The 141,109-nt window shown below is 51.2% G+C and overlaps 3 protein-coding genes and 1 pseudogene across 4 annotated transcripts in view; 3 read left to right on the top strand and 1 right to left on the bottom strand.

The window, feature by feature from the left end:
• The window catches only part of DCP1A (decapping mRNA 1A), a 60,030-nt gene extending 12,742 nt beyond the window's left edge, over positions 1–47,288 (top strand). The window contains exons 4-10 of the mRNA XM_059161177.1: positions 17,878–17,944; positions 22,894–23,032; positions 27,228–27,341; positions 38,467–39,219; positions 41,229–41,294; positions 42,739–42,957; positions 43,270–47,288. Of these exons, the coding sequence (XP_059017160.1) occupies positions 17,878–17,944; positions 22,894–23,032; positions 27,228–27,341; positions 38,467–39,219; positions 41,229–41,294; positions 42,739–42,957; positions 43,270–43,350 (1,439 nt within the window). The 3' untranslated portion in view covers positions 43,351–47,288. The remainder of the gene's footprint in view (positions 1–17,877; positions 17,945–22,893; positions 23,033–27,227; positions 27,342–38,466; positions 39,220–41,228; positions 41,295–42,738; positions 42,958–43,269) is intronic.
• Positions 15,584–17,871, top strand: LOC131826019 (large ribosomal subunit protein uL16-like; annotated as a pseudogene).
• Positions 47,289–69,525: 22,237 nt separating the features above from the next.
• TKT (transketolase) lies at positions 69,526–93,950 on the top strand. Its single transcript, XM_059161176.1, has 14 exons — positions 69,526–69,757; positions 79,071–79,188; positions 80,008–80,121; positions 80,835–80,932; positions 84,019–84,210; positions 86,174–86,292; positions 87,757–87,950; positions 88,697–88,861; positions 89,974–90,130; positions 90,272–90,402; positions 91,075–91,158; positions 91,264–91,357; positions 92,877–92,999; positions 93,665–93,950. Exons 1-14 carry the CDS (start codon positions 69,651–69,653, stop codon positions 93,838–93,840), a joined length of 1,872 nt encoding a protein of 623 aa, XP_059017159.1. The 5' UTR covers positions 69,526–69,650; the 3' UTR covers positions 93,841–93,950.
• Positions 93,951–111,248: 17,298 nt separating this feature from the next.
• On the bottom strand, positions 111,249–139,811 carry PRKCD (protein kinase C delta). 2 transcript variants are annotated; one of them, XM_059161174.1, is made up of 20 exons: positions 139,573–139,811; positions 136,178–136,291; positions 131,032–131,200; positions 124,414–124,547; positions 123,104–123,303; positions 121,589–121,649; positions 121,255–121,417; positions 121,136–121,167; positions 119,826–119,911; positions 119,429–119,558; positions 118,588–118,688; positions 117,881–117,968; positions 117,563–117,660; positions 117,232–117,405; positions 116,976–117,067; positions 116,380–116,442; positions 115,231–115,369; positions 114,886–115,074; positions 114,168–114,296; positions 111,249–111,848 (listed from the first exon to the last, which is right to left on the bottom strand). In XM_059161174.1, exons 3-20 carry the CDS (start codon positions 131,172–131,174, stop codon positions 111,690–111,692), a joined length of 2,181 nt encoding a protein of 726 aa, XP_059017157.1. In that variant the 5' UTR covers positions 131,175–131,200; positions 136,178–136,291; positions 139,573–139,811; the 3' UTR covers positions 111,249–111,689. The 2 variants fall into 2 exon arrangements, with proteins under 2 accessions (XP_059017157.1, XP_059017158.1); XM_059161175.1 differs by lacking the exon at positions 131,032–131,200.
• Positions 139,812–141,109: the final 1,298 nt, after the last annotated feature.

Raw genomic sequence — 141,109 nt, 5'->3', positions numbered from 1 at the left:
CAAGCTCTGCCTTGGTCTCCATGCTGTGGAGCCCTCTTAAAAAAAAAGAAGAAAATGGAGCACAGAAGAAAGAAATAAAGTTTACAAACTAATGAGCAAATGATTTACTTTGTTTTAAATTAAAATAAGCATGGACTATATAAGACAGTGAAATGACTAGTCTGAGTAGAGGTGTTAAAAAAGGTGAAGGAAAAATACTAGATACCAACAGCATCAGGTAAAAGCTCATCAGACCTAAGGCATCCCACAACCAGGGTGAGAATAAATAAATTGATTAACCATAGATTTAAATCAAGCTGTGTGTGTTCAAATGATTCAGGGTAACCACTACAAAACATAGGAGTCTTTTAAACCAGTACAAACTGGGGGGTGGGGGGGCAGTGACTGAACACCATGGGAAATAGCCCAATATAAAATGGCAGAAATAAGTCAGTAACTAGAACAAAATGTCAAGTGAGCTAAAGTAGCCAATTAAAAGACATTCTGGGACTGGATGAAGATACAGAATTTGTGAATAATATTTTCAAAAAATGTAAAACTCAGAAACCTGGAAAAATTGAAAGTAAAGGGATATAATGCAGTATATCAAACTGTTAACCAAACAAGGCTGCTATAGCTATGTTAGTCATACATGATAAATTTTAGTTAAAAACTTCATGGTAAAAGTTGCCGCCTAATGATAAAAGGAATGAATTACCTGAAAGATAAAATGATTCCAAACTGGTACGTATGTAGTGTATGTCAGATATACATATCAAAAGTTAAAAATCCCTAATCATCATGGGAGATTTTAGCAGGCCACCTCAGTAATTGACAGATAAAGCAGTTAATTATTAGATACTTAAATAGTACAGTTAAACTTGATCTAATGAGCGTATGAAGAGCGCTGCTTCCAGCAATTCAAGAATTTGCATTTTTTTCAAATACATATTAGAATTTTATAAAAATTACCATATGTAGGCCTACCAGCCCAAGAAGTTAAGGAAAAAGAGAAATCTGGGTTAAGATGAAGGAAAATACACAGATGAGTAGCAATTAACTTCAGAACATAGAAATTGTAGGAGAACAACAGAACAAAATCAACCTGATTGATTGAACAACAATGAAAGTGGGGGAGCATAATGGGCAATATTAGGAATAATGTATATATTTTTTATGTGTTGCAACTGAATACAGGCAATACACATTTTTTAAAAACAAATCACTGTGAAGAACCTTTTCGCCTATACATTTAAAATTTAGATTATATATACTGTTTCCTAGAAGAAAACTTAGTGCAACAAAACTTATTCAGGAATAAATAGGTTTGAATACACTCACAAACAGTAAAATGTTGGGTCAGTAACTTAAAATCTTTCCCCTCACATCTAAAGAAAATTCTAAGAGCAATGTCCTATTCAGAAAATGGTATCAGGACAGTTATTCTCCATATAGACTGGCCTCTGAAAAGGCAGATACAGGATCTGTCATTTCTGATTTTATCACAGGACACGTATCTCCACCGTCCACTCTTGTGCAGTGAGGAGATCATGCTTCTCTTACCCACTGTTCGTTCTCCTAGCAAGCATTTGGCAGATATCTGCTATGAGCACCACACCTTACTAAGTATGTTTGTCCCAGAGGGTGCTTTCCCTTTGATTTCTACTTCTGTGGGCACCACTTTATGACTTAATTGTGAGATGTCCCAAGAATATTCAGTAAAGGGTTTTTCTATTTTTGTTTTAGGCTTAAAGCAAAGTTGATTGAGTGAAGAGGGAGGGGACCCGAGAGGGTTGCCTCTGTAAAGGCTTCCGAACAGGTTTTTTTTTTTTAATCCAAAATTTGGTACATGAATCAACAAAAAAGTAAAAGCAAGCAAAGCTGGTTTTTCTCTCTGTTACAGCTAGGCAGTGTACATTATAACTTGGTTAATTAAAGCTATGAAAGTAAAGGTTTGTGGTCCCATTAAGCTTTATAAAGTCAATTCTGGCATTTGATGATTTCCTTTTGCAAAAAGTATTTCAGTGTTGTCTTTTCCTTTGTTTAAAACAAGAAGGCTGATTATTTAACTCAGACATCATATTCAGTGATATTTATTGAATTTGTGATACTGAATTCAGTGGTATTTATTGAATTGATATTTATTTGTCATTTACCAAGTACTCTATCAAGCACTATACCATTTTGATAAAACTATTCTGTACTTTTAAAGAATTTTAGTTATCTTTTTAGTCCTGAGGTTCTGTTGTATTTTCTTAGAGAATTACAAGCAGAAGTCATTAAATTATGTTAGAACTTAAGGTAGGGGTGAGATTCTTAATGAAATATGTTACTGTATTCCAGTGCTATGAATATTTATTCCTAAAAGCTCTGTTAATTAATCATAAAATTAATAATTTAAAATGTATGATTAGAAAATTATCAGCTGTAAATTAGACCAGTACTGGTGAAAATCTGATCCACCAGAAGGACTGTGGGGATATTTACATGTTGGGTTTTTTGTTGTTGATGTTTGTTTGTTTGTTTGTTTATCATTTTTAGCAGCAACACTGATCCATTAATTAGAAGGAGTGTCCAGTCTAGGTTTTCTTTCCTCAAACCTACTCTCTCCTTAGACCAGTGTATGATTGTGGTTTTAGCCAAAAAAATAACAACACTATTTTACTTTATGTGCATGTTAGACTTGGCATTTTTTTTATAGAAAGAAACAAGGACAATTGTTTTGTTGCCTTAAGGCATAGATCTCCCACTGAATACCACTTGTAATATTTTCAAATGTTTTCTGTAATCCTGAAGTACTTCTGAAAAACTGAACAAAGTATATTGTCTTATAACCTGCTTATTAACAACAAATCACTGTAACAAGCAATTGAAAATAAAAATATTACTACTATTTAATATTTTTAAGAACTTACCTCCAAAAGCCTGTGAGAAGTACCCCTTTGTTTCCACTTCACTTACAACTTTTCCTTTATATCGGGCATCAGTCTCTTGATAGAGAACATTTTTAATTAAAATTAGATCACTAGAAAAGGCAGGGTGATTCATTTCCATAGTGTTGAAAATGCAGCTAGTAGATGGAAAGTTTTAGTAGAAGAAATATTGCAGTGTGTACTTTTTTTTTTTGTTTCTGCTTGCCCTTTCTCAGTTCAAGGGCAAGACTTAGAATAGTAGAGATGGCAGGTGGCTATTGGCATTTGCACACATCTTCAGACTTAGAGCACAGAGCGGGAAATGTCCTTGCAAAAGAAGTTTATAATTTGTCAAGTCAAAAAGTGTGACTTCTACCTCCAAACTAAAAGAGGAATTTATAAACAGTTTTAAAAGCACTGCAGTCCTTTTTTTTCTGTGATCTTTGAATCCAGCACAGTGCTGCTTGACCAGCCTGGAGAAAGGCAGTCTTCCACCAGCAGCAGCAGCTCTGCTGTGGTTAGTGTGACTCTGCTATCAGTGTAGGAGAAAGATCTGTGGCAACTGCATTAATCTGGCCTTCTGGACGAAGATAAGGAAGGAGCCTTGCTGTTGCCACGTTAGTAGACTGAAGAGGTAAAAACACCATGAAAACATAGAGTGACTTGGACTCCAGGGCTGACCTGTGGTGCTGTGAGGTCAGAAGTTTCAAATGTCTGTATGGCATTCTATCTATTGGAGGCCACTGTAGAGTGTTCTAGGAGAGCCTCTAATGGAACCTCTACCAGGTACCTTCTGGTTAGCTTTTTTCGGAAGTCCATGAACATTTCCAAATTTCCAAAGCAGATTCTTTTCTCTGGCCTTAACTAAGTGCTGCTTTTATTCTCCCTAAAGTAGTGTTGTCAGGTAAAAAGGAATTTTAACTTTTTGTGTATATGTGGTATTACCCTAATTACAAATGTTTTAAAAGTTAGCAATGCATGCACCATTTATCTTTTTTTTTTTTTTTTTTTTTTTTTTTTAGATTTTATTTATTTATTTTACAGACAGAGATCATAGGTAGGCAGAGAGAGAGGAAGGGAAGCAGGCTCCCCGCTGAGCAGAGAGCCCGACTCGGGGCTCGATCCCAGGACCCTGGGATCATGACCTGAGCCAAAGGCAGAGGCTTTAACACACTGAGCCATCCAGGTGCCCCCATTATCTCTTTTAAATAATGTTTCCTCTTCTGAGAACTCACAAAGGAAAGCAACAATTACATATAGCTAAGTGGCAGAAATATGTTCTTAATGTGTATAAATCTAGGTTTCATCTTGTGTTTACAAAGTGAAGTTCATTGTGGAGGTAAAAATTGAAACAGTAACCTCTAGTCCAAGAAGATTTGAAGCCCCTGTAGAGTGGGGTCCCCTGGAGGATCCAGGCAGTTCTAGCTGCTTACAGAGTCACTGCTTCAAGCTTGTGCAGTTGTTTTTTGTTTTTGATTTTGTTTTTAATTAAAAGGAAGGCATGCGATAAGCATTTGCTACCAACATTTAAAAATAAGGATATTTTGCACATACACCTGGATTTCTAGCTTTCCTTCTTGTGAAGGCCACACAGCACCTGCATCCCTGCAAGCACTGGGAGTCAGCAGGAGCTCTGGGCGGAGCATGCGCACCACAGCCTCTCTGATCCCACCACACCCTCATGATCCTCGTGGGCATTTGCCTTACCGCACAGGTTTGGATAATCTCTTAGTAAAGTGGCAGAAAAATATGTAGCAGAGAAGTTAGTTAGGGAAAGGGGAGAAAAGAATGTCCCCCTTTTCCTACACCACTATCTGATCTCTTTCCCAAAACCCTACGTGTAGATTTTGGGGAGCCCATAACACTCCATGGAGGCCAGGTGCCATGCTTCCCACCCTTTATTGTCCCTTGTGATACATAAAAATGATTATTTCTGTGTGGCACACTGGGATGAACAGACCACCAGGGGATGGACTGATCCAACATTTGGCATACCCATAATCAGTTGCAAGTACAAACACAGGAGAGGCTCTGCCTTAAGGAATGAGTATTGTGTGGCAGTCGTGGCAGTCAACCCTACAGTACACATAAAACCCTAGTGTGACTCACTTTTTATTGGGGGTTGCCCATTGTTTAAGAATAGAAAATTTTTGTAATTAAGAACGAATAGTTGTGATATTCTTGGGTTTACTTTCCTAATTTCCCTCCAAAAATTCAATGATCATTTCATGTGTCTGAATCCTGTACTAAAATCTCAGTATTAAAAGGGAGTGTGGAAGCAATATTGCCGGTAAACAGTTTCAGACTTGGCTTAATTTAGAGAGGGGCACCAAATTTTAAAATAATAAACCAGAGAACTTACAGAATAGCACTTTAGAATGTCCTGGCCTATGTCTTTTAATCAATGTTCAGTAAATAGACATTGCAGTGTAAATTTTAGAAAGTGTAGTCTTTCTCTACTATGTTAGTGTTCATTGGTGTTTTAAGATGTGTGTTTTGGCCAGAACAGGTCAGCTGCTGAGATAACTGAATCACGTTCACCAGCAATATGTACAGATTCATGGAGTTTCCTTGCATGCCTCTTTGCCTTCTACCACAGTCTCCTGTCAGAATCCTAGGTTGGGTAGTCTTTGGCTCCATACACTTTTCCTATATGCATGTGTTCTACCTTCCATCTCAGAGCCTTTCTCTTCTTTCTCTTCCGAACCTTTTAACGTTGATATAGAGCCTTCAGGCTTATTCTTGTCCTAAAGGAAGTGATCTGTCCAGGCAGGGGCATTTGCTTTTTCACTAGCCAAGAGAGGCTTATGTTTATATAATCTATTCCATTCTTTTTTTTTTTTTTAAGATATTATGTATTTATTTGACAGAGACACAGCGAGAGAGAGAGAGAGAGAGAACAAAAGCAAGGGGGAGTGAGAGAGGGAGAAGCAGGCTTCCAGCTGAGCAAGGAGCCCAATGTGGGGCTTGGTCCCAGGACTTGGGTATCATGACCAGAGCCGAAGGAAGATACTTAATGACTGAGCCACCCAGGAGCCCCATCTATTACATTCTTTTCTTTTCTTTTCTTTAATTTATTTGAGAGAGAGAGAGCATGAGAAGGGGGAGGGTCAGAGGGAAAAGCAGGCTCCCTGCCAAGCAGGGAGCCCGATACGGGACTCGATCCTGGGACTCCAGGATCATGACCTAAGCCTAAGGCAGTCACTTAACCAACTGAGCCACCCAGGCACCCAATCTATCTCATTCTTATATTTTATAATCAGAAGGATTTTCCCTATGTCTAGAATAAATGTTTTTGTCTATATTCAAAGCACATTTTCTTGTTTTTCTTTCCCGGTATAGGGTATCTTTGTCAGTATCATCTTTAGAAATTTTATAACTCTTAATACCATTGCCAAAAAGCTTTTATCAAAGCCCCTTTTCATCTTGGCACCATACTGAGAAAATCTCCAACCTCCTCAAATCCTTTTAGAAAGTAGGTCAGATCTAAATAATAAATGAATCAAAAAGACAACATGTGCATGAGAGTGATTCCCAGCTCTGTTTTTGTGACATTTTACAGCATCTCAAGAAGTCTCAAGAGATTTTTACAAAGGCTCCAAATTAATTTGGGTTTTCTTGATCTTCTGCATGCCATACACCATTCCAGATGAGAAGCAGAGTGAGATTTAACATCAGCTCATAATAGACTGCTAGATCTTCAAAGAGGGCTCTCTGGGGAAATGTAAAACTCTTGCCCTTCAGCTTTTTAAAAATGTCTCAATATTAAATGATCTAATACTTTTAATCTTTGTCAGTCTTTTCACACTTTCAAAAGATAGTACCATTTAAAACGCAAAGGAAATATTTAATTTTGGATATTATTTTCAGAATTTTTGTATTTTTAATGGAAGTACAACCTAAAGGTAATCAGTGCCCTACCACACCCCCAACCCTTCAGTGACTTGCCTATACACGACTTGCCTAAGCACGACTTACTTGGGACAGCTGTTAACAGCCACACTATATGGTGGGGGTTCAATAATTAAATAGTTTGCTTTCATCTTGAGAAAAGCCATTTATAAATCAGGCTGCCATCACTGTTTGCTAAATAATACTGTATCGTCAAATCCTTAAATCTTCTGTGCTGTAGTTAATCAAGGAAAATTATTTCAGGATGTTTCAGCAAGTGAATTGTTCCCAGAATGTGTTGGGCCGTAGAGTGCAAGTTCTCTTGAGGGAAGAATATGTGGCTTTGGCTTGAAGACAGGTCCTCCATGATCTTAGCTATCTGGGAACTTGTCTGTCTTTCCTCACCGATGACAGTGACAGGCTCAGGGGCAGCTCCCAGAGCCTCCTTGCCAGTTGCATGAACTGAGCGTTTGATATGTTGGCAGACAGAGCTGATTCTTGGATGCGTGTCTGAACCTCTACAGGTCCACTTTTGGCAGAATCGAGTGTGACTCTTATCCTTTACCCATTAAGCTATCGTTATGGCTTCCTTATCTTTATTTCTTCTGCAAACATGCCTTTCAAAGTGTTTGGCTCTTTTTGGCAGTTTATTTGATAATGTACAAGAGTAGAAGGCGGCATGTGTCTTATTTCTAAATTATAGTGCATTTCTTCAAAGGAGAAAGGGAGGATGTAAGTAAAGTATTGTCAACATAAGTTGACAGCTCTCTTGGGCTTATTTTGATTGTCAATATGAAATTCTTAAGAGCTGGGTTTGCAACCCACTATGAAAACATTACTAAGTGCCCCAGTTTAGCCCAGAAAATGTTGTGTGTTCTTCTGTGAGCCTGATGTAATGTGTATCATAAACTTTCTCATCACTGCTTAAGTTGTAGGGGTGTGTCCATTAGAGGAAAACTGGAATCTTGTATTCAGACTCTTGTGTTTTCTATGTTCTTTAGCCGGGATTGAAAGAGGCATATTTAAAGAAAGATGGTTGTGTTTAATTGCCATATATGGAGCCTTCTCAGAGCCCAATCTGATTTACTCTATGTAGGAGCAATCCTTAGCTGCAAGGATTAGGAACATAACTAAGACCCTGTAGAAGATAATGTTTAATAAATATCTCCTCTGTAACAAAGCCTCCTCTGTGTTCCTTGTCAAGGGGCTGTCAAAACTAAATTCATTCTATTTACTTACATCATGTAAAATATCCCAAAATTACTCATTATTCATTAGACATTGATTCTGTTTGAAACGGTGGTGGTGTTTCGAAGTTCTGTGACTGGAAGAGGGGCTATGAACCTGGGTCCAAACATGGAAAACTATTCACAGCAGGCCGAATGCTCAGAAAACCAAAGTCAGCCTGGGTGCCTGGTGGTACTGGGCACAGTCACCTGCAGGACCCATGGTGGAGCCCAATAGTCAAGGACGGCTTTAATGAAACCGGAGGGCTTCTCCACCAGAAAAGCTCCCTTGTGAACAGGATAGGAAAAAATTCACATTCATGATCTTCATTCATAAAATGAAGCTGTTCACTCACTCTGTATATCAGTGCTTTCATCCCTCTAGAATGACAGTTGGAAAAAATTCCAATTGAACTTTTATTTCTATCAAAAAGGGAACTTAAAGTTGTGATTTGCTGTGAAGTTTTTGGTAGAATAAAATGACCTTAATTCAGAATGAAACAAAATATGGGCTATTAAAATAGCTTTTGTTGTATACTGAAAACTTTAAGATATAATGGAAGAAATTGAAGAGAATACAGATAAATGAAAAAATATTCCATGCTCTTGGATTGGAAGAATTAAATTGTTAAAATGTCCATACTACCTAATGCAATCTACAGATTGAGTGTGATTTGTATTAAAATTGTCATGACATTTTCCACAGAAATAGAGCAAACAGTCCTAAAATTTGTCTGAAACCACAAAAGATCCCCTCAAATTCTTCTGGAGGTAGAAGAAAAAGCTAGGGCATCTGGGTGGCTCAGTCATTAAGCATCTGCCTTCGGTTCAGGTCATGATCCTAGGGTCCTGGGATTGAGCCCAGTATCAGACTCCCTGCTCTGCTAGCTTGCTTCTCCCTCTCTCTCTACCTGCTGCTCCCCCTGCTGTGGTCTCTCTGTGTCAAATAAATAAGTAAAATCTTAAAAAAAAAAAAAAAAAGAAAAAAAAATTAGAGGTATCACAACCCCAGATTTCAAGATATCCTATAGAGCTTTAGTCTCCAAAACAATATGATACTGGCACAAAATTAGATAACATAGATCAATGGAATAGAATAGAGTGCCTAGCAATAAACTCACGCCTATATGGTCAAATGAATTTATAACAAGAGAGCCAAGAATAAACCATGGGGAAGAGACAGTCTCTTCAATAAATGATGTTAGGGAAACTGGACAAGCTACATGGAAAAGAATGAAAATGGGCTACTATCTTATATCACACAGAAAAATAAATTTGAAATAGATTAAAGACCTGAATGTAAGACCTGAGACCATGAAACTCCTAGAGGAAAACGTAGGTGGTAAGCTCTTGGACATTGGTTTTGGCCATGATTTTTTGGATTTGACACCAAAAGCAAAAAGTAGCAAAAGCAAAAATAAACAAGTGAGATTGTATCAAACTAAAAAGCTTCTGCACGACAGAGAAAGCCATCAACAAAGTGAAAAGGGGACCTACCCAAGGGAAGATAATATTTGCAAGTCATATAACTAATATGGGGCTAATACCCAAATTATATAAAGAACTCATACAACTCAATAACAAAAGAATATATAATCTGATTTAAAGTCAGCAGAGGATCTCAATAGACATTTTTCCAAAGAAGACATACAGATGGCCAACAGGTACATGAAAAGATGCTTAACGTCACTAGTATCAGGGAAATACAAATTAAAACCACAATGAGATATCATCTCATATATGTTAGAATGGCTGTTATCAAAAAGACAAGAAAGAACAAGTGTTGGTGATAATGTGGGGAAATGTAAACCCTCATGCACTGTTGCTAGGACTGTAAATTGTTCATCCACCGTGGAAAACAGTATGGACATTCCTCAAAATATTAAAAGTGGAACCACCATGATCTGGCAATTCTACTTCAGAGTATATATCTGAAAAAAAGTGAAAACACTAATTTGAAAAGATATATGCACCCCCATGTTTATTATAGCATTATTTACAACAGCCAGAATATGGATACACCTGAGGGTCCATCAGTGGATGAATGGATAAAGAATATGTATATACATAGAACAGAATAATTCACAGCCATAAAAGAATGATTTCTTACCTTTGTGACAACATGGATGGACCTTGAGGCATTATGCTAAATATAAATAGAGAAAGATAAATGCTTTATGATCTCACTTATATGTGGGATCATTTTTTTTTTTTATTCACTTAATTATTTTTAGAGTGAGGGAAAAGGGGAAAGAAGCATTAGTAGACTCAGCACTGAGCATGGAGCCCACCACGGGCCTCCATCCCACAACCCTGAGATGATGACCTGAGCCGAAACAAGAGTCGGACACTTTACCAGCTGTGCCACTCAGGTGCCCCAGTATATGTGGAATCATTAAGGAAAAACAAAAACAAAAACCAAGCTCATGGATATGGGGAACAGATTTATGGTTGCCTGAGTCAGAGGGAGGGAGGAAGAATGAATGAAGGGGAGTCAAAAGGTACAAATTTCCAGTTACAGAATGAGTAAGTCATGGGGATGTGATATAAAGCGTGGTCATGAGTTAACACTGTATTGCATATTTGAAAGTAGCTAAGAGTGGATCTTGAAAGTACTCCTTACAAGAAAAAATTTTGTGACTATGTATGGTGATGGGTGTTAACTGAACTTCCTATGGTGATCATTTTACAATATATACAAATAATCATTACATTATACAATTGAAACTAATAATGTTATGTCAGTTATACCTCAATTTTTAAAAAGCTTCTAACTGGCTTTCCCAATTAACTGTATCAATACATATTAATGTATGTTAATAGAGTACAAATAATAGATATGAAAAGATCTTTAAAGTTTCTTGTCTTATTTATTTATTTAAGAGAGAGTGCATGAGCAGGGGGGAAGGGACATAGGGAGAGGGACAAGCAGGTTCCCCACCAAGCAGGGAGATACAGGGCTCGAGCCCATGACCCAAGCCAAATGCAGATGCTAAACCAACTGAGCCACACAGATGCCCCAATTTAAAGTCTCTTGTTCTAGCATTGTATTTCCTATATCCTGTCATTCTTTTACTTATAGTTTTTAACTTACTTATACTCTATTTCATGTGTTACTTTAGTCTTCAAGCATAATTAACGCTCATTAACTTTTTGTTTCTATAAAAAATTTTACATTATTTCATGTAATGAGGCAGTGGCTGTGTGATGTTAAGATTATCGGCCTAGTAATGGGAATACCTGAGTTCTAGCTACAGTTCTCAGACTTTTAATCTCCGATTTTTAATAAGCCCCTTAGTCTTTCCATGAAAATTTATAATGAGACTTCTCATCCAAGCAAGATGGCACAGACTTGTCTCTCCTTGCTTCTCCCCGTTTATAACCATAAAAACCCAGAAAAAGCACAAGAGACAATTGGGAGAACTCTGAAAGGTAGAAAAAGGAAGACCCAGGACTGGCAAAACAACCCAGCAGCAGGTCTTAAAACCCTCTCACCCAACAGAAGAAGGGCACCCACGTCTGGTATTTGTTGACTTCCAGCCTAGCAACACAAGACAGATCAGGTAGGCCCATTCCCCTCCTGGATCTAGTGGGAGTCCTGCCAACAGTATCAGGTAAGCCCAGGAAAACTGACAGGAAGGATTAGAAGCCCTGGTGGCAGTAAGTGACCACCACGGGAGTGCTTTCCTTCCCTTCCATGAAGGCGAGGTACAGGGGTAGAGGAGGAGCCACATCACCAACCTAGCCTGGGAAGCAGTCTTCATTTGTGAAGGCTGGAGGCTCCCTTCTCCAGAAAAGGTCCACCAGGTGGCCTAGCCAGGGAAATTCCTCCCACCCTTTCAAGTGACACTGGCTGAGAACCTACTAAATTCTCACTTCAGGAACTTTTAAGAACAAGAGCAAAATAAGCTCAGGGCGCCTGGGTGGCTCAGTGGGTTAAGCCGCTGTCTTCAGCTAAGGTCATGATCTCAGGGTCCTGGGATCGAGTCCCGCATCGGGCTTTCTGCTCAGCAGGGAGCCTGCTTCTCTCTCTCTCTCTCTCTGCCTGCCTCTCCATCTACTGTCAAATAAATAAATAAAATCTTTTAAAAAAAAAAAAGAGCAAAATAAGCTCGAAGCATATAGAAGTAAGGAAAGAATAAAAATGAGCACAGAAGAAATCAATGATGTTGAAAATATGGAAACAATTAATGAAGCAAAAAGCTAGGTTTTTAAAATTTTTTTAAAAAGGTCAATAAAATTGATAAACCTTTAGTAATACCAAAATAAGAAGACACAAAGTACCAGTATCAGGAATAGGATAGTGGATATCACTGTAGATTCTCCAGACATTAAAAGGGTAATAAACCAATGCTATGAATAACTTTACACTCAAACTTGATAACTTAGAAGAAATGAACCTTGAAAACCCCAACTACAAAACTCAACCAAGATAAATTAGAGGACGTGAATAATCCATTAGCCCTTGAAGAAATTGAATTAATAATTTAAAAGGAAAAGAAATATCCAGGCCCAGATGGTTTTACTGGAGAGTTCAAAGAATTAACACTAATCTTACAGTTTCTTCCAGAAAACAGACAAGGAAAGATAAATTGTCAACTGATTTTACAGAGCCAGCATTACTCTGATACCCAAACAAGGCAAAGACTATACAAACAACAACAAAACCCACAAAGCAGTATCTCTCGCGAACTAGGTAAAAAAATCCTCAACCAAATAGAAGCAAACTCAACAATATAGAGAAAAGAGATATAAGTGATGCCCAGGGGCGCCTGGGTGGCTCGGTGGGTTAAGCCGCTGCCTTCGGCTCGGGTCATGATCTCGGGGTCCTGGGATCGAGTCCCGCATCGGGCTCTCTGCTCGGCAGGGAGCCTGCTTCCTTCTCTCTCTCTCTGCCTGCCTCTCAGTGTACTTGTAATTTCTCTCTGTCAAATAAATAAATAAAATCTTAAAAAAAAAAAAAAAAAAAAAAAAATAAGTGATGCCCAAATGGGTTTTATTCCAGAGTTGCAAAGCTGGTTCTCTATTGAAAATCAGTCAATTTACTCCATCATATCAAGACTAAATATGAAATAGAAATATCATGTGATCATATTTTGTGTTTTTTGATGCAGGAAAAAAAATTATATATCCATTCATGATAAAAATTCTCTAGTTGGAATAGAAGTGAACTATGTCATCTTGATAAAGAGCATCTACAACAGACTTAGAGCCATCATTATATTTATAGTGAAAGGGTGAGTGTCTTCCCTCTAAGATTGAGAATAAGACAAGGATGTCCACAGTCAACACAGCTCTGCAACACAGCACTGAAAGTTCTAATCACTGCAGTAAGGCAAGAAGGAAAAATAGGCCTACAAATTGGAGTAGAAAGGAAAGAGAAAGAAATAATGAAAGTGTTATTCACAGATAAAAGAGGACTGCCTAGGTACAAATTTCTAGAACTAATGAGTTTGGTGTAAGGTATGAGGATACGAGATCAACACTCAAAAATCAGTCACAATTAAAAACTGCCATTTTGGGGTGCCTAGCTGGCTCAGTCGGAAGAGAATGTGACTCTTGATTTCAGGGTTGTGAGTTTGAGCCACACATTGAGTGTAGAGATCAATAAAAATAGACTTTTTTTTTAACCCTACCATTTATAATTCTTAAAAAGAAAATTAAGTACTTAGGCATAAAGTTAACAAAACATGTATAGGATCTATGTGCTGACAATTAGAAAATACTAATTAAAGAATTTTTTTAAAAAACCTGAATAAATGGATGGGACGCCTGGGTGGCTCAGTTGGTTAGACGACTGCCTTCGGCTCAGGTCATGATCCTGGAGTCCCGGGATCGAGTCCCACATCGGGCTCCCAGCTCCACCGGGAGACTGCTTCTCTCTCTGACCTTCTCCTCGCTCATGATCTCTCTCACTGTCTCTCTCTCAAATAAATAAATAAAAAATCTTAAAAAAAAAAAAAAACCTGAATAAATGGAGAAGTAGACTGTATTTATGTATTGAAGGACTCTACGTAGTACAAGTTCACTTATTTCCAAATTGGTCTATAGGTTTAAAGCACTTCCTTTCAAAATACCAGCAAAGATTTTTGTAGGCATAAACAAACTATTCTAAAATTTATATGGAAAGGCATTGCTGCTATATAGAAGCTAAAACAGTTTGGAAAAGATGCATAAAGTGGGAGGAATTATTCTACACAATATTAAAGCTTCTATATAGCAGCAATAATCAAGACAGTGTGGTATTGGTGGAGGGATACGTGCATAAATAAATGGGATGAAATACACAAAATAGGAAATAGACCCACAAAAATATGCCCAGGTGCCATTTGACGAAGGTAAAAAAGATTCCTCAATAGAGAGAGGAGAGCAGGGGCCCCTCGATGGCGCAGTCAGTTGAGCATCTGACTCCTGGTTTCAGTGCAAGTCTTGATCTCAGGGTTGTGAGATTGAGCCTCGAGTTGGGCTCCAAGCCCAGTGAGGAGTCTGCTGAAGTTTCTCTCTCTCTAAAATAAATCTTTTAGGAAAGAGAGAGGGAGGAGAGCATTTTCAACAAATGAGGCTGGAGCAATTAGGCCCAAAAAAAAAAAAAAAGGACCTTAACCTAAATATTTTTCTAGAAAAATTAACTCAAAATGGATCACTGACTGAAATGTAAAACTGTAAAACCTTTTAGGAAAAGTTTTTGGAACTAGGGATCTATCAGCAAAATATTCTTTGACTTGACACCAAAAGCATGATCCGTAAAAGGAAAAATTCATAAATTGGACCTTGTCAAAATTAAAAACTTTTGCTCTGTAAAGCCCTTATTAAGAGGATGAAAAACAAGCTACAGACAGGGAGAAAATATCTTCAAACCACATATATATCCAACAGAGGACTAGTATCTTGAATACATAAAGAACTCATAAAATTCAACAGGAAAAAAGAAAAGAAAAATCAATTAGGGGGCTCCTGGGTGCCATAGTCGGTTGGACATCAGACTCTTGGTTTAGACTCAGGGTCATGGAATTGAGCTTCACATCAGGCTCCATGCTCAGTGCAATCTGCTTCAGATTCTCTCTCCCTCTCCTGACCCTCCCACTCGTGCTCGCTCACTCACTCACTCTCAAGTAAATGAAAAAAATAAATATTTTTTTAAAAAATCAGTTAGAAGGGGCAAAAGACATGAGCAGACATTTGACTAAACAGGATATATGGATGACAAAGGAGGACCTGAAAAGATGCTTAGCATTTTTAGCTATTAGGGAGATAATAAACTAAAACCACCGTGAGATGCCACTATATACCTATCAGTGCAGAATGGGGGAAGTTAGAAATAGAAGAACAAATGCTAGCAAGGATGCAGAGAAACTGGATTGCTCATACATTGCTGGTGGGTTACTCTGGGGAACAGGTTAAGACTTTCTTATTAAACTGAACATGCCAACTGCTGTGACTCAGTAATTACTTTGGGGCATTTAGCCCAGAGAGGAAAAACTCCGTTCACAAAAAAACCTTTGCAAGAACATTTATAGCTGCTTTATTCGTAGTAGCCGAAAACTGGAAACATATCACTTATCCTCAAATGGATAAATGGTTGAACAGGTACATCCATACCATGAAATATACTGCTCAGCAAACAAAAGTAGGGGGAGGGTTTGGTGAGGGCAGGGGGATTGAACTATTTGATGCAAGCAACAACTTGGATCAACATCCAGAGAATTATGTTGAATCGGAAAAGTCAATCTCAGAAAGTCACAAACTATGTAATTCCATTTTATAACATTCTTTTTTTTTTTTAAGATTTTATTTATTTATTTGACAGAGATCACAAGTAGGCAGAGAGGCAGGCAGAGAGAGAGGAGGAAGCAGGCTCCCCACTGAGCAGAGAGTCCGATGCAGGGCTCGATCCCAGGACCTGGGACTATGACCTGAGCCAAAGGCAGAGGCTTGAACCTTCTGAGCCACCCAGGCGCCCCAACATAGAACATTCTTGAAATACAATGTTAAAGAAATGGGGAACAGATTAGTGTGTTTGCTAGGGGTCAGAGACAGGGGAGAGGGACCAAGCAGGGAGGGTGTGACTATAGAAGGACACCAGGGTTCCTTGTGACCATGCCTGGTTATATTATGTTATAACTTTACAGAATGTTATCATTGGAAGAAACAGAGGGCACACATGTTCTCCATTTGTATTTTACAATTGTGTATGAAGCTACAATTACGTCAAAATTAAAAGTTTAGCACTCTTCCTTCGGGGTGCCACCCTGCTGTCGCCATGGGCTGCCACACAACCCATGTTACTGGTATCATAAGAACAAGCCATATCCAAAGTCTTACTTATACAGAGGTGTCCCTGATGCCAAGATCTGCATCTTTGACATGAGGCGGAAGAAGGCAAAAATGGATGAGTACCTACTGTGTGGCAACATGGTCTCAGATGAATGTGAGCAGCTCTCTTTTGAAGCCCTGGAGGCTGCCCATACTTGTGCCGACAAGTACATGGTGAAAAGCTGTGGCAGTGATGGTTTCACATCTGAGTGCAGCTCTCCCCCTTCCACATCCTCTGTATCAACACAATACTGTCCTACGCTGGGGTTGAGGTGCTCCAGACAGACAGGCAGAGCACCTTTGGAAAGGCCCAGGGTACAGTGGCCAGGGTCCACAGTTGGCCAAGTCATCATGTCCATCCTTACCAAGTTGCAGAGCAAGGAGCATGTGATTAAGGCCATACAAAGGGCCAAGTTCAAGTTTCCTGGCCACAGGAAGATCCACATTTCCAAGAAGTTTAATGCAGATGAGTTGGAAGACATGCTGGTTGAAAAGCAGCTCATCCCAGATGGCTATGGGTCAGTTATATCCCTAATAATGGTCCCTTGGACAAATGACAGGCTCTGCACTCATGAGAACTGGCACTGCCCCCTCCTTATTCATGCCCACTGAAAAATCCTGCCTCCTGTGTTTTAAAAAAAAAAAAAAAAAAGTTTAATATAAAAAGAAAGGTCTATGATACCTACACTTCCTGTACCGGTCATCATAAGTATGAAGGGAGGTGCGGCCTGAGCCAGGCTGTGAGGGTTACAGTGGGTACACGTGGTAACAGTGAGTCCTAGCCATCCTTGTGTTTATTTTGACTGAAGTATTCAGTATTTCTACTCCACCTTATCAGAAAGTATTTAGTCATTTTTACGTATTGTTACCTTTAGTAATAATAAGGTTCATTTACCTACTTACCAGATACCTTCTGAGGGTTCTCTTAGTGTTGACCACACAATCCATGCTAGGAATGAAAAAGGAAAAGTAAGAAGAGTGATGGACTGAGCCCAGCCCCGGCACTTCCGGTTCCCGTGTGAACGGTGCTGGTCATGCACTGGGTCTGGAGCCGGTGTCTGTTTTGACGGGAACTACTAATTCCCTATTTCAAGCTTCAGGAGACTGGTAGAGGTCCTGGTGTTTCGATTAGCTGATGGGTGAACTGGGTTTTCAATAACTAAGACACTTTTTTTTTTCATATTTTGATATCCATTTGGAATGCATCTTACATCAATGTTAGAATTTAACTGGTGGTGTTTTTCTTACTTGATAATACATAAAATAATGGTGCTGCTTGCACTTAGTGGTTCCTTGGACTCAGTGAGATCTAGTAATTCTGCCCAAAACCAAGCTTTCAGTTTTCATCTGGATATTTTGCCTATCCTAATTTAATTAATAATTTTATTAAATAGTTTAGGGGAGAGGCTTTTTTTTTTTCTTTAGAGGAACTCCTAACAGTCTGAGGGCTTCATGGTAAATTCTGTGACATTCCATGGTGATAATGTAGTACTTACATACACCCAAATGTTGAAACCTCATTTCCCCTCATCTTTTTCTCTCCTTTGTTTTTCAAGTGTCGATATACAGCATCTGGTTTTACGACAAGAATGACTGTCACCGCATAGCCAAACTCATGGCCGAGTAAGTATTTATATCACAACATAGATTTAATTAGTGATATATGAGAGATGAAAAAATGACTTTAACCCTTCTCTTTGTTCCTGAGTCTACTAACTCATTTATTGCTTTCCTGATTTCCTGCTTATTGTCGAAGTTTGTTAGAGGCAGAAAACCTTAGAGAACTCTAGAATCATCTGTAATCCTACTACTCCATTGTCAGGGTTTTAATTCATTTCCTTCTAGTCTTTTTCTTTATTTGTACATTAGGTTGGGTGATGTGCTTAGGGCTGTCAGACTGCCTAACCCCAGAGGATACCATTGACACCCAGGGCACAGCTTTCCCATCACCTGAAGGGGCTTTACTAAAGGATTTTTACTGCAGGCTCCCTCCAGGTTTCCTCTCTGACAAGTGGTGCCACGTTCAGTAGCTGGTGGAGAACTCCTGCACATGCTTTCCTCAAGTGAACTTCATCTTCACACCAATTTTAGGTTTAGTAGTCCCTAGTTCACCACTGGGTTGTATTCCAATAAATGTTTTCTATGTCGGAATCTTGGAATTGGGAGAATAATTTCATTGAATTAATGTTCTGAAGGAGGACTCACTGTTCTTTCTCAGGCCAGCCCTTGGGAGCCGCCTGGCTTACCTGTGCTGCTGGCACTGCTGGTCTGCATTCTGGGAGCCCAAGATACTGGTGCTGAGGGTGCCCGCGGTAAAATACGGCTCTGGGCAGTGTTGCAGCGGGCAGTGTGTTCTGGCTCACCTGTGTTTCCCTCACACAGTTTTCGCCTGAATTTCCTCAGAGATGTGGAGCCCCCTCTGTCCAATCAGAATTCCCTTTGCTCTCCTCCAAGGTTCTTACCTACATCTTTGGAAGAAAACAGTCTTCGTTTTTAGCATGTTTAAACAGGCCAATTTTACACTAATTTCTGTAAATGTGTAAGTAAATAATTAGCCCCCAAACCTCAGTTCCAGGTATATTTGCATTTTACAAGAAGCACACATGGCTACGGTGACATTTTAATCCAGGACCACTCATATGTCCTGATGGGATGTTCATCAGCCTCCTGCTTTGTTTGCTTGGGCTGTGAGCTTACAGGGTGGCCATGTTTATTACTGTGGCACACACCCCTATGGACAGTGTTCCAAATGAACTTGTATCCCTCAGGCTTGAAAACGTGGACCACACTTTCTTTTTACACCACTTTTTCTCAGGAAATTAATTAATTAAAACTGTTTTTTTACAAAGCCATTTGCTTATTTGATGACTGCTTTTTTGTAGTTTTGAAAGTTACAGCAAAGGCACTCTACTTCTAATTACTTAGAAGACACAGATTTACTGAGTCTTGGTTATCCTGAAATCCAGAATATTTTCCTTAAATATCCGGACTTTGGAATATATTAATATATAGACTGTCTCCTGTGGATTGAGAGCTTTGGGGTCCCCAAGTGAGAACTGTATCTCTTTTAGCTTTAATGGCTATTTACAGGAAACCAGTTTGAGCTTTTTATAAACTATCAAGGCCAGTGATAACCCTCATATAAGATGTTAGGTAAAAAAAGACTGAAGGCCTATCTGAAAATATTGTATGGAACAAAAATAAGGAGAGAGAGTAGAAACAGAAAGCAGAAGGGAAAAGAAGAGCCTTTGGGTTCTTTCATGAGAAATGCCCAGAGACACATTTGCTTATGCTTTCGGCTGGTTTTACTACAAGCGGGGGAGGTATTAAAAGTGATTAGAGTGCCCTCATGAAACTGTTGATAAAGAGTTCTAAGTGTCTGACCTATTTATGGCCAAAGAGAATACCTTATATGTTAACATTAACTTTGTGATAAATGGTGTTCTGGTCACCAAAGATAAAAAAAGACTACTTTATCTTTCCTTGCTCTGTCTTTTGCCTGTGAACAGCCTATGTTTGCCACATATTTCAGAATATCATCTCTGCCAACCTGAAACACAGGTGACCCTGGGATGGATATATTATGTGTCAATAACTGTGCCTGTCGGTGCCCATCCTGTTCAATCACTGTTCCGCAGCCACAATATGGTAACAATTCTCCAAGTAAAGAAATTGACGTATTCCAAAAGATGTTTGTAGAAACTGAGAAGCTGTGTGGGAGAACAAGCAAACTTCTAGACCTGTACTGTATCCGAATTTGGAAATCCTCTCTAGTCAGTGGCAAAGTTGAAAATTCACTAAACTTAGGAAATGCTGACTCTTCCTAAAGAGGAAATCCACTCTGCCAGAAACTTTTCTTAACAATAAACACTTGGGACGCCTGGGTGGCTCAGTGGGTTAAAGCCTCTGCCTTCGGCTCAGGTCATGGTCCCAGGGTCCTGGGATCTAGCCCCGCATCTGGCTCTCTGTTCAGGAGGGAGCCTGCTTCCTTTCCTCTCTCTCTCTGCCTGCCTCTCTGCCTACTTGTGATCTCTGTCTGTCAAATAAAGAAAAAAATAAAATCTTTAAAAAAAACAAAACAAAACAATAAACATTTATATAGGCTATGAGATTTGGGGAACTCGTGGAAGTAAGCTTTATTCCTGATTTTACAGATAGGCTTGGAGCATATTTGAGAGAAGGGCGAGAGGCAGGGGTGTTCCTCACAGAGTTTGGATCGGAAAAGGCCTTTCAGAGTCCAGGCATCATTCCTGTCCATTCCATCATCTGGATAGCTTCTGCTTACAACGGTGGAGAGCTTTGTAAGGTGGCCTGTTCCACCGGTGAGCAGTGGTGATTGCTAGAAGTGTTCTTCCCTTTGGGGGTGCCTGGCTGGCTCAGTCAGTAGAGTACGCTACTCTTGATCTCGGGGTCAGGAGTTCAGGCTCTATTTGGGCATAAAGTTTCTTTAGAAAGAGCGAGAGAGAAGAAGGAAGGAAGGGAGGGAGGGAGGGAAAGGAGAAAGGAAAAAAAGGGAAAGAAAAGAAAAAAAAATGTTCTTCTTTCGAATCAAAATTACAGATCCCTTCTAGGTCAGAGGGGAGAGGAGTGCCAGCCTGGGCAAGCCAGGCAGCATGGCAGGAGGTAGGAGAAATAGGCTGCGTGACCTGAGTCTTGAGAAAAGGTGGATTCAGATCTGTGCAGCCTGTAACTGAGTGTAAATACAAGTCACTTGAAATAGCAATCTTTTTTTCTCCTGATTATTAAAGGAGCACCTGTTAATTATGGCAAATGAAGAAAAGTGCAAAAAAGGAAAGTGAAATTGCTTGTGACCCACCATCAAGAAATAACCAATATGTCTCTCCAGTCTTCTTTTCCTTTGCAGCAGACCCCACAGCTGTGACAATACAATCTTCCTTTCCCAGTATGAATATAAAAGAAACAGTATTGATTCTAATTGGTCAGATCCTCATATCACATGCAGGTCTTCTTTCACTCTACTGTGAAAGTCTATGATTGTACATTCATTTTAAAAATAATCATCCCAGGGTCGCCTGGGTGGCTAAGTCAGTTAAGCGTCTGCCTTCAGCTCAGGTCATGATCCCAGGTCCTGGGATTGAACCCCAAATAAGCCTCCTTCTCAGTGGGGACCCTGCTTCTCCCTCTCCCTGCCTGTGCTCTCTTGCTCTCTCTGTCAAATAAATAAAATCTTTTTTTTTTTTTTTTTTAAAGATTTTATTTATTCATTTGACAGACAGAGATCACAAGTAGGCAGAGAGGCAGGCAGAGAGAGGAGGAAGCAGGCTCCCCGCTGCGCAGAGAGCCCGATGCGGGGCTCGATCCCAAGACCCTGAGACCATGACCTGAGCCGAGGGCAGAGGCTTTAACCCACTGAGCCACCCAGGCGCCCCAAATAAATAAAATCTTAAAAAAAAAAAAAATTGACCTGTCATCCTATTCAGAGCTATTAGACTCTAGATAGAGAAATGACATTATCTTAAAGTAGCATTTTCCAAACAAATCCCGCCTCAGGAGAAGATTCTATGGTCAAATAAACTTTGGAAAATTTATAAGCCCACCCTTCTTGGAGAATCATAATACATGTTAGAATGTTAAAAACTCAGAATGATTCTGCTGTTTAAAAAATAAAGGCTCTGTTTAGTATTGTTTAATGTTTTCAAATACAAGAACCATCCCACACACATTAATGGGAGCTCCTAAGCAGGCTGTCTTAAAGCAGTGAACATACACTGAGCAGCCTGTTCTTTTCCTGCTCCTGTTATTCAAAAACAAACAAACAAAAACTCAAAACTTTTGCTCCTGAATTATTTTATTGCCTATCTTTATCACTATCCAGAAGGTTCTCAGTTCATACAGTTATCAAGCTGGGTCTGTGCCCATAATAATCTTTGGCTGATAAGCCTGTTCATTAAAGCTGGGATTAAAACCTAAATGAACTTTAAAAAGAACCTATCAGTGGCATTCTTAACTTTCAACTTTTCTTGCTTTATGCATTTTCAAGTGCAGAATTAGCGTAAGCACCAATCAAAATAAAGAGCATTGCCACAATCACCCTGACCTCAACCACCCATTCAGTGATTTCTAAGCAGAGAATAAGGGAAACCTTTGAAGATTCCCTGAGACCTCTCTTCTCAAGAAGGTCCTCTCCCTCTTCGGTAGGCCGGTGTCGGTACAAAATTTGCACAGTGGGCTCCTCAGCTCTGCAGCCTGTCTTTGTCTCGCTGGCATGTCCATTTGAAAATGTACTCTACCTGGTACTTGACTGAGTCTTCAAAAAAGAGAAAGAAATAATTTCGTCTTTTTTAACTTACTGCTCCCACCAATGCTAGAAGAGATTCCATACTTCTTTCCTAACAGTGAGACACCATCAGTCGGCATCACTGTGCATGAGCTGGTGAAGCAGTCAGTCACGTAGTCCCAGGATGAGCTAACCGAGGCCCTGCATTTGTATTGTATTTGTATTTGTATCCTACGACGTTCTTTCCATTTCCTGAGAAGACGAGCACCAGGAGAGTTCATGGATCAGGTTGTGTCTAAAGAAGTCTTTCTGAAACCTGTTTCTCTTCCACTAGTGTTGTAGAAGAGGAGACACGGCGGTCCCAGCAAGCTGCTCGGGACAAGCAGAGTCCCAGCCAGGCCAACGGCTGCAGTGACCACAGGCCCATCGACATCCTGGAGATGCTAAGCAGAGCCAAGGATGAATATGAGAGGGTGAGATGCTGACTGGGAGGACCAAGACGGGAGGAGCCTGCCAGGGTCTCATGTGCTGCAGAAGTTACCTCAAGGCCAGGAGAGATCATTAGTCCAAAAAGAAAGTGCATCTTACTGTTTCTAGTCCAAAAGACAGGGAAAGAAATTGGCTTATCTCAGAGTCCTTGAGTTGGCATGAAAGTGTAGAATGTTCTTTTTCTGTCATTACTATGGGAGAAAATGGTTTCAGGGCGCAGAAGTTAGCCTGCAACAGGTAGTTCTGAAAAAGCTTCTTGCCTGTTGTTCACCCCCGCAGTCTTTGCTAGGGCTTAGGAATTTATGTAGTTTGATCATTTGCACCCGCTAATACTAAAGGGTGTATTTATGGTCTGTAATTAGTGGTGGATTCACGGCCTTTAATAAGCAACATTTGGATTTTACCCACATGTGAAGCTTTTCTAGAATTCTTTTTTTTTTTTTTTTTTTTTTTTGTCTTTTGTGTGTTAGTTTAAAAGTTAAATGATAACATTTCCTCCCCAGGTTGAATAAAATGGAAGTTGCAGTACATTTGTTAATTTATTTAATACACACTTACGAACTGTCTGCTGTGTGTCAAGCAGTGCCTATTTCCTTAGTTGTCTTCAAACTGCACATGTGGCTTTGGAACTGTCCTGGCTTTTTGCTTGAGGTGGGCACTTCAGAGCCCCACGCTTCCTAGGAGCAGGACTGAAGGCTCCCACTGCGGCACTTTGTAGCTGTGGAATTGTAATTGTCACCTTACTCTTTACTTGTATTTTGTTAAGTATTTTCTTTCATTTTTTGTGTAATCCTCACCTCACCCAAAGTTTAAGGAATAAGGTATGAAAACCACTCTCTGGTGTGTTTCCCAAACGGTTCTGCTCTAACACTAGCCTCTACATGGTTAGCAAGTGATCTTTACGGAAAGGTTCCAGTTGGTCAAGTGAGTTAAGGAAACATTGTTTACGTGGCTCCTCCTCCCCCATCTTCATGGGGCTTTGCAATGCTCAAGACTCTGAGAGTCCTATAATAAATTCCCAAGTTAATTTAACCACAGGACCATTTTTCACATAACTCCCCTTTAGCATCTCAAGAATCTAGTTTAGGAAGCAAACTTTGGAAGTAGTGCTCTGGAAGGGAGTTTCCTCTAACAAAGGAAGTTCTATTTAGACACCAAAGGAAGGCCCATTTCCGGTGTAGAGAAGTATACAGTGGAGTCCATGAGAAGTTTCAAGTTATACCAAATGCCTCAGTGTCTCAGAGAATTAGGAGGAATTTCTGGATCTGTGAAAATTAATATTAGGAAAAGCAATCATCTCTGTAGTAGATTCATTGATGTCTAGGGAACTGGATGAGAATAAATTTTAAGAATCACTTTTTGTACTTGCAAGGCACCTTATATTCCCCCCAGATCCCCTCATGTCCTTAATAAGATCTGGATTATCTACACAGATGCCTCTTTCAGTTTTTGTAGAGGCTTTTCTGTGTTCTGATAACAGGTAACTAATAAACCCAGGGCTCTGTGACACATACGTAGTGATGACTAGGTCACAGTGCTGCCACACAGGACAGAAAGTGTCGGGCCTGTACACCAGAGCTGGCATTCTAGAAGGTGCCCCAGCCTACCCCTCAGACTAAGGAGAGAGTGGCCACAAAATGAAAGAGGAACGGAAGCTTAGTTTTTGTACACAGAGCTATCAAGGTTCTTGAGGTCAAGCAGGCAGTCTGAAAATCTGACCTGATTTCTGGCTAATACACATTGTGAAAGTAAGAATATGGGGAGTACCGTAGTGAATAACTGTTGTAAAGAAAATGTTCCCATGGTGTGGGATAAATAAAATGATGTCTAAAACTAAAACCTTTGGGAACTTAGTCAAATCTTTAGTAATTACTTTATGACGCATTATTTCTGTTTTTGAAAACTATCTGTACATAGACAGAGCTTCCTGAAAGAACAGTTTTGTTTCTTATCTGCACTTGCCTGTCATCTCACCAAATGGGCTTGGTATTAGCAGTGACCCATGAATTCATATCTCAGTGTTTGCGTGCACGCTCTCAGCTGCGGCACGGTTCCAGATGGCTCCTTCGTTTATCTTTAGGTAGAGACTTAGATTGACAGAGTCAAGGGCAGGGTACAAACCACACCTCAGCAGTGGGATGTGCTTCCAACCCTAAAACCCCCATCCACTGTGTGTCATGCAGTGAATGAAATTCCAGATTTTGGGGTGAAGGATTTATAATAGAAACTGCTTGGAGATAAGAACAGTCTATAGTAAACACCTCCCTGGCAGTCCCATAGTTTGTTTCGACCAACTTACCTTTTTTAACCTAAAGAAAGATAGCTAAGCCCATAGTCCTTTACAGTTGCTCCTTGTTGCGTTGCTTCTAACCACAGAAATTATCCTAGATTTTTGTGGGGTTGTTTGTATTTTATATTTAAAGATTAGAGAAGAAAAAGACACAGTCCCACCACCTAGAAATAATTACTGATAATATTTGATTATGTATCCTTCCAAAAGTATGTCCCAGTGTGTGTGGTACATTTCTCTACACTACTTGTATTAACTAGTTTTAAAAGTCTATTTTATTAATTCTGTCATAACTAGTTTTTTTCCCAAAGAGCAATGTCTTTGTGACAGTAGCTGTTCATCTCACAGGGAGTCCCTGTGAGATTTCTTTTGGTAGAATGAAAAGTCTTTGAAAAAGAGAACAGTGATATTAATAGCTGCATATTTTTCCTTCCATGCCTTACATAAATAATACGCTGGGGGGGTTTGTGAGTCTCTTAAGAACTCAGAAATATATCCTGTAGCTAAGTCTTCATGTTGGACATTTTCTCTTAAGGTAAATTACTTGAAATGGAATTGATAGATCAAAGGATTTTGACTTTTTTTTTTTTTTTTAACATATAATGAGTTATTCGTTTCAGGGGTACAGGTCTGTGATTCATCAGTCTTTGGGGAGGGTATGTACTGTGGATTTTGACATTTTTAAGGTTTTTACCAAATACTGTAAAATTAACCTCAAGAAAGTTTTTGATTGTCCACTTCCCCCAATCCATACAAATACTAGAGTGTCATCAACATACTCAGGAAACTTTCCAAGAACAGTCCTGCACATGTATGAAAAAATATCTGAAGTTCCAGAGACCTTTTAAAGCATAACCCATTTTGTAGCTCATGTTGAGTTAATATAGGAGACTCAGCTGTCCCACAAACCACATGGGCTACGGGAGCACGTGCAGCGGGTCAGGGCGGACCCGATGCAGACAGAGCCTGGCCTGGCATCAGAGGGTCACCTGCAGCTCAGCTCTGGCTGGTTGTTGCCAAGGTATCCGGCCTCTCCTGAAAATAACAAGGGGGGATTTTTAGGTGCAAACTCAATTTTAAAAATGCTTGTGAACATTTTATATCTTCTGTTCTGGGAACTTGCTGTGAGCAGTGTTTTGAGCTTTTCTCTGATACAGTTTAATTCCAGGCATTCTCCATAATGTGTTGATACAGGATGATGGTGGTGTTGCATAAAGAGGTGGTGGGAGATGAAGCTGTTTCATAAGCAGGTGAAATAGTTGAAGGGGTTAAGAAGTATAGGCTGCCAGGTAGAAAACGAGTGAGTCCCGGGGATGAACAGTACTGCACAGGGAATGTAGTCAGCAATGCTGTGGGACTGTCTGGTGGCCACACTTACCTCATGGGCACTATGTGACCTGGAGAATTGTCCGCTACTTCAGTACTAGATGTTTCCAAAAGGTACTTCATAGGCTTTCCCACACTCTTTCACCTCTAGATAACTGGGAAACACTGAGTAAAAGAAGTAAGGATTAAGTCATTTGATTAGAAAAAAAATGCCTCTGAGCCATTCTTTTAACATTGGAGTGCCTAACACTGTGCTAAAAAAAGAAAAGGAAAAGAGAAAGAGAAAAAATCTAAAAAAATCACTAGATGGATGTGGAATTACACACTCTAGAAACTAAAGTTACATTTGAGCTCTCTGATCCAGCATCTGCTGACTATTACCCATGTCAAAACAGACACTATAAACAGTTTAGAGCACTCTCAAGAGACTAGATTAAAAAAAAAAAAAAGCCCCAAACCTCAGCCCGGGGACATGTTAATTTTGATAGCTTAGTATATATGATGTTTTGCTACCCAAATAATAGCAAAGTTTTCACATGATATACTTTTCCTTTTAATTGCAGAATCAGATGGGTGACTCCAATATCTCCAGCCCCGGGTTACAGCCAAGTAGTCAGCTCTCCAATCTGGGAAGCACCGAGACTCTAGAAGAGACGCCATCGGGGTCACAAGACAAGGTCCGTACAACTAAAGCCTTAGCTTTGTCCACGGTAACAAAACACAGAGTAGTATTTTGTAAGGATGTTAACACGGTGTTATATGATTTGTCATTTATCTGTCAAGGTGCATACCAGCAGCATGCTAATGTCTACTTTTGCCATTTGTCCGTTTTTCCATCTGGATTTTGCAGGAGCCCCCACTCTGGTTGTAGAACTTTTGCCCTTACCACCCTCTTACCTCTTCTTCACCGAGCCACCAGAGTAACCCTGATCTGACCTAAGTGAGATTATGGTGTTCCTCTGCTTAAAACATTCCAGTGGTGCCCCCTCTCACTGAATCAGCCATGCCAGTGGTCCCCCAGGCCCAACCTGCTCTGGCCCCCAACCCCTGCCTCATCTTCTCTCTCTGCCTTGCTCACTTAGCCCCAGCCTCGTTGGCTCTTCTGCCTTTCCATGCATGTGCCAGACTCACCCCTGCGTCAGGACAGGCCTTTGCACTTGCTGTTCCCGTTGTGTGGAATACTTTCCTCCCAGACTGGGTTTGTTCCTTACTTCTTTCAAGTCTCAAGTGTCCACCATAAGGGTGAAGCCTTGTCTGGTCACCCTGTTTTAAGGAACAATCCTGCCGTACTGCTGTCCTCTATCTTACTTTCTCCCTATGGCTTCACCAGCTATCAAGGTTTGTGATACTCTTTACTGGGCATACTGTGTCTCCGCCCCATCTAAGTGTAAGCTCCATAGGGACAGACGGTTTTGCCTGCCTTGTTCATTGCCGTATTTTCAGCACCTAGCATCTATCATGTTTGTTGACTGAATTAGTTTTCTTTATAGCCAATGACTTGATAAATGAACAGATACCAAGTATAAAACCCACGGGGTGTTGTTTTTTGTTTTTTGGGTTTTTTTTAAGATTTTATTTATTTATTTGACACAGAGAGAGCACAAGTAAGCAGAGCCACAGGCACAGAGAGAGGGAGAAGCAGGCTCTCTGCTGAGCAGGGAGCCTGATGTGGGACTCAATCCTAGGACCCTGGGATCATGACCTGAACTGAAGGCAGCCACTTAACTGACTGAGCCACCCAGGCACCCCAAAACCCATAGTTTTTTGCTTTTTGTTTTTGTTTTTAAGTTATTTATTTATTTATTTACTGGACGGAGGGAGAGACCACAAGTAGGCAGAGAGGCAGGAAGAGAGAGAGGGGGAAGCAGGCTCCCCGCTGAGCAGAGAGCCCATTGCAGGGCTCGAGCCCAGGACCCCAAAACCCATAGTTTTTTAACTAATCTTTTTACTTTGAGATAATTACAGATAAACATGCAATTACAAAAAATAATACAGACAGATCCCACATACCCTTTACCCATTCCACACTGGCGACAGCTTGCAGAGTAAAGTACAGCATCACAACCAGGATATTGACAAAGTCTGCCCATGTGGTTCACATGTGCTCAGTTGTCTTCACATTCATTTCTGTGTGTTTGTGCATATATGTATCTCTGTGTGATTTAATGTCCTGCATAGCTCTGTGTATCCACTCCCATGATCAAGATCCCGAAGACTTACATCAACACAAGGGTCTTTCGTGTTGCCCTTACATTGTCACACTGACTCCCTGTTACACCTTCCTGCCTTTCCCTCCTCCCATCCCTAGCCCTGGCAGCCACTAGTCTGTCCCCATTCTATAATGTCATTTCAAGAAAGTTACATAAATGGAATTATATAATATATAACCTTTTGGGAGTGTCTTTCTTCACTTAGCATGATTCCTGGAGAGGTCATTGAAATTATTGGGTTTATTCTCTTTTATTCTGCCGCCCAGTCAAGTGGGAGTACCAAGATTTGTTTAACCATTTCTAATCATTTGCCTGTTGAAGGAACATCTGGGTTGTTTTCAGTTTTTAACTATTGCGAGTAAAGCTTCTGTGAACATTTGCACACAGGTTTTTGAACACTTGTGCACAGGTATTTGTACACAGATTTCCATTCCTCTGGGGAAAATGGTAGGCATGCAAATGTGGGTCACTTGGTAATACCGTGTGTTAGTTTATTAAGAAACTGCCATAGGTGGGGTGCCTGGGTGGCTCAGTGAGTTAAGCCTCTACCTTCGGCTCAGGTCATGATCCCAGAGTCCTGGGATCGAGCCCCGCATCAGGCTCTCTGCTCTGCAGGGAGCCTGCTTCCTCCCCTTTCTCTCTGCCTGCCTCTCTGCCTACTTGTGATCTCTGACTGTCAAATACATAAGTAAAATCTTAAAAAAAAAAAAAGAAAAGAAAAGAAAAAGAAACTGCCATAGAGTTTTCCAGAGATGCTGTACCATTAACATTCCCATCAGCAATATATCCATAATGTTTTTAAGTGTTTAGGTGATAACTTAAGCCAGATTTTTTATACTGCATTCCCATGCTCCATTTTTTACTGTATTTGCATTTAGAGTTCTGAAGGTCAAACGTTTGTTAAAAGTTGTGCTATATAACATCTAATTTTTACAAAATAAATGTTGAAGGAGAGAAGGAACAGCATCCCTGTGTTCCTTCTTGCCTGGTGCATCAGCCCGAGTGTTCACTGGGCCAGTCACATCCCCTCTTTGACTCATGAGTCACTTCCCCTTTCCTTTCTGAGTCCTGGGATTAAGGATTCTTGTGCTGCCTAACTCGCAGAGCAACTGTGAGAACCAAATGAAGGAACAGATCCAAGACCCAGAGAACCATTTAGAACACAGACCTTGGGATAGAAGAGGTTTCCTATTACAAATCCATATTATAGTTAAAATTAGGCTGGGGAATCAGTGCCTGCTTTCTGAAAAGACCGACAAAAAAGTTGCCAGTGCCAAGCCCAGTATCTGGAGTCTGGCCTCAGCACTGCAGCAAACCAGCCTTGTCTCTCAAGAGTCTGGCAGGTGCCAGGCCACGCTCTTCTCGACTAAATGGGCACGGAAGCAGGTTGGAGCAATACCTGTGGCCACGGCCAGGGAAAGAAAGGCAGAGAGGAAACAGTAACTGTGCAGAAATTTCCAGGCAAATGAAAACAGACAATACCCTTGGCTTTGTTTCTTAAGTCCCATGGCACCTAGTGTTAGCATCATTTTTATTGTACAGAAAATAGCTCTTCACACAGAAATTATAAAACCGTGAGATGAAGCTAGCATTAATATTATTGTGTGTGTGTGAAAAGTGAGACCCAGGGTAATTTTGTAAAAATCTGGTTGCTTTAGGAGATGAGTATTTTCTTACTGGTATATAATTAACAAATAGTAAACAAATTTCAAATCTCAAGTGTAAACCTTATAACTTTCTAAAGATGTAACTTTTAAACATTGTAACTACCACCCAGATAAAGAGATACAAAATTTCCACTGTCTTAAAAGCAGTAACAACTGAGTTCATTTGTCACAAATAGGGTAACTGCACGGAAAAGGAATCGTAGTCATTAAGTTTAAGGACAATTATTTTCATGCACAGATTCTGTTGTATTATACATTAAAGACTTTGTGTAATAAGCTTTCAAGCCAAGTTAATAACACATGGGGGGGTGAAGAAGTGGACCCGGAAGAATGCCTTAAGAGCCATAAAACACTGTCCATTGAAAGATGAAGGGAGTGATGAGCTGTTGTATGCTCGGCCTTCCATCAAAAGCACCAGTGACGGATCTGTGGAGACACAGGATTGAAGTGGATACACAGAGAATTAGACCCTCTGAGGAGCACTTTCATTCACACATCCCTCTGAAAGTCCATTTTCTAGGCCACAGTGACAGAACTTTGTAGAATATTGGGATCTGGATAATGTCAGAAGCCATGTGTTTGTCTAAAATTATCTTAAAGCCATCAGCAGCCCTGCACACAGATAGTACACTTGTTGGGCAACACTGCCATCTGGTGCCGCGGAGGGAGTAATGCCGTCAACTCTTCACGGATTAAATTCCATTTCAGTTTAATAATTCACTTGCTAAAATTCCCTTGGGACTATTTATCTAGTACATTATATATAAATATATATAAATTGGCGGGGGGGGGTCCTGGGGTTAAGAATAATGCATAGGGATATAGGGGCACCTGGGTGACTCAGTCAGTTAAGCATCTAACTTCAACGCAGGTCATGATCTTGGAGTCCTGGGATCGAGCCCCATGTTGGGCTCCCTGCTCAGCAGGGAGTCTGCTTCTCCTTCTCCCTCTGCCCTTCCCCTGCTCATGCTATCTCTCTCAAATAAATAAGTAAATTCTTTAAAAAAAAAAAAAAAAACGTAGCTTCTGGTGTGCCCAGTACACTGACCAGGTAGGAAATCCGATATGGACACCATAGATCCAGACAGAAATAGGAAATTCCCTAACTGGTGAGAGCTGTGGGGTGAAGGAGCAGTGTGAAGCCTAGAATTTTGTTGTGCACCATACATTGTTGCTCCCTGAATTCCATTTCGCAAGGGGAATGGTCAGACTAACACTTGATAGAAGTGAAGCATTGCAAAACATAGAATTCAGACGAAGGAAGAATAAAATTCACCTTTTCTGTGGATGAGGGAAGATGAATTCATGAATAAGTAAGGCCAACTACTCGAGCAGCCTGGCAGTTTTTCTGGTCGTGGGCAACGAAGGGAGAGAGGGGTCCTCTCAAATGCAGAGACTATAAAGCTTTTGTGTGGAGAAGCATGCTTTGTTCACTTCCCTCTCATGACTGATTCAGCCAGTGATATGTATTTCTAAAAGTGAGTACATTCTGACCTGTTGCTGCCCCTCAGTTATTCAAGCTGTCGATACACCTCTGTTTTCTAGAAGTCATTTTCACCATCCAGTTGATTAATTCACCTGGAATATGTTGGTATATCAGTCAGTACGGGGCATAATGATTAAGAACATGGACTTACCAGGGGTGCCTGGGTGGCTCAGTGGGTTAAGGCTCTGCCTTCAGCTCAGATCGTGATCTCGGAGTCCTGGGATCAAGCCCTGCATCAAGCTCTCTGCTCAGCAGGGAGGTCACAAGCAGGCTCAGCGGGGAGGCCTGCTTGTGACCTCTCTTTCTCTGTCAAATAAATAAATTAAAAAAAAAAAAAGAATGTGGACTTACCATGAGGACTAGGTTGACTTTGGTTCTGTTGTACTTGAGTGTCACCTGCAAGATGGTAGTGATAATAGGGTGGCCCTCACTGATCAGAAGAGTAATGCAGGTGAAGTGCTTAGCGCAGGGCCTCCCACTCGATGAGTGTTCTGTCTGTGGCTTCTTCTTCATTTGTCCCTTCTTAGGTGAGATTCCCCTGAAACCCTAATGCCCTACTATGCATCCTATTCCAGAAAAAGTCTGAGAATGTTTCTGGCCGGGCAAAAGTTAGAGGGAGGCCCCAGTGGAGAAATCTGGAAACTTTCTGCTGCTTTTGCGGTCAGGGTTCAGGGCTTTCCCATATGGATTCATTTTTTAATGTGAAGTCAATTTTAAACCATTAGAAATACCTTTCTTTTTTTTTTTTTTTTTTTTTTTTAAAGATTTATTTATTTATTTATTTGACAGACAGAGATCACCAGTAGGCAGAGAGAGAGAGGAGGAAGCAGGCTCCCCGCTGAGCAGAGAGCCCGATGCGGGACTCGATCCCAGGACCCCGAGATCATGACCTGAGCCAAAGGCAGCGGCTTAACCCACTGAGCCACCCAGGCGCCCCAGAAATACCTTTCTTTAAAGTGTAAAAACATTCCAAGTTTACATGCAGGTAATTTTAATTTTTCAAAAGTTGAGTTATGTTCCATTGAACAGGTGAAAATTGCTACCTGAATAATTGCCATGTTTTGAAGGCTAAGGTATATTTCATGTTGAATTTTTCCCAGGTCCTGTTGTTTACTCATTCTTTCTTTTCTTTTCTTTTTTTTTTTTTTTTTTTTTGAGGGAGAGAGAGAGCACGCACGTATGAGCAGGGAGTTGGGGGAATGCGGGGCAGAGGGAGAGAGAGAATCCCAAGCAGGCTCCAAGCTCAATATAGAGCCTGATTCAGGGCTCTGAATCCTACTACCCCGAGTTCACAACCTGAGCCAAAATCCGAAGTTGGACAGTTAACTGACTGAGCCACTCAGGTGCCCGAATCCTTTTCTTGTAGCATAAAAATATTTGTATTCTTACCTGGGAAAGACTCGAGTTTCCACAAAATAGCCCCAATATGGTCTGTATTTTTCAAAGTATGTTTACCTAAATACTTTTGCTGTATATATACATCTGTATGAAATAGAATGTAGTGGTAAAGATCTACATAATTTGTGCTCATGAATAATAGTTGGTGTGGTTTTCAAGTACTTTTTTTGCTAAGCAGTTTTGACCATTTTGTTCTAAACATAATGTGTATGAAAAAGAATTAACCAGGGGTGCCTGGGTGGCTCAGTGGGTTAAGCCTCTGCCTTCGGCTCAGGTCATGATCTCAGGGTCCTGGGATCGAGCCCAGCATTGGGCTCTCTGCTTAACAGGGAGCCTGCTTCCTCCTCTCTCTCTGCCTGCCTCTCTGCCTACTTGTGATCTCTGTCAAATAAATAAATAAAATCTTTTTTTAAAAAAAGGGAATTAACCCAATTCAAAAATGGGCAAAGGATTTGAATAGTCATCTTTTCAAATAAGATCTAGAAATGGTCAGCATGCTGGCAAGAGTGTTGAGCACCCAGAACCCTCTTGCAGCACTGGTGGGGAAGTAAAATGGTGCGGCAGCTTTGGAAAACAGTATGACAGTTCCTCAAAAAGTCAAATATGGGATTACCATATGAACCAGCAATTCTATTCCTGGGTATATACCCAAAAGAATTGAAAACAAGGATGAAGACAAGTACTTTTGCACTAATGTTCACAGCAGCATTATTCACAGTAGCAAAAAGGTGGGAACAACTCATGTCAGTCCTCAGATGAATGAATAAATGAGAGGTAGGATGTGCACATGGTGGAGTACTAGTCAGCGTTTGTAGAAGGAAGGAGACTCTGACACCTGCTACAGCATCGATGAATCTCAAGGACATGATGCTGGGCAAAGGAAGCTGGTCACAAAAGGACAAATATGATGTGACTGCACTTGAACGAGGTGCCCAGAGCAGGAAGATTGATAGGAACAGAAAGTCGAATGGAGATTATCGGGGCTGTGGATGAGAGAAGGAAATCTTGGTTAGTTACACAGCATTGTGAGTGTCCTGAGTGCCGCGGAGTTCTACACTCCCATGTGGTTATACTGCTAAATTTGGGTACATATATTTACCATAACTTTTTTTTAAGATTTACGTATTTGAGGGACGCCTGGGTGGCTCAGTTGGTTAAGCAGCTGCCTTCGGCTCAGGTCATGATCCCAACGTCCTGGGATTGAGTCCCACATCCGGCTCCTTGCTCCGCAAGGAGCCTGCTTCTCCCTCTGACTCTGCCTTCCACTCTGTCTGCCTGTGCTCGCTCTTGCTCGCTCTGACAAATAAATAAATAAAATCTTTAAAAAAAAAAAAAAGATTTACGTATTTGAGAGAGAGAGCGTGAACTCAAGTGGGGGGATGGGCAGAGGGAGAGAATCTTAAGCAGACTCTGCTGAGTGCAAAGCCTGGTGGAGAGCTCTGTCTCACTACTCTGACATCATGACCCACGCTGAAATCAAGAGTTGGACTCTTAACTGGCTGAGCCACCAAGGCACCCCTACCGTAACCTTTAGAAATCGGGGAAAAGGAATTACATTTGTGCTCCTCGGTAGGCCTTCATAATGCCAGAGATCCAGAAGTAAGTCAGTATTCGCCTGGGGGAGATGGAACCTGTGCATCCTGCTCCAGTTATGTGCCCTGGACAGAGAAGTGTGTCCCAAGTGAGAATTCACTGTCTGTTTTGAGTTACACTGAATGGATTTGAAATGTTAAACAACTGTCTTTAATGACTCCTTGCATCAGGGAACGACAGGGTGATATTATAATAACTCAACCTTGATAGCCCATCAGGTGCTGTGTTGTTATTTTACATTTTGCGGGTATGATATTCCGGAAGGATTTGATGAACTTTTAATATCCCAATGTATTATGTGATGTTCCCTAAAACATGGAAACAACTTTATCTTGATTGCTGTTAAGACTGTATGGTGTTCATATAATGAGAACCGCCAACATCCACTTACTGAATGCTTGTTGGGCACCAGGGGCATCACGTTGAGAATTTCATTTTCACAGCAGCTCTGGGAAGTAATTGCCACAGTTGTCCCCATTTTTCAGATGGGGGAACTCAATAGAGAGACTGTCATTTCCTCAATTAACAGCTGGGAATCGAACCTCGGTATCTTTGATTTCAGATCCGAAGCTATACAATTTTTTCAGAAGTAGAAAAATAAATAAATGAAAGCATACACATCTTTTGCACTTTTTCACCTCCACAGTGTATAATAGATGTCAGTGCTGCCTTGTATTTGAACCAAGATCCTGAATCTAGAAAATCCCCTTCAGGTGTTAGGAAGTGTTGTGACAAGGTAGTCTTACTAGTCTAGCATTGTTAATGGGGGGTCTGAATCTGCCATTTGAGAATTCCTTCAGTTAAAAAAGCCTCTTGTCATGTTAACTTGCCAAGATATATTACATTAATTCTGTTTGTTAAGTCTTTTCTTTTTCTTTTTCTTTTTTTTTTTTTTTGAAGATTTTTATTTATTTATTTGACAGAGATCACAAGTAGGCAGAGAGGCAGGCAGAGAGACAGCAAGGGAAGCAGGCTCTCTGCTCTGCAGGGCGGGGCTCGATCCAAGGACCCTAAGATCATGACCTGAGCCAAAGGCAGAGGCTTTAACCCACTGAGCCACCCAGGCGCCCCTGTTGAGTATTTTCTAACGAGGCATCTGGGTGGCTCAGTTGGTTAACCATCTGCCTTTGGCTCAGGTCATGATCCCAGAGACCCAGGATCGAGCCCCGCATCAGGCTCCCTGCTCGGCAGGAGTCTGCTTCTCTCTCTGTCCTTACCCTGCTTGTTTTCTCTCTCTCAAATAAATAAGTAGAATCTTCTTTAAAAAATGTTTTCTAAGAAGTGGTTTGGTATGAAATTAGTTTTTTACAACCGGGGGAGGCCTCCGCGTCTTCACCACTGTTATCGCGCCCCACCTACATTCTCCTCAGCCCCAGCAGCCGCACTGGCGCCACTCCCCCAGCAGGTGATGCGAGAGACTGTACAGTGGCACTCCCTTAGCTTTCTGACCCTCAGAAGTGCGCTCCCCGGCAGCCTCAGTCCTGGGTGCTGGCCGCCTTTCCCACCCCGCCCATCCCAGCGCGGTGTCCACAGCCCCCGCTAAACCCCATTGGGGTGTCCTACCCACCCCGCCCTTTTCAGAAGTTCGCATGAAGCTGCTTCTGCTTTTAGGGAAGACCTGTATCAGTACCTGTCTTGCTGACTGAAAGAAATCCAAAGAGGATTTTTGCTTTTATGAGAAAAGGTAAAAAAGCAAAAATAACATTTGGCGTTTGTGTGGCAGCAGGTCACCACAGAGGCAGTGACACCGTGCGCGGAGCCAGTGGCCTACCAAGCCCCTGCCCTGGGAACCGCACTCAGCATCCCTGGGTCTTAAGCACCTGCACTTTGTCTCCAAGTATTCTGTGCGTCTATTAGCAGGATCTGTGCTGAGGTATCTGAAAAGCCGAAGAGAGGGGCAGCGGGGGGCTCAATCAGTTGAGTGTCCAGCTTTTGGTTTCAGCTCAAGTCATGATCTCTGGGTCATGGGATCCATCATGGGCTCCACGCTCAATGAGCAGTTTGAGATTCTTTTCCTCGCCTCTGCCTCTCCCCCCTGCTAGCTCTCACACACAAATAAATAAAATCTCAAAAAAAAAAAAAAAGCAAAAGATATTATTCTGGGGTCTAGAAATGGTCAAAATTTTTCCATATGAATTAATAATAATCGCTGCTTTACTTTATGCCATTTTGGCTTAATGAACATTTCCTAGGCACCCGCCATGTGCAGATAGCCGGGGAAACCTGTAATTGTTGATCACATGGATGAAACAGACATTTGCCTGAGGAAAAACTGCGTTTTTTTCCTGTAGAAATGTTGTACCCTCCTGCTCTCGTGCTTGTGCTTCAGGTGCAGTGTAGTTCCGGGCCTTTCTAGGCCTTCTCGGGTGCCGAAAGCCATGTGTTTCAGTGAATTGTCTTTTCCTACATAAATGTTTATCTGAGTAACTAGTCCACATGCTTTAGAAATAAAACCGTATATCAAGGGTGCCTGGATGGTTCAGTTGTTTGAACATCTGACTCTTGATCTCAGCACAGGTCTTAACTCTCAGGGTTGTGAGTTCAAGCCCCGCGTTGGGCTCCACACTGGACATGGAGCTTACTGGGGGAAAAAAAAAAGAAAAGAAAAAACATATGTTGAGGTTGCTTAGTGTTTTCAAAGTACTTAGGTTAGTCTCCCACTAGAAACATAAGTCCTGCTGAGGGTCAGACTTTTTTTTGTTACTCCTACTGTATCCTCTGGGCCCAGGTCAGAACAGGCCCTGGCACCTTGGAGATAAAGAGAAAAAAAAAAGAGACGGTAAGTGAATATGGCCATCCTGCTTAAAGTAAAGGTACGGATAGCTCAGAAGTAAAAAGCATAAATATTTCTCCTTCAGATCATTGCAGTGGTATCAGCAAGCCAGATCACTCTAATAGATGGAACTTTTAACATTTTCAGACATAAGTGCTTTGCTTTTTCTTAAGGATTCTGTGATTTGGTGGTAGGAAGGAATGGCCTGCTATTTACAGAATGGTTAAATTTGTCTTTTGGAACTTAGTCCCTAAGGTGCAATGGCTAGCTTTTTATCAAGAGCTATGAAATATAAAAACAAAGGGAGGATTGCTTACTCGACATTTGATCCCTATGTCCTTATATGCATTGCTGACATAGGGCAATTAATCACTATTAACTTTGTGATAAGATAATTGCCTTATAGCCATTTGCCAAGGAAAAAAGGTAAATTCTAACATTATACCAGGAGCCCCTAAAACTTGGGTTTTTATTATAAATACAGATTTCTGCCCACCAGCGTAGGGAGATGATTTGGCCTTAATCCCTAGCACATCTTCAGTTTGTTGGTTCCTTAGTTCCAGACTCCATCCATTCTTGCTTCTACAAACCATCCTTGGTTGATGGGAAAGAAGTTTGGTTACACTGGTTTGCAAGAGATTTCTTTCATTGGGTGCTTCGATTTGTTTTTTGTAGTCTGCTCCATCTGGACACAAACATCTGACAGTGGAAGAATTGTTTGGAACCTCTTTGCCAAAGGAACAGCCAGTTGTTGTGGGTCTGGATTCGGAAGAAGTGGAGAGGCTGCCAGGAGATGCCTCCCAGAAAGAGACCAGCTCATTCCTACCATTTTCCTTCGAGCAGTCAGGAGGAGCCCCTCAGTCGGAAAATCTGGGTGTCCATCCTGCTGCCCACCACTCAGTCCCACCTGAAGTCCCTACCCCGGTGCTGATCACTCCTGCCTCCATCACACAGTCTGGTGACAAGCAGACCCCAGGCTATGCCATCCCACTGCGCCCTGTGCTCAGTCCCACTTTACCAGCAGAAGCTCCTACAGCACAGGTTCCGCCCAGCTTACCCCGAAACACCACCATGATACAGGCGGTGAAGACCACGCCGAGACAGAGGTCTCCACTCCTGAGCCAGCCAGTCCCTGAGCTGAGCCATGCCAATCTGACTGCCACCCAGAGCCCCTTCAGGGCCCCCCTGAGCGTGACAAACACAGCTGGTACATCCCTCCCAAGCGTGGATCTTCTCCAGAAACTCAGGTTGACCCTACAGCATGACCAAATACAGACGCAGTCTCTTGGGAAAGGAGCCGTGGCACCCAGCTTTTCCCCAGCAGCCGGCCAGCTAGCCACACCCGAGAGCTTCATAGAGCCTCCCTCCAAGACCGCAGCAGCTCGAGCCTCAGCATCCCTGAGCAACATGGTGCTTGCTCCCCTTCAGGTACTGGCGGGAGGCTGGGTGGCTCTGACTGGTGGGGGAAGCTTCAGAGGCCTTGACAGTGACCGCTAGGACGCAGTCCCTTCAAAGAGATGGCTGTTAGGTACATCCAGGGCCGGAAGACGGGAGGTAAGAAGCCCTGTAGTGAACAGCCAGATCACTGGTACGTGGTGGTGTGACTCAGTTCCACTGCCCCAGAGATAGCAGCTGGTGGAGCCAAGAAGCCACACCAATGTTTTCCTATCAGGGCATGCGTTGTAGAGGGTTGGTTTGTTTCTGCCTCACAAGTCCAGAAGTCCACATTTGACTCAGGACCGAGGATGCAGATTATCCCCAGCTTTGGCCCATCCCCAGTTCCCTCGGTATTCACTGAGTGCCCACTTTGGGCCAGGTGCACTTGGGGTGCCGTAACAGTATCCCAGATTTGGAGATACAGGATCAAGTAAAGCTTCCTAGTGAAGCTCATGTTCAGCTGAGATCTGAAGACTCAGCAGAAGTTAATCAGACCTTCCCTAGAGGTAGAGAAGAGTGTTTGAGACAAGGAAAGGAAAGTAGCATGTGCAGAGGCCTGGAGATGAGCAGCATTTACTAAACATGAAGACCTGTAGTGTGGTCGGATCTCCTGCAGAAGGAGCTTGGAGGTGAAGTTACTGGCCAGTCAGCAGGGTTTTGGAAACTATGTGAAGCAGTCTGACTTGTTCTCAGAGCCCAGGGAGGGCAGGTGGCCTCCTAAGGGCTTTGAGCAGAGGTGGTGAATAGGGCAAGGAGAAGACAGAAGCAGGACCACTGTCAGGAAGGAGGCCAGGCGGTTACCCAGTCTTGAGCTGGTGGGGGCCTGACTTTGGGAGTATGGACCAGTGGGTTCGTTAACAAGTGCGAGCAGTGGGACCTGTTAGTCGATTGCTGGTGAGATGTGAAGACGCTTGTCCCTCAGTGATGGATGAGGCTGGCAAGTTTACAGGTGAGAGTCACCAGGATTTCAGCCCTGTGCCCTTTAATAATAACCCGCAATCTTAATATTTCACCAAATAATAGTGTACAGAGAGTCCATCATAGTAATTATATGTGATTTCGTAGTTGATGGACAGTTTTGTTCCATTCCTTCAAAGTCCTGTACAGAAAGACAGAAAACAGTGTTTTGGTTTTATCTTGAAACTGTGCTTTTGGGCCATTTCTGTTGAGGTTTTGTGACGTCTACAGAGAGAGAATGTTCTGACAGATGAGTACCACACCCCTGCGGTGGGCCTGCTGCTCTGGAAGCCTGGCCAGCGGCCTGAACTGCCGCAGCACCGCCCTGCTCTCCACTGTGCCTCCTTGCAGGGGCCCCGACGCATGTGTGCATTTGCATTTACCTCTCATTTCCTTCAGGGTCTGGGGCTCCACTGAATTTTTTTTTTTTTTTCCAAGATTTTATTTATTTGACAGAGAGATCACAAGTAGGCAGAGAGGCAGGCGGAAGGGGGGGGAGCAGGCTCCCCGCTGAGCAGAGAGCCCAATGCGGGACTTGATCCCAAGACCCTGAGATCATGACCTGAGCCAAAGGCAGAGGCTTAACCCACTGAGCCACCCAGGCACCCCGGCTTTACTGAATTTTAAATGTATTTGCTCTACAACAAGAAGTTCTTTGTCTCCCAGTGAATAAGGACAAAACGTTGCATGTGGAGGTGTGACTCTAGATGAAGGCTGTCTAGCGCCCCCTATCCAGAGTCCACGCCACCTTATCAAGGTTTCAGGCCACCAGGATGTGGCATCTCTACAGATTCAACAGCGAAACCGTGCGTGGGATGTCCCCACTCTTTTCCTTAGAGATGCCTTGAAGGTTCTGCACATAGTCCTGTTCTTGGGGAGACTGAGGGGGTGGGAGGGCGTCCCAGGGCCCTTGCCCTGCAGTTGAGGCAGAACTAGTAGTATCTGCACTGTTCTTAACTGCTGAAGTGAATTTATCCCCGGTAGTTAGGAAGTCTTGATTGAAGCTTGCTAAGTCTGTTCATCTTTTCTTTTTAACGTTGCAGTCTATGCAGCAAAACCAGGATCCTGAAGTCTTTGCCCAGCCTAAGGTGTTACCCAGCGCCATCCCGGTAAGTTCTCCCTTTCTTTGAAGAGCACTTTATCTTCAGGTTTTTCCTCTGGGCATGAAGTAAAATATTGTCGCTTGAGTGGCAAGTTGTAGCTTTCGGGCCTGGAGCCCTCTCAGGTGCCCTTCTGGGCCAGGCTGCCCTGCTCCCCCAGCAGAGTTGGTTGCTGTGGGGCCCCAATGGGCTTCCGGTCATGGTCTCTGGTGCCTTCCCTGACCGTACGGAGAGGGGCAGGCTCGGTGTTTGTCGGCTGAGAGCATGTCAGCCTGGTTTCCATGAGGAGGAAATACTCTTTGTCCTGCAAGGGCCCTGATGCCTGGTTGAATCACCACCCTGCTCAGGCTCCGGGCCTGTGTGCTCTGCTCGCTGGCCTCACTTTTTAAAAGTTGTCTCTACCCTCCATTACCTGCCAGCCCTGAAGTGCACGCTGATTGTTTTCAGTTCCTGAACTTTTACCTTCCCATTTACCTTTGAGCCTTTATGCCTGGCCTCAAGTCTCAGAACTGAAACTGCAGCCCGCTCCTGCCTGGTGGTGGTAACTCCTCTTCCCTGTAGCCTGTCCTGCCGCCTGGGAATCAGTGGGGGCGATGCCGGCATCAAAAACAGACTGGATGACTCGGGCCCCAGAAGCCACACCCTTAACACTGTGGCTATTTGTAAATGAAGAGGGTGACAGGAGAAGGAGAAATTGAGATGTTTGTTGATTCTGTCAGATGCAGAAATTATTAAAAATGCTGATTATTTCTGATTTAGTGTGTTCTGTTGGTTAGCTGTTGTTAGCGTACAAGTACATCTAATTGGGGAAAGGAGGTAGGTGTTCGTTTTATGTGTAAGTTTTATTTGTGTCTTTGATACCTGTGGTGGTATAATAAATACCTTGAACACTACAAAAGAAACTAATGTTTCATGTAACTGGGTTTTTTTTACTCCTTTTTAAGATTTTATTTATTTATCAGGGGGTGGGGGTGAGGGCAGAGGGAGAAGAAGAGAGAATCTGTCCCGAGCATGGAGGCTGAGGGAGGGTTCAATCTCATGACCCTGAGCCAAAACCAAGAGTTAAACGCTCAAATAACTGAGCTACTCAGATAACCCTTCGCTTCTTCTTCTTCTTCTTTTTTTTTTTTTTTTAGCAAAACTTTATTGATGTGTAGTACCCATAATAAAATGTAGGTGTTTTGCGAGTTTTAACATACATAACATCCCTTGGGTACCAGTCAAGATATGTAACATTTCCATCACTCCAGAAGGTTCCCTCATGCCCTCCTCCAGTCATTTCCCTGCTCCTCATATAAAACTTTACATTCTTAATTTATCATAGGTTTGTTATTATTTTGCATCCCCACTGGGATCATACTTCCTTTCTGTGGTATCAGACTTGGCTTCCCAATAAATGGACTCTTCATCCTTCAGCTAACAAGCCTCATTCATGACCATTGTTCCCCTGCAGGTCACAGGCCCCACACTGGTTACTGCAACAACCATGGCAGTGTCTTCGGTCCTGTTGTCCCCAAGTGTTTTCCAGCAGACGGTTACAAGGTCTGCAGACCTCGAGAGAAAAGCAAATGCCCCTTCTCCGCTGACTGTTGGAACATCAGAAAATCAGAGAAAGCCTTCCATTATTCTCAGCAAGTCTCAGCTCCAGGATACATTAATACATCTAATAAAGGTATGTAGGCCATCCCAGCAGTTGAGTCTATAAACTTTTGTCTTCAATATTAAAGAACGTATGAGTTCTTTTTAGAAAATCAGTTCATAACGTAAATTCGAGACTAGCCGGAACTAATGTTTCTCTCTTTCTGAGCATACACTCCCAATGGAAAAGTGTCTGAGTGAATTCCAAAATATTGATTACAGTTGCCTCTGGGTTGTGGGATTCTTTGGGTAATTAGTTATACATCATTTATACAGCTTTTTTCGTAAGCTTTTATCAAGGAAGTAAGTTCTGCTGAGGTAAATGAGTCATTACCATCTCTTCCAGAATGATTCCAGCTTCCTCAGTACACTTCACGAAGTCTACTTGCAGGTTCTGACCAAGAACAAAGACAACCACAACTTATGACTGGAGCAGAATAAACCAGAAAAGGCAGAATGTCGACCTCAAACAAATAGGCCTCATCATGGAAACTTCTAAACAGAACATTGAGTTTTGAGAATCCTGAAATTGAGCCTATGAGAAAGAGACTCATTCCTTAAGAATGTTTTCCAAGTGACGTTCTCAGTGATAATGGAGGTTTCACTGTGAAGCATCACCAGCAGACCTTTGTTTTGACAAAAAAAAAAAAAAAAAGAAAAGAAAAGAAAAAAAACCATTGTGTTAAGTTGTGTGGGTGTTTTCATCAGCTCTAAGAAAGGATGTGAAATGAGGAGTCTGGTTTTCAGATTGCTTTCACGCTCAAGGTCTTAGGGAGGAGGGGTCACCAGCCTCTCAAGGTCTTAGGGAGGAGGGGTCACCAGCCTCGCAGCAGAGTTCAGCCCAGCCAGTGCCCCTTCCCCTGCTCCTCCCTCCCAGAAGTTTGAGTTTGAGCCTTAGGCTGATGTCAAGTTCTGATCAGAGCAGAAGTCAGCTCTGTGCAAAGTAGCTTTGAGTTTTAAGGATCAGAGTTTAAGTTGGCAAATTAGGACTGATTTGTTCAAATGAAGTATATTTTTATGAATGCCCCATTTGGGCCTTAAAAGTTCTGAAACTTCTCAATTGTGTTTTGTTCTTAAGTGTCCCTGGTGCTGCCATGCAGCAGGCTCCCTGGGCAGCGATACCATGTGACTGGGGCCCCGCCAGGCTCTGTGATGGTATGGGAGTAGCATGTCACACCTTTGAAGCAAAGGCTGCGGCTGGTAAAGACTGAATTCGATCAGAAACCTTCACTTTAAGTTAACCTCTTGAGTGGTTTTGAAAACGTTAAGTTTTGTGTGAAGTGTAGCCTTATTTTCCTTTCTGTCTAAACACAGAAGTCCTTGTTGATTGTTTTCCTTAACACTTTGACAAAAGGACCAGTGGACCAATCTAACAAAGCCATTCTGGTTCCATTCCTCGAGTCTACTGAGAGTAGTTTTAAAGCTATGCAGAAAAGGGAGCTGTTATTCACACTGCCCTTACTTTATTATAGAAAATGGAGTTAAAAACAAAGTGTGAAATTCAGAACTTTACCAATGTATTCCTAGGCTGTGAGTACTTTTGCAGCCCAAAGTGTGAAAATATGTAAAGATGCTTTGTTATGCTGCTATTGACCTGCCATGATTTATATTTATTCTTTTATGGCATGTAATGGTGATGAGTAATATTTTAATGTAGAATTTGATTTATTTCAGCAATAGTAATTTTAAGATACTCTTTGAATGAAAGTGTCTTTGTTTCTATGATACAGATCATTTTGTAGTATTTAACCAATTAAGATGCACTGCTTACTTTTCTGAGCACTATTTAATGATGGGGTCAAAACCCAGTTGGCTCAACCAGGTAGCATAAGGATTAGCTGTGAATAATGCTGGTGGATGTGGCGGTTCCTCGGAACAATCATTCTAAGCTTTAATGGTGACTCAATCATAAATCCATAGATTTTCTTTCTTTTTTTTTTTTCCTAGCTGAGATTTTAGAAAACTACTTGTGAATTACATGCTTGTTTTAGTTGGGTCTTAGGTTTTTTTTTTTAGCTTAAAGAATACTTCAATTGGCTTTTGTTAATCTAAATGCTTCCTGGGCAGTCTTCTGCTTGTCAATTTAGTGTCTTTTCTTGCTGTCTACATAGTTACTTGTGAATTGTGCAGAAGTCAGGGAAGCTTGGAAGTTCTCATACTCAAGGGGGGAAGAGCTTGTTTTCAAAGGTAGTGTGTAAACCCAGCAACCAAAAATGAATTGATCGTACATCACCCAGGAAGGACAATGTCGGAGCAAGATCCAGAGTGTTGCTTATACCAGGAGAGGGTGTCGGGGGAGCCACGTGACTGTGACTGTTCTCAGGAAACAGGTTTGATCGCACCCCCAGCGTGGTTTCGGTAAGCTTCAGTACATGGAAGAATCAAGGGATTCTTGTTGTAATAGACATTTGAGTTGAAATGATTTGAGTATGTGTAATATTATGAGAGAGTTAAAAGAGAGGATGTCCTAAGGATGGTCGGTAATCAGATCTGTTAGTTTTCACCCTATTCATCCAAGGAATGAATATGACAGACAGGAAAAGAGAATCTATGATAAGTTTTCCGTAGTGGGAAAATAAACTTTGAAGTGCCCAAGTCATGGAGACTTGAAAAGGGTCAACCTGTTTCAACTCTCAAATTTATGTATTCAAATGATTTACTTAAATTTCAGAAGCCAGAAGTTCACCATCATGATTACCAGGAGGTTCGGGCCAGAATGAGTCCTTGAAAGGTCAGGCCAAGCCTGACTTGTTGCAGTTGGATGACCCTGGCCCAAAAGTCACAGATCAGTTGCCTTATTTCTCAGTCAGATTTCCTATCCAGAACCTCACGCTAGCTTAGGTTGCATGTGTCCATAGCTGCCGTGACTTGACTGGAACCTTTGTTTCAAACCTCAGTTGAATCAAAGTGGACACCAAAACACAGATGCTTCTGGCTAGATTTTACAGTTAGGCCACTGCATCTGTCCGTGCACCCACCCCAACCCCAGTGGGTGGCACTGCTCTTTTGCTCTAGTTAACATCGCCTTTGGATAGACCCCTGCCCCTCCCATACAGCCACATTCCTGCGCCACGGCAGCTCCTCTGCAGCGGGTGTCCTTCCAGGGATTTGTAAGGTGGGACTTGGAATCCTTGAGTGTTCAAGCGAGCCTGTCGGTGTTAGAAGATGCATTTCATACTGTGTGCATGGAGTGTCCTCATCTCACCTTGCAGACCTTTGGTGCGGTGGGGTGGGTGGCCATCACAGAGCAGGGTTTTGTGAAGAGTCTGAATTGACGGATCCTTCTCTGCTGAAGGCCACACAGGCCTCGTCTAGAATGTGTCTGGCCCAATTTTGCATGTCAAGCATCTGTCCTTTTTCTGCCTAGGTTTCCTTATAAAAATTAAAAACCCTATCGAATCTTGTACTAGGTAATATGTTGAAACCATGCAGCTTTATTATTATCCCTACTCCCCCCAAGAATGTAGTTCGAAGTTTTCTCATTTGGGTAGTAGAGGCCATAACTGCCATCGTATTACTGATAATGCAACATGAAATTGAAGGTGCCTAACCGCTTAAAAAAACAAAATCAGCCATCACACGGTAACTGGGCAAAACAGAAACAGGAGCGAGAGGGAGCACAGGCACAAGTGGGCCCAGTCCACAGGAGTGAAGACAAGGAACCACAGGGATGTGGGTCCTGCCTTTTGCTGCATATTTGCTGCTAAGCATGAGTTTCGTTCTTACCTATCTTTGGTTTTCTTCGGTTGTATTCAGAGTACCTTCTGGAACCAGTAGTGCCCTCCATTTACAGGTGTATAAAATGTTAAGATCTAAGTCAAGTAAAGCAACTTACACTAGGCTTTTTCAAAGCTATGTTTAAGAACATTTCCCTGAGGGCCGGGGCCTCAAGGAGCCTGTTTTCCAGCAAAATCAGCAGGAGAGGTGTGCAATGTTTCACTCGGTTTTCTATTCAACATCTTCATTTGAAATGCTAGGATGCAATATCGTTCACTTTGAATGGGGAAGATGCAAAGTTGTGTTTCCCTTTTATCTGTGTGATTCCTTAAGAAACGTGTTTTTAAAATCTGTGTTCTCAATGGTTTTTTTAATTCTGTATTACTGCTTTGGCCATGCAGCTCTCATGACTTTCAGTGTACGGGATTCTCAGCTCCCTGAAGTGTGGGGCTGAGAAGCTCTGGAATTACAGCAAGGTTTTGTTCCATGAGCGCAATACTGCATCATTAACATTTTTAATGGTATGGATTTTATACCATCTGTGTATGTTTGCAAATATTAAGTTATTACATGTTTTCAGATGAGCATTTTTCATCCTAAATTTTATATGTTTGCAAATATATTTTTTTAATAAAAGTTCAAAACCAAGTTTTAGCACCTACTAAATTTTAATTGTGTTTTTATTTAATTTAGAGAAATGGAACTTCTAAATGTGTTGCTACCCTTTGCCAGAACCGCACGCTGGTGAGATGGGGAGAGGTGAGAGAAAAGAGCCGCCAGAGAAGGCCCTTGTCTGCCCGTCTCCAGTCTGGGCCTGGCCAGCTACGCCGCAGGCCAGGTGGATTCCCAGGTCCGAAGCCCCCGAGGCCTGGCGTCCGTGAATGAGCACTTCCTTCCCCGGTAGCTGAACAGCAAGTGTGTAACAGCTGCGAGCGGACACCTCAAGAGCTTCACTGAGTCTTCGATGACTACCCCAGCCAGAGGGTGCACTCCTAGTCACAGCCAAAAACACTGTTCTGTAGGAGACGACAGTCAGGGCCAGTTCCCACAGTCTCTCAGTTTGTGCGTATCGGGCTGTCACATGACAGGCATCTAGGATGACAAGGAAAGAAAGAGGGTGGGAACTAAAATCTGATCATTGTGGGAAATAGAGAAAAGTTTCAAGGGAAAAAAAAATGGTTAATCTTCTCTCTCCCTAATAACTGTTGACATGTTAGCGATCGGAACAAAATTCTGCGTAAGATGTCTGTTAGACCTGCCTGCCTTCTCAGGGCAGAGGCGAAGCCAACCCATGCCTTAGGACAGTCACCATGACAGCTGCGCGCCCGTTCGGTCCTTCCAGGGTTGCCGTCCCATTTGCTTGATCTTCAGAGCTAGCCATTCTAATGAGAAGGAAGTTGAAGCAGGCAGTGACAGGTATGGGCCAAAGGTTGCTTCTTAAGCCAGCACAGGGTCTTGAAGCCAAGCAGGACAGAGAGCTGGTCTAGAACCACTTTCTTCACTCCTCTGTCTCCATGATGGATGGTCCTGGATTGCTTTTTTATAGTTTCTTAGGTTATCACTGTTTATTAAAGGCTAATGAGGTCTGCTTATCTCGCTGGTTTGCTTGTGTCGGCACCTAGGAAACCAGACAACTGGGTTCATCGAAATTTCATGGAAAGGGAACATCAGCAGGCCCTGCTGTAGCAGATGGGTGTTTTGGGATTTTTTTTAAAGATTTTATTTATTTATTTGACAGATCACAAGTAGGCAGAGAGGCAGGAAGAGAGAGAGGGGGAAGCAGGCTCCCCATGGAACAGAGCACAATGTGGGGCTCGATCCCAGGACCCCGGGATCATGACCCGAGCAGAAGGCAGAGGCTTAACCCACTGAGCCATCCAGGCGCCCCGGCAGATGGGTTTTAGTTTTCTCGGTTGTCTTGAACAACGATTTCACTCACTGTTTATGGATCCTGGTTCCATCTCAAAGATCCGGCGCTAAGAACCCAATCTTTGAGAAAGGGTTGTGTGAATAAGCCTCCTGAGGCTTCCAGGAAGCCGTGTTTGTCTCAGAGAGCTCTCTGGAACCAGCCCGTGGAGAAGCTTGAACTCCAGCAGCCGTGCCGTCCCCGCAAGGGAGGCCCACCTTTCCGTGAAGCCACGTCCTCTGAAGGCAGAAGGGAAGAGCCGCGAGAGGGGGGCTTAAGCCCCGACAGTCCCCCTACGTGTCCCCCTTTCAGATGGTCCCTCCCGGGCTCTCCTAATCACAGGCCACGCAACAAGGCCTGGCAGGCTCGCCAGGATCCTCCGCCTCCTCGAGCTTGTGAGACGGAGTTGGGCAAGAGGACAGCGGCCAGGCTCCGGCAGCCCACCCTGCTGTGGAGCTGTGTTGGCCACACACCGGCCCTGGCCAGCCCTCCGCGTCCCATCTGGGTGCATGCATCAGGCGCCAACAGCTTACAGCTCCAAGCAAGAGTGCTCTTGTAACCAGCAGAGGCTCAACAGCCTCCAAGGAGCCTGGAGTCCGCGTGACAGGTGTCGCCTGGGGTCTCTTTCGGTCTCCACAGGTGTGTGTATCTGCCGTGTGTCCCCAGCCCACTCATGTGGACCTCTCCACAGCCCCCAGTGCTGCCCCCCCAGTGCTGCCCCGGGAACCGGCCCCATGGGGACCCTGGAGACTCCCTGTCCCCCCGGGCAGGGGCTGTGGTGACACAGACGTCAGTCCATCGCTCTGAAACAGGACCCGGAAGGCAGCACAGTCCCCATGAACTGTTTTCCTACCCCGTCTCTGCCCTTCCAGAAAAGTGAGTCTGACGCTGCCTGAGCTCTGGCACAGCCCGGGAAGGCGCCCTCAGCAGACAGCCTCCCTGTGCTGTGACCTCTCGGAGGGGCAGCAGCGGCACCCTGGCTTCCGAAGCAGGCAGCGAAACACATCTTGCTCCCCAAGTCCCACTTCATTGTGGTGTCCCTGCCCCTGGAGACTGTCCCCGCCCCAGACCGATCACCACCTGCGCAGAGCCACCTGCACCGATGCAACTGAGGGACTTCCAGGAGGTCAGACCCCCAACCTGCTGCGGGCCCTGTGGACAGGGAAGGGGTGTCCCCGCTTTAGCATGTGTCCATTCCAGGGCCACGACGCCGGCAGGCATCTCAACCCCCTTTCCCAACAAACACTTCGGAGCTCCTCCTTGAGTCTCCTGACCCAAAATTCACAGAAAATGTGACCCCTGCCCACACATACCATCTTTAAAAATATACTAATTGTGATATAAAGGAGAAATCTTAATTTGCAATGAAATGCTCCCTATTAAATATGGAAATGTTTGGGCATGACACACATTCTCAAAATTCATAGGAAGCCCTGGCTTCACTCTGACACGTCTCCCCACCCCACTCTGAAAGGTGGCCGCTCTCTCCCTCCAGGGGCCTGTCCAGGGCCCAGTGCACCCGGGAGCCCATGGCCGCCTCCACCCCTCCATCACCCGCAGTGCCCTGACTCACCGTGCTTCTGCCCAATAGGAAACCAGAGAGCTGTCTCTGTTCCAGCCAGAGAGTGCGAGGTCATTAATTAGCAACCCCCTCTACCCTGCCCCACAGAGGACTCCAGGGTCCTTAAGTGATGGGCCGGCACTGTGGCTGGTGCCCTCTTGCTTAGGCAGCATCTCCCCAGGCTGTGTCTCTGATGGGGCAGGGGAAGGTAGTCAGAAAGGTGGGAAGAGAGACACAGACACCCCTCATTAGTCCTCATCCAACCCTGGGGGGCAGTGGCATTGCCTGTATAGCTGCAGATGCCATAAGCACACATACACACACACACATACACACACACACACACACACACACATACACACACATACACACAGGCATGCATGTGCCCTTACACTGAGCTTCCTGGGCGCTGGGATTGCTTGAGCCGCTCTGTGCCCACGGCACAGCACATGGTACAGGTGCATGTCCCTCTTTGTGGGATAACCCTCAGGACCACCTGGGAGATACAGGTTGTTACCTCACTTGTCAGATGAGGGTACTGCGGATGGAGAAAGTGCCTCGGAGCATCTGCCCAAGTTCACTCAGAGAGAGAGCAGCCGAAGCAAGAGTTGAACTGGGCTTGTTCATGCCACCTCCCTCTGGGTTTGAGGTTTGCGGAGAGAGCCTGTAGGTTCCTGGTGCATTCTGAAGAGCGTTGAAATGACAGTAGCATTGCTCCCGCTGACGGGGCCATTAATTGGTTAAAGGACTGCTTCACCTGTGGTGATTGTTGCCAATGACCCTCACAGATGTGGCTCTCAGAGGGCTTTCTCAGCCCTAGGCCAGAAGGGGACAGGGGAGGCTCAGAGGCGTCTTGTGGGGACACTGCCCGAGTCAAGTGGGGAAACTGGGGCCCCGGGCAGGAGGGGGGTGTAGACGCAGCCTGCTTTTCCCCTTCATAGCTACTGCTGCTTTCCAGTTCAGTGTTTTAGAATTTGAAATGGGTTTATTGTAGAAAGAAAGAAAGAAAGAAAGAAAGAAAGAAAGAAAGAAAGAAAGAAAGAAAGAAAGGAAGGAAGGAAGAGAGGGAGGGAAGAAGCAAGGGAGGAAGGAAGGAAAGAAGGAGGAAGAGAAGAGAAAAAAAGAAAATAGGCCCAAAATGGAGTTAGTTGTTCTAAGCCCCAAGCCAGCAAACCAGGGTTTAGTACCTAAACTTCAGATTCAGCCTCTCCCAGGAGTGGAATTGTAAGCCAATCAGTCTGAAATTTCCTGATCAACACTAGTAATCATGAGAGACCCTTGCCCTTCCTACAAAGGAAGGTGACCTTGCCTAAAATAATACTTTGTTTCGTTAGTGACCTTTTTGTCCCTGTTCACTTCTGCCTATAAAAGCCTTCCACTTTGACCAGCTCCTCGGAACGTCTTCCACTTGCTGGAGAGGATGCTGCCCCATTCATAACTCACTGAATAAAGCCAATTAGGTCTTCAAATGTACTCCACTGAATTCTGGTTTGGTTTTTTCTTTTCTTTTCTTTTTTTTTAAGATTTTATTCATTTATTTGACAGACAGAGATCACAAGTAGGCAGAGAGGCAGGCAGAGAGAGAGAGAGAAGCAGGCTCCCCGCTGAGCAGAGAGCCCGATGCGGGACTCAATCCCAGGACCCTGAGATCATGACCCGAGCCGAAGGCAGTGGCTTAACCCACTGAGCCACCCAGGCGCCCCTGGTTTGGTTTTTTCAACAGACTTGGTGGCAAGAATGGGATCTGGAGTGTACTTAACCAGCACTTGGGGATGAGAAATACAAACCCATTTGCATTCATTTCCAAGGGTAAATTCCTCTGGGTCCTGAACTCTGCTCTCTTTGCACTGAGTACTTGATCTAAGCGGCTTTCCAAAACAGGGCAGTCCAGCTGGAACTGCAGACAGCTCTGCCTGGAGCCAAAACCTTAGCCTTTCAGACCCCTACTCCCAGGTTTCGGAGTCAAAGACCCCCCAGCCCATCATTCTGTCTGAAGACACACACGGGAACTGTTAGTGTCACGCACGGTTCCCCATTCAGGCGCAGTTCCCAGTCTGTCATCCCGGTTGTTGGGGTCTGTTGGTTCAACGTAACATATCTCCTGCTGTTCCCCTCTGCCCTCTGAGTGCTCTGTCTAGTCGTCCTCTGTCCAAAGGGACTTCTGACTCCATAGAGCCTATTTATTCAACAGCTACTTTCTGAAGTTAGACCACCGGACGCTATGGGTGATGCCCTCAGGCATCTTCCACTCAGTCAGAGGCCAACCTAAGGGCCATAGTCACACTGTCCCTTCCTTTCCTGATCCAGGTCACTGGTTATTTTTTTTTTAAAGATTTTATTTATTAATTTGACAGAGAGAAATCACAAGTAGACGGAGAGGCAGCCAGAGAGAGAGAGAGAGAGGGAAGCAGGCTCCCTGCTGAGCAGAGAGCCCAATGCGGGACTCGATCCCAGGACCCTGAGATCATGACCTGAGCCGAAGGCAGAGGCTTTAACCCACTGAGCCACCCAGGTGCCCCAGGTCACTGGTTATTAATCTATGGGAGCAACTCTAGATCTCATGAAGATGGTATCTCCTGTACCCTCTCTGAGGCTGCCTCTTGGGCCCATGGGCTTGTTTAATACGGCCAGAAATACTTGACATTTTCTAACTGAATCCAACCTCATTAGGACAGGAAGTCGAGAGGAGAGATACCAGGGTAGGGAAAGCCACTCTGTTCCGAAAGCCCCCCAAACAAGGAGATGGCAGACTATTGTCCCAAAGACCATCTTCCCCCGGGCGTGAACTCTGAGCTTCTTTTATGTTCAGGAAAGGAGGCAGCAGAACGGTGCTGCAGTCAAAAGATAAATGATGTCTGTAGACATCCAGGGAAGACATCCAACTTCTCCATGCCTGTTCACTGGATCTTTGTGTCCAGGAATCTGGTCATGGCACTCCTGTAAATATTAAACATAGCATAATCATTTCTGTACTTACTTCCTTATTTCCTGGAATGAGGCTGATTTCTGGTAAAAAGCACTTTTTGTAAATCTCAGCTGTAAGCAAAATTCCTTTGATGATTAATATGTGTGCATGCGGGACTAACCAGAGGTTTCTAAACTATAGATCGCAGCAGCAAGGGAACTCCAAGCAACACGGGTCAGACATGCTAAGTTTCTCCCTGTCACTGTTTGTCCCAGCTAAACACTGACAAGGTATTTAAAAGAATTTTTAAGGAGCTCTGTGGCCAGAAGTTAGCTGTGTGTGAGGGCTAATATTTAGAGTCTGAAATAAGAATTAAGTAGGCCTTCTCCCCTAAGCTAAATCTATCAGAGGGGGAATAAAAATATCCCAAAGTAGATGGGTAGCTGTATCAGTCCTGTGATACCAAGAAGATAGTAACACAATGTTTTGAGGAAGTAAAAGCGATTATACTTTATTTATTCATCTAGTATTTGTAGGACCAGAGGTGTGGCTCTAGGAACAATTCAGAGTCCACCAATCATTTTGAGAAATCCCAAAAACCTCACTTATTTATCTCAAAAGGCTTATCCCTTTGCCTTTGAGACGCAAATGTCCTACTTGGTCTTCTTCACCTATGTTCATGTGTGTGCAACACAAGTGTGTTGGAGATGTGTGGAATTTTATTTCTCCAGATAGTGTTGCCAAAATTAATTCATACAGAGCTCTATTTAATTGGCTCAAAGAAAATGAGGGTTTATATAAATTAAACTCTCAGAAACATAAGAGAGGGGAGCCTGGGTGGCTTAGCTGGTTAAGCATCTGACTCTTGATTTCAGCTCAGGTCATGACCTCAGCGGCATGAGATTGAGCCCGCTCTGCGCTGGGTATGGAGCCTGCTTAAGTTTCTCTCTCTCTCCCTCTCCCCCAGCCCTGCATGTGCTGTCTCTCTTTCTCTCTCTAAAAATTTTTTTTAAAAATTTAGTTAAATCTTAAATATAAGAGAAAAGTAAACCAAGTGATTATCTGGTTCACGTGATCTGGGAAAATATTTGGTATTAAGTTTTGGTTTAAGTTCATTAGTTTAATTAAAACAGGCATATCTGGGGCGCCTGGGTGGCTCGGTGGGTTAAAGCCTCTGCCTTCAGCTTGGGTGGTGATCCTAGGGTCCTGGGATCGAGCCCCACATCAGGCTCTCTGCTCCGTGGGGAGCCTGCTTCCTCCTCTCTCTCTGCCTACCTCTCTGCCTACTTGTGATCTCTGTCCGTCAAATAAATAAATTAAATAATTTTAAAAAAACAAACAGGCATGTCTTTAGCGTTGTCAGCATTAAATATAATACTTTTTCTCTACCTAAGTTTACTAAAGGTCAGATATTATATTTGTATCAGTATATGTTGCAAGTGTTCCCAAAAGTGTTGCATGAAATTCCTCAAGTCTGATATATCCTGGCATGTTATTATCATAATTTTAAAAATTTGTATGTCACAGACGTTTCTTTTTCAACTCTGATAATGAATTCTCATCAGCTCTTTAACAACGGACACTTTGAAGTCTTTGTCATTTACTCCAGTGCTTTTACTAAAGGGTGCCTGCAGAAGTGCTCCATCTGTGGGGACACCCATGGAACATGCTCTAGAATACAGATTTCTGGGAACCTGAAGATCATAAAACTGAACTGGTAAGACTTTCCAGAAGGGAAGGAAGCTCTGGATCAGAACAGGACAAGAGTCAATAACATGAGACCGATTGAACTGGTGGGCATGGTTACAGTTCTAGTGACATGCCTGTAATTGGACTAAGTCCTGAATGCTTCTAGTTTCTTCTATCTGGTTCCAACTCACTAAACTAAATGTTTCCATTTTTCTCCCATCCTTTGAATTTGGAATCCCTAAAAACAAAGACGGCCCTTGGAGCTGCTTAGAAGGGACTCCATCAGGTCCTTCTTACCACCGAGCTGGTACCCAAACTTACTTTTTTTCTAAGATTAAAAAAAAAAAAAGGAGGGTGTCTGGGTGGCTCAGTGGGTTAAAGCCTCTGCCTTTGGCTCAGGTCATGATCTCAGGGTCCTGGGATCAAGTCCGACATCCGCCTTTCTGCTCAGCAGGGAGCCTGCTTCCTCCTCTTTCTATGCCTGCTTCTCTGCCTACTTGTGATCTCTGTCTGTCAAATAAATAAATAAAATCTTTTTTAAAAAAAAAGATAAAAAAAAAAATTTAAGTACTCTCTACACCCAACATGGGGCTCGAACTCACAACCCCGAGATCAAGAGTTACACCCTCCACCGACTAAGCCAGCCAGGTTCTCCCCTCCAGCACACTTCTCACAGCTGAAGGTACTCTACCTGATCCTGGTCCTGTAGGAACCCTGTGTCTTCCAGGTTGTGGCTAAGTATGGGGAGGGGGTCACCTTTCAGACTGCTGGATTTGTCATCAGAAATTCTGATCTGTCCATGATGTTAGAGACCCTCTGGTCTGTTTCCCTATTTCTGGTTAACCAGCCCCAAACTTGGGGAACACTGTGTCCAGGCTTTATGCAAAAAAAAGACACAAGGCAAGGTCAAAATAAAACAGTCTGTGTAAGCTACGGACCCTTAAAATCGTACAGGGCTCCATGACCATTATCTTTCCAGTCCTGACCCACAGAGTCCAGTGGGAATTGCCAGAAAGCATTCATGAGTCAGCTTTTACCCGCCTCGGCAGGGCCCTGCTTCCCTCCTTCGGAGTCAGGGTGAATGGGTCCATCATCAGCAAGCTCCACTTCATTCTTGAAAATATCACAGAATCCGCTGCTAAAGCAACAGCTGATCAACAGAAGTCCTTAGGCGCTCCGGCCAAGTTGCTCTTGATTACAGGAGAGCCCTCGGTTATCTTTCAGCTGAGCAAGGCGGTGTCTACACCTGCTGCACGTGGATTCACACTTCTGGGGAAGTTGAAACTCAGTTACATAAGATCACTTAGCAACCCACTCAGTTTAAAAAAGCTAACTTACGGGACACCTGGGCGGCTCTTTCAGTTAGGCAACTACTTTTGGCACAGGTCGTGATCCCGGATCCTGGGATTGAGTCCGGTGTTGGGCTCCCTGCTCCGCGGGGAGGGAGCCTGCTTCTCCTCTCCCTCTGCTTGCTCTGCCTGCCGCTCCCCCTGCTTGGGCTCTCTCTCTCTCTCTCTCTGTCTGTCTCTGACAAATAAATAAGTAAAATCTTTTTAAAAATAATTTTTAAAAAAGGTAACTCCTTCAAGGGAGCTGACTTATCTTATTTTGGTTGGTTTTGGTCTTGGCTTCTTAGTCCACTCCAGACATTGGGAATTACCTGTTTAGAACAGTCCTAGTTATCTCCCTGGCATATTGTATTCTCTGCCCCTCCTAACCACCAAGCCAATTGTCCTCCCCCAAAACTGGAATGTCAAAAAAGGAATAAAGAGAATAATGGACTAACAAATTGTGAGCCTGGCGTTGTAACCTGTGAATACCACAAAAATCTAGCAAGCAAACACATCGTGACCTCGGAAGGTCGCCCAGAGTAAACAACAGAATTGCAGAGCAGGAGCTGAGAGCATCCCTAATGCCATAAGTTTGGACCACATCTCCCTGGGGCAGAGATTGGGCTCGAAAGGAGGAATGGTTAAAGAAAACAAGGGACAGGCCCCAGATGGAGTCATTTGTATGAATCTTCTCATGAGCAAACCAAAACCAGGTCCCTAACGTCACTGCAGACCCAGCCTCTCCCACGAGTGGCATTTTAAAGCAGCCTGGAATTTCCTGACCAGCATTTAGTGAGGTCACCCTAATGACAGACCCCTCGCCCTCCCCTTCCTGCAAAGGAAAGTACCTTTCCTGAAATAATCTTCGCTTTTGTTTGTGACTTCCTTGTCCCTGCCCCCTTCTGCCTACCAAAGCCTTCCCCTTTGCACCGCTCTCCAGAGCAACTCTCGACTCGCTAGATGGGAAGCTGCCTGATTCCTGACTCACTGAATAAATCCAATTAGATCTCCAAATTTACTCAGCTGAATTGCGTTTTTTTTTTTAACAAAATTGTCTCAGTCCCCCTCACCCAACACCAGCTTGACACCGGTTCCGTTTTGTTGCAGGGAATGCCGCTGTCTCAAAACTTGTCTCCATGGTCACCTCTTCCTGGGAGCCTTCCTTGATCTGCAGCCTCAGCAGGCAACTCCTGTCCAGATCACAAGACAGCGCAAGATGCACCCATGGCCCCTGCTGACTTGTGACATCGTCAGAGGCAAGAACAGAGACAGGATCACCTTCCTTCTCCGAGCAACCTGCACAGCACCTGTACACAGGCCTGGGTAAATCAAATGAAGGGCTGAACTGGTGAGGGAATCGAGGGCCAGGGATGGCAGCAACACTTCCCTGTCCTGACTCGGGGGTCCGCTGTGGCTGCACTCGTGTTTTGCACAGAGCACATGTCTTCCCGAGGCCTCACCTAAGCCACCAGAACAGGGCAGCCAACTGGGAGCCATTGCTGGTTGTGGAGGTGGGTGAGGAGAGAGATGGTAAAAGCTTCTGTGCCTGGGGGGCTTGGGATCTCCTCGCAAATCCTCCCACCCCAGTCTCCAGGGGAGGCACTGCTGTGGCTCAGAGTGGAAGGCAGTAGGAGTCCTTGCCTTTCTCCCAAGAACTTTGGTCCTGCCCTAAGTAAACATTCACAGCAGCGATCCCTCAACCGCCCAGGAGAAAATCTACTTCATCTCTCCACAGTTCAACAAAAGCATTCATCTTGAATATCCACGGGAACAATACAGCCTGGTTTGCTCAGGGAAACCAGGAGCTGGCAGAGAGAAGGACAAGGTTCTCCCCCACTCCATCCTGCAGTCCCTGCAGGGCGGGGCCCAAGTGCCCTGAATGTGCCCTGAGCGCCAACCGCACTGCCCAAGCCCTGCCTGGCACGGCGCCCCTGGGAAGGAGCTGACGGTGCTGTTGAGGCAGCTCCCTGCTCCCTGCTCCCCGCCCAGGGAGGCACCCAGGCCCTGCTGCTCAGACCGCAAGCGGCAATGACTAGGCACCTTTCTTTTGTGCGCAAGGAAAGCAGGCCTGGCGGCACTTGGCCGGGCTCCACACCGGTGCTCACCTTTCACTGGTGCCAGGTCTCTCCAGCCCCAGGCCTTCTGGGGTGACGCCGAGGGTCAACCCTCCCAGTTTGGTCCTGGGATTGGCCAAGGAGACCCAGGATCCCGTCTGCAGTGGCAGCCCGAACAGAGGTCTCTCTCTGACGCACAGTGCGGGCTGAGGCAAAGCGTCGGTATCGCCTGCTCCAGAGTGAGCCCAGGAGCAACGCCGGTGTCCACCCAAAGGGGACAGCCGCTGACCTTCCTCTGCACCAGCGACCATCCTGGGGGAGAAGAGCACACAGACCCTGTGCGGAGAGATTTAAGATGCACAGTGCTGAAAACGAAAGCTAGAAGTATAAAGGGTTTGAGGACTTATTTAATTAAAAAAAAAATTTTTTTTTTCTTGTTAAATAATCTCTATGCCCAATGTGGGGCTCGAACTCATGACCCCAAGATCAAGAGTTTCATGCTCTACTAATTGAGCCAATTAGACACCCAGAGACCCTATTTTATTTTATTTTTAAATTTTATTTATTTTTTTTAAATTAACATATAATGTATTATCTGCCCCAGGGGTACAGCTCTGTGAATCATCAGTCTTACATACTTCACAGCACTCACCATAGCACATACCCTCCCTAATGTCCATCACCCAGCCACCCTCTCCCTTCCCTGCTACCCCCCAGCAACCCTCAGTTTGTTTCGTGAGATTAAGAGTCTCTTATGCTTTGTCTCCCTCCTGATCCCGTCTTGTTTCATTTTTCGCTCCCCTACCCCCATGACCCTCCTCCCTGCCTCTGAAATTCCTCATATGAGAGATCTCTCATATGAGAGATACATGATCCTTGCAGAGACCTTATTTGAAATATTTATGTTCATGAGGAGAAAAGAGGTAAGTGGAGGAAGACTGGAAGGAAATGCACAGAAAATGTTGACTGTGGTGATCTCTGGATGGTGGGCTTATGGAGGATCGAGGTTTCCCTCTGTGTGTGTGTGTGCATCAGGGTCCAGGGAAGCAGGGCTTTGTTTATTAAGGGCTTTGCTGCAAGGGACTGGCTCATCCACTGTGGGTGCTGGCTAGGCAGGCAGGAAACACGGAGGGCAGGCATCAGGAAGGACAGTTGGGCTCTCAGGCACAGGAGACATTCCTGCTACAGGTACAACTATTTTTTTTTTAAGATTTTATTTTAGGGGCGCCTGGGTGGCTCAGTGGGTTAAGCCTCTGCCTTTGGCTCAGGTCATGATCTCAAGGTCCTGGGATTGAGCCCCACATCGGGCTCTCTGCTCATTAAAGAGCCTGCTTCCCCCTCTCTCTCTGCTTGCCTCTCTGCCTACTTGTGATCTCTGACTGTCAAATAAATAAATAAAATCTTTGGGGCACCTGGGTGGCTCAGTGGATTAAAGCCTTTGCCTTTGGCTCAGGTCATGATCCCAGGGTCCTGGGATCAAGCCCCGTGTTGGGCTCTCTGCTCAGCAGGAAGACTGCTTCCCTTCCTCTCTCTCTGCCTGCCTCTCTGCCTACTTGTGATCTCTATCAAATAAATAAATAAATAAATATCTTTTTTTAAAAAAAGATTTTATTTTATTATATTTTATTATTTTTTTAGAGAGAGAGTATGCCCATGCATGGGAGTGGGGTGGGGGAAGGGCAGAGGGAGAGAGAATCTTAAGCAGGCTCCATGCTCAGCATGGAGCCCAATGTGGGGCTTAATCTCACAACCCTGAGATCATGACCTGAAATGGAGAGTTGGACATTTAACCAACTGAGTCACACAGGTGCTCCTCAAGATTTTATTTTGAAATAATCTCTATTCCCATTGTGGGGCTCCAACTCAACCATGAGATCAAGAGTCTTTTTTTTTTTTTTTTTTTAAGATTTTATTCATCCATTTGATGGACAGAGATCACAAGCAGGCAAAGAGGCACACAGAGAGAGAGAGGAAGGGAAGCAGGCTCCCCGTCGAGCAGAGAGCCCGAAGCAGGGCTCGATCCCAGAACCCTGGGATCATGACCTGAGCCAAAGGCAGAGGCTTTAACCCACTGAGCCACCCAGGTGCCCTGAGACCAAGAGTCTTATGCTCTACCAACTGACTGCATCAGATCCATCCCAGGTTATAGCTCAATTAATCTCCTTTCCTTTTTTTTTTTTTTTTTTAAGATTTTGTTTATTTATTTGACAGACAGAGATCACAAGCAGGCAGACAGGCAGGCAGAGAGAGAGGGGGAAGCAGGCTCCCTGCTGAGCAGAGAGTCCAATGTGGGGCTTGATTCCAGGACCCTGAGATCATGACCGGAGCTGAAGGCAGAGGCTTTAACCCACTGAGCCACCAAGGCGCCCCAATAATCTCCTTTTCTGAGAGTCAGCTGATCACAGACTTCCATCATACCTACGAAACACCTTCACAGCCATACCTAGGTTACTTGAATAACTGGGGGACTACAGCCTAGTCAAACTGACATAAAACAGACCATCATCATACTTTTGTTAAATTTCCCAATTTTCTATACAGAATATGTGGCTACTTACATAATTTTTTTAAAGCAATAAACAACTCAACTACCACAAGATACCACTTGGCATCCACCAGATGGGGTGATCCCTAAAAAAGATAGGGGCACCTGCGTGGCTCAGTCAGTTAAGCGTCTGCTTTGGCTCAGGTCATGATCCCAGGTTCCTGGGATCGAATCCCGCCTTGGTCTCCTTGCTCAGCGGGGAGCCTCCTTCTCCCTCTGCCTGCCGCTCCCCCTGCTTGTGCTCATGCTCTTTCTCTCTCTCTCTCTCTCTCTCTGACAAATAAATAAATAAAATAAAATTAAAAAAAAAAGATGATAACCGTTGTACAGGGAAATTGGAACCGGCATCCACCACCAAATGGTGTAACCACTTTGGAAAATAGTTTGGTGGTTCCTCAGGGAGTTGTTTAAAAAAACACACAATGGACTCAAAAAGGAGTCATCTGTGCTAAACCATCTGTAAGCAAACCGAGACTTAACACCTAACTTAATTGCAGAGCCAGCCTCTCTCAGGAGTGGAATTTTAAACTGATCAGGCTGGATTTTCCTGAGCAGCACTAGTGAGGTCGTCTGTGTACTAAACCCCTTTACCCCTTCCACCAATAAGGGTGACCTTGCCGGAAATAATCCTTTGTTTTGTTTTTGACTTCCTTGTCTCTGTCCCCATCAGTCTGCAAAAGCCGTCTGCTCTTTTCTACCTGCCAGGCGGGATGCTGCCCAACTCATAACTCCTTGAATAACACCAGCTGGATCTTCAAATTTACGCAGGCGGATTTCATTTTTTAACACAGGTAAGCACGGAACTGCTATATAACCCACTCTGGGGTGTAAACCCAAGAGAACTGAAAACCCATACTCACAGACGTTTTTACGTCCCCATTCAAAATCGCGTTATTCATAACAGCAAAGAAGCAGAAGCCAGCCAAATGTCCAGCAACGCCCCAAAAATGGATAAACCAAACGTGGTGGATCCATGTAATGGGAACAGAGATAGGAGAGCCTGGCTGGCTCAGTCGCTAGGCTTCTGCCTTCGGCTCTGGTTACGATCCCAGGGTCCTGGGATCGAGTCCCGCATCGGGCTCTCTGCTCTGCGGGAAGCCTGCTTCTCCCTCTCCCACTCCCCCTGCTTGTGTTCCCTCTCTCGCTGTCTCTCTCTGTCAAATAAATAAATAAAATCTTGAAAGAAAGAAAGAAAGAAAACAGAGATAAAGAGATAAAACACTGCTAGGACTATTAATACAGATGAGCCTTGATTGCATGAAGCAGAAGGGCTCATTCCCCGCCCCCCACCACCACACATCATAGGATTCCGTCTATCTGAAATGTCTAGAATAGGCTGGTTCATGGGTATACAGAGTAGCTCAGAGGTGGCTGTGGCCTGGCCAGGAGGGGAGCATAGGGAGAAACCACTAAGAGGTATGGGTTTCTATTTGTGGTGATAAAAATGTCCTAAAACTAGGGGTGCCTGGGTGGCTCAGTGGGTTAGAGCCTCTTCCTTTGGCTCAGGTCCTAGTCCCAGGATCCTGGGATCGAGCCCCGCATCGGGCTCTCTGCTCAGCGGGGAGCCTGCTTCTCTTCCTCTCTCTCTCTCTCTCTGCCTGCCTCTCTGCCTATTTGTGATCTCTGTCAAATAAATAAATTAGAAAAAAAAAAAAGTTAAAAAAAAATGTCCTAAAACTAGATGGTGGTAATGATTGCAAAATTCTAGAATTCTGCAATTGCACAATTCCGAAAATCACAAAATGGGACTTTAAAAGAGCAAGTTTTGTGATGTGTGAATGATATCTCAGGGAAGTTATGATTTTTTTAAAAGAAGCATTACGTACAGGAGAAAGGAAGTAGCCACGTGTGCCTGGGTGAGCTGCTTCCCAGAAAAGCCAAAGAGCTGGTGCGTTACCTCCTGTCTCCAGGTTCCCTTCCTCACAGGTGCCTCCCTTCTATGGTGCTCTTGCCCGGTGCCCGGGACCCCAGGGTCTGCAGATGTCTTGGAGAAAGCCAACAGCAAAACTCAATTCAGAATCCTCCCCTTTTATCAGTCTTCCCTTGGCATCCAGGTCACCAGGGTCCAACCCGTCTTACTGACAGCCCAACCCTGCCAGGAGGAGCTCACAAGCCTGTGACAATGACAAGCAGGCACCCAGGACGGCTGAACTCGAACTGGCCTCCTCCAGGCAGAAAGGAGCCCCACAGGGCTCTGACCCAGCTCTCGGAGTCTGGCACAGGGGGAGAACTCAACCTCTGTGTTGCAAGAATGAGCCCATTTTGTAGATATTTGGAAACCGAGGCCCGGAGAAGGGCAGGGATCCTCCCAAGACCGTGCAGGTCTCTGATTCCCTCCTCCGCTTTCTCCCCTGAGCACACCCTGGGACCTCTCCAGTGAGAGACAAGGGTGACTGAGTCACAGAACCACTTCCTAAAGAGCTCTTTGCCAAGTACGTATCAAGGGTTTTAGAAGGGTTGCCACCCTCTGACCTAGTACTTTCCCATTTAGAGCTCTGCTTCTGGAGACAACCTGCCAGGAGGGCAAAGGTTAGGTACCAAAATGTTCCGTGCAAGGTAATATATAATGGTGAGCAATGGAGACACTGCAAACACCCATGGCTAGAGGATGGCTAGTAAATGAGGACATAGCTCTATGATAGGACCATGCGCAGCTGGCGCAAAAATGATGTCTTGGAAGAATTTCTGAATGCTAGTGGGAAAATGGAGGAGAGAAATGGCAAATTGTATGTGATCCTGAAAATGTGTTAAAAATAATAATTAAGGGGCGCCTGGGTGGCTCAGTGGGTTAAGCCGCTGCCTTCGGTTCAGGTCATGATCGGGGTCCTGGGATCGAGCCCCGCATCAGGCTCCTTGCTCATCGGGGAGCCTGCTTCTCTCTCTGCCTCTGCCTGCCTCTCTGCCTGCTTGTGATCTCTGTCTCTCTCTCTCTGTCTGTCAAATAAATAAATAAAACCTTTAAAAAATAATAATAATAATTTTAAAAAAAAAGAACCCACAAGAGCAAACACCTGTTGAGCCATGACTCTATTTTCAGCCTCGTCTGATATGTGCGGTCCAGATGTGCCCTGCTCCCTTTCTCCAGCCCCACTCCAGACCTTGACCCTGTTCTATTTTCTTCATAACAATCCTAATAAATCAGTATTTGTCAAATGAACAAACCATTCGAACAGTGGTCCTCTTCGGGTGGGGTTATGCATGACTTTCATTTACTTTTAAATTTTCTATACCTTCTAGGTTTTTACCAAAAGCTTGTTTTACTTTCACATTTAGGAAGGGGGGGGGAATGTTTTTCAAAGCAAAAGCAAAGACAAAAGTCAACTGAAAAAACCTCAGAGTTCTTGTGAGTGAGTTGAACCTTCCTGGGGGCAACATTATTGAAAGAAGCATGTTCCCAAAAATGCTTCCAGAAGGTAATTTTGGGCATTGAGAGAAGAGATGGATTTATTAAAACTTAATCAATTTACAAGCCCGTAGGGAACCTGGATGGCTCAGTCGGCTGAGCATCTGCCTTCAACTCAGGTCAAGATCTAAGCTCCCAGGGTACCTGGGTGGCTCAGTGGGTTAAAGGCTCTGCCTTTGGCTCAGGTCATGGTCCCAGAGTGCTGGGATCGAGCCCCACATCGGACTCTCTGCTCAGTAGGGAGCCTGCTTCCCTTCCTCTCTCTCTACCTGCCTCTCTGCCTACTTGTGATCTCTGTCTGTCAAATAAAATAAATAAAATCTTTTAGAAAAAGAAAAAAACTGCTCTCAGACTTTTGGTGGGAACAGAAATAGGACCCTCTTTTGAGAAAATAATCTAAAAATAGGAAACAAGATTCTTTAAATATGCATAAGCTTTAGCCCAGGAATTTCACCTGGAGGAATCTGTCCTAATTAAGAGTACAAACAAGGGGCACCTGGGTGGCTCAGTGGGTTAAGCCTCTGCCTTCAGCTCAGGTCATGATGTCATGATGTCATGATGTCAGGGTCCTGAGATCGAGCCCTTTTGTCAGGCTCTCTGCTCAGCAGGGAGCCTGCTTTCCTTCCTCTCTCTCTGCCTGCCTCTCTGCCTACTTGTGATCTCTCTCACTCTCTGTCAAATAAATAAATAAAATCTTAAAAAAAAAAAAAAAGATCTAAGCTCCCTGCTCAGTGGGGAGTCTGCTTCTCCCCTCCCTCTCCCTACTGCTCATGCTCATTCTTTCTTTCTCTCTCTCTCATTCTCTATCTCAAATGAATAGATAAAATCTTTTTTTAAAAAATGTACAAGCCTGTAGAGAGTGCACTTGACATTGGCGGGGCGTAAGGCTGGACACCCCCTCAGACGGGAATGATCCCAGGCCCCTGCAGGCCACAGCCCTGGGTAGTAGTCAAGGAAAGAATCATGAGGACCCAGACTGGGATGCCGACTCCCCTGCAAACCCAGTGCTGGCCCGTGGCCCTCCACGGCCAGCCCAGGCGTGCCCCAGGAGCACGCATGCATGCCTAGCCCTGCCAAAGCGATGCCCAGCGCTGTCACTCAGGAACGCAAGTGCTCGCGGCCATTCACGCCTCATCAGTGCCCGCTCGGCGGATGTGCAGGAGCACCTCTGGGTAACTCTGCCCTCCGTGTCATGCGGAGAGCGAGGCAGGGGCAGGAGGGGGAGCACCCACTGCCTGGGGGGAGTGCTCCCAACCCAGAAACATCCCAGCGGCAGCCTGACTTATGAAACACAGAGACAGCTTTACATAATCATGGGAAATCATGAGAAAGAGCGCCTTCCTAAAAATGTATCCCCCTACCTCGACGGTATTTTTTTCAAGATGGAATTTTGTTTTGCCTTTTTTTGGTTTCTAAAAGTCGACCATGTTCACCGGCCTTGAATTTCAACAGAAGAGAAAGCTGTAAAGTAGAAATGAAGAGCCCTCCCCTGTCCTATGCTCCAAAATCCCGAGGGCTCTGTCCTTACAGGCTCTTGGCTTCACCCACACAAACTTACAGCACACACGTACGGCGGCATGCATGGACCCACACACGCGAGCACACACATGCTTTTTATTGATCTTTGACACAAACAGGATCATGCTGTGCCTGCTGGTCTCTACCTCCGAATCACAGCATCTTCCCACCCTGTGCTGAACTTTTGATGTTTTGCCAGGTGTAGCACACTCGGCACGGGGGTCACCCAGCAAGGCACGGACCCCAGGTCTGTCCAGCTCCCAATGGTCTTTCCTGTGTTTGCCTCGGAGAGTTCTCAGAGCCCCCAAACAGCACTGCCTGAGAGTCTTAGAATGGGCGGCCGCACCCCAGAGCCTGGTTCAGAAGGTGAGATGTGGTCCCAGGGGGTCTGTCTGTGCGCAGGATATCTGCTCCGGGTGATTCTTATGGCCTCACTAGCTAGGGGACTGTCCTGTCCAGTTGTTGCAGCCACTAAGAAGCTATATTTCCTCACCAGCGCTGCCAATTTCGGTTCCCACGTCCATATACTTTGAGTAAATGAGTGAGCCCATGCCTCAGGAGGGTCAGTCTTCACCGACCTGGTAAAATGACCACTTGGGCCCCTGCCATCCCTGGTCTCTACCACGAGACCTGTTTGCAGCTGGTTTTCCCTCAGGATCAACTCCCAGGCATGGCGTTCAAAGTCTAAGGGCATGAGCCTTGTGGGGGCCTTTGGGCTAGAAAGTTCTGCTGAGTGCCGTGGGCTGAGCAGCAGGAGGGGCTGGACCTTGGCTCTACCTTGTGCCTGAGCCAAGCAAGGCACACAGGCTTTACAGGGGTCCACGAAGGTGCAGCGTGATGCTGCCTGCTTGCCCCAGGGCAGGCAAGATAGGAGAGAGAGAGTAAGGGAGCTCAGTGTGTGTGTGTGTGTGTGTGTGTGTGTGAGAGAGAGAGAGAGAGAGAGAGAGACAGACATGGTCCTGGCAGCTTCAGCTCCCTCATGCCTGGCTAGCTCCCACAGTACCCAGCAGAGCTGGGAAATGTGTGGCCCCACACGGCCAGGCCACCATACCAAGCGCCTCTGCCCAACATTGCTGATGGGTCCTGGCATTTCGTTCTGCAGTGCAGCTCAGGATTCTGTGGTCAGCATTCAGCCCCAGGCAGTCATCACAATCCACCAGAACTGTCACAGTGACCAAAAGCTACTACCTTCAATAATAGTGCTAGGCTGTACGTTACCCCTCAGCACCCCCAATTTCCCTCTCAAGCCCCTTTTGGTGATCCTGGAGGTCTCTGGGGAGCCAGCTGTGGGGAATCCTATGGGGACTTGCACTGCCTTGGCTGCCCTAAGAGTGTCCTTCTGCCCAGGCACTGTGTGGGTCCTGAGGATGGCTCAGCCTCCCCTATAGGGCTCTGCTTTCAGGTGGCTATGGGCTTTTGGTAACACCTGATGCTGGCAGCAGGATGTTTGTGCCACCTTCTGTCCCCCGACAGAGCCCCTTTGTGTCTCAACTCCTGGAAAGGCTGAATAGAGGGTGAGGGCTTGAGCAGACAGATTCCTTCCCCTGCTGTCTCCCTGATGCTCTCTCCCCGGGTGTAGCTTTGGCAGTTGCTGGCTGCATGACCTTCGGCAAATCATGCAACATTGTATTTCCACCCCACAGGCATTTACGGAGTGCCTTACTGGAGGACATACAGACATAGTCTCTGGGATAGAGATTTCCTGGAGGTGGCAAAGAACAAGGCAGATGGGAAGGAAGGCTGCTCTGCATCCAGGCCTTGTGAAAGGTTCGGGAATGGCATCACCGGCTCAGGAAATAACACAAGCAAAAGCCTCTCGGTGGAGTGAGCTTACTGTCTTTAAGGAAAGCAAGAAGGCTAGTGTGGCTGGAATGGAGTGGGGGTGGGGGGCGTGGCTGGGAGGAAATGCAAGAGAGGTGGGGGCAGCAGAGCATGCATGCCACAGGGACCCGAAATTAATTCTAAGGATAGAGAGAGAGCAATGGGCCTTTAGCTGGGAAGTGAGTTATCTCCAGCAGCCATGGGGAGCACAAAATGGGGAGCACAAAATGGGGATTAAAGGAGGAGGAGCCATGTGGGAAAAGAGTAAGAGGAGCAAAATGGCAACTTGAAGCCAGGCAGAAAGCTATGACCTGCAGGACCCCAGTTCTTCCTCCCAAGTGCCCTGGGATATATGAGGTACTTGTGGTGGAATAAGGGCCCTGACTTAGGACCTGGGGACAAGAGTACCACCTTGGACAAGCAGCGTGTTGGAAACACCTCCAATCAGCCCAGGATTCTGGCTCTGAAGCGGACCCTGGGGAAGGTCAAGAGGCCTTAAAATATGGTTGAAACCAGGATGACCAAGTCTCATTCACCTGGACTCGGGAGGAAAAGCTGCGGGGCGGGGGGAGGGGGGGGAGTCCATCACTCCTGGGTCTCCAGAGACGCTTTGAGTCTCCTGCCACTATCAGAGACCAGGGTGGATGTAGACTGGCAAAGGTTTGTCCCCTTGGGACGGGTGGGGAAAGTGATGTCTGGGATTGGAAACCACTGCTCTAAGGAAAATAGAATTGGAAGACACAGAGCTCTCATATGGTTTCAAAATCACATCTTCTTTTAACAAACTGGGAGCAGACTGAGGACAAAGGTATCCCCTGCCTGGTCTCTGACCATGGTACACCCTGGGGTCACCTCACCCCGATTCTGCGGCCCTCTCCACCTCTGGGGCCAGCCTTGGGTGCATGGAGCTCTGCAGGCTGAGCTAGCGGGAGCTAAGGGCTGTGAGATGCTCTTGGGGCCTGACCGGGCATCTGGGAACCAGACCAGTCAAGGAGCAGCCAAGGAGCATCTGGGGGTGAGGTGGAAGACTCACTCACATTCGGACCATTGTCCCACATGACCCAGGGCTCTGAGTGTGGACTGTGCAAAGGCCACAGAGGGGGGCAGAGGCAGGGCGTGTCCACTGGTACTCCCCTTGGGTCTCTCAGGGGTTTGGCATCAGGCAGTTCTGGTGTAGGCCCCCAGCCAGCCACCAATTTGAGGGGCCTGTCTTTATCTCCCTGTACAATCTCCTCCTGTGTAAGACATCCATCCCAAAAGGTATCGACTGCATGGGCGTGGTGTATGGCATAAACAGTGTCAGTGATGAGAGTCCCCTCTCTACCTGCCACTACAGGGAGCCCCATTGCTCTGGGGGTCCGAGGGTCTGGTAACAGCAGAGGTGGGTGCACCTGTCCCTACAGATCTGGATCTAAACCCAGTCATCTCCGAAAAATTCAACAGTGTTATTAGGCCCTAATAATTTGGGAAAGGCCTACTACTTGTAACTTCTCAGTTAAAGACAGCTCGTAGTACCATTACTACTACTGTGATTCTCATTTTTATAATCCCCATCCCTCTTAGAGGCCCCTAAAGCCCTAGCTTGCTCCCTCCTGGCTGGGACTTGCAGACGGAGCCATTTGGCGAGGGCAGAGTCCTGAATCCCCCAACTCTGTGACCTTGATGGACCCTGCAGTTCTCAGTTGGCTCATTTGTAAAATGTGTTACCAACGAGGCTTCCCCTCTCAGTTCCGCACGGGGCTGCGCGGAGGAGAAGGAGACAGAACGTTCCCCCGTGAAGATGCGAGTCAGGCAAACTCTGAGCCCAACCTAGAACCTGGAGTGACTATTACTATTACTTGTGTGTAGTTAATTCCAGCAGGGCAGTTCGGCTTCAGGAGCCTGGCAGCACCCCCAGGTGCCCAGCAAATGCCGGGGGACGGGCAGGGCCAAGGGGAAGTCAGGCAGGTGGACAGTCTCGGGCTGGGTCCCTGGGCGCCCAGGCGGCCGCCTGGGTTTCCCGGAATGCCGCTGGAAGGTTCTGGTCTGGGCCGCTCGGGCAGCCGGGGGGCGGGGCGGGGGCGGGGCAGGGCGGGACGCGGCAAGCCCGCTGCAGCACGGAGACCTGGGGTGATGCCCTCGCCCCGCCCCCATGGGCGGGTCCGGGCAGTCTTAACGCGCCCCCGCGCGGTGCTCGGCCTCGGCCGCCGTCAGTCGCCACCGGAGACCTTGCGCCGCTTGTGCGTCTCCACGTCCTCACCCTCGTCCACCCCATCCTCCTGCCAGCCCGGCCGCGCCATGGAGGGCTACCACAAGCCTGACCAGCAGAAGCTGCAGGCCCTGAAGGACACGGCCAACCGCCTGCGCATCAGCTCCATCCAGGCCACCACGGCGGCCGGCTCAGGGTGAGTGCCGGGCACGGGGACCGGGAGGGCGCCGTTCCGGAGGCCGCGGTCACCGCGGGTGCGCCGGCTCCGTGTCGCGCTGCACGGAGCCTCCTGGAGGGAGGCGGCCGGGGCGCGGTCAGGTGGCGGGGACGCGCGCCTCGCAGGGCCCGGGCCGGAGACGCCTTCAGCTGCAGCGCGCGCGCTCTCGGCCGGGCTTCCGTCCTGTGGGCCGGGCCTGCGGCTCCCCGGGCGCCGGCTCCCCTGAGAGTCCGGGGCGCGGGGACCGGACTGGGGAGTCCGGTGCCGGGAGGCCCACTGTGACCGCGCTGTCGCCCAGAGCCCGGCCCTGCGCTCCACGCGCGCGGCCCTCTGTGGGCGCCGCTACCAACGTTCAGCCTTGCGGGTGGGGAAACCGAGGCTGGGGGAACAGGTGCCCAGTGCGGCACACGGCGAGAGCTGCTGTTGAAATGCCGGCGGCCTGACACGAGGGCGCCTGTTTTAATACCTCATTTTGCTGGGAGCCTGGGGCCCGGCCCTCTCCCCACCTCACACGACCACTCCCCTTCGCCGCTCACGTTCCTGCCACCCGTGCTTTGGGGTCCGAGTCTGGAGCAGGGGTCTGTTGAGATGCTAGGCTTGGAGAGTGGGGAAGAAGGCGGCCATGTGGGTGCGGAACCCGGCACGCGGCCTGCAGGGGAGGTCGGAGATGGGACCTGGGGCTGGAGGCGGGAGGAGTGGGAGGGGAGACTTGCAAGGCTAAGAGAACCGAGGACCGAGTCCCCGGACCGAGTCCCAGGGCCCGGCCAGCTGCCAGACTCACTTTCCCCGTGGCCGGGGCCAGAGGCCCATCCCCCAATAGCCTTTCCCGCCGGTCTTTCTGGCTCAGAAGCTTTAGAAAGGCTGCTGCTGATTCCAGGGAGCCTCCTCCGAAGGTAGCAGGGACCATGATAATAACAGGCCAGCGTGCAGCTGGAGGCGTTGGGGACAGTTGGGAGGGTCAGCCTGTGAGTTACTTCAGAGGCTGCTTCCCACTCTATAAAATGGGAACAGTAGTAGCTCCCTTGCCCTGGAGGGTTTCAAGGATTCCGGTGTCCCCTTTGGGCCCTGGCATGACGACTGGGAGACTGCACTGTGCCAGGCTGATGAAGTGATTTTGAGGGTTTGCTAGGGGGTGATTTCCAGGAATCTTTCCAGCCCCTCTGTGTGCTGAAAGCAATGACAGAATTCTAGCTTCTGGCCAGTGTCTTACAGGGTATGTTTGTTATTAATGAATAAATCTGTTTGACTTTCAGGATGGGGACTCACTCACCTTTAAGACCTCCAGTTCTCAGAAGGAATTAGACCTCTCCTGGCAGGTCTTTCTCAGCCCACCCCCAATGCGGGCCTTGAATCCATTTTCTCCACTGGGTTTGTGTCGGACTTACCCGTTCTGTGTGGTGTTCCTTGCCGAGGCAGGGATTGGGCTTCCTTGCAGTGCCCCCTCCCCAGCCTGGCACACAGGAGGTCGACACAGCTGGTATTGTTTGCTGGGTACTACTAGGTCCCCTTCCCTTGACCGTTTCAGGGGGTCACTCACCCTGAAGGGTTTTATTGAGCCCTACTCTGTGCTGGGAGCTTGTCTAGCCAGGTTCTTGGGGATCCCTCTGGAGAGATGGCAATTACCCAGTTAAGTCTGTTACATGTCTGAGCATCCTGCAGGCCCACACAGGACCTGCAGACAATTCAGGGTCACTGAGCACCCAAACAGGCATCCCTGGCGTGACACAGAGCATCCTTTATGGCTAGTACTATTTTGTGCATTTTGAGAATAACTGTTGGAAGGAGATGCTTTTACGTTTCCTGACACTGGGGTGTTAGGCAAGTCGCTCAGGCTGGTCATTGGTGGCTGGCTGTTCCGTGTTGCCCAGCGAAGGGCTGGTCTGACTAGAAGACTTCTGAGCCTGGCCAGTCAGTGCCACGCTGGACAATGGAAGTTGGAAAGGGCAAGACAAGTGCAGTGATGGAGGGTATCAGTTGGGTCAGCTTGAAAGCACTGGGAGAAATGAGATAACATTACAAGCATCAGGAACTCCCAAGGGGAAGTTCTAAAGGGGACAGCCCAGTGCAGAAATGGCAGATGGCAGTCAGTCTGGGGACACTGGGAGAGTCCCCATCACATAGAGGCTCCCAAAGAAAGGGGTGTCAGGTAGGTCTCCTGGGACTTTGTTAGGTAGTTAAAAACCTACAGGCAAAAGATAACAGTTTGGGGTGGCTGAGAGTTACATCCAGGTTTACATTGTAATAATGCCTTTTGGAGGAACTTCTGAGCTCAGAAAGTGTCCACTTGCCAAAAGAACGAGTGTGTCTAAGACTGATTCCTGTGTGTTTATCAGTGTGTAAAGATGCAGGAGAGACTTAGAGAAAACTTCTTTTACAATAGGAAGTAGTGGTGCTACGCAACCGCTGTCACAAGAGTGGGGTTCAGGGGTGTATGCTGAGCTGTGTGTGTGCAGAGATGGCTAGGGAGGACTGGGGGGCAGGGCAGCATTCCGGTCCCTGGATGTTCACCTTGAGGCCCTAGCCCCTCCCCACAGGGAGTGAGGCCCAGTCCTGAGGCTCAGGCCCAGTCTGGGCAGTAGACCCAGCCAAAGTGATCCTCTCGTCAGGACGCCTCTTTTCTGGGGAGCTGACGCTCTGGGGTCTTTCCATGGTCCCCCACAGGGGCTGTGGTTACACATTTGGGGTTCAGGATCGGGGAGGTCCTGATTTCTTGGTAGCTTTCCCATTCCCGTGCCATCGCTGAACCCGTCTGTGGAGCTCCAAGGCCCTGGGCAGCGAGGACACTGGCCTCTGTGTCGGAGGAGCAGAGGGACAAAGCCCTCACAGAGAGCCCTTTGTGGAGGCAGCACTGACAATGGCAGGACTGGCTCCAGGGTCCTGTCCTTCCACGTGCTGAAGGAACCGTGGCAGGGCCCAGCTCATCCAGGTTTTACAAAAGTGAAATCTGGTGGCCTCCCCTGAAGGGGCCTGGCTGCTGAGGCTGGGGATGAAGATTTTGTAGTTCTCATCGATCAGGGCTCGGCTGTGGCATTATCCAAACAGCGCTGAGTATTGTCTGTGGACCCCTTCAGAGTTAGGCCTGAACAGGGGTGGCGGCCATGCCTTTAAGGAGTCCCTAGGGCTCTGACCCACCGTGTTGCGAGGGCTGCCTGGGGGTGTTGTGTCTGGCCAGACCTGGCTGGTGGGCACGGGGAGACAGGAGCCTAACCCCAGCTTTGTTCTGAGCGGCTGTACCCTTGTCTCGAAGGCCCTTCCCGTCTCAGGGAAGGTTCCCCATCTTTAAAGGAGAAGTTCATGGATAGGTGATTTCCCAAGTGGATCCCTCAGGAGTGGGACTAGGGGAATGGAATGAGCAAGCCCTGGGGCCCTGCCACCTGCCGTTGTGGGCTTCACATCTTGGAGGGCCATGTGACTTTGAGGTGGCTGGAAGTCCATTCCTGCTCCCCAGCTCTGGCTTTCCAGGGATGCTTCGGCTGAGGGCTCAGAAGGGCTCCTTTGAGTCTCTGGCCCCATGAAGCCCTGTCAGGGCCTCCTCCTCCTTTGGGGCTGCTTTCCACCCCAGCCTGGTGCTGACTGAGGCAAGAGGACAGCCCACTGAGATTGCCCCAGCAGCATTTCCCAACTCGGTGTGAAAACACGAGGCTGTCCTAGAGTGACTCAGTTCTTTGCCTAAGAGACCTCTGAACTCAGCAGGGTGGGTGCTGGACCGTGTTTCCTGAAACCCAGAACCGGGAACCTGCCTAGGGTCTGCCTGAGATGTTTTCAGGGTTTTGCATCAGCTCTGACAGCATCATGGTCCCTGTCATTGCACTGGTCCTTGGACTTTGCTTCTTTAGGCAGGCCTGTGGTCACTAGAGCCTGGTCCCACCAAATCTAGAACTTTTTTGTTGCCATAGACCACCACTGACGGCCCTGGATGCTAAGGGCTGGGACCTGCCCAGAGGTGGGTCCTTAGGCAGTCCCTGTGCTCTTGTCCTAAACACAGAGGCAGAGTCTGCCCAGAGTTGGTGGGGGGAGAGGGCTGTGGGGCCAAGATGTTGGACTCCAGCAGCAGGTGGGTCTGGCTGACTAGGGCGTGCGCTGTTCGGGCTTCGTGCTCAGAAGTTGCACTTGGAGACTTAGTGAATCTCTGCGGGCTGCACAACAGGACCAGGGACTATGGACATTTGAGAACTTCCTCCTCTGGGCTCCCCATCTTTTATCCTCCTTTGAAAAACAAATCTGCAACAGCTCCATTGAAGTATAATATGCAAATCGTAACATTTACGTGTACAGTTTAGTGGCTTTTAGTAAGCTCAGTACATTTTTAAGTAGATTTTATTTATTTATTTGAGAAAGAGCGCGTGAGAGAGCATGAGTGGTGGGAGGGGCAGAGGGAGTGGGAGAAGCAGGCTCCCTGCTCAGGAGGGAACCCGACTCCATCCCAGGACCTTGGGATCATGACCTGAGCTGAAGGCAGATGCTTAACTGACTCAGCTGACGGACTGTCCCGTAAATTTAGTAAAATAACAGTGATTTACAATAACTTTTAGTGAATTTGCCACATCCAGTTTTTTAGGACTCTTCATCACTCCTGAAAGGTCCCTCATGCTCATTTGCACTCATCCCCAGCTCCCAGGCAACCGCTAATCTACTTTCTGCACATCTAATTCTTCCAGACATTTCACTTCGTCCTCATACAGAATGGGATTTTTGGGGTCTGACTTTTTTTTTTTTTTTTTTCCACTTCGCACATTTGGAAGGTCCTGCATATGGTAACATGTGGCGGTACTTAATTATTTTTGTTCTGGAATATTCCATCGTGGGGATGTACCTCATTTTGTGTGCTCATCAGCTTCTCTTAGCATTTTGCTCATGTCCTTGCTCTTCTGATGGTAGAATTTGTGACCTTGGGCAAGTCACTTCCCTTCTGTGGTTCTTAGTGGTTCCATCTTCAAAATGAGGAAGAGGTTAGACTTCATCTATGATACGTTAGACACAAATACTGAACCACTGCCATTTTTTCTGTGTACTGTGCCAAGCTCTTTACACACACACCACCTCATTCGGCGAGATTCTGTTACTATCTCCAAGTTCACTGAGGTTCAGAGAGTTTACACCCCTAGGATCTCAGAGCCAAGGTACATCATTTATGCATTTGTGCACTTGGTGCCAGGTGCTGTGTTCAGGCCCGAGAGTACAACAGTGAAAAGGCTCAAAGTCCCTCCCTTTGTGGAGCTTGTGTTGCAGTAGGATAAGTAGGCAGTAAATAGGCATGTCACGTCAGGTGGTGGCAAGTGTAAGTGAGGGGAAGAAGAGGTATTTGTAGATAGTGTGGTCAGGGAGGGCTTCTCAGAGGAGGTGGCATAGGGGTAAACCCCAGAAGAAACACTGTGAAGGTCTGGAAGAAAGTCTTTCCAGGCAGGAGCCAGCAAGGGCAGTTCCGGGAGCAGGAAGAACAAGGACTGCTTCCAAGAGTCACTTCCATCCTGCATCCTGGGATTCCCTTCTGAGTAGTTTTGTTTATATACAGCTAGAAAAGAGTACAAATAATGCACATATGTTATAAATAATACACCTGGATGTGCCTACCACCCAGCTTGAGAACCAGGACATTGCAGTGCTTTAAAACTCCTGGGTGTCCCTCCTCCTCCCCCAGAAGGAGAGAAGAAATGCACCCCGAATTGTGCATTTTCATTCCGTTGTTTTTCCTTATCATTTTATAACATTTGTAAATCTCCATTAATCGGATGGTCTTCTCTGGTCTGCAGATCCTTCTGCAGTATGCTTTGCTCACGTGGTAGATTTGTGAGAGTAGGTCGGCGCTGTATCTGTGTGGTTCACTCATTGTCACTGTCCTGCCGAGCTTTCTGTTATCCGAGTGTGGTGTGAGTAGCCTATTGTGCCAACACATACGTGGGTGCCTCCAGGTGTGGCCGCTGCAGGCAATGCAAGGACAGCCCCTGTCCTTCCTGGAGTACACCTACCATGTGGTGTGGCTGGGCCGTGGGGAATGTGCACCTGCCGTGGCTGATTGGTTTCTTTGTAACTGTTGAAAGATGACTCGGGTTTTCTATTTCTTCTTGAGTCAGTTTTGGGGAGTTATTTTTTTTTCCTAGACTGTTTGCTGTTTCGAAATTTCTTTGCATCTCGTTGTTAGGGGTATCATTATCTATTAGGTCTCTCCTTCCTTTTCTAGTAACTGCCCTTCTTTTTCTGGATCCTGCCTTATCAGACCTTGACTAAATTTGTATTCTTTTTTTAAGAGCTAACTTTTGGCTTTTATATATATATATATATATATATATATATATATATATATATATAATATTTGTTTCCTATTCCATGAGTTTATTATTTTAATTAACATATAATGTATTATTTGTTCTATTTATTATCTTTCTACTGCCTGAGCTCACAGCATTTTTATAAACTCTTAGTTTCTCAGGTATAGGTTTTCAGCTCTTGTGGTTTTACTTTCTTCATTGGGTACTAGGTATTCCTTCTTCACAATAGATTATTTCTCTTCGTACTTCTATACGCTGAGGTGCTTGGCCTCCCGGGTTTTTTCATTTGTCAGGAAGCCTTGTGACTCCTTGCGATGTGGGCCCAGCTGGAGTATGGCGGGAGAGGGGTCACTTTATGGAGGCCAGCAGCCATATGGCTTGGTAATGGAGACCAGCCCTGCCAGAGTGGTGAGGGACCTTCCCTCTGCTTCTCCTGCAGGGAAGCTGGCAAACATGTGGGGTGTGGGCTAAAGGGAAGAGGGGGGAACGCCTGGAAGAATAGGTAGGACCTTTGAGACACTTAGGCCTTGCTTGAAGCAATCAGTGCCCTCTTCGTAGACTGAACGAATTGGGATTGGAGGTGCATTGTTCAGGCCAGTGCAGGTCTTGTACAAACTTGTAGCCCCTCTCCCCACATGCATCACAAAGAGTAGGATGCAAACCTTCCCCCCAAGCCCTCCCCTCTCACCTGTCTAGCTAGTTTACCTCCACAGGTGTGTCACAACCCCACACATCCCCGGCAGGATGGAGTTGGGGGGAGCCTCTACCCACAGAGGTCCCCTCCCCACCCCAGACATGCTGGGGTTGCAGGGGAAGCTCAAGCCCTGAAGCCACAGGCTCCAGACACTCTCAGCCCTGAAGTCCCTCTAGCAGGTTGAGCTTACAGGTAACCATCTCAGTCGTAGGCTCATTCCTTTCCCTCCCGCCCGCCCCGTGGTCCGCAGGGCATCTCAGTCCCGGCCAGCAAAGGAGGAGTTGGAAGCACCAGGCAGTTTGGCATCTGGCCTTCCAGTGGATGGATGGTGGCGGCCCGTAGTGACCAGGCTTCAAACGCATTACCTTACTGGGCCGCCCTGCATCCTGCCCATGCCTACCTAGCATCCCTGTTTACAAATGAAAGAGCTGAGCCTCAGGGAGATGAAGCCCTTGCCCTGTGCGTCTGCGCTCTGTGGGTGCTCAGACAGGCCAGCAGGGAGGCCAGGATGCAGACTTTGGAGGGGATGACCTTGTCGGCTTGCTGCTCACGGACCTGGCAGGGAAGTGTTACTCTTCAACTTCTGGTGTCTCTTCCTGACTGAGCTTCTCCCTCCCAGCCCATCTCTGCCCCAGCCTGGGCATGCTTCCACCACGTGCAGAAAGGGCTTGTGCCACACAATGGATCCCTGACGCCCCCAGGGGGGTGGGGGAATGTCGCTCTGGGCTCACCGGGTGGGCGGGTCAGGGGTAGCTCCTGCACCTGCCCTGCCTGCCTTCTCCCCTGAGCGAGTTGACCCGCCATCCTCCTGTGCCCTTCCCCACCCAGCGTCTCCTCTTGGGGTCTTCACTTCTGAAACAGGATCCTCGGAGACCAGGCTGCCCCGGGAGGCTGGGGAGGCAGGAGGTCAGCCTGGCTGGTGTTGACTAGGCTGTCCTCCAGCTAAGTTCAGCACGGGGGATGAGGGGGAGAGGTCCCTGCCCTGTGGAGCAAGTTTTCCTATTTATGTCTCCTCACCTCCCTCTTTCAGGCCTAGTGTCTTTCCCCCATGACCCGGAGCTCATAAAGACGGCTAAGTATAAGCTGATGGTGTGCCAGGACCCCTGTACTAAACCAGCATGGACAGTTCTGGGTTTCTCTACTAATGTGTCTGCGCTGGGAGTGACTCACCCCCTAACCCAGTATGGGGAGCTGACCAGCAGGGGAGGAGGGAGGCGCGCGTGAACCCCAGGTGCTGCATGTGCCCTTGGGTTTGGCATTAGGCATGTTTCTGTGTCGGACCTCCGAGCAGCTCCGAGGACTGCACTGAGCTGCATGGAGCAGGCGGCTGGGAGGCCCGTGCCCTGCAGCTGATGTGTTCACAGAACTGTGGACCTGGGGGCCGTCAGGGCCAGCCGAGAATTCCAGCGTGGCCTGGCCCCTGAACTGGCGGACTTAGGAGGGTCCTGAGAGACCTCCACAAGCCTCTGCTAAGTCTGACCCTTGCACGTTCTGTTGTTCATGCAAATTGGTATTTGCAAGGAACTGCATTTAGAACAAAAGGCTAAAAAAAGGGGGTCGTCCCCTGACCCCACTACTCCAGGGCTAGAAGGGCAGCTTCTTGCTTTTGTGAGAACTCCCTCCACCCTGGTCATGGGCAGAAAGGGTTATAATTTTTTCATGATCAGAGCCTTTGTGGAAGACAAGATAATATGTGTTGCATTTTAAATTCTGCACAAAAGCTTGGCTACTAATGGCGATGCCAGCCTTTCCGATGCCAGCTGAAAAAGGGCCAAGTAGTCCAGTGATGCCTAGGAGAGTCCGAGGCCCCAGTTTCCCGGCTGCCAGCCCTCTGTGCTGAGGCTGCTGGGAGCTTTGTGGTTCTTCCGTGAGTCTCCCTCCCCTACCCCCTGCCCATGGCCTAAGACAACCAGCACCTCTTGGGGCTTGGGAAAGCAGGGTACTCCTCATGAGTGGGAAGTATCCTGACAGGACCCCTGGCATGTAGCTCGCTGTCAGACAGAGTGGCAGTACTCCTCGGCTGCTGTGTCCTGACAGCTGCCACTAGAAGCAGTGAGGTAAGATCCGGGCTCTACTCTCTAGCCTCAGCACTGCCTTGCACTGGGTCCGTTCCGGGCCCCAGGAGGGTGTGACCCCCTACCACCCATAGTGGCATCTTTAGGACCGCTTGCAGCCCTTCCAGGAACAGGAGCATGTGGTGTTCTGATTAGCCAGGCCTGTGGCTCCTTGGCATATGCACCCCCAGGTCCCCATACCTGGGCCTGGGGAGAGCCCTGTCGCTCCGAGGCTTGGGGCCATGATGCATGCGTCTTGTCTCTCCCCCGGCCCACAGCCACCCAACGTCATGCTGCAGTGCCGCGGAGATCATGGCCGTCCTCTTTTTCCACACCATGCGCTATAAGCCCCAGGACCCCCGGAACCCTCACAACGACCGCTTTGTGCTCTCCAAGGTAGGAGCCCAGCCCACCACCCTTCCCCTGGGCCAGGTGGCACACGGGCCCTCTGCTGGCAGTGAGGGGTCTCTGAGAGGAGGACCCATCCCCTGGTGTCCGCCGGCCCGGCCCGGCCCACCCCTTGGTGCCTCACCCCGTGCCGACCCACAGCAACACTGAGGCCAAGTTAAGAAACAAACAGCTGAATTCATGGGGGACTGTGAAAATGATCTGCCGGCTGTTCTGCCCCTGTTTTATGTGAACAGGAGGAACTCCAGTCCAGGCCTGGGGTACAGCGTCGAAGCTGGGCACTGCACGGCTCTCTGTGCAGGGCTGGTGCCCCCAGGCCCATGCCTGCTGGCTTGGGAGTGGCAGGGCCCCATGGCAGGCTCTGGGCTGAGGCGTCCGAGCCCACCACTCATGCATGACTATCACAGCCGCAGACCGTGCCACGGAGCCCTGAAATCCGCCTGTACCCAGACCTGGCTCTGTGGCCTCTGGGCTCCCAGGGCAGGCATGAGAGCTTAGAAGTCTGTCCAGGTCGGCTCCCATGCCAGAAAGCAGGGATTAGGGCGGCCGGCAGCCTGCTGGGGTTTTTGGCACGGGCAGGCGGCACAGCTGTGCTCCCCCTGCACTTGTCCCGGGGCCCATTCGGCCTTGGCTGGGGGAGCCTCGGGCTGTGGAGGCGCCGAAGGCCTTCACTTGCCACCTCCCTGAAAGGGCCGACAGGCTCGGCCAGGCTCTGCTCGCTCGCGGTGTGCGGGGTGGAGCAGCCCCCAAGTACTGGTGACCTGGCCGATGCCCCCTGGGCCGCTCATCTCCCCCAACCCCTGACAGGGCCATGCGGCTCCCATCCTGTATGCCGTCTGGGCGGAGGCCGGCTTCCTGCCCGAGGAGGAGCTGCTGAACCTGAGGAAGATCACCTCTGACTTGGATGGGCACCCTGTCCCGGTGAGGACCCCCCACCACAGCAGCCGGCCTCGGCGAGCACTTCCTGTTTCTCAAGGCGTGTGGGGAGGGGAGCGGGTGCCACTGAGAAATGGAGGGTGTTGAAAGTCGGGGAAGAGGGCGTTGAGGTGAAGAAGGAAGGAAGTGGGTGTCTCCAGGGCACATTCTTCACCCCAGGCTTCAGGGCAAGGCCTTTTGCGGGCCCAACCTCCCTGCGCCCCCAGGGCCACACCGGCCTCGTCAACACAGCTTGGGAGAAGAGAAAAGAGGGTCATGGCGCGGTCCATGAGGGGGTCACAGTGGGGTGCTGGGGACACCCCAGGGAAGGGCCCCAGCTTTACTCCCCCAGGTGCTGGCCCCTGTAAGTGTTTGGAGTTTATAGGCTACCGTGAAAACTCACCTCCCGTCTGGGCACCCACAAGGGCTAGGTGTTTCCTGAGTCTTGTCATGAATGGGTGTGAGGTGGGTGATGGGGGAGGCTGAGGTCGCCCAGCTGCCTGGTGGGCACAGCTGGTATGTGAACCGCACCCCCCATCGCCGTTGCTGGAGAGTGAGAGCTCACGCTCGGGTGCAGGCTGCCCGGGGCTGGGCCTTTCTGCACACCCAGCCTGTACCTGCCTCAGTGGGGCCCTGAGGCCAGGGACCTGAGAGGCTGGTTGCGGGGGGAAGGCAGTGTCTACTCTCTGCTGTAACTGTGGCCCTCTCTCCTCCAACAGAAACAAGCTTTCACCGACGTGGCCACTGGCTCCCTGGGCCAGGGCCTTGGGGCCGCTTGTGGGATGGCCTACACGGGCAAATACTTCGATAAAGCCAGGTAAGACTTTCACTCCCCGACCCTCCCTTCAGTAGTTTTGGGAGGGGTCCTCGGCGGCCGGGCCTTAACTGTTGCCCCCGGTACCTCCTCTCGGGCCCCACGGCCCCATGGTCTGACAAAAGCGCCATAGGCCCAGGTTCGAGCCACTCCCCTTTATCTTGGGGAAGGAGGTTATGTGTTCTGCAGGGTCCTGGCATCCCTGAGCCCCACCTGCCAGCCAGAGACGAGGCAGACGTTGGGGAGAAGGGCCTGCAGAGGGTAGGCAAGAAGCCTGCTTGGGGAGATTTGCCATTCCAGCTCGGGGCGGTTTGGAGGAGAACCCCCTCGCGGCAGGTCTCAGTCTCAGGGCTTTGTGGTGAGGCTGGGTTTGGCCGGCAGACAGGTGTCTGTAGGGGTAAGTGGGGAGGAGAGTTGGCTACGGATTCAAGGAAAGCACGCGTCAGATTTGAACCCGGGTGTGTATCTGCAGTGTAGTAAAGGTCCCCGGGCTGCTCCGAGGGGCCTGAGTAGGAGGGGCTTCCCCAGTGCCCTACAGTCCACCCACTGGCAAGAGAAGGGCCATAGCCAGGGTGGTCATGAGGGTGTGGTGGTGAGCATGGGCCCCTAGAAGAGAGGGACCGCAGTGAGCACCTGCGGTGTGCAGGGGAGGGAGATCCCGAGACCACTCTCCAGGAGTGGAGCTGAGGCTGTGAAGCCTCCCAGACCCTTTTGGGGACAGACTCCGCTCCACCAGGAGTGATTCACCGTGAAGTGAAGAAAGACGCACAGAATGAGATGTGTGTTTAAGAGTATTTTATTTGGCACAGAACCAGAGATGTGAGTTAATTATTCCCTACAGATGCTTGAAGTAATTCCCTGTGAAGGGGTCATTTCCTGACCCTGACATCATGGAGCAAAAGCCAGTGGAGGGAGAAGTTGAGCTGCGTTCCCAGCAGCCAGGGTTGGCGAAGGCTCAGGCTCTTGGACCGTACCTGGCAGGGAGGGGACACAGACAGGCTGTCGGGGGAATTCGCCTGCTCCCGGAGCGGGGAAGCCTGCTCGACTCGATCTGGCCTCCTGTCACGTCGCTCCCATCTGCCCACCAGCGAGCGTGGGTCAAGTTGGCGTTCTTGACTTTGCCTCTGAAATAATTTTGTTTGAATTCTCGAGTGCCAACTCATGGGAAAAATATAGAAACGCATTATGAGATAGTGAACATTTTCCTATGCTCAGCTACCTCCCGCGTGAATCTCACTGAACGGATCCTGTTTCCTCCGTGTTCTTGTGAGAGGAAACGTACGGATCGGTAACCTTCGCACGTGCACAGTTGTACATTCTGCTTTTCAGAAAAATAGAAAGATCTATTTTTTCTATAGAACTATAGAACATTAATCTATAGAACATGGTGCACATTTTCTGCCTTAACTGTCGAGAGCTGGTTTTAAGGATTGCATAAGGTTCTTTCTGTTTTATGGCTGTGCGGTAACCCTTTGGGCAGTCCTGATGGGGTGGGATATTCGAGGTGCTTTTCAAACACGTCTGGGACACGTGTTAGGGTCCCTTATCTTCAGGGCAGTTTGTGACCGTGGGCCTTTGGGGCCCCCCGTTCCAAATCCAGCAGGCCTCCGTGGGTCTCCTCGGGACCCTAGCATACCCTCCTGACCAGAGCTTGTGGCAGTGCTCCGCCCTTGGCCCCCACGGGCCTTCCACAGCAGCAGGTGCAGGGCAGGGAAGGCAGCCAGCGTGCTTCCCTGGAATCTCTTCCCAGGTCAATCAGATTCCCTAGTCTCTCTGGCCTGGGCACCGTTGGGCTGCTCACTTTGGGAGCTGCTGTGGCAGGAGCACCACCTGCAGCATCTCCGGGCCCCCAGTGCAGCCTGCAGAGGGGAGGGGAGAACAGCTGGGGGACAGGACACCGCTTCAGCAAGGAACGGAGAGGGCAGGGTAGGGGGAGGCTGGCCTGCTGGAGACCACAGAAGGGAAAGCAGGAGGCACCAGAGGGAGGATGCAGGAGTCCTCCCTGACCTCGGGCCCACACAAGTGCTGAGTCATGCTGACAGTGTGGCCCTGCCCTCCCGCCTCTTCCCCAGCTCCCCCTGCCGTGGGCCTGGAAGCCCAGAGGCCCTGAAGCTGAGCTCATTCAGCTCCAGCCAGCTCCAAGCCCAGCGCTGCTCCAGCTGTGTGCCTTCCTGGATGGCCCAGAGTGGACCTCGAGGGCTGGGCGCTCAGACCGGTGTTTGAATCCCCGCTGGCCTCCTCCCCAGCTGTGTGACCCTTAGACAAGCCCCTTGACCTTTGAGCCTGTTGTCTTATCTGTGTGGTTTGAGAGTGACAACTGTCCTTCACCTCAAGGACAGGGCTGCTCAACATGGAGAGCCCCTTGGGTGCCATACGCTGGCCTGGAGGTGATGGGGTTCAGAGCTGGCTCTGTTCACTGGGTAACGTGCCCCAAGTTTAGTGCTTTTTTACCAGGTCACACTGCCTTTGAAGCCATTGGGGTTGCCTTGTTGACCCAGGACAAGGCCCCCGGGATGGAGACAGGGCTGGGCATGAATCTTAGGGTGAGAACCGGCCTTGGAATCTTGGGGAGGGCCCGTCCTATGAGGCACCGTCCCCATCCTGATCGTGGTCCTCGGGGAGGACCCTTCTCCCCTGCTCGTGTTCGTGACCCTTCTGCCTGACAGCTTACCCTGGGATGCTCCTGGTGATGCGTCTTGGCCTCCCCAGCCCTCTCCTGAGATCGAGTCCCCAGGGCTCCCCAATACTTCTAGTTCCTGTACAGGTGGAGAGAAGCAGACCCACCCCACGCAGGTGCTTCAAGCCCTGTCCCCCCAGTGAGAATAGTAACACTGGTCCCCCACCCTGCTGCCAAGTCTTATTCATTCTACTCGTGCCCTAATCACCCCTGTTCTCTGGATCTTAGTTAGCAGAGCCCTGCCTGTGGACGCAGGGTGGGCAGCTGGGATGTGACTGACCGCACTGTTACATGTCCCACGCGGCTGTTGCTCCCTTCCCCAGGGGACAGGCTCTCCAGGAGGGACGGGCTGGGAGCACGGTGCCTGCCCCAGATGAGAGGGGCTAACCTCTGACCCACCACCTTTGCACAGCTACCGCGTCTACTGCATGCTGGGCGATGGGGAGCTGTCCGAGGGCTCTGTGTGGGAGGCCATGGCCTTCGCCAGCATCTACAAGCTGGACAACCTGATTGCCATTCTTGACATCAACCGCCTGGGCCAGAGCGACCCCACCCCCCTGCAGCACCAGGTGGACGTCTACCAGAAGCGTTGCGAGGCCTTCGGGTGAGTACGGGGCTGTGGCCTGCGTGGCCTCACCACCCCGGAGCCGTCCGAGCTGGGAGCTTTTCAGGTCCAAGGGCTGAGTCAGCCAGAGGCCAGGCCCCCTTGAAAGGAGGTGTCTGTTCTTCAACGTCTGGCTCACGATTTCAGACTTAAGAGTGGCAACCCAGGCCACCGGCCTGGAGCTGTGGCCTGAGGCCCAGTGTGAGGAAGTTCCTTTACTGATGATGCTGGGAGGTGGGGATAGTGCTCAGAGCACTCACGTCTCACGACTGCACACATCCTCGCTCAGTCCTTGGCTGGAGTGGGATGAGGGGCCCAGCATGGAACTGAGGGATGTGGCTCTTGAGGGCTTGGAGCATCCGTCCGGGGGCCGCGTCCTAAGCCAGCCCAAGGGGTAGAACAGGGTCCGTCTCTGAGTAAAGCGGGCCGAGGGGTGTGCGTGGTTGAGAATTGGGAGTCCGGTGTTGCAGAGCAGGTCGTCAGGGTGGGTGTTAGCTGGAGCAGCCCTCCCCTCAGTGACCCTCTCCTGCTCCGAGTAAAAGCCGAGCTGCAGTCGGGGCTCCAGGGGACCCGTGCCCCTATGCTTAGCCTCCGCAGAGGCGTCTGGAAGACCCTGGGCCCAGGCCTCCAGGGCTGCCCTTTGTAGAGGAGTCTGCACAGAGAAGGTCAAGGCTGGGCTGCTGTCCCTGGTTAAGCAATACCCAGGGTTTATTATCTCTGATGACTGACCTGATAAAGTGAGGAGAGGAAATACTCTCTCCGACTGAGGAGGAAACGGGCCACCAGGTGTCACAAGAGCCTCCTCAGGCCACACAGGCTGGGGACTTGGAGCATAACCCTGGGTCTGGAACCCATGTCCTGAAGTCCTGGCTGTATCACCAACTTGCCTTGTGACCTGGGGCAGGTTATTGTGTCCTCAGTGTCCATGTCCATTTACATGTCTGTGAAATGGGGGCAACCACAGCGCCCAGCCCCAGAGCTGCGGCTTCATGGGGGTCATGTGCATGGTGCCCACCTGGGGCCTGCACAGAGCCGGCACTCAGGACACGCCAGCTGCTGCCTTATTACTCTTAACGTGACCGAGTCCCAGAAGGGACAGCGGTAAAGGGAAAGTTTGCCCAGCCCCGGCTCCTTCCCTCACATGTTTGGCAGCCTGGCTGGTTTTTCTTTTTGAAGATTTTATTTATTTGTTTGAGAGAGAGAACATGAGCAGGGGGAGGGGCAGAGGGGGAAGTAGGCTCCCCACTGAGCAGGGAGCCTGATGCGGGGCTCGATCCCGGGACCCGGATCATAACCTGAGCTGAAGGCAGAGGCTTCACAAACTGAGCCACCCAGGTGCCCCTGGTCCATTTGATAAATGTTTCCAGCACTTCACATCCAGCATCTGTGGAATAACCAACTGTGTTCCCTAAAGAAAAGTTGAGCCAAAATGTTGTTGTGAAGAATCTAACAGCAGACAGATTCCAGAGCCAGGGCGGTGTCCCCAACGCAGCTTTCAGGAAACTAGTAGATTTCAGGAAACAGGTCAGGAGTGAAAGAGAAAATAAATGAACCAAGCTTTGAATTACTTAGGAAAGAGAAAGAATATCTGTTCCAGGCAAACAGGATGTAAAATAATTTGAAAAGGGTAAAGAAAAGAGAAAATAAAATCAAAAGTGGAAAAGTCTTTTTAGGGTTTTTTGGGTGTTTTTTTTTTTTTTTTTTTTTAATCATTTACTCAAGAGAGAGAACATGGTGGGGAGGGGCTGAGGGAGAAGCAGACTCCCTGCTGAGCAGAGAGCCCGATGTGGGGCTCCATCCCAGGACTCCAGGATCACGACTTGAGCTAAAGGCAGACACTTAACCGACTGAGCCACCCAGGCGCCCCTTTAGTGTTTCTCAGACCGCAGCCACGTGGCAGAGCGAGGACTGCCCTTCCCAGGGTCCCAGCACCCGCCGCTCACTCTTGGCTGTCTGTCCGCAGCTGGCACACCGTCATCGTGGATGGACACAGCGTGGAGGAGCTGTGCAAGGCCTTTGGCCAGGCCAAGCACCAGCCCACGGCCATCATTGCCAAGACCTTCAAAGGCCGGGGGATCCCAGGTACGTCCACACACTCTTCTGCCCCACCCCTACCACTGTACCCTGTGGCCAACCGAGGTGGTGGGGTTTCCACCAGTGTGGGGCACATCTCTGAAATCCCGTGTCTGGGGAAGTGCTAGTCCTTTGATGCCTTACACCAGGTGCACGGGGCTGGGTAGGGGCGGGTAGGGGCAGGTAGGGGACGCAGTGCTCCATGAGGTAAGTCAGCCATCCACGTGGTTGAGCCTGAATTGGAGCCCGGGTTGTGCGGGAGGAGAGGAGGGCCTTTGGGAGGTCCTGCTGGTAAGGAGAAGGGACAGTGGTGTGACACAGCCCCCCACACCCTCCCTGGGTGTCATCTTCACCACCTCCTTGGCCGCTCTAACTATCTGCCCTGAGCAGAAGGGCTGACGCCAAGTTGGGAGAACCCAGGAAATCTGGGTCCTCCCCCAGGAGGTAAGCGGGGTCTCCTGCGTATAGGGGTGAAGTGCTTCCAGGGTCCTGTATGGGCAGAGCCTAGAAGGGTCTAGAAGGTGGCTCCTGGCTGGCCCGGAGAGCAGTGCAAGTGTAAGCAGCTCCCCAGCACGCAGGCCCCTTGGATTCCGAACCCCTCGGGCTGAGGCAGCCCTTGCCCCTGTTAGACATGGGAAAGCGGGACTGAAGGGGTCGGGCACTTGCCCAGGTCCATGGGGCCTAACTGCAGACCCCGGGCCAGCTTCTGCACCACATGCTCCTCACCATATGCCCCACTGGCCCATGCGGCAAATGAGGACAAGCACTGTCCTGTAGAGAAGGGACATGGCTCTGGGGCCTTCGGGGAGGGGGTGGACCTCGAGGAGAGGACTCGGGGGTATCCTCGTACCCTGGCGCTGCCGCCTGGCACGGATGCCTTGGTGTTAGCGCCAGGTGGGATCTGGAAATCTCAAAGCTTTTGGGGGCTCTTGGGGGCCTATCAGGGGGGCTGGGTGCTGAGTGGGAGAGCCCAGAGAGCGTGGGCTGAGGTGACCTCAGAGGAGCAGGCTCTTCAGCCTCACTGGTCCCCAAACAGCAAGGCAGCATGGTGCGGGACGCTCCTGGGTGCCCTTCTGCTGCAAGCCCCGTGCGCTGGGGGACACCCGGCTAGAGCTCACCCTGCTCTGGGTCTCGGCTTCCATTCTCCTGGCCAGGCTCACTCCTGACCGCCCTGTTCAACAGACTGAACAGTATTTCTGCAGCGGGGGCCTCCCTGCAGTGAGGGAGGTGGTGTGGAGACCCCCGCACTTGGCTGTGAGCCAGCTCCAGGAGACCTGGCCGCTGGTCCATGGGGGCTGGGCATGCGGACTCCTGTTCACCCAACCCCAGTCCCCCAACACGGGGCTGTGCTTCACAGCGTTGCGGTCCTGTCTGCGGCCCCTGGCCTGCCCTCTGCTGTTGGAGGATCAGCTTCCTGGTCCTCGGGAGCTCTGGTCTTACTGGGCCCGCCGCCCTGCTGTGTCGTACCCACAGGGATAGAGGACAAGGACGCTTGGCATGGGAAGCCCCTCCCCAAAAACATGGCCGATCAGGTTGTCCAGGAAATTTACAACCAGATCCAGAGCAAAAAGAAGATCCTCGTGACCCCCCCTCAAGAGGACGCCCCGTCAGTGAGCATCACCAACATCCGCATGCCCAGCCCACCCAACTATAAAGTTGGGGACAAGGTACGGAGTTGGGCCCTGCTTTTCTGGTCTAGCTGGAGTGGCCGTGATTCTCGGATTCCCTGAGGCTGGGACCAAGATGTGTCTTCCCTGGGGCCTGGGGGGCTGGGAAAGGGAGAGAGGGCGAGGAGGAATCCTAAGTGTTGATCTTGCCATCTCCTCCGTGAGAACAGCCAACTGTGTGACTGTTTTCCTACAGAGGCTCAGAGAGGGCAAGAGGGTGGCCCACAGTCACACAGCAAGCTCCCAGTGGCACTGAGATCAAAGCCCCTGGCACCTGAGTCCCCTTATCTCTGGGTCTTCAGCCTGAGTCCCTAGGTCCAAGCTCAGGACACCACTGTGTCCAGCCTAGCAGAGCCAAGGCAGGCCTGTCCTGCTCCAGGGCGCTCCCCGATGTGATCCCACAGCAGGCTTGCCCTGGTCCTCTGTCTGTTCCTGTGCAGGGCGGGGTCCATTCACAGTCCTCCCTATCACAGGGGTGGTAGAACATCCCCAGCTCTCATGCCTCACAGTTGGGCTGGGAATAAGGGCCTGTAGGGGCTTTGGAGACAGTCAGTGTACGAGTTCCCACTGGCAGCTTTGCGGAAGATAGATTTCCACCAGACTGTGTGGTGTTAGACTTCCCTTTTCTACCCTCATTTTTATCTTCTTCCTCCCCAAATGCTGTGACCTCCGGAGGCTGAACCAGGCTTCCAGCCACATGCCTACCCCAGTGCTCAGGGCCCCCCCACACGCTCTTCTCCCCACAGATAGCCACCCGCAAGGCCTATGGACAGGCCCTGGCCAAGCTGGGCCGCGCCCACGACCGCATCATTGCCCTGGATGGGGACACCAAAAATTCCACCTTCTCGGATCTCTTCAGAAAGGAGCACCCGGACCGCTTCATTGAGTGCTACATTGCGGAGCAGAACATGGTGGGTGCCTGCCGGGGGTGGGCAGGTGGGCCCCAGGCCAGCGACAGCCTGGGGCTGAGGTCTGCTGGGTGTGGAGCAAGGCTGAAGTCCTCCTGCTCCCCTGGGCAGCTATGTTGGCCATGCCAGGCACTGGCTGGAGGCCAGCCCAGGGACACCCCAGGAACAGCGGGGACCCGGCCCTGACCTCAAGCAACTGCAGCGGCGAGGGAGAGGAATGTGCGTGTGTTGCTCGGGTACACACGTACCGGCTGAGTGGACGGACAGCAGAGCTAGGTGGGCTGCAGGTGCACACCGGAAATGCTGTCTGTAGGCCACGTGTGGCGCTCGCTGGGCTGTCTCGGGGTAGAGGGTCTTCCAGGTGGTAGGGTAGCCATAGTCACAAGGCTGGAATGTGCTGGGTCCAGCAGCCATGGTCCTTTTCCCCAAGGACACCAGCCTGGCCTGCAGGCCTGTAGCACCTAGAGCTTCCTTGCTCAGAAGGCCACCAGGCTCTACCATATGCAGAGTTCTTTCTCCACTTGAACTTGTCTCTCTGAGGCTTCTAGTCTTGGCAGCTGGAGGGTCTGGACTAAACTGGCACAGTGTGTGGGCTGGGGAGGTCACGTCCGTGGCAGGTTCCAGAGCTGTGGAGGTGGCAGCCGACTTGGAGCCACTGCCTGCCCTCCATGCTTCCACGCCAGGATTTGGGTCTGGAGCTTCCTCGGGCCTAGAAGTGTGTAGGGAGGACTGGTCTCCGCAGAGGGCCGGGGGATGGCGAGGATGCTGGGGACTGGGTTCGCAGAAGCCTGGGAAGGAGGGAACATCCATGTCCAAGCTTCCTAGCCTACTCTGTGGAAAGGTCTTCCTCGTTTGCTAGGGGAAAAAAAAAAAACAGTCCCCAGGAACAGCACTTTAAAGAGAATTTCTGAAGTGGTCATTTCAAGTCCGAGGAGTTTGCGGACAGACAGACCGAGGAAGCCCTGGGTCCCCTGGAATCTCCTGCCTGGGAAGAGGAGAATTCGGTCACAAGGGTGACCGATGCCTCCAGCCCCGAAGAGGGGCGTGAGACTCTGGGCTCCTCGACCACCCTCTCCCTTCTCGTCGGGGCTGACGCCGCCACCGTTGCCCCGCAGGTCAGCGTCGCCGTGGGCTGTGCCACCCGCAACAGGACGGTGCCCTTCTGCAGCGCCTTTGGGGCCTTCTTCACGCGGGCCTTTGATCAGATCCGCATGGCGGCCATCTCGGAGAGCAACATCAACTTCTGCGGCTCCCACTGCGGCGTGTCCATCGGTAAGTCGTGCGGGGCCAGGAGGCTTGCCGCTGCCACTTGCCTGGACGTCGGGACCAAGAGGTGTGGCGGCGGCGGGGGGTGGGGGGTAGGATTCCATTCCGTGGCTGGGGGATTCATCCGTGTCCTCCCCCACACCCCAGGGGAAGACGGACCCTCTCAGATGGCTCTGGAAGATCTGGCCATGTTTCGGTCCATCCCCACCGCAACTGTCTTCTACCCCAGTGATGCGGTGTCTACAGAGAAGGCGGTGGAACTAGCAGCCAACACCAAGGTGGGGCACGTGGCCGTTTGTGGCGTGGGGGCGGGGGTCAGCAGGCCGGCACAGCGCTGGCTGTTCAGGCCCCCCAGCCCCCGGGGGGACTGTCTCCTGATCTTGCCGCTGCCTCCTGGGGCTTGTAGAGGTTAGACCAGGAAACACAGGATACACACCACCCTTTCTGCCCCGTGGCCGACAGTGCTGATCAATCACTGTGCTCTGTGTCCATGAGAATCCCAGCATCCCAGGTCTCTCTGGCTGTTGATACCTGTCTCCGCCCCGAGTCGGGCTTTCCAGGACGGAAAGAGTGAGCTGAGTGACAGGGTCCTGACCGAGGGCCACAGAGCCGTGGACCAGAGTCCCCTGTGGGTCCCCTTGCTCTGCCAGACACACCTGCAGGGAACAGCCCCACTTAGAGACTAGCCGACTGGAAAGGGAAGCCACTTTCTCTGTGGGGCTTGGGGCTGCATAGCCACGGGGCTGCTCTACTCGGGGAGTGTCTGGAGAGGTGCATGTTCCAGAGGACAAGACTCTCCCTTTCCCTGCTGGAGGGGGGTGGGAGCCAGCATGGGGACAGCGGGGTGGAAGTGGGCAGGTGAGAAGCGGTGGCTTTTCTAGAAATCTTCCCTCCAAGGCTGCCCGAGCATACCACGTTTCATCATTCTTTGTCATTGTGTTTTGTTCTAGGGCATCTGCTTCATCCGGACCAGCCGCCCCGAAAACACCATTATCTATAACAACAACGAGGACTTCCAAATCCAACAAGCCAAGGTCAGTGCCACTCACGGCCCGGTGAGAACCCAAAGCAAGCCCAGAGCCAGGGTCCGCCCCCGGCCACTGGTCCCTGAGCCTCACTGGCCCTGGTGTCCTCCCTAGGTGGTCCTGAAGAGCAAGGACGACCAGGTGACTGTGATTGGGGCTGGAGTGACCCTGCACGAGGCCTTGGCTGCTGCTGACCTGCTGAAGAAAGGTGAGGAGGGCCCCCTCCGGTCTTAGATCAGGCACCAGTGGCGTCCACAGTCTTGGGGGAGAGAAGGGATTTCATCTGATTAAATGGTGGTAGTGACAAAAGCCACCATTTATTAACACAGGGCTTGAACTCACGACTCTGTGATCAAGAGTTGGACACTTAACCGACTGAGCCCCTCAGGCACCCCATAGAAGCCCCACTTTGAGCACTTAGGACTGTGTGGCCAGCAGGATGCTGAGTTCCGGGACCACAGTGTCTGGAGGCCCTGCCCCTACCCCGTGGCCCTGGAGCTGAGGTTCCCCAGCTCAGTGGTCCAATAACTAGGCCCGAATCGCCACTTAGTGGGGTACTACCTGAGTTACTCCACATCTCCATGCCTTAGTATCCCCATCTGTAAAGTGGAGAGACCATCACCTTTCCGGTGGGGCTGTCCTGAGGATTTAATCCGTGTGACCTAGAGTTATCATCACTATTATTATCACCAGGGCAGGCTCGCAGATGTTAGCTTCTGACACAGTAGGAAAGGTAGGAGCCCCAGGGAATCATAGCAGAGGCCGTGGTGTGGCCGTGTGGAGCAGGATGGAGAAGACAGAAGGGGTGTCCTCAGGAAAATGACCTCAGATATGAGAAGGAAGTGATAAGCAGAGGCCCGGGCAGAGGGAATAGCGTGTCCAGAGCTCCAGTGAGCTGGAGGGAAGCCAGGGAGGCCCAGCCCTGTCAGAGATGGCGATCCCGGGGGAGGGCTTCAAGAGGCATGGCAGAATTTGGCTCATCCTACTGAGGCCGTTCTGTGGGGTCCTCGTCTGGCCTGGCCCCTGTGCCTGCAGGTCCCCCTCCCCTCCCCCGGTGAGCCCTGGCCCTGTCTCACAGCAGACGCTGAGAACTGTCCTCCCGCTTCCCCTGTATCTTCAAAGGTGTCTGGGAAGATGAGGCAAAGCTGTGTGGGCCCCTGCCGGCCACACAGTGTTCTTTTTTTTTTTTTTAAGAATTTTTATTTATGTATTTGACATACATCACAAGTAGGCAGAAAGGTAGGCAGAGAGAGGAAGGGAAGCAGGCTCCCTGCTGAGGAGAGAGCCCGATGTGGGGCTTGATCCCAGGACCCCGAGATCATGACCTGAGCCGAAGGCAGCGGCCCAACCCACTGAGCCACCCAGGCGCCCCCACACAGTGTTCTTTGATGGTCCAAAGGCTTACATTCTCTGGCTCAGGATTTGAGAGGAGACAGACGGGTGTTTCTCTTCCCTGAGACCAGATGCTCTGAATTCAGGGTCCAGGATGCCAGAGGACGTGGGCATCATAGATAAGCAGAGGGAGGGAGCAAGCCACTGGGTGTTGACAGGCACTACCCAGATGATGGGAGCAGAGGGACAGCCAGTCTCCCAATGATAGGGATAGGCCCAGGCTTTTAACTGGGACAACTCTTAGGACAACCCCCCGACCTCACCCATGCAAGGACACACCCACAGCACCCAGCGCCTTGCCCTCAGCCTTGCCCCTGTGTTCTCTCCCTTCACAGAGAAGATCAATATTCGCGTCTTAGACCCCTTCACCATCAAGCCTCTGGACAGGAATCTCATTCTCGAAAGCGCACGTGCTACCAAGGGCAGGATCCTCACTGTGGAGGACCATTACTACGAAGGTAACAGCCCTGGGCCGGAGAGCCGGGGGCACGCGGATCAGGGAAGGGCTAGACACCTCTCCTTCATCCTGGGCCAGGATGGCAGCCTGGGACCAGGAAGCCCAGAGCCATCCCTTGGAGCAGCTGGGACTTGGCCTCCTGTTGGCCCCAGGCTTGGCCAGGGACCCAGCAAACTTGGCTGCTGATGTGGCTTCTTTGAGCTGCTACTGCTCAGGGAGCCCAGGAGGATCTTGACCTTGAGGCTAAGAGGAGAAAAGGTGGCTTGTGTCCCTGACCCAGTTGTGCAGAATTTCTGTCTTTAATGGGTCTTTTGCAAAGCAGCCCCCCACAAGCACACACCAGCCCTCCTCCAGGGCAGGCTCCAGGGCAGGAGAGGTGGGCTTAGCCTCTGAGGTCAGGTACAGATGCTCACTCAGCTAGGACAGCTGCCCAGGGCATGGTGTTAAAAATGACTCAGAGGCCACCTTGGGCTTAGGAAAACACAGAAGGATCATGATTGATTGATGATGTCTGGTCTGGCTCCAGGCATGGGGGAGGGCGGTGTCTGTGCTATCTTGTCATCCCTGGGGCAAGGGAAGAAACTAGGGTTGGCCGGCCCAGGAGGACGCGCACGCGCTGCTCAGCCTGAGGCCGCATCCCCTGACTGCTCTCCTTTCCTCTGGTAGGCGGCCTAGGTGAGGCCGTGTGCTCTGCCTTGGTGGGCGAGCCTGGCATCACCGTCACCCGCCTGGCCGTGGGCGAGGTGCCAAGAAGCGGGAAGCCGGCGGAGCTGCTGAAGATGTTTGGCATCGACAGGGACGCCATCACACAGGCTGTGAGGGACCTTGTCGCCAGGGCCTAGGGAGAGGAGGGGGGTCGCGATTAGAGGCTCTACACATTCCTGAAATTGTGGCAAAGGTGCTCAGAGATATATGGAGAGGAGTGATAAAATATATGTTTTGAGACAAATGACCTGGCCTGGTCATGTTTATTTGACGAGAACCGAGCTGCTGCTGGTAGGGGCAGTGGTGAGATGCCAGAGTTTCATGCGGTCCCCTCCCCCGGGCCCCCCGTTGGCCCACAGCCACCAGAGAAGTGCTGCCACGTGACCGCAGCCTGCCTCCCGGTGCAGAGGCTGAAGCCCGCTCTGGCCTCCTGCCCCTCAAGGCCGCACAGCCCAGTGAGCAGAGGTTCCCCCCCACCACCCCCGCCACCCTGGGCAGGGAAGGGCATTAGCATACAGGCCCAGCTCCTCCCCACATGGCCGCCACACCAGTAACCTCAGAGAAGCAGAGAGAAACAGCAGTGCCCATCCTGGGGAAGGGGGCCCTCAGGTTGGCGTCAGAGCCGCTCAGGGCGAGGGAAAGCGGGAAGCCTGCCTCCCACCTGGCCCCACAAATCAGAAGTCTCAATCCCTCGACCCCTGCAGAACTCCCTCCCCCCGATTCGTTAAAATGCGGGTTCCCAGGCCTTGCCTCTGGTGCCTGGGATTCCCTCTGACGGCTGGCCCAGGAGCACATCAGCACACCTGGAGCTTCACAGATGGCCCTGACCCCACTGCTGAGTCTCTGCCTTCAGTGACCACAGGATGATAGCTCCCTCTGCTGGCCGCTCTCCACTGCTGCAGGCCATGCTGGCAGCCAGATGCCTAGAACCCAGCTGGAACGCACTCATGCTGGGGAAAGCAACTGGATGCTCCCAGCCACTGGTAGGGGCCCCAGGATAATCCTCTGAGCCCTTGGGGAGGAGGGGACCCACTTGTAGACCTGTCTGCTTGCCCACCCAGCAGTCTGGTCCAACAGTATGAACCAGTTAAACCCACAGGGGCAAACAGCCGCTCCCACCGCCCCTTGACCTGGTGTGGCTGTCCTGGGGGCCATGTGCCTACCTTTACCACTGCCAGTTCCAGAAGAAGCCAAGAGCAGCAATGGCGAGGAGGCCTGGGCTGGCCTGCTATCCACCTCGGGGCCAGGGCTTCCCAGCCTGCTAGCACTAGCTGGAGGGGACCGACACGAGGCAGGGAGGTCGAGGCAAGCACCGGGCGGACTGTGGGTGCCAGGCGCTGCAGAAGGGGGTGGGGGGAGCTGTCCTGACAGCTCTCTTCTTGCATGAGAAAGGAGGCGGGGGGGCAGTTCTCAGCCAGAGCTCTGGGCCCTGGCACAATTCTAATAGCCCTTCTCCTATACTCCAAGAACGAAACACTGAAACCACAGAACAAGGAAAAATGCACAAAGGTCTGCAGGCGGCGGCGCTGCAAGGGAGAGCTGGGGTGGGTCTGCCGCCTGGTGGCAATGACCAGTACTGCAAGGTCTGGTACCAGCTGAGACACCTGCCACAGGAAGGCGGGGGACCCCATGTCCTCACACCACACCGTCACACACCTGATACAGCTAGAGAGAGCGTGGGAGGTCCTTTTCACACTCCCCAAGCCACTGGTAGGAGCCTGCAACCCGCTGAGCCTGACCAAGGGTCACAAAGCCTACCCAAAGGGGCGCCTGGGTGGCTCAGTGGGTTAAAGCCTCTGCCTTCCACTCAGGTCATGATCCCAAGGATCTGGGCTTAAGCCCCGCATCCGGCTTTCTGCTCAGCGGGGAGCCTGCTTCCTCCCCTCTCTCTGCCTGTCTCTCTGCCTACTTGTGATCTCTGTCTGTCAAATAAATAAAATCTTTAGGAAAAAAAAAAAAAAAAAGCCTGCCCAAAGCCCTGTGGAGTAAGAGACTGACTAGTATTCTGCACCCTCCGGGGGTCATCTCCCCAAACCTCAGTTTTCTCATCTGTGAAATGGGAACGATAACTGCACCTCATAAGGCTGCCTCGAGGATGCAGGAAGGACAGCAGGACTAATCCCATCCGCACCGTGCCAGGGCGCTGGACTCGGGGGCCATGGACACGCACGTGGGAAGCACAGGCTCTACCTGCGGCGGCCCAGGCACGGGACGGAATTTGCCCAGCTCTGTGCACCCTCCAGTGGCTCTTAGTACCTGGACAGAGTGGTGTGACCATCACCATGATGACCTGGCCGCTGCCGTCCGCTCTCTGCGGCTATCCGTCCACCTGTGCTGGACGCTTCACGTAGGCACCAGCAAACACCACGTGGCCTTCTGCTCGGTCTTCTTTCATTCCGCAGGGTGTGCGGGGTCCCCCATGTGTCCGTACTCCGCTTGTTTTTACTGCCAAATACTATCCTATTGTCTGGCTAGAGCAGATTTTATTCATCCATTCACCGGTGAGCGGACACCTGAGTTGCTTCCTACTCTCAGCTATTATAAATTATGCCGCTATAAATATTTGTGGCGGGGGGCGTAGGGTTGCATTTCTCTAACTCTACAGCAATAGATGTATACGTAAACTATATTCTATATACTTCGGCGTGGAATTGCCGGTGACCCTCCGTTTAACTTTCCGAGGACCGGTCGGGCGGCTGCACTGGTTTACGTTCCCGCCAGCGACGCGAGGAACCCCCTCCTGTCTCCCATCTTCACTGTCACTCTTGGGGGTCATCGTACTTTTTATCACTCAGTTGTTTGTGTCTGCTCAAAATCTGTAAGCTGGAACTCTAGTAATGCCCAGTGTGACAGCATCTGGTGGTGGGGAGTTTTGGAGGTAATTATAACTCTGTAAGGTCATGGGGGTGGGGCTCTCGGCACAGGATTAATACCCTTTTAAAAGAGGAAGAGCAGACGTCCCCCGCCGGCTGCGTCAGGAGAAAGCAACGGGAAGGCGGAACTAGAGACCCACATGCGACACGGAGGGCACCCACCAGATACCAAATCTGCCAGCACCTCGATCTTGGACTTTGCAGCACCGGGAGAAAGAAACGTTTACTCAGAACCAGCAAGAGTCTATGCTCATTGGTTACAGTAGCCCCAGCTGGCCGATTGTGGGAGCTCTCTATTCAAGTTCCTTAGGAGACTCTGGTCTGCAAATATTTTGTCTTAGTTTCTAGGTCTGTCGTTTTAAAAAATCTTTATTTCTTTGGATTACAGACTTTCAAGAAGTTACAAGAAAAGTATAGCGGTCTCTTGCCCCGTCACCCAGATTTCCCCATTGGTGGCATCTTAGAGAACAGGCACGTTTCTGAACTGGGAAACAGACATTTCCACAGTGTGTCCAGGGACTCTAGACTTAACTCTGCTTTCAACAGGGTTCGTGTCTTTCTCATTTGTGGGACCTGAAGATCCTCCCTTCTCTCTGCTGGGTGGAAGAGGGGGAAACAGAGATGTGAGGTACATCACAGCAACTGGGGGGCCACATGCTCCTTCCCCCCCCCCCCATGAGGACCTTGTGCTTCCTGGGGGCCAGGATCCACACAAGCATCTCTAGCTGCAGAGATGGGGTCACAGCTGTACCCCCTGCTCCCACCAAAGGTTCCCTCCCAGATGGCATGTTGTGGGTAGGGACCCAGGTCCCGTTATAAGGAAAGCCACCACCTCAAACAGCCTCTCCTGCTTCCCAGGCTCTAACCTCCAGGGGTTCGGAGGATCAGACTTTAATAACTGAAGCATTTCAGAGGCAGTTTCCAGCCACACACACACACACACCCATCAGAAGATGCTCCCTTGTGGCCTGTCTCCCTCTGGGAAGGGAGAGAGGTAATAGGAGATTATGGGGACACTGGGGAGATGCCTGTGTAGGATTCCAGAAATCACTGACCCTCGGGAATCTGGGGGCTCTGGATCTGTGGATTGGAAGTATAGATCACAGAAAATAATGAAGCACAGAAAATGGGAAGAGGAAGGTACAATCCTAGGGCTCATTCCCCGGCCCCAAGTGGCAGCTCAGTGGGGCCCCCCAGACCAGGTCTCCTGCTCCCAGGGTCCACTCCAGAGAAAGGGGATCACCCAATGATCACCCTCCTAGGGCAAGAGGAAGAAAGTTTCCCCCGAGTCGAGTCCTGCAAAGAGGCCAATCTAGCAGCTGCCTGTGGCCTAGGTCGGACTCACAGGGCGTGCTACTGTGTTGGTCCCATGCTGACATGCTCTAGGCACAGTTGTGGGAAGGATGAACCTTGGGTCCAGCAGGGCGGGCTGGGGGAACTTTCCAGGGTTCCATGGGACCTCAGGGTTGAGGGTCCTATGGCCTGGGCCTGACCCAGGAGTTATCCTGCTCCCAGCCCCTCTGGGACTTGAGAGGAACAACAACATCAGCAGCAAAGAGGGGCCCAGAAGCTACGGCAGCCTCTGCGTCGGTCGGCTCAGGCCACCCTAACCAGAGACCACAGGCTGGGCGGCTCAAAACAGAAACTAAGTTCTCACAGTTCTGGAGGCTGGGAGGTCCAAGACAAAAATGCCAGCCAGTTTCTGGTGAGGAGCTGCCTCCTGGCTGGGAGATGTGGACTTCCTCCCTCCATGAGTGTGCAGAGAGAACGTGCGGTCTGCGGTCTCTTCTCTAAGGGCGCTAATCCTATGGGGTCAGGGTCCCACGCTTCTAGCCTCACTTAAGCTCAATCACCTTCTTGGAGCCTCTATCCCCAAATCCAGTCACACTAGGGTTTAGGGCTTCAACCTAGGAGTGTGAGCAGGACGTGGTTCAGGGCATTAACAGCCTCCGCACAGGCCAAGTTCACGGCGACCCACCTGGGTCGGCCTGAGTCTCCATCCCTGCAGGGCGGTAGGGAGTTTATGGGTACAGAGTCATACATGGCCCGTCTTTATGCTGCCATCTGTGACTCCAGATCTGAGCATTCAATCAATATGCTTGTCACATTTTCATGATGGGGGGGGGGGGGGCGGGAGGGGGACAGCTGATCAGTTTTAACAGAAACTCCCAGTCCCTATGCTGTGCCTTAAGCTCAGGAGGCTTCTACCTCTACTGCTCCACGTTCAAAAGACTGAAGAAGCCACCACCCAGCTCAGAAATGGATGAGGAGCTTTATCCCCACGAGAAAGTGTTTGGAGACAAGCCAGGGTCCTTGAGGGCAGGAGTTGGGGGGGGAGAGGGGAGGTCTAAAGTTTGGAGCCCACCTGGAATTTCCCGTTTGCAGGTCTCAGGGACACGGGCTCAGCAGCTAACCAGTTGCGTCACCCGCAGAGGCCTGGGTTGTGTCCTGCAGGAGGAGGAACCCACACCCCCACCTGCAGGGCCAGGGAGGGATGGACTCATGGACCAGAGACCCCAGCGGCAGCGATGCCTCCGGGCAGTCACACAGCACCGAAACTGCGAGAGGCACGCTGGAACAAAGAAGCAGCTTTCAGGCAGCTGCCTGCCCCCACACCGTGGGACTGCTGAGGGCTCTCCCCCACGAACTCCAGGTCCTGTTGATTTTACTTCCTGAATGATCCCAACACGTCACCTCCTGCCTCATCCTGGTCCAGACCTCCACTACCTCTCCCTACACAGATGACGGCTGCTGCCAGCTGCCTCTTGACCTCCTTTCATCCCCCCAGCTCATTCTCTGCGTGGCAGCCCAAGGAACCTTCTAGAACCTGGCACAAGCACTCTCTTGTTCAAAGGCCCCCTTCCCACAACTCCTACTGGATGAACCCCACATACTGGCTGAGGCCCTCAGTGGCCTCCTCCTGCACCCCCACCCCCATCCAGCCTCGTCTGAAACCGTCTCGCCTGTACCGTCTAAGCCCCAGCTCCAGCCCAGCTTCTCTTGGTTCTCTCCCACTTCCTCCTCTGCCTCCTACCCCCTCCCCAGTCTGGGCAGTGCCTCCGCGTTTAGGGCTGAGGAAAACACAAGTCAATCTGGCCCAGGAACAGGGAACCAAAAAGAAAGAAGCCAGAGCTTGGCGGGGGTGGAGGGTACAATCAGAAGAGACTTCTGAGAGGAGGCGGCATCTCGGAGACCGGATTCTGACTGAGCCAGCCGTGTATAACCCAGGGGTGGGCGAGGGCCTTCCGAGAAGAGGGCACGGCCTGTCTGGGCAACAGTAAAGGTTTATATCTTGACAACAGGCCTCACAGAGAGGGTCCAGTGATACGGCCTTGAATGCTCACTTCATGATGCTTGAAAAGATTGCCAGTGTTTCTTCCCTTCTTTCTCCAGCATTTCACTGAATGCTTTCCAGGGCCCAGGTTCTGTGTGAAGAGGAAGCCAAAGGGGAGGCAGCCCCAGCCCACAGCTTCCAGGCCCCCCCGGCTTCTGGAAGCTGGGAGATCTCTACAGACACCAAGTCCTAAGCCCCAAGCCATTCCCGTGTGGCCTTCCTTTGCCAAGACGGCGCCGGCTAAATGTCTCCAAAAGGGTTTAGCTAGACCAAGACAAAGTAAACACGGAGAGCGCTGGAAGTCTGAGATTTAATCCAATCTAGATTCATCAGACTTTCCAGAGGGGCCTGACCCTCCCCCACCAGAGTCCCCCACCTTTCTGCTTGTACCCCCCCCCCCCCACACACACACCCAAGAAGTCTGTGCAGAAGCCCCAAGCACCGTCAGCATCTCCAGGGCCGCTCACCCCCTCCGCAGCCACCTCTGGAGATTGTGGACAGATCTCCGTATCCCGTATTCCTCCACTCTGCTGCTTTCCCCTCCCTCAGGGGTCCTCCCTTCTGTCTCAAACAGAGCAACGGAAGGGGGAGGGGGATGAAGCAGAAAGAGAAATTTTAATCTTCTCATCAGAAGTTGTCAACAAATGACAAATCAGACGCAGCCTTTCTTAGCGAGAGAGTTCTGAATGCTCATGTTTCCAAGGGTTACCTAGAAAATGGCCTAGGAGAACTCCCACCCCTCCCCGCCCACACCCCGCCACACCTCTATATTTCTTCCTTTCATAAGGGGAGTATATTTGTTACTTTCTATCGTGGTGATGCGTTCTAGATTGTGAAATCCTTAAAGCCTGTGTAGTCTGCTGGTTCATCTTTAGTTATTTATTGATTTTTAGAGAGTGGGAGGGAGAGGCTCTTCAGCAGGCTCCATGCCCAGTGAAAACCCGGACACGGGGCTCAATCTCATGACTCTGAGATCATGACCTGAGCTGAAATCAAGAGCGAGACGCTTAACTGTCGGAGCCACCCAGGGGCCCCTGAATTTTACCTTATTGAGAGCATTGGCTATTTTTTGAATTCCCATAAAAATTACCAGGCTCTGTTCTAGGATGTACTTTCTGGGTACTTTCTATAGTAACCCCTAAATCGTGAAGTTCCCCATTCTGCTTCTGGGAACAGGCCCTTATTCCTAACCTGTGTGAGTTCTGAGGATGATTACCTCTCATGAACGGAAAGCGTTCTTTCTCCCAGCCTTGGGTCTGTTCCCTACATGCCTATAGGGATGGACACTCAGCTGAGTCCCAGGAGAAGGTCCTTGGCAGCTCTCCAGGTTTCTCACACTCTCTCATCTTCCGTGCGTTGTAAACTCTAGCCACCTTGTTTCCCTGAACTTCCAGCTTCTTCTTCTCAACTTGAGGAGCCCCCCCCTGGGCCCCACCTGTGTTGCCCTTCCCTGTCCTCAGCCCGGAGACTGTCTCCCAGCAATAAAGTCAGGGCAATCACAGGGTTCACCTCCTGGGAGATGGGGATCTCCCAGGGAGTCCTAACCTTCATTGCTTGACATCCAGCGTCTTGAGAACTGTTGCTTCATTGATTTTATCTTGTTGTTTAGAGTTTTTTGTTTGTTTGTTTTTGTTTTTTCAGGCAGGAAGGTAAATCCAGTCCCTTCACTCCATCTCGGCTGAAAGCGAGATTCCACATCATTTATCTGGATAAATGAATGGTGGTAATTTTGTACGATGGACTACACAACCACAGAAAGGAATGCTTCAGCCAGTCCCAGAAGATTATATATTGCCTGATTCTATTTATACGACATGTCCTGAATAGGCCAATCTATAAGCAGAAAGTCTAGAGTTGGGGGTGGTGCTTAAAGGGTCTGGGGTTTCTTTTTGGGTGATGACACTGTTCTAACACAGATTGTGATGATGGTCACACAACTCCATGAACACACTGAAAACCAGCAAACTGTACACCGGAAGTGGGTAGACTATATCCTGTGTGAATTTCAAGGCACTCACAGAAAGGAAAAACATGCACTTGAGCTATAGGCTTTGGCAAAAAAAAAAAAAAAAAATCAATTTTGAAAGCATGCCACGGGCATATGCAGGGGCAGAAGGATCCTTAGGACAGAAACTGTTTATATGAAGCTTAAAAACATGCAAAACCACTCCTTAGCCTATGCTCAGGGACGCAGAGAAATGCTCCTCACTCTGGAAACAGATTCTGGTCCCTTCGGAAGAACACAGACAAAAGGAGGAGGCTGCACGCTAGGGAGGGAGGTCGGCAGGGGGCAGTTTTCTCTCTCATGTTTTATTTCTCAGTCCGGGGCAGAATCCTTCTCTATACCTTCCTTTATGTCTGAGATTTTCTTAACAGGATGACTTGCCAGATCAGTCACTGCTGACGTCCGTCAGGTGTACCTGCTCCCCGTGTACTCCCGCACTGCGCCCAGGCTCCGACTCGCCGCTGCAGATGCAGAAGAAATACCAAAAGCTTAAGAACCCAACTTTTGCCTCCTGGAGCTTGTTTTTCGCTTCCTCCAGAGTAATGCAGTTTTGCTAACACCCTTGCACCTGCTGGGTCTCCCCCAACCTTCCAAAACTCCAAGAAAAGCCTACCCGAGCTCCTAAAGACAGCCACCCATGGAACCGTGTGGGGTGCTTCTCGCTGCCTCCACCGAGGGCCGCTCTGCCCTCTCCTGCTTGCCCTTCCCCATCAGCACAGCCACACCCCACCCCCCACGCCAAGAAATGCCAGTCTCCTAGTCTCCCCGCCCTGCAGGCCACACACCCAGCAGGTGCTGGTTGATCCACTTCTCGAAGCCAACCTCCTTACCTCCAGCTGGTGTCCCTCTTGGAGAGCTCGCTTTGTAGCCAGCCCCATGCAGGCTTGGGCCTGGATCAGGCCCCGCCTCATGGCCAGGTGGGGAGCATAGGGCCCAACCACAGGTAGGCGGGGGCTGGGAGCAGGGCTGCCACTCAGGGCACCAGAGATCCCTGGGCCCTGCATACACAGGGCTCTGCCCAGCTCCCAGCCCTCTGCTCTCTTCTGTCCCTCTGTCTGAACTGCTGCTCCCACCCAAGCCTCTTATCCATTCATTCTTTTTAATTTTCAAAAACTGAAATGTCACCTCCGTCATGAAAAGCACAGAGAAACGATACACAGTGTGTCATTATAAAGAGATACCTGGTCACCGGCAGTCAGGTCAAGAGACAGAACACTTAGCTGTTCTTTAAAAAAACAAAACAAAAACAAAAACAAAAAACCCCACACCTTTTAGGAGGGCGCCTGGTTGGCTGAGTGGGTTAAAGCCTCTGCCTTCAGCTCAGGTCATGATCTCAGGGTCCTGGGATTGAGCCCTGCATCGGGCTCTATGCTCAGTAGGGAACCTACTCCCGCCTCCCCGCCTGCCTGCCTACTTGTGATCTCTAGCAAATAAATAAAATATTTTAAAATAAATAAATAAATAAATAATGGGGCACCTGGGTGGCTCAGTCGTGGGGTATCTGCCTTCGGCTCTGGTCATGATCCCAAGGTCCTGGGATCGAGCCCTGAATCGGGCTCCCTGCTCAGCAAGAGGCCTCTTCTTCCTCTCCCTCTCCCCCTGTTTGTGTTCCCTCTCTCTCTGTGTCTTGCTCTATCAAATAAATATATAAAATCTTTAAAAAATAAATAAATAAATACATAAATAAATAAACAAACACCATTAGGAGGGCGCCTGGGTGACTCAGTGGGTTGAGCCTCTGCCTCAGGTCACGATCTCAGGGTCCTGGGATCAAGCCCTGCATTGGGCTGTCTGCTCAGTAGGGAGCCTGCTTCCCTCCCCACCCCCTGCCTGCCTGCCTGCCTACTTGTGTTCTCTATCTCTATATCAAATAAATAAATAAAATATTTTTTAAAAAATAAAATAAAAATAAATAAATAAATAAACACTTTTAGGGGTGCCTGGGTGGCTCTCAGTGTGTTGAGAGTCTGACTCTTGATTTCTGCTCAGGTCAGGATCTCAGGGTCTTGAGATCAGCCCGGGGCAGGCCCCTCACTCACTCAGTAGGAATCTGCTTCTCTCCCTCTGACCCTCCTCCCTGGCACACTGCCTCTCCCTCTCTCTCAAATAATCTTTAGAAAATGCCTTTAAACATTATGAAATGTTTTGAATGTCAAGATAGGCACAGAAATTAAAATAGCATCCAGAGACCCTCCACTGAGTTTTATAAACCTATAAAGATCTTCCTTACGTGCATAAAACATTTGTTTTAGGAGGCGAAACATTACAGCCCGTCAGGTACCCTAAAGCCCTTCCTCACCCCCAGCAGTGGCCAGGGTCCCAGCCCAGCGTTCCCACTGCTGCTCCGTGAACGGGCACATCACATGCAACTTCAGCCTGAGCTCGGGCTGCCGATTTCATCACCCCGCACTCATCCTTCCCCATTGTGCTTTTCCCTCAACGTGGCTTTGAGATTTTTATCACCGTGGACGCAGGTGGCTTTCTTCCATGGAGAAAGCAGATAAGCCAGGCTTCTGCTGCTCGAATTCACCTGCAGCTCCTGATCTCCTATCCTGCCGAGGACATTGGGGTTGTACCCACCTCGGGAATCTCACAAACTACGAGCCAACGAACCTTCTTGCCCCTGCGACTTTCAATGTCACCACCATGACTTTCGCCAGCAGAGAAAACTCTGGGTCTTCAGTATCCCCAGAGAGTGTCAAATTGCCTTCCAGGGGGAGGGGGCCGATGTACCTTCCCCAGCCTTGCTAAGAGGGACCCACTGCTGCTTTGCATTTCAGCAGTTAGCAGACTGCAGGTATGACAGGGATTTACTTGTTCTATAGCTCTCCAGATTAGAGGTCTCGCTCTTCCTCCCGAAGGCCTCTCCCTGTCCTTGCTATTCTCCCAGGAAGAGCCAGCAAGTCCTCTGTGTACCCACAGCCCAGGGGGTGCGCCACCCCAAGTCCCTGTCATTGCCTCCTTAACCTGCCTCCCCCTAGAGACCCTGAGGCCTCCTCCTCGCTCCCAGCGTCCTGACCTGCAGTCAGTGCTTACTGAATGCTCACAGAATGAATCAAGTCCGGCCTTCATCTCAGAGTCAGGACCTCAGATGTGCTAGAAAAGCCCCCAGCACAGGACCTAGAAACATCAGTGCAGCTTGCCTGGCCGCGGTTCGGATCCCACCAGCAGGAGAGGCATCTGGGGGCCTCCGGAAGGTTCCCCAGCCCTGCCTCTGGAACACGTGGGGGAGGGGCATGAGGGCTGAGGAGAGAGACCAGTGTGGGCTGTAAGACCCAGCAAGAGGGGGCCTCGAAGTCTCTAGACGCCGGCTGTCCTTTTTGTGGCAGCCGGTAACTTCCAACAGAATTTCCTGACAGGGGTAATTACTGCCTTTCGTATCATTTGGCTCTCACTGGTGCCAAGAATAGCGGCATTTGACATTCAAATTTTGTTTTTCGTAATTTAAATCCACACGAGACCCACTCGCCATTCATACCAGTCTTAGACAGTCACTTTCCTGCTGTCGAGCTGGCTCTCGGCCCAGAGCCCACAGCGAGGGCAGGAGTGGAGTGAGGACCCTGCTGCCGGGTCCGGAGCCGGCTCCCGACTCGCCGTCTGCAGCTCTTCGTTCCCAGCCCAGGGAAACCCCGTCCCCTCCCTTTCTACACAATTCCTGGACACCAGTAGCTGGGGCCAGCCATGCCTTGTCAGGAGACAAACACATACAAATAAAGGGTTCACGAGCTCAGAATAAGAACAATGGGCTTAGGTTTCCTGCGTACTCACTGTGTGCCGAGACACACGGAGAACTTTCCACGCAGCGGCTTCCCGACTGCCTGGAGCAGGTTATATACAAGCTACAGGTGAAACACCAAGCCACAGCTGGGGCCAGGCAGGTAGAGACCCCACCCGGGCTCTGCACCTGTGTCTCACAGGTTGGTCATCAGCACTGCCCCCTGCTGGCCCAATCAAAACAAAGGCATTGGATATCCCGCTATTGTCAAACCTAAAAACCAGGGTGTAAAGACAATCTTTTTTTTTTTTTTTTTTTTTTTTTTTTTAACATACATTGTTTCCAAACGGAGAATTCAGGAACATTTAAGCTTAACGAGATCCATTTCCAATTCAAAGCAAGGCTTTTGTGAAGTGTGGTATTTTTAACTTGTTATTGATGCAAAGTATGCAGAATTCACTTAATTGTTTCTGAATTCATTATTTAAAACCCAGGAAGTTGCTTGGAGAAGCCTTGCCAATATTATTGATGGCAGGTTCGTGCTGGACTCTGGCCAGCCGCTGCTGCCTTGCTCTTGAACGGGGTCCCAACCCTCAGCTGAGGCTTTGGGCCTCTGCCATTCACCAGCTGGTAGACACTGTCTTCTGAGGTCCGTGGACTCTGGTCCCCTGCCATTGCTAAGGCCATAAGGCAAGACTGGCAGTCTTCCTTGCTTGTGTCTATTAGTCACCCTTGGCCCCTCCCCATGCCAGAGCAGGGGCAGGGCAGCAGAGAGGGAGGCACAGGATGGTGCTGGGGGCTAGCAAGTGCTCAGTGGACTCGTAGTGCTCACTCATGTTCATTCATCAGCATTTACTGACCACCCACTGTATGCCAGGGTCAGGGTGAGTCTGAAGTAGGCAGAAAGGAGGAGCCACACTGGTGTCCTACAGGAGGGGGAGGTTTGGGGACACACCTGGCTGCTCCGAGGGTCTACCTTTGTCCCAGCCTCTGCCTCCCCGTGTGACCTGGCCCAGCCCCCTTTCTTCTCCAACCCAAGTGCTCCGTTGTGAATCCAGGGAGAGCCCCACTGAAGACCCACAGACTCCAAGTGTCCTTCCAGCTCCCAGGCAGCCTGCCTGTGTCCCCTCCTAGCTGCCTCCACTGGCTCTGCCTGTCACCAGGCCCACCTCCCCTCTTCCTGGAGCTGCTGAGGATCCCTCACAGCTCCTAAGCTTGTTTCTGTGGAAAACATCACAGCTGAGCCTCCGGCCCAGAGCCCCTGGACAGATTGTCTTTAACCTCCCAGAGCCTCGGTTTACAGATGTGTAAAATGGGGACACTGGGGCTTATTACCTCATGGGGCTGTTTTGGGATTCTCAGCCTTCGATGGTGGAGGGAAAGTGTCAAGCGCGGTGCTGGACCCAGAATGTCCCCTTCACGGGCTCTTGAGACTGCTAGATCAGCGCCGTGGAGAGACGGCTCCAAGTGATGCCTGTTGAGCTCCTGGCACAGAGCAGGAACCTGTTCTATGAGGCAACGCCTGAATTTGGGAACAGAGCCCAGACTGCCACGCCACCCACAGCGCGCCTGTCTACCGTCACAGGTGCAATCAATAGAAAGCCAAGCTCCCCTCTCAGAAGGTGGGGAAGAAAAATGCCTTCCCAAGAAGGCTTTGAGATTTGCATGCTGCTTAATGTGGGCTGAGCAGCAAAGGGCTGGGCTTTCAGAGTATGGGTTTCTCGGCAGGGAAAGAGAAGAAACCGGGGGTCTTCTAAGGCCACTGAAAAAGCCTGATTTGGGGACTGGTATTAAAGTTCCAAAGGTTGAAATCACTGAGGCTACAGCCGCCCAAGGTTGGATTCGATCATAGGAGAGACCCAGGGAGTACCCCAGTGCCCCAAACCGCACAGGCCTGGCATCACCTGGTCCGTACTGACTCAGGCCTGGCTCACACCTTTGGGGGTCTTCCTTTGCCCCTTCTTTGCTTCCAGGTTCCTTTTTTCGGTTGCGTGCATCTTCCCTTCGCCGGCACCAAGGAGATAAGAAGGTGCCTGGGAGGGTAGTCAGGACTCAGAGGAACCAAAACAGGGTTTCCAGCCTCCAGTCCCACACAGGGCAGCCTAAGGTCACCCAGTGGGCACAGTTATGGCGCAGGAGGGAGCCAGGTCCTATCCAGCTTAGAGGGGTCAAGGGGAAGGCAGGTGCATGGTGGGCTGCAGTGGGGACGTCTTGGAGCCCACGAGCCCCTCCCATCTTGGCAAATGCAATACACCTCCTTATTTCCTGCTATTAAAATCTGCGATAAACCTCCCAGCTCGTATCGGCTGTGCACACCTTAATAAGGAATAAATTGAGGAAATGTGACCATAATGTTGGGGTGGATGCCAGAGACTAGATTGGAGATAGGGACTAGCCCTAGGACCCTGTTAAAGGTCAGGATAGATACCCAGATGTATAACCTCCGCATCCCTGAGCCTCTGCAAAATGATCCTTCAGCACAGCACCTCCTTGCTGGAACAAGGTGGGTTAAGAACTCAACACAGTATCTGGTGCAAAGCGGGTCCTGCCTGGTCTGAGCCGGCAGCTGCACCTGCCAGCCAGATGACCACCAGAGGGCGCTATAGCCCAGCCAGCTCTGAGCCTTCAGCTCAGAGGGGACCTCTGGGACCACAGGCGAGGCGGGCGCGGGGACTGTGATTTGGGAGGTACAGGACTTCGCCTTCCAGAGTGTAGCCTGTTGAGAGCAGCGTTTCCTGATTTCACTTGGATGACTGGGCAAAATGCAGATTCCTGGCTCCCACCCAACTGGCTCCTGATCCCCGTGCAGCTCGGACCCTCTGGGGAGCTTTGAAAATACTGAAGGCCGGTCCCCCTCCAGAGGTGATCATTCGACCAGAGGCAGCCCTGGCATGGGGCTCCAGCGCGCTGCCAGCCCTGAGACCCACCGCTTGGAACTTGCCACGGTGGCCATATCTCCTCGGTATGCACAGTATACCGAATCTGACAGCCCCTGCCTTAAAGGGACTTGTGTGGTCATTCATTCACCCCTCTCTGTAGCCTTGCCCTGTGCTCCCAGATCTCTGGGTGCCTTCCTAAGCTGGCACATTCTAACCTGCTCGTTTGGGTCCCTTGGCCTTGCTGGTACTCAACCAGCTCCCCGACTGCTGGGCCTTCTGCTCCCTTCCCCAGTAATCCATGCAAGGGCCGGCCAGCCTCCTGGGGCCTGTGGGCGAGGCTCCCCCGTAGCTCTGCCTGAGAAGGGGGATGGCTGGGACATGGGGCAGGTGCCTCAGAGGTTTTCATCCAAGCTGCTAAATGGGCCCCCCACCCCCTCCAGTCCGGTGAGAGGCCCGGTTGGCAGGCCCTCTGTGCTGACCACCTTTCGTCCCGTTGAGGGGACGGAGTCACGGTGGCTGCTGATTACGGAGCATATTTGCAGTGTCCTGAGTCCATGGGGTACACGTAGAGACCTCAACCTCCCCCACACGTAGCAGCACGGTTATCCCCATTTGACAGAAAAGCTGAAGCTCTGGGAGGTTGTCACTCATGGAAGTCACCGACTAGGGACATGAAGGATTTGAACCCAGAGCCATCTCACAGCAGAGTCCATGCTCCTGCCCCCCACCCCGGCCTCCTGCCTCCGCACCACCCTGCCCAGTACTGAGCGAGGGGCCCCGTGTGCAGCCGGCGCAGCGCTCCCTCTGGCCCTTGCCGTGGGGGCCGACAGCCCTGCTGTTTGCACACCTGCCTGCTTCTAGTAGACCTCCGAATCCAGCGAAAATGTGGCTCTGGGCCCAGCCATGAGAGGCATTTCCTGAGGCCACCAGGTCAGGCCTGGCCCCTCGCAGCTCTGAGAACAGGCCTGGAGGCAAAAAGCCTCCAGCCTCCCAGGCAGTGGGGCAGGATCCAGGTGGCTGCTTCCCCATCCCCATTCTCTGGCTCCTTAAGGTGGGCCCCACAGGCCCAGCCCCTGCCATTTCTTAGGCCCACACTGTGGGCTACCAGCATCAGTCCTGAAGGGGCTCCCCAGAACCAGGAGCCCCTCAAAGCAGCAGGATTGTCCCATTTTATAGATGACGGGAACGGAGTCCCAGTGGAAAAACTTGTGGATGGCAGAGTGGGACTTGAACTCCAGGCTCCTGGCTCTCAGCACCATGTTCTCCCCACCACCCTCCACTGCCTCTGGCTAACAAACCACTTGCCCCATCTCCACACAGGAGGAAGTAGGGTCCTCAGTGCAAGGGTCTGCCTTGGAGCTGAGAGAAAATGGAAGGAGCCTTGGAATTCAACCACCAACCATATTTTTGTTCTAAACCCACTCTACACAGCCCCAGGGGAGCTTTTGGGGCCTGTGTGTGATCGCAGCAGAGCTCGGGGACAGGCGTGCCCCAGTAGAGCCTTGTGCCATCCTGGATCCCCCAACCTGACTGTGAGCCCAAGGGACCAAACCTCACTTCCAGGCTTTTCCCTGCCCTACAGCAGAGCAGGGATTCCACGAAAGCATTTCCTGGAGAGGAGCTGGTGGATGGAGAGGGGAGGGGGACTTTATTCTCTTGAGGGAGTGGGCCCCACCCGTCCCCACGGCCCCCTCCCCCCGCCGGCACCAGCCCCACCTCTCTCCAGCCTTGGAAACTTGTACCTCGGCCCAGCAAAAATGAACTTGCTGGAAGTCAGCTGCCTGGCTGTGGGGGCCAGCCAATCAAGGGCTGGGGCACTCTGCCTACCTCTAGGGCTGCAGGGCCAGGGGCTGGACCAGAGGGGCTGGAGGGTAGGCAGGGGAAAAGAGGGAGGGAGGAGTGGGGAGAACTGCCCAGGCTCAGGGGTCACTGGTCGCCACCTCTGTCCCTTGGAGCCACTGTCCTCACTGACCACAGGCATACTGGAGCAGGGCCCTCAACCTCGACACAGCCACTCAGCATTTTCTCATCCCCTTCCCCCACCCTGCTCTCCTCCCCTTCCCCAGGTAGGCCAGGACTCTTGAGAAATAGATTCTAGAATCCTAACACAGACTCTTCTGTGGCAGGGTCGGGGATACATAGCAACGAGGTGTGGAGTTCCATCTAGCATCACCTTGCCTTGCCCCCATTTTACAGATGAGGAAGCTGAGGCTTAACATGATTGACACACCACGTCTTTCCGCTACTCTGGGATTTGAATCCAGATGGGCCTGAGGCCCGAGCTCTATGTCCTTCCTCTTCCCTGTCCTGCTCCCGGCCTCTGCTCATGCCTCTGCCCTTCCACACTGGCCCTCTCTCTCCTGACACCCTGTCGGCAGCTGCTCCCACTTCCTCCCATCCACCGTCCCACAGGCACGTTCAGGGATCCCTTCTGCCACGCAGAGAAGCCTTCTGCTCTAGGCCCAGGGCCTCGGAGCCACAGGAGACCCATAAATACAAACACATTTGCATGAAAACCCAGGGGTCTGTGTCTGTAGCTCTCAGCTCCAGGACAGCCGCCGAGGTGGGAGCAGCGGCCACCAGCTTCCTGGGACAAACACGTCCCGACAGCCAGCTCAGTACCACTCGGTGTTTATTTAGACACACAGATATAAGAACCTGGAGGTTCAAACAGTTTCTGCTCCTTTTTTGTTCCTGTGTGTGTGTGTGTGTGTGTACATATATATATATATATATATATTTTAAAAAATCAACACATCACTAGATCCCCCGTACGTTTCTCCTCTACTGAGCATTATATACAGCCTATTACATATGTGTGTGTGTGTGTATGTATATATATATATAATATATTTTTTTGATAGATAACTACATTCAAGTAATGAAACACAGGATTTACAATTTCCCTCTGACGGCAGAGGAAAAGCAAATTTTACACAGGGTTCACAGAAGTACCATAAGAGCCCAGCCAGACAGGAGCCAAGGCCCCTCTTGGGGGCCAAGGGGCGGCAGCAGCACAAACCAGGCAATCACACTCTTGCTAATTGTGGGTGGGCAGGGGGCTGCCGATGAAGGGGTGGCGCTGCCCAGCCTGCCGTGCCCAGGCCGTGTGGGCAGGCCATGCTGCCTGACCCAGGCTCCCCGGCTGGGGTGCTTTGTGGGGAGGCATGTCTGGAAACCTCACTTTTCCAGGAATCTCTCAAATTTGGGGTTCACGAAGGAGAAGCCAGCGAATGCTGTTTGGTCCATGGAGTCGATGAGGTTCTTGTCGGTGTAGGAGAGGCGTGCCTTCTCGTTCAGGAACTCCTGGTCAAAGTTGCTGAAGTCTCCAGGGGACTTCTGCGGGTAGAGGGCAGCGGCACGTGAGCGGGACCCAAGGAGGGGGGGCCCTCCTGAAGGTCCCCAAGTTCCCGAGACTGCCTCCCACACATCTCAGAAGCCCTACGGTGCTGGGCCAGGCCAGAGCTGGCCTTATTAAGAACAGAAAGAGAGGCAGACCCTAAGAGACTCTCAGGTCCAGGGAACAAAGTGAGGGCTGCTGGAGGGCAGGTGGGTGGGAAGATGGAGTAACTGGGTGATGGGTATTATGAGGGCACATGATGTAATGACCGCTGGGTGTCATATGCAACTGATGAGTCACTGATCTCTCCCCTGAAACTAATAATACACTAGATGTTAACTAACTTGAATTTTAAAAAGAGAGACAGACAGAGAAAGAACAGAATAGGAAGTCTCTCCCAATAGCCTGAGAGGAGCCCGGCTGGACAGTAGATGCCGTCTCCCCAAGGGGAAAAAGGAAGCCAGCAAAGAGCCCTGGGCCTGGGTAAGGAGATGTGGGCATTGTCCTGAACGAGGCTTTAGGAAATGACCACCCATGAGCAAACCCCGCCCCTGAGCAAACCCCGCCCTCCATCTGTTTTTATGGGTCCCGAGAGCTATAAGGACAGCTTTCACATTTTTTAATGCTTAGGGGAAAAAAAATCAAGAAGGTGATTAACATTTCATGACATGTAAACATGAAATGAAATCCAAATTCCAGTGTCCGCAAATGAAGTTTTATTCATACAAAACTATACCCATTCGGGGGCGCCTGGGTGGCTCAGTGGGTTAAAGCCTCTGCCTTCTGCTCAGGTCATGATCCCAGGGTCCTGGGATGGAGCCCCACATTGGGCTCTCTGCTCGGCAGGGAGCCTGCTTCCTCCTCTCTCTCTGCCTGCCTCTCTGCCTACTTGTGATCTCTGTCTGTCAAATAAATAAATAAAATCTTTAAAAAAAAAAAAAACTATACCCATTCGTTGACAAATTTTCTGTGGCTGCTTTGTTGAGACCGTCTGGCCTGCAAAGCCTAAAATATGTACCATCAGACTGTTCCAGGAGAAGTGTGCCAACTCTCTGCTCCTGAGGATATAATGAAATGGGAACAGAAGAGATCTCAGGCCAGTGGCCTTCAGGCCAAACTAAGCAGGCAGGTACAGTCGTTCTGACTGGCACTGGGTTTTAATGGATTTGAGCCAGTTGTTTTACAATTGGGCAATTTTTGACATAAAAGTCCAGATTTCTGGCTGCTTTTGAAAACTGGCAGCCCTGGACCCATTTCCCAGAGTGTGCGCTCCTGGCGTGGAGGTACCCTCAGACAGCTTGCCCTAGGTCCCTAACCATTTCCCACAGACCCACACACCTGCCCCTGCCCCGTGCTTTTTGCTGCAGAGAAAGGAATCTACCCATCTATCAAAAGCAAGAGACTGAGAACAGGCTGTGTGATTTTCCCCCAGCAGGTGCCCAGACCAGGAGGCCCCTGGTTCAGGGGAAGCACTCTCTAGCCTCGAGGAACATCGCGGGGCACATTGCGCAAGCTGCCAGAGTGTCCTGACAGAAGGCCAGAGGGAAGAGCCGAGGTCACAGAAGGGCCATGGAGTCCAACTCCTTATCTGAGAATTCGGGCACCAACCTGCCTCTGCTCTCCTGCCAGCTCCTAGGAGGCCTCTGCAGATTCCGGACCTCTGTGGAAAGACCCCTCCTCTGTCTGGAAGGCCTCCTAGCCGCCCTCCCTGCCCTGCTCACATCCTGCTTCTCCTCAGCCCTGCTCTGTTCTTTGTATCTGAGCTCCTGCTCAGTTGTCCCAGTGACAACTGATCATGTATGGTCTTGTGACAGCCCCTGCATGGTCATCTCATATCATAAACGATCATCAGTGTGCAAGCTTCTTATCTCTCCCAAGAGCCAGCACTCTTTTGGCTCTGGGCTTCCTGCTCTGCTGGGGAGCTAGCATGGCACCCCGCACCCTGCACTCGGGCCCTTGGCATTTCTAAGACTTACTGGAAGATGGACTGGGTGGATGGAGGCAGGGAGAGAGGACTTAACTAATTGCCAAGGCACAGTGCCTGGCATACAGGGGCGTTAAAGGTCCACTGAAGGGTGGCTGGATCCACAGTCCCCCCCCGTTTGTTGACTGACTGACTGACTGACTGAGAGGCGGTGTGTGGTGAGAACACAAAGGTAGAGGCAGAGACAGAAGGTGCCGGGGCGGCCAGGGAAGCAGGCTTGCTAGAAGGATGGAGAGGAGGAAAGCGTGCCGACGAAGCGAGAGGGAGGCAGGGCCCAGAAGGCAGTGGAGGGCAGGAGCAAGTGGGTGGCCCCCACGGGAGTGAGATCACGTACCACTTTGGGCTTGAAGGGCGGCTCCACAGCCCGTTTCTCCAACAGAGTCCAGTTGATGGTCTTGAAGAAGGGGTGGATTTTGATGTTCCCGCTCACTCCCAGCCTCTTGCTTGTATCCCTTTCAAGCAGCTGTAACCCAGCAGGGGCCCTGGTTAGCATCCGATGACTTTGGGGAACCCAGGGCCTCAGCGAATCCCAAGCGGGCCCAGAAGGGCCCAGGAGGGTCTAGCCCGGCCCCGTGGCCCAGCCCAGGGCTTCTGGAGCTGAGAGGGTCCCCCCAGACACAACAGGCCACGCAGGAGGGTTGTGGGGACTTCCTGCCGGGGGTCTGTGAGTCAAAGCAGTGGTGTTTACCGGGTGTCCACGACGTGCCGGGCACAGAGCCGAGCACCATGCATTCATGGGGTGTCTCCCCAAAACCCCGTGAGGAAGCTTCTCCTACGGCCTCCATTCAGCAGATCGGGAGACAGACTCCGAGTTTAGCTTCAGGTCTGTCTGCCTCCTGCCCTAAGCTCATAATCACTGTGCAGGGCTGATTCAGCGCGGCTGGACTCAGGAGCTCCCGGGAACGCGGAGAGCCAACAATGCCCTCACCACGTGAGGACCAGAGCACCGGCGGCGAGGCTGCCATTCCGGAGACGAGGGGCCCCTGGCCTTCCCAGGACCCGTGTGTCTGCTGGTCCCCCCGCCCCAGCCAGCCTGGCCCGGACCCTCCCACCTTCTCCAGGATGTCCTTGGACTCCTTGGTGATCCAGCGGGGATAGTGCGGGGTGTCCACGCGGATGGACTCAAAGAGCTCGTCCTCATCGTCCCCATGGAAGGGGGACTGACCGATGAGCATCTCGTACAGAAGGACTCCGAAGGACCACCAGTCCACGGAGAACGAGTACTTGAGGCCCTGCAAGATCTGGGGCAGGAGAAGCGGGGCCGGAGCTGAGAGGAGCCCCCGAGCCGGAGGCCTGGCCAGGCTCCCTCGTGTTCCTGGCCACAGCTCGGGGCATCACCGTCTCCCCACCCTGCGGAGACATTTCCTGGGCTGGCGGCCGGCAGGCGGCCCGCTCACCTCAGGGGCGATGTAGTCAGGAGTGCCGCAGAATGTGCTAGCCTGTTTGTCCCCGACGATGTTCTCCTTGCACATCCCGAAGTCGGCGATCTTGATGTGGCCGTCCTGGTCCAGCATCACATTGTCCAGCTTGAGGTCCCTGCGAGCGGGGAGGAAAGGGAGTCACCGGGGGCCAGTGCCCCATTTCCCTCAGCCCCCGTGTCTCCATTTCCAGTCCTGTAAGCCTAGGACCTCCCCCCAGGGGACAAGGGAACGAGGGAGAGAAAAGGAAACCGAAGAAGAGGTGCTAAAAACACGGGTTTCCTGAAAAACCCCTACTGGTGTGCCACGTGCTGGATACACGCCACCTGACTTCCTAAAACCCACACTGAGGCTCAGGGAGGTGACGTCACTTGCCCAGGGTCACCTAACCAGTCAGCAGCGGACGTGGCCCTGAGATCAGGTTTGACCCCACAAAGGCAGGCACCATGTCTGTTTTACACAGTTTGTGGTTTCGTGGATAACTGATACACCTGGGGTACTAGAAAAGGGCAAACAGCAGAAGTCTGTCTTCACTAACCTCAGGAACCACGCCCACCCCAGGGCGATGGCACGCACGGACGAGCACGCTACAGTTCATGGCTCCCCCATCCACCACCTTCTAGAACCCAAGTCCTATTTGATCCACACTGTCCCATGGATTCAATTTCCATCTGACCATGCATCTTGACCTTGTCCCACATCAAAGCCCAGCGCTCAGGATCAGCCTTATTGATGGGCCCCTCCCCACATCCAGGATGGGGCTGTTTTTTACTGGGTGAAAACTGATGGAAGCCGGCCCTCCCTCCCGACAGCTCAGACGGGGCTTGGGAGCAAGACCGATCGCTTCCAGGAAGGGAGACAGCATCCCAGGCAGTTCCGTGCTCCCGCCAATGGCGCCAAGTATGGGCAACGTGTTCCCAGGCCCTGGAGCTGGGCCAGCCTCAGCAGAGGGGCCACAGGAATCCAAGCAATGGAGTAGGAGGCTCAGGCAAATACCCAACTAAAGCCGGACTCCGAGCGGAGATGAGGCCATGGCTGGGCCAGGCTTCATGCAGAGCCTTCTGGGGTCTATGATGGGGTTGGAGCTTTCCCTTCTAAAACCACCCCCAACACACCGTCGCCTTGTACCTGTAAATGATTCCCTTGCTGTGCAGAAACTGCAGTCCACAGACGATCTCGGCTGCATAAAACCTGCATGATGGAGACCAAGTGTTCCCGTATTTCTGCGACCAACTCCTGCTTCTCCCTGGGCCCCCATCCCCGCCCCCAGGGGCAGGAAATGCTGCAAATAACTCCGGGCCACCTGGGCCTCATTAAGCACATCTTGTATCAGGGAAGAAGGGGCTGGCAAACAAGGCCAAAAAGGAAATTATGAAGGTAGAGCTTCAAAGGAGTTAATTCTCCATCATAAGAGTGTATGCACTTAAATAGATAAACACATGTGCCAGAGTTGGGGGCGTGCATGCCAGTCTGGGGGCCCATAGCAGGGTCCTGTGTTGTGCAGCATCACCATCCACAAGGCTGCCCGAGGCTCAGGGAGGGGACAGGATGCTGGCACTCACCCACCATCCACAACTTCCCATATGCTGGGGAGACCCCCAGCTCCGGTCTCCCCACCCCCAGCTCTAGCCCTGGCTGGCTGTTCCAGGGAGAAGGAAGCAGGAACGGAGGGGAGACCAGCAGTGGACTCCCCCCAATACACACTCATCAGGGCCCTCACGTACGTGGCGCGGTAGAGCTCGAAGCGGCCTTTGTCCTGGATGTGGTACATCAGGTCTCCCCCGTTGAGGAACTCCATCACGAAGAACAGGTGGTCCTGGGATGGGGAGAGGGGTGAGCAGGGGCACAGTATAGGGCAGAAGGCTGCTGAGGACCACCGGGGGCAAGCTGGGAAGTAGGGGACACCTCTGTCCTGAGGACATGGGGGGGCAGGGGGCAGGCCACGGCTACTGGGGCAGTAACCATGAGTGAGCTGGACACCTTGGTTTGGAACGTGCAGAAGAGGTGGGTGAGAAAGGGATTCTCCCAGGCAAGTGCCAGGACCCGCTTCTCCACCATGGTGCACTCCACATCGTCGTCGATCAGAACCACGTCCTTCTTGAGGGCCTTGATAGCGAAGAACTCCTTTTTGCCCTTCAGCTCTGCCAGCAGCACCTGATGGGTGGGCAGGATGCTGAGCAGGGGAAGGCCAGGCCAAAGGGCCAGGACACCCCAGCCCTGCCCCATCGGGAAGAAGCCAGGTAGGGTGGGATGCAGGGGCCCTTGCTGGGCCCAGGCCCCTTGAGCTGCCCCAGGCCCAAAGGCCCCTTACCTTCCCAAAGCTGCCTTTGCCCAGGACCTTGTGGAAGGTGAAGTTCTCAATGTTGCACCTGCTGCTGCCCTCCCAGATCTTGCCGTAGGTCCCACTGTCTGCCCAAGAGATGGCACTTTAGACTCAGGTCTCTGTCCGCTGAGGCCCCCCGCCTTGGGGCCAAGGGGTCGGGTGGGGTGAGGGGCCTCAGAGAGGAAAGGGCTCCCTCTCCAGGGGTGGTGCCTCCGCTCAGGTCTTGGCAACTGGGGGAGGTCGGGCTCCCATCTCGAGTCCAGTGGGGAGTGGGGGCTTTCCTGGAGAAAATGGGCCCAGCTTTACCTGGGACAATGTCTCCAGGGACTCCTGACTTCCTCTCAAAATTCTGGTAGATTCCAACAGTCTCTGTTTCTGACTTCCGGGAGGGTCTCTGGAGGAGGGGATAGAGGTTGGCGGCCAGACAGGCATACCGTGATCAGAACTCCCAGCCCAGAGGGAGGACCCCCACCATCCGTAACTCTGTTCTCAAAACCAACCACTGGGGGCCAGCAGGGGCAGAGCCCAGGACCTCCAGGTAGTGCACACGTGAGTATACACACACACACACACACACACACACAACTTCCCATGGCACAGGGACATCTTGATGGTCTGGAAGGCAGCGATTACAAACAAAAGTTTGGCACACTGAGTCCCGCCTCCCAACCACTTACCCAATAGATTGGTATTTGTGCTGCCTTCAACTCTAACTGATTCTAGAATTTTACCTGAGGTTTTATAGCATTCCTCAAGCCCTTCCCACATCTAAACACCCAAACACACACACACACACACACACACACACGCACACACACACTTTTAGTTCCAAGCATTCCAACCTTGTGTTCTTCCAGGCTCACCAAGTAAAGAACTGCTCAAATAATTTGTTATGAGAACAAGCTCACCACCTTCTGCTGCCTAAATCTTGGGACTGGATCTTCCAAAAGTGGGGTTTTTCAAGTTATAAACACCCCTTGCCCCCCGCCAGGGTTCCCACAGCACCTGCCCACCTGGGTCACTTGGTTCAGCGCCTCCGCCAAGAGCTTCTGATTAATGCCGCAGAGGTTGGCCACTTTCTTCTGGCACTTATGGTGGACATTCATGCCGCAGTCTGGGGTGAAGGAGACAGGGCCATCAGAGCCCCTGCCCGGGGCGGGACCAAATAGGCCACCAGCAAGCTCTGGAAGAACGGTCTCCCTTCCCAGGCTCGGCCAAGGGCAGGGAGGAGGGAAGAGGGTAGGAAGAACCAGAGCTTTGGTGCGGTCCGCTGGGTTTCCTGTTCTGATTTCTAATTTCTAAATATTTCTATTATTTAGAAATAAATGCATCTGGAGCATCCCGAGCACTTCAAATTTTTCATTATTTAAAGAAGAAAAAGAAAAAGCCATAGCTATGAGACCTAATTCTAAACCCTTTAAGGAATGTCTAGGACAACTGAGACAAGTCACTTTCCCTCTGCGCAGGTGGGGGGGAGGGGGCGTTTCTCCTGTTTCTGCCTCGCTAAAGCCTGGAGAGGGGGCAGGGGTCTATGAGGCTTATTTGCTGAACACCTGCTAGTGTGCGTCGGGCCTTGCGCCCCCCTCCCCCATGACTCTTTGGGCCGTACTCTACTCTAACTCTACCTTACCCTTGAGGACACTGAGCTTAGAGAGGTGGGCCCTCCTGGTCACACAGCAGGTAAACAGGAGAGGCAGTCAGGCCAGCAGGGGGTGGGGGCAGCATCGAGGCCTTCCCCCAGGAACAGGGCAAAAGCAGTCGGAGTTGTTTGGAGTTTAAGAAACCCCGATAGGCAGGCGCCAGCGGGGAGTGCCCTTCTGTCCTGCCCTAGCCCCCAAGCTGGGGGACACGCACCTTCACATTTTAATCCCTGCTTCACCAGCCCCCAGAGCAGGCTGCCACAGTGGTCACAGAAGGTGGGGCTCATGTAGTTGTAAACCTTGAATCGGTGCGGCATGTCGATGTTGAAACGTTCTTTCTGGAACTGGGGAGGAGACAGGGGTGGTCACAGGCTGAGGGTCCCAGACCAGTGCCAGCTCCTTCCTCAACCCCTAGCTCTCCCCAACCCCATGCAGGGCAAGATGCCCGACAGGGCTCCCCCCCCCCCCGGGGACTGGGCAACCCAGGAGTCCCAGGACGGACCAGGAAAAATGGGGAGAAGGGTGGGCTCTACGGGGAAAGGCTGGGGAGAGCCTGGATCCCTCCCTGCTGGCTGAGCCCCCCCAGGTCCCCGCCCCGGGCCCAGCCTCACTATGGTGTCCCGGCTGTTGGCTGCGGTGCCCGTGCACCGGCCGATGATCTTGTCGATGCATTTCTTGTGGATGGCAGCGTTGCATTCTTGAGGGGGCACAGGCCGAGGGTGGGGGGAGGCAGCGGGAGGAGCAGAGCTGTGAGCTGGCGCCGCTGGGCCGGTCAGGCCCTCTATACAAAGCCGCTGTTCTCCCCGACCGCCCACACCCTCACCCCACACGGGCCTGGGGCCCACAGCTGGCTTCTTCTCTCCTCCTGCCTGCCCTGGCAGGAGGGGCCTGGGAAGAGGAGGGGCAGGGAGGGACAGGCCAATCGGGAGGGTCTCCGAGATGAGGGGTGGCTCAAGGGGGCCTAGTGGGCAGTGGGGGGCGGCTGCGAGGGGCATGGAGTGTTGCAGCAAGAGGACCGCAGGCAGGCAGGAACCAGGACAGCAAACCGGTCCTAAGCGCTCTCTCACGCTCATGTGCACACACACAAACACACACACACCCAACACAAAGAGCCTGCGACACACATACTGATGCGTAAGAACAGGGAACTCCCGGTACAGAATCATTATTGTGTCTATCGCCTAAAAGGCAGCTTTATATATTTTACCCCATTTGATCTTTATAATGGTTCCTGGCCCTATTTTACTGAGGCACAGAGAGGTTAAGTCTTTCTGCCTAAGGCCCTCCGGGTAGGAAGTGGCAGAGCCGGGACTCGAACCCGGGCCATCTGGCTCCAGAGCCTGTGTCCGGAACCAAAGCCATGTGTGTACGTGTGTACCTAGGCAAACACGCGTCCCCACAGAAGCACATGCGCAGCCAGGGGTGGACTGGAAAAGTTTGCCTCAGCTGTCTGGGGGAACAGAGCCGTGATGGGTGGCTCTGACTGATTCTGTGTAAATCCTGTACTGAGGCCTATTTGGGCTGCGATGCTCCCAAGCGTGAGTGGGCTGGGAAGAGACACAGGGAACTGGCTTCTGTGAGCCACAGCAACAACCCCCCCTACCCCTGGCCCCGCTGGGTGTGGCTCTCCTACCTACATTCTGAAGGGGAAACCTCAAGCACACACACGGGCACATGGGGACCCCATCCAGGCACACAGTCCTCACACGGGGACACGGGCTCCCCTAAGCACACACACAGGCACACGGGGATCCTGTCTGGGCACATCGTCCTCACAACGGGGACATGGGCTCCCCTGAGCACACACACGGGCACACAGGGATCCTGTCCACGCACACAGTCCTCACATGGGGACACAGGCTCCCCCGAGTATATACATAGGCGCCGGTGGGCACGCAAGCTGGGCCGAGAAGACACTTACGTCTGCATTTGTAGCCTTGCTTGTTGAGACCCCTGAAAGACAAAGCCCCCAGCAGGGTCAGGGCTGGCTCTGGGCCCTCCCTGCCTCACCCCACCCCGGCAGACACAGCCATCCCTCACCAGACGAAGTCTTTGCACACAGAACAGAAAGTGGGCTGCCCGAAGAACGTGGCAATGAACTCGTGGTTCTTGATGTAGTGGATTTTGGCCTGTTTGATGGCTCCACGGCGGTTCATAGTTGGGAACTTGGCCTCGTCTTCACCACGCATGGACTGTTTGCAATCTGGGGCCCGTGGGGTCGTGAAGTCAGTCCCAGCCCCGGGAAGGACAACATTCCTGGAGTCCCTCCCAGGGTGGCTCTGGGGAGACCGTTGATAGGGACCGCTTCCCTGAGCTTCAATCCTAGCTCCAGCCTCTCAACCTACGTCCCCAGCCCAGGGCAGGAGGGTCTTACCTACATCTTCCAGGAAATACTGCACAGACATCAACACCTTGGCCTGGGGTTGTAAGTCCAGCTGCAGAAGTGAGGGTTGGCGGAGGGTCAGTGAGGGCGGGCTCCAGCCAAGCTGGACTCAGAACCCGCCCCCATGGTTGGTCCCCCAAGGCCAAGGGAGTCCTGGCAGCCTGGGCCGGACACCTGTCTGCCCAGTGTGGGCATGGCCCCGCCCTTGAGCCCCGCCCCCACACCCCAACCCAGGGGTATTATTACATTTGGGGAAGTGAAAGGATCCAGCTCACACCCAGGCCGGCCACACGGCCCAGGAACAGAGTGGGAAGGGAAACTCCCCAGCCCCACCCTTGCTGCCCCCTTGACAAGGATCTTAGAATAGAGCCCCCCTCCCCCAGTCCCTGCACATGCAGACAGACAGACAGATGTGTGCTGACACCCCCACACTGGTGCTCTCCATGGAGGGGGCTCTGCACGCCCAGTCCCCCCACACAGTTCCGAAGGCAGGACCTTCACCTCTCCCAGGACCCATGCCTGCTCCCTGATACTGTCCCTCGGCAGAGTAGACAGAGAGCACAGCAAGGATCTCTGCCTGGCCGGCCAAGGGCTGGTACAGCTCTGCATCAACTCCTCTCCTAGCCTGGTCCCTTCATGCCTCACGGGAGGCTGACCAGAGTCCCCAACGGTCTGGGGTTTTTTCCCATGGGGACATCTTAGCTGCAGGAGCCCAAAGGTGACCCCAGGGGGCAAGAGACACCCGGGCAGCACAGATATCCTGTGGCCACGAGGGATATGTGGCCAGGTGCACGTGTGGAGGCCGGGTTCCAGCGGGTGAGTGGTGGTCCTCGGCTTTCCCTTTCTCCCATGCCCTCACTGTTGAAGCCACATAACTGTGCTCCCTCAGGCCCGCCTGCACCCCAAACACCTGTGAAGGTTCCAACAGAACTTGGGATGACGGATGTTTCTGAGAGGGGGTCTGGACCTGGTGGTGGGGCTGGGACATCCCCGCACACACATTTTGAGATGTTTTACCATGTGCGTATCCTGCTTCTGTGAAACTAAAAGGGAAGAAGGAAGGTGTAGGGGTGGGGGTGACTCTCTTGAGCACCTACTATGTGCCCAGCACTACAGGAAGCCTTTGGCATCCAGTGGCTCATTTCCCCTGAACAACCGACCCCGAGGTAGGGTCCTTAATGGATTTGGACACAGACTCAGAGGAGCTGGGACCCGGTGGATCGCAGAGCTGGAGCAGCTACAGAGCTGCTCAGGAGGCCAGACGGGGCCCGTGCACACACGTGTGCACCACCACAGCCCACGTGCCCTCACCTACCCCATACACGCGCGTGCACTCCTACAGCCGTGTTCCTTCACCCACACCCCACGCACACATGGAGGCACCACTGTGCAGCTGCACGCCCCACCCCCACGCTGTGCACACACGCGTGCACCCCCACAGCCCACGCGCCCTCACCCACGCTGCCTGCACCCGTGTGTTCGCGGCTGCCGCCCCCACGCCCTCACCCAGAACTCGGCCTTGCCGTTGTTCTTCTTGCAGCGCTCAGCCAGCACCGACACGCCCACCGTCACCTCGGACATGGGCTCTTCGGCTGCCCGCATCAGCACGATCTGGATGACTCGGCCCTCGTAGATGTGGGCATCAAATGTGGACTTCCACTCGGGGTACATGGTGGGCTTCTTCTGCACCAGCGTCTTCCCGCGCTCTGCAACACGGCCAGGCAAAGGTCTGGCTGGAGCCCCTCTCTCCTGCCCTCCCCAGGTCCCCACAGCCTTCAGCCCCCGAGGCTGCCTAGCTTCCCCCTACCCCCGCCCCGAGAGCCCTCCTAAGGCTCTTCTCAGTCCTCAGCCTTCACTACCGTGCTATGTGCACCACCTCTCCAGCTTGTCATTCCTAACACTCCAAACACCAAACTGCCAGCAGCTCCTCTAGGCTGCCCAGCTAGGTGCCCCCTCCAGGCTTCTGCTCCTGCTGCTCCCTCATCCTGTGACCCTCTTCCTTCAGCCCCGCTTAGCTGTCACCTCCCCTCATGGCACTCTCTCAGTGAACACACTGCGGGCCCTCATGCTAGCCACAACACTGGAGGTGAGGAACATGGTGAAAGAGAAGACAAACCAGTGCCTGTCCCCCTAGAGCCCAGTCCAGGATAGAGACATGACGAGCCCACAAATCCCTCAAGTAAACATTAAATCACAGCTGGGATGAGACCGAAGGAGGCAGGGCCAGGGTCTAGACCTGGTCTGGGTCATGGTCAGGTATGTGGACCAGCCTAAGATCAGGGAATGCTTCCTGGAGGAAGGGACAGCTCAGCTGAGACCTAAGGGGTAAGTCAGGGGTTTAGCAGGTGAGGACCAAAGCCAAAAGGAATGGTGTGAGATATCTGCTTCTTCCAGGAAGACCTCCCTGACCCCAGCCTGGGACAGGGCCTCTTCTGGGCTTCCCTATCACAGGACTCAGTGTCTCTTATACTTGACCACCCGACCGTAAGCCCCACAAGGGCAGGGTCAAGTCAGCCCCGGAGCACAGCAGTATCCTCAGGGCCCAGCATAGAGTCTGACACAGATGGACATGAGGAAACTGTTGGGGGACACCCCCAACGGGGGAGGAGCCAGAAGCATGTCTCCCCCGCCCCGCCCCCACCACCTCCATCCCCCTCCTGGGGATGGATCCATGTAGCCAGTGCTAGAGGCCCTATGGGCACTACGGTCCTGCATCCACAGCCAGGCTGGGCAGGGAGAGGAGTGTGAGGAAGTTCCAGGGGAACAAGGCCCAGGCCCTCTGGGGCCGCCCGCTGGGCCCCGATTCCCAGTCCTACCTGTGCTGAGCGCCTCCTTCATCTTCACGGCACAGAAGGGCTGGCTGGCGTCATCGGCGGGCTGCAGGGAACCCAGCTCATAGGAGGTGAAGGCGATGCGCAGGAACGGTGCCATGCCGGGGCCTGCGGTGGGGCTGCGGAGACGGAAGGGGTGAGGCTGGGCGGCAAGGGCCAGCCCTGGGAGGTGCTCAGGGGCTCCCGGGGGCTCTCACTGCATTCAGTTTGGCCTCCACAGTGTGCTGGCAAGGCACTAGTTCTAGCTGCCAGTGGGAAACCCGAGCGGTCTTCTGGAAGTCTAGATCTGTGGCATCCCCGGTAAGAGAGCTGGCTGGCACAGCCCCCTTTACTGAGTGCACTCCAGGCCTCTGTACTCTACTCTCCAAAACCTACCTGGGCCCTGGAGGTGGGTGAGTCTGTGACCTCGAGTCATTTATTTGGGGGGGTCATTTAAGGCATCCTTTAATACCCCATGGCTCTGCACCTACCACGGGCCAGGCACCCAGCACATGCCAACAGAGACGGGCAGGACGGCACCCCCGCCACCCTGCAGCCCTTCTTGGTTCCAAAGTTTGCCCCTAACTACTCAAGCAGACCAACAGGGCCAAGAAGACCACTCCCACTTTTCAGAATGAGATACTGAAAGCCCAAAGCTGAGCCAGAAGCTGAAGCCGAGGTCCCACTCAGGAGGCAGCCAGTCCACTCAGGGAGCAGGGCAGTGAGAGGCCAGACCACACCCCTCGCCTTCTGAACTGGGGCCCCTCAGGGTCAGGTGCGCTCCCCCACAGAGGTTGCCTGCACTTTCAGACTCTTTTTGGCCAAATATAAAACTATTTTAATGTTGAACCTACACTGACTTTGTGTTTCCGCCCACACAGGTCAGCCCTGCATCTCCCTCTTCCTAGCTGTTCCTTAGATTGAGGCTCACCAGTGGAGGTGACCATGTTGTCGTTCCTGGAGGATGGTCACACGCGCAAGCCCGCAGGCGCACACACACCCTGGCTCTGAGCCGCACACATGAGGACGCTCCAGGAGTGAGGCTGAGCCAACACTCACGCACACACACACACGCGTATGTGCTCACGCCTTCCTGAACACAAGCCAGCACGGCGGCGGCCTCACACACGCACCCCCAACCCCCCACACATACGTGTACACGTGCAGCGGCCCCCCGGCCCCTGGGACGGGTCCCCCAGCTCCTCTGCAAGGCAGCCAGAGTAACGGCTGGTTCTGCTGTTCCCAGCCCAGATGAGCTCACGGGAAATACTGACCTCAGCCTGCAGCCCAGCCCAGGGGCCCCACTAGCCCTCTCCGGCCCGCAGCCAGAGGGGAGGGGTCTGCCCTCAGTGTCTCCTGCCCGGGCCTGGCTCTGCCTCAGAGGGAGCACAAGCCAAGCCGGTGTGGAAGCTGGAAGCTCACATCTGAGGCCAGGTCCCAAAGCCTTCAGCCTTCAGCTGAGCCAACCACCACCACCTCTTGGTAGGTGAGGAGGAGGAGCCGGCCGTGGATGGCTGCGGGCTCCTCCCTGGGCTCAAGCACATGTGAGTATGTGAGATGGGGAAGGTGTGTGTGGGTGGCATGTGGTGGGCCCTGAGCTAACGTGGAAGACAAAAGCAAGCTGCGTGGGCCTGGCTGACTACATGCAGGCGTCTGGGTGAGTATCCCAAGCTCTCAGGCCAAAATGGACACGGTGCCCCTCCTGCCACCCAGCTGGGCTTGGGGCTCCAAGCTGTGGAGCCGCCAGATGAGTTCTCCCTGAGGGATCCAGAATGATCAGCTGGGCCTGTGGACAACACCCACTTGCCCTAAGTCTGCTCCCACAATCCTAGGCCCTGACCCCAGCAGACATGGCTGGGTCTCGTGCTTCCCAGCACGATAACCTTGAGACCCAGGTGGGGCACTGATGGGCTCTCCGAATGTCTCAGAGAACGCAGGCTGAGGGGGCAGTCAGGCAGGGAAAAAGAAACAATGGTTGTGCCGCAGGGGACCTGGGTTCCTGAGAGGGGGTCTGGATAGCCCAGCGGCAAAATGACCTGGCCATTTTGGGCAAGGGGTCAAGCTGCCTCCCCACAGCCTCCCCCAGACCTAGATGGCCCCTGGGCTCCATGACCTCTCCCACTTCTAGGTCACCTCGCAAGAACCAACCATGAGGACTGCCCCGGGGGTGCATGGAGGAGACAGATCAGAGAAGACCCCGGAATGGGAGGCAGAGCCCAGCCCTGTAGGCTGCCAGTCAGACCTGCCCTCCAGCTCTCGATGATCAGAGCAGCTGCTGCTCAGTTAAAAGCCACTGGAAGGAAACCACGACCACAGCAAGCCCCAGCTCTTGCCCCAAACCTGTACAGCCAGGCTGCGAGGAGGGGAACCCATGGGTTCTGTGGGCTGCCCTGGGGCTACCTGGCAGTGACCCTAGGGTTAGCCCCAACTTCCTAGACAAAAACTAGAGTGTGAGTCCTCTGCCTAGCTGCACTGCCCAGACCCCAGGAGGGAGACAGTCGCCGTGAGCGGGCATCTTCTTCCATCACCATGTAATGCTGGGAAAGGTCTCGGGCCCTGCACACTGGGTGCCCCCTGCACAGCAGACCCAGCGCCCCCCATCTACCTCTCAGAGAGTCTCAGCTTGGTGGGGAAACAGGGAGTGAAGAAACAGCACAAAAGCAAGGTGTGCCGATTATTTATAGCCCCCATGCAAATAGGCCCAGGCCCACAGGCCCCAAAGGAAGGCCACTGACTCAGCGCCAGGCTGCCGCACAGGGCTGTGGAGGTGGCAAGGGCAGACCTCCACAGACCTCCACGGGTGCCTGCTCCTTGGAGCCAGCTGGAGCCAGAGGGCTCCTGATCTCTACTGACCTCTTCTCCAACCCACAGCAAAAGCAGCCTTACGAAGCAGGGAGCACCGGACAGAGTCAGAAGATCTAGGGCTGAGTCTCGGCACCCCCACTTCAAAGAAGGACCCATCCGTCCCTGAGGCCAACACATGCCAGATTAACCTCATCATGGCATTAGCTCACTTCATCCCTGTGCTTGTCCTGGAAGTGGCAATTTTACTGATGAGTGAACAGGTGCAGAGAGGCTAAGTGACTTACCCAAGGTCACACAGCCAGGAAGTGGTACAAGGATTTGAATTCAGGCCTGCCTGATGTCCTTTCCAGTATGCCCAGCCAGGAAGGACTGATGAAGGGAGAGAGGGAGCAAAGGGAGAGACAGAGAAACATGCCAGGAGCGACGCACACACACAGTGAGGACAGAGGAGTAAAGGAGCTGGTGTCCTGGGGCACACCCAGAGTTTGTTCACCCAACCTCTTGTTGGCTTAACCTTGAAGACCTCCTCCTCCTCTGTAAGAGGGTGATACTGACCCCTGAAATCCTCCCTTCCCTCCTGTCCCAGCCCCTTAGGCCAGCCTCTGCTTATCAAAACCTGGGGAAGCCTTGGCTGTCCTGAATTCCAGTTCCAGGGTATGAGGGTCCACTGACTCTGCTCCTCCCACACCCCACACCCCCGCCCTAGACCAGCCACCCAGAAGTGAGGAAAGGTAGTGCTGGGCCAGACCCAGAGCAGGCAGGTAGCCTCCTCCAGGGCAATGGAAACCTGTTCCCAGCTAGCCAGGGCAGGCTGGACATGGCCAGAGCGGCCACGATGGCTGGAGCTCCCGGGGAGCAGAGGACAAGTGTGCATGCTGCATATCTCCACACATATGCACGCAAGTGTGTTCCAGCAAAGGGGGTGGGGTGGGAGACATGGCCTGAGGGGTGTCATCTGGAACAAAAAAATGTATTTTCTAATTTTTCTACTGCAATCACGTGTAACTTGTTTGAAAATCATTTTATTAATGGTGAAAAATAAAACCCAACGAGTTAAGAGATGGGTCTTTAGAAACTAACATACCCACCTCCTCTTCGTAGGTAGGGGGCAACCAAGGGCAACGTCCTGCAGTGAGAGTCCCCAGGCCCCCAAATGCAACCTGGTCCCCTCTACCCCAGCCCTTCCCTGGCCTTGGATTCTGCCTCACAGGTAACAGGGTAGGACAGAGGAGCAGAGAAGAGAGACCTGAGAAGAGAGACCTAGCCAGGCTCTTGGGGAGCGTGAGCAGATGTGGAGGGAGGCTCTCTCAGAACGTCTGCCAGGAAAACAAGAGGGGGCAGGCTGAGGTCAAGCAAAGCCAGCCCAGCCAGCAAAGCTGAGGCACCAGCTGGATCTGCTCTTCCAAGAACAGACCGCTGGGGGCAGAAGATGCACCACCCCCCATGCAGCCCTTTCTCACTCATACCTGCCCAACCTTGGGGCCAGCCCCTGCCTGTGCATGAAGGCACCACCTGCTGCAGGTCAAGGCTGGCTGGAGATGGCAGCAAAGCGGGAGTCAAGAGTCAACCCGGGCTCTCCTAAGGATCAAACCCTGCCTTGGGGGGGGGAGTTCAAGGTGCAGCCCACGTGGGCCTTGATGGATGAATGAAGCAGGAGGACACACAAGGCCCAGACAGTGGGAGGGAAGGACAGTGAGAGGCAGTGTGAGCAGCAGGAGGGACTGGCTGGCTCGGGCAGAGCTCCAACAGGGCAAAGGGGCCGGGCTTGACAGGGAGGCTGGCCTCCCCAGATGGCCTTCCCACACAGAAGCAAGTCAAGGAGGCCACAGGGGTTTCACAACCCAGGAAATGGGCTCAGCAAGAAGAACAGGAGGTGGGGGAGGGGAAGGGCTAGCAAGGCCCTTCTCATGCCCTTCCACCAGGGCCTGTGCCCCAGCCTCCTTATGCCCAGTCCTGTCCTGGGAGGAGGCCCTACTATGGTCTCAGGTCACAGCCAAGTCCCAGAGCAGGGGATGCTCCCAACACCTGCTCCTCCCCAGATCTAGCACCTTACCCCTTCACTGTGCTGCTTCTTGGCCCCTCCCTCACACCACACAGATCAACCAGGGCAGTGAATTCTTCTCCTTTTACCCAGTTGCTACCATTCCTGGTCCCTCCCAACCCATGGAACCTCCTGGGCTCCCACTGCCCTTGGAGAAAGCCCAGACCTCAGTCAGGCTCTGTCCTGCTCTCCAGCTCAGACCTCACCTCTGGTTACTCTGTGAACTCCCGTTTTGTTTTCTAGCCCCCTTGTTTTGCATATGCTATTCCCTCAGCCAGTATGTCCTCCCTAATTCCTATATATCCTTCCAGACAGCTCTGAAGGCCAACCCTGGGGAACTGTTGCCTCCTCCCTGAGAAAGCCGGCTGCTCCTCTACCCCACGTACCTCCCCCAGGCACCCTGTGCAGCTGTCTGGGAAGTTCATGCTGGGGACCTGGGTCGATTCTCTGGGCAAAGTCTCTGCCCCTGGCTCTGGCTTCTCAGCCCTGGCTACACAGCTGAATGTTCTGGGGACATTAAAAAATCCTTCTCCTGGGCTGGGATCCAGTGGGAGTCACAGGTGAGACCTGGGCAGCATGAATGAAGCTTCTGCAATAGCCAAAGGGGTGGCGACACCCTGAGAGCCAACAAGGGACACGGGCCCTCTTCCCAGGAAAACATGGGCTGGTGGTGACAGAAGCCCGCACGCCATGGGCTGGGGGGCCGTTAGTCACGAAGGCCCCACTGGCAGGCACCACGGTGACAAGACACACCAGGCCATGGAACTCACAGCTTGGTGGGGACAGTCACATAAATATGTATCAGAGGACGATATGACCACCTCTCAGGCAGTAAGTGCAAGGAATGGAGCGAGAGGCGCTTGGGTGTGATGGGGATCACAACGGGGTTCCCTCTGATGGACATGCAGGGGTGCAGCTGGCTCACCAGGCCAGAGGGGCTGCAAGAGTCTGAGGGGCAAGACTTGGGACCCTACTCTCAGGGGCTCTCACGGGGATGAGGCTAGGCCCTCTCGAGGGCAAAGTCCACACCAGCCCCAAGCCTTGAGTCACTCAGCTAGTCCTAGGTTGGGAAAGCCCTGGGCTCGGTGGGAGGGAGGGCTCCAGGTACCCCCAAGGGAGGAACAAAGATCCCGTCAAGACTGAGGACAAGGGGGCCTCTGTGAGGAGCTGCGCTGGGGGGGACACTAGGGTGTAGGGCCTCTCCCAGAATAACCACACATGTGTGCACACATGGGCACACCCACCAACCCAAACACACAGTCACGCACGGGGAACCCCACTTGCAGTTAGACACACGTGACCACAGGCACATACGCACACTCCTATGATGACTCAGTGACACACACTAAGAAACCACCCCCCTTCCCCTGCTCTCACATGTTGACAGACATCCAGGCCCACGCGGGGGCCACACAGGACACTGACGCCCTCACGCATTCCCCAGCACAGAGAGATCCGGCCGCACACGGCACGCCAAGAGCGTAAGGTAAACACGGGCAGAGATGCTCCAGGCCGACACAGGCATAAACACAGAAGCCTGGAAGGACCACACATGTCCGACGAGGCGCTGGCACCAGGGAAGTCCAAACGGAGCTTTTTTGAGGTAAAAAAGCTGGGGTAATGGCAAAGGAGAGAAGGGCAGCCGGGTGCTGGGCAGGCCCTGGCCTCCCCACTGAGGGAGGCAGAGAGAGTCCCTCCTGGCCCAGAGCAAAGTCCAAAGTGCACGAGGGAAGGAGTGGACCAGTCAGGCACGGAGCCAGGCAGGCCTCCCCACCCACCTGTCTGAGGGGACCGCAGAGGCCGAGGACGAGGCTAGGGGGTCACAGGTGGTAGTCACGGGCCTGGCGTGCAGGAGGAGGGGAGGGCGTACACCTGTTGTGGGCAGGACAGCCATACCAGGCGCCCGACACGTGACCACCATTGAGCTCCAGACTCACTGGGCAGAACCTGACAAAGAGAGACGGAGCAATTCATCCAAAACCACAAAGCTGATGGGGCAGCCCCAGGGGGAGGCCGAGAGGGACCCTCCAGTTCTAAACCTGGAACGGGCCACCTGGCCTCCTGTGGGGTGAGGGCATGGGTGTGTCTCGGGCGGGGGAAGGGCTCCGCCAGCCTCCACAGGGGGGGACCACGTCCACTCCTCCACCCTGTCCCTCTGTACCCATGGCTCTCCCCTTTGTTGACATCGAAGAGGTGAGATCCCCCCAAAGGCTTTTGCCATCTGTCCCCACAAGGTGAGCAGGGCCCCTATCGCACCTCCCCACTCTGGGGACCGGGAGGAGCTGGGAGCGAGGCAGGGCCATGCTGTCCCATCCCGCGGCAGGCAGTGAACAAGGGAACTCAGCAGTGGGGGCCTGGGTGTGGGCTGGACAGGTCTAGTTCAGACCCAATAGGCCCTCAGGGCCCCGTGAGCTTGGCCAAAGCGCTCTGACTTCCTCCCAAAAGGGAATGATCTTGCCCTGCCTTAGAGGCTGTCCTGAATGCAAGAGCATCATCCTCACCACCACCGCCATCCCAGCCCCACACCAGGCCCTCTCCCCACCCGCCCCACTGCCCATTTCCGTCTTCCTGTCGCCACAGGTACACCCTAAACTTCTCGGATCAGTGGGCAAAGGGGCTCCTCGAGCCTCCAACCCCTATAGTGCCCAGCTCTGGGCTGCTGCCCCGGAAAGAAACCCGATGGGGCAAAGGCAGCTTGAAACCCCCAGCTGACCCTGGGTTAGCTGCTGTCTCCCTCAGGGCTTCAGTCTCCCCGTCTTAACAATGGAGACTGAGAAGCTTTCTCCAGCCCTGGTCCTGGAAGCCCCTGCAATCCTCCTCTCTCCCCCCCATCCCTGCCCTGGCCCCGCTCCTCGCCCCTGCAGCCCACAGCAAGCAGACATCTGGCCTTGCCGCTCCACTGTGCCTGTTGACCCAACAAGCCGACGACGTGATCCAAAGCTTCCGGGGCTGTTGTGAAAACAGTGGCTCAGTCACCACAAGCCTGCCCTCCTGGACACCTTGGCAGGGACCTTCGAGGGACAGCCATCCAGCCCTGTACCCAGGGCCTCTAGAATCTCCCCACCAAAGACCATCTGAACCCCATCCTCCCCTGCCCAGGCTCGCCTGCTACCTCTTGACTCTCGAGTCTCCACTTTCAGCCCAGGCCCCCCAGCTGCAGGCCTGCCTGTGGGCCCACCTGATGCCCCAACCTCACCGGGATCTATGGGTCCTCAAATACATGTGAAGCCGGCCTCCTGGCGTTCCGCAAGCAAGTGCCCCCTCCTCTCCTAGCAGGGTGGGAGGTGGGGGAAGGGCGGAAGCCTTCTTCCCCACACCGCATGGCTCTCAGTTCTGTCCTGCACTCTACCCTGAAGTCGTCTCCTCTCCACCACTGTCCCCATCCTGGCACCAACACCTTCCCCAGGCTCTGCACCTGCCTGCTTTCCATCCTCTGCTCTGGCCCCACAGCCCCTCTCCCCCATAAAGCAGATCTCAGCACTCCCTTTCCAATAAGCCCAGACGCCTCTCCTGGGCCTGACCCACCCAAGCTGCTTCCATTACCTCCCTGACCTCCTCCTCAGCCACTGCCCTCCCCTCATTCCTCTGCCCCAGCCGCAGTGACCCCTTTCAGTTCCCTGAGCAGCCGGGTTCCTTCCTGCTTAGGAGCCTCTGCACTTGCTGTTCCGTCTTCCTGCCCGCTCCCCTGAAACACAGGCTTCTTCCTTAGGTCCTCCTTAGGTCTCTGATGGCAACTCCCTGATCTGCCCATTGCACAGATGAGGCCGCGGAGGCTCAAAGCAGTCCAGCTGCTGGCTCAAGAGTACCCAGCTAGTAAATACCAAGTGAGAACTCGACCCCAGGTCTGTCTGATGCCCACAGAGGTCTTGCTCCTAAACCTCCAGCATGCCCTGGCTCACAGTCCTGGCCCAGGCTCCTGCCCAGCTCCCTCCCTCCCTCTCAGGGCCCTTGCCTACCATACCACCATCATTACCACACCCACACTCTAGCAAAAGGCTCCCCCTCCCTGCACTGACCCTCTGCAGGTCCTCACGCTAGGCAGGTCCCCGCCACCAGCTGCCAAGTGTCATAGGGATACGCGTGCAGGAGGCGGGGGATTTCTGGCCCCGGATATCCACCCCCTTCCCAGTTCACAGGCAGACTCTGAAGGGTAGCCAGGCCCGCAGGAGGGCTCACCGTCCGCCCCTCATCACCAGCCTCAGCTTCTCCAAGAGTCCCGTGGGGGACCCTAGAGGGGGAGGGGGAGGCCTGAGGGGGCAGCAGGCAGCTGCCTTTCTCTTCCTGCATCCACTTGTCATGAAAGCTATTTTTCTCCCTTTGAAGGCAGTGAGGGGGCTGGGCTGTTGAGTGGGCGCAGCTGCTCCACCCGGGCTCCCACCCTGCAGGCCTGCCAGTGGGAGGCGGACGCGAGGGGGAGCGAGAGAGCCTGAGCCCTGGCTGCTTGGCCAGGCTGTGTGGCCACCAGGCCCTGTGATGCTGGGCGGGGGTCCAGGACTTCAGACAATACTAACCCCGTCACCAAGACCACTTGCTGTTTTCTGGGGTAGTTACCACAAACCGAGTGCTGAGTGCTTTACGTAACTACAGTTTCCAATCTTTAAACACTAATAAAGTGCCAGGCACGACACTCACTGCTTTGCATATATTATCTGTAGTTTTCGGCACCAGCCCATGAAGATGGATGCCATCATTGTCTCATTGTCAGAGAAGAAAAATGAGGCACCAGGAACCAAAGGCACTTGCCCAGGTTCTTTCATACAGCTCCTCGGAGCGGCCTAATCCCAGAGAGGCAACTCAGCGGCTGCCAATTCACACAAGGCCGCCGTGCCTGCCAGTTAGGCTTTGAGCCTCAGGGTACAGCTCAGAGGGAAGGAGGAACTGGGGTTCTGGGGGCTGCAGGGGACTTCATGGCTTCACCCCACGACCCCTCTCCTTGGGCCTCCGTCAAGGCCCAATCAGCCCTGGCGTGGGAAGCCTGGTCAGTCAGCCTAACCCACGGGCCAGGCGCTGCTCCCCTCACAGGCAAGGCCAGGGCGGGGCAGGCCACAGACAGCGGGCTGGTCAGTCCCACTCTGAAACCACTTCCTGGGCAGCCCAGGGGAAGTGAGTCTCCGGAAACACCTCGGATGGACAGGCCTCTCCCTGGGCCCAGGCTTTGGCAAGTGCACACACCGCCCTGGGAGAAGCAGCCTGCTTGCCTCCCAGTCGCCAGAGCCCAGCAACCCCTCTTCCACCAGGCATGGATGCTATGGGGGACAGAGGGGCTGACCGGACCCCCATCCACCTGCGAGCACCTTGGCCCCATGACCACAAGCAGCCCACTTCCTCCTCTGTGGCAGCGGCCACAAGCAGTGCTGGCACAGCTCATGTGGTCCCTCGCCCTCATCCCCAGCTCCCCTGCACCGAGTCCCGGTCAGCCTGGGGTCCGGTCCGGGTGAGCAGGCTGGCAGGTGACCGCTGGGGCAGAACCCACTGCCCAGTGTTGCTGGACCCCCTGGAGCACCTGTGGTCACAGCCACACCTCAAACCTCACCCTCCGTGCCGGTCGCAGGCGGGGGTGGTGACCCTGACCGAGGACTCTGCCTTCCTGACCCTGAATGGGCAGTGTAGTGTGTGTGGGCAGGCTTCTGTGTGCAAGGATGACTGGGCGAGCATCTGCATGCTTGCCTGAGCGTGCCTGTGGGTGAGTGCGTGTGAAAAGCCGTGGACGTGTGCATGCATGTGTGGTGTGTGTGTGGACACTCGAGGCTTTGTAGGCACGGGCGCTGAGGGCAGCTCTGTTTCTATGTCCTTGTGTGAGCACTCCGAGGTCAGCGCCGGCTGGGGAGGTGATGTTTGAGCTTTGAAAGTGGGCTGACTGCAAGACGAACTGGGTGAACTTCTTAGGGAATGAGGCTCAGTGCTGGGAGAGGGTGACCCCCTGACCTCAGGGAGCGGAGGCCCCCAGCCAGCCAAGAACAGGTTACCTCCTGCCCTCTGGGTTTGGTGGTTAAGTTGAATAAACAGCAGACCCAGGGATGACCCTGGCCTTGTTCAGTCTCCCATCCCAGGAGCCAAGACCCTGACCTCCTCCTTCCCCTGCCTCCCAGACTTAAGCTCTGAGAGCCCAGCCCCCACTGGTCCATTCACCACCCCCTCCCCAAACCTATAGGTGCCCAACAGACAGTGGGAAGGGGAGTGGGGGCCTCCTGGAAGAAAGACCACCTTGGCCGCCCCCTCCCCAGTGTCACTCCCTAGGTTCCAGGTGCCGTCAGCAATGCCACCACACCTACAGAATCTTGTCCACTGGACTTTGGACACTCAGTGGGTAACTCGCGGGACTGTTTTCACTGCAATACAGGCTAAAGGAGGCAAGTCTGGTCCCAAAGAAAGGAATCTCTAGTTTTACAAGGGGCCTGAGAGAGGGCAGCCTTCCCTAGCCTTCCCTAACTCACCCAGAATCTGGGGGCTGGGGAGGGGGATTTTTGAGGCTCACCTCTGCCCCAGAGAGCCTGGAGAAATGAAGGAACTGGGGTGTGGAAGAGAATGCAGAAGACCTCTTTCCATTCTCAGCTTGATATCCAACCCAATGTAGGGCCCAGGGCAAACCCGTGTGACAATGATGAAAACAGCCTGAGGCCACACCAAGGGACCACAAAAAAGCTGATACACCCACCCCCAAACCGTGGGACACACACCAGCTTCTTTCTAACTGACCAGCAAAGCGGCCCCCCTCTTCACCCCAAAGTGCTGGCAGGCCCAGGCCTCAGAGCTCCAGGCAAACTGCTGCCCTCTCCGGGCACCCAGGCCCCATACCCAGCCTGAAGGCTTTGTGGGACCCTCCCCACACCCCACCGAGCCCCCACCACAGCAGAAGGGGAAGAGCCCAAAGAGGAGGGCCACCCCATGCACATTGTCCCCATGTCCAGGAGGATGCAGTCTTACCTGGGGCTCCTGGCTCCCCCTTGCCCTCAGTGCTGGCTCCTGCTGCAGCCACTGCCACACAGCCACCACCAGAGGTAGGCCCACCGCCCTCACCTCGGCAGGGTCCAGGCAGACCTGCAGGAACAAGAGGAAGCAGCTGAGCTGGGAGGCACCACCACACAGGCTCTCCCCCTCAGTCGGCCCCGTCTGGCTTGGAGACCTCCACCTCTTTGGACTCGGCTTTCTCTCCTGTGAAATGGGGTGTTGGGCTCAACTTTTCCAAGACACCGGTTATGTGTCCTCTCCATGCTAGGGGTTGGATCACTGTGTGTCAGCCCTCGGAGCATCTCCAGACTACAGGCGTAGCAAGAAAGCGTTTCCTAATCTTCCTGTCTGGAGGAGGTCGCCCTGTGACTTAGGAGACCGCACGGTAGGGCCAGCCACTGCTCTGTGGTCCAGGGCAATCTCTCTGAGCTTCTGCCTGTCTTATCTTTAAAATGAGGAGACTACATCTCCCCAGGGAAGTTCTAAGGCCCTAGTGACATGGCCTGACGTCTCCTGTGCTGGGCTCACATTGGGTGTACCAAATGAACAGGGGCACTTTCTTATTCCTTGTTTTGCACCTTCTAGTCCAGGTGATTCTATTAATTCTGGGCCCATTATGCAGCTGGAAAAAACTGAGGCCCAGAGAGATCCTAGAAGGAAGGAATGGCAAAGGCAGCGAGGTATCCCGGGTCTCCTGGCAGAAAGACTTGAGCACTTTTCCTGCAAGCCGGACCACCGAAGACTCCCCCTCCCACCAGATGGCGGCTCCTCCTTCAGCTGAAGACCCCCATCACCACTCCCTGCAGAATGACGCACCCTCAGGCCTAGCTGTACTTTATTCCTAATTTTAATTTAAACTTCAATTAGCTGCGGCAGCTAAACGGTGTCAGCACCCTGCAGTCAAGCTCCAAATCACCCCCCCAGCCCTATTCCTCCATCAGTGCTGCTGAAACTGGGCAGGCGTCAATTGGGCTGAACAGGGTTCATGAGGTCTCTGCCAGCCATCTGCCCTTCTGCAAGCAGTGCGGTCAAGGGCACGGGATGGGCAACAGACACATCACAGACAGGAAACTGGGTTGGGGACTATTGGGGCTTTTATTAGCCCAGGGGACCATACAGTTGGGGGCGGGGTCAGTGGTCACCAAGTAAGACTTAGCATGTGCTAAGCTCTGCCTGTGAGCCAAGCCTGTGCCAGAGGCCCAGTGACCTAAGACCTTGAGTCCTCACAGCAACTTTTTCTGTTCTGCAGGTAAGGGAACTCCCGCAGCCTTAGAGAAGGTTAGCTCCCGTCCCTTGCCCATAAGAGGCACAGTGAATATTGGGGCCCACATCTTTCCTGGGTCCAGAGACTGGGGTCACAACAATGCAAACGTGAAGACTTGCCCTCCGGTCCCCCTCAACCTGGGGGAGCAGAGGAAGGTGAGAGACAGAGGCTTTCCCCAGCCTCCCCAGGAGCCGGGGCTGGGCTTGAGGCGCAGCATGCACACCTCATGGCCTCCCCGCTGCTCTCATACACACTGGGGCTCTCACCTTCCCTCCAGCGCTGTCAACCGGGGTACCACTCTCTCAGTTCCCACAATCACTGGGACTCCCTAACTCCCAGACTGGCAGTTTGATACTGTCAGACTGTGAGTCCCCACCAGTCACACACTCACCCCACACACTCCCAACCACAGCTCAGAACACACCAGATCTCTTATACCATTCTACAGCCAGGTACAACTGTCCAAACCAGACAGTGTGCGTGCAAGGGACACACACACACACACAGAGAGCTGCCCTCTACTGGCCTGTCCACCACACCCCAGCTCCGTCCACAGCAGGAACGAGGAAACTCAAAGTACCCGTCCCCTCCTTCAGTGACCAGGTCAGCCTGGTCACAGCAGCTCTGTGGCAGCAGGAAAGGAAGACAAGGGAGTGTACATACACACCCACACTCATACAGACACACTCATATAAGTGTAAGGGGCTGACACTCTAACACCACTGGCTCCCCAAATTAACAGCTCAAAGTATATGGCCAGTGGGTCACCACGGCACAAACCAGTGTGCAACACAGGACCCTCCAGACACACAAGGGACACACAGGCATACAAGGACACACACACACACACACACATACCAACACACAGGAGTCTGGTGCCAGCACACCAGGACATAGTACGCACAGAGTTGCAAAGGGCACACAGAGCCGCTAAACACCCAGACACACACACACACACACACACACACACACACACACACACAGGCAAGTCACTCCATGTGGAAAAGGACCACAGACACAGTGACAAAGAACACAGAGGGAGAGACAAACACATCATATACCTACATGCCCAGATACAGGCGACTCAGCACAAGGAGTCAAGTCCAACCATAGAGGGTAGGGGCCAGAGAAGAGGATGCCCCCCCCCACCCCACCAAATCCTTCTAGCTGGGCGGAAGTGGAGGGGCTCAGTGGGGTTCTTCCCTCCCAGGCAAGGACAAATGGGAGAGTCGGAGAAGTGGGACAGTTCTGACGGTGCCCACCTCCTGCCTTTCCACCCCGGCTCTCCTCCACCCCGTCCCCTCACCTGGCCAGGCCCCCACGCGGGGGTGGCGTCTGGATTGCGGAGGGGCCCGGATCGACGGGACCTGGAAGGAGCCACCAGGGGAGGGGACTCAGAGGGGCGTAAGGGCGGGGCGGTAAGAGGGGGGGAATGGTGGAGCCTGGAGCCACGCCCAGCCCGGAGACAGATGGAGAAAGGCATAGAGAGACACCCAGACTGGAAGAAGAGGGAGAGCAAGGAGGAGGCGCCGCGCGGGCTGGGCCCGGCAGGGACTCAGACGCGGGCGGCGAGGCCAGGCGGGCGGCCTGTAGCCTCTCCTCCGCAGTAGAAAAGGAGGGGCGAAGGGACCGGCAGGGGGCGAAGAGCGTGGGCCGGGGGCGCGGCTCCGGGAGCACAGGATCCAGGGGGCGGCGGGAGGTGCGGTGGGGGTGGGGCACGCGGAGGGCTACGGATTGACCCATCCGGACTAGAAAGACGCGGACGCGGGAACGTAGAGGGGGTGGGGACAGATGGACCCACCGAGGGCCCCGGGGATCCGTGAGGGACGGGCGAACGCTCCGAGGGTCTAGGACACACAAGCGGGTGACGGGGCCGGGAGCAGACCAACGAGAGGGCTTCGACCCCCACCGCTGCACGGAGAGAGGGACAGACCGACGGACGGGGAACCGAGGCACCGGTCGGTCTCGGGGCGCGACGGGACTTTCGCCGGCCGCGGCTCAGTTTCTCAGTTTCGGAAACGGGAACCGGATCGGGGAGGGGGGAAGGGAGGGGCGGCGCGCCCCAGGGGTAGCCGGGATCCCACGTCGGGGCCAGGCCCTCACTCACCTCCCGCGCACCGCCAGGCGCCAGGGGTCGCGGCGGCTGAGGTCCAGCTCCCCGCGCCGCTCTCGGGCGCGCGCGGGGACGGGGGTCGGTGCGGGCCCGACCCGGACGGGCCGGTAGGCCGGAGAGTCCCGTCCGGACCTCAGCACGGCGGGCGGATGCCGGGGGTCGCTCCAGGGATCCCAGGGCCGCCGCCTCCCTCTCGCGCGCCGCTGCACACGGAAGTGCAAGGGGGCCGGGCGGCGCGACCTCACCCAGGTGCCGGCCCCGGCCCCGCCCCCGCTCAGGGCCCGCCTCCTCCAGGGCCAGCCCCCCCACGGCCCCGCCCCCGCCGCCGCGAGGAGGGGGTCCCGGCCTCTGATTCCCGGTGCGGGGCGCTCTCTGCGCTCCGCTGCACGCCTCGGCCCCTGTCCGCCCTCAGCCCCTCAGAAGGCGCCCCACTTTACGGAGGAGGACGCTGAGGCCCGCGGGAGGGGGGCGCTCTCCCCACCTCTCGCACACCGAAGCGGGGAGGCGCCGGCGGGGCTTCCCCAGCTCCCAGCGCCCACGCCCGGGACTCCCCACCGGCCAGCTGGCCCGCCGCGCCCGGCCTCGCTCTCTCTCTCTTCCTGTTGGCTGGAGTGTGGACGCCGCCGGGCCCAGTGCCCGCCGCCAGGCCGGCTGGTCCCGGCCCTGCCCTGGAGACGAGCTGGGAAGACTCCAGCGGGGGAGGCTCTCGCCGGTCTGTCGCTGCTGGTCCAGCGATTCTAAGAGCAGCCCCTACCTTGATCCTCCAGTCTTTTGCTCTCCTGCCCCCACTTTCCATAACTCCCCACCGCCCCCAGTAGGAGCCCAAGGCTCCTTTCTGTACTGGAAACTCAGTGGCCAGGCATAACTCAGTCATTCATTCACTCATTCATTTCTTCACTGGTTACCCTCTGGGCCTTAAGTCCCGGGATGGTGAGGGACCCAAGGATCCCATTAGCTTGCCCCAAAAGCTCAAAAAGGGAAAAGCTGATGGCTCCATACTCCAAAGAAATTTTATTTTTCCAGAGGCAAAGTAGAGGGTTCCAGGTCCCAGGCCTTCTGGGAGAACACCTAGAAGGGATGGAGAGACAGCTCTTCCCAGCCGAAGCCTAATGGTTGGAAATGGGGGGCAATTCCTGAGGAGGACCAAGTTGATCAAGGGACTCATGGCAGAGACAGGTCATGGCTAGGACTTTGGTCTCAAGGAATACGTTGGTGGCAGCTCTTCCAATGGAGTGGGCTCCTGGGAGAATGGATGGGGACAGGGGAGCTACCACCTGTGCCGGTGGGAGGACCCTGGGTTGTGGAAGATGGGTGGGGAGAACAGGCCAGAGCAGGTGGGTCACTGGATGGGTGGGTGGATTGGGAGGGGGAAGAGTCTAGTGAGACCTCCAGGGATGGAGAGCCCTGGCAGAGATGCGGATCCCAAAACTCTATTTTAAGGGGGGGGGGGAGGTAGGCTGGACTGGAAAGAGCAAAATTATAATGATTCTTTGCACCACAGAGAAAAAAAGGGTCCTGGTACCCTATACCT

The sequence above is a fragment of the Mustela lutreola genome, chromosome 2 (assembly GCF_030435805.1).
Source record: "Mustela lutreola isolate mMusLut2 chromosome 2, mMusLut2.pri, whole genome shotgun sequence".
NCBI classification, from domain to species: Eukaryota; Metazoa; Chordata; class Mammalia; order Carnivora; family Mustelidae; genus Mustela; species Mustela lutreola.
Note: the sequence above shows the minus strand (reverse complement) of the source record. Positions and strands in the feature narration are given on the sequence as shown.

Bases quoted from the DNA above. Each gene is read 5' to 3' on its own strand.
- TKT (XM_059161176.1), top strand. From the start codon at position 69,651: ATGGAGGGCTACCACAAGCCTGACCAGCAGAAGCTGCAGGCCCTGAAG. The intron at 80,122-80,834 runs GTGAGGACCCCC...CTCCTCCAACAG, and splicing joins TGGATGGGCACCCTGTCCCG to AAACAAGCTTTCACCGACGT. The intron at 90,403-91,074 runs GTGGGGCACGTG...GTTTTGTTCTAG, and splicing joins AACTAGCAGCCAACACCAAG to GGCATCTGCTTCATCCGGAC.
- PRKCD (XM_059161174.1), bottom strand. From the start codon at position 131,174: ATGGTGGTCACGTGTCGGGCGCCTGGTATGGCTGTCCTGCCCACAACA. The intron at 121,418-121,588 runs GTAAGACCCTCC...CACGGGCCCCAG, and splicing joins GTATTTCCTGGAAGATGTAG to ATTGCAAACAGTCCATGCGT. The intron at 114,297-114,885 runs GTGGGAGGGTCC...GCTGGGTTACAG, and splicing joins CCAAGGACATCCTGGAGAAG to CTGCTTGAAAGGGATACAAG.